Genomic DNA, 140,275 nt, shown 5'->3' with positions numbered 1-140,275 from the left:
ACTCCAATGAAAGACCTATAGCCTGAGTATGCAGGAGATAAATTTCCCATAACTCTTGGCTGGCCTTGGAGGCTGGGGACTTGCATACAAGTCAACAGTATATCTTAGGAATGTCCAGGCTGTGTTCTTTTAAGATAATTTACAGCCTCCAGCTGGTTTGGGGCCTAAAAAGCAGGCATTCAAACAGCCTTCTCCCCCTTCTGTGCTCTGTGACCTTATCTTTATGTGAGTAAAAGGCTGACAGCATGTTTTTTCAAAGAAAATTATTTTGGGTAGAGTAACAAGCATAGAAGAATTCATATCAGTTAATCAGTAGACTACCAGACACTAGAGAAGAGTTCATCTATTGTTACAATGTAGTTGTGTAATTAACAGTGTGTACGTGCAGCACCAGCTATATAAGCTGGAGAGAAATAAAGAATATTGCTGCTTGCCACCAGAGCTTGCAGTCCCCTTTATTAAAACACAATTTCAAAAGCAGGTTCTACACTCTGCGAAACCAACCACACACAAGAATTCACGCAATACTCTACTCCAAACAAAAAGGTTTTTTTAATAATAAAGGTAATTACTATAAGTAAATACAAAAGTCAGTTTTATTGTCTCTTTGGTTTTCAAATCCTCTTTTATTCTATATAATTTAAAAGACAAATGCATACAACAATAATTATTGTTGTACTCATTTGCCACCTGGAAGAAAAACTCAGACCCCACTTCAGGTATAAATCAGATAGTGATTTATTACACCTGCACAGGCAGGTTGCTGCCTCAAAGGGCAAATGGCTTTGAAGAGAAAAGCAGGCTGTCTTTTGTACCATTTTTGTTGCCATGCAAGCAAGCAAAAACAAAAGCAGAATGTGGTAGTTAGTTAGCTCAGGGGGTAGCTCAGGGTGGGGTTACAGTCAGGGGGGCTGGATGACTCAGGGGGTTACATCATGGCAGCTGGCATGAGGACAAACTTGGCTTGGGAAATTTTGCTTGAGTAAACTTTCCACCATTGTTTAGCCATTGCTAGGGGGTTGGGGTAAGTTCTACTATTGTTTTACCTGTGGCTAGGAATCTTTGGGAACTTCCTTATTCTATTCTGAAACCTGTTCCTGGATTTTGCTGGGGGTGGGGTGAGGCATGTGGGGGCTCAAGCTGAGATAGTTAGGAGCCTTTAGGTGTCTTTTGGCTGGGTACTACATTCCCCACTTGTCTTTTTGGGAATCAAATCCTTGACTCATTTGTGTTGCTAGGAAGGGGTTGATAGTGGGTATATTCAGGGTTGGGCAGGGAACTTTCATTTTTCAGGCTCAGGTGAGTTCAGACATTCTCTAGGCACAAACTCTCTGAACTTCAGCAAGGTTATGAACAAAGTAGTTTTAAACATTTTGGATGGCTCTACCTTGACTAAGGAGCATATACCTTAATCCCCTCCCTAGACAAAAACTGCAGGAAAGACCTAATAGCCAGGGGACAAAGTTGGAGCAGGGAAGAAAGGCACACTTACACATTCGTTTCACCCCATGAATGGGGGCGAGGGGTGCAAAGCCTCACTTATTGTTACCAATCTCAGTCAGTCTCTAAGCACTCACATGTATACAATTCTAACCCATTTTTTAACCAGGGCAACCTCGATTTTTACTCAAGCTGCCACTTAGCCATAGGAGGCAAACTAACACTCTCTTAGACCCTGTGAATGGAGGTCTAACTCTACCCTCAGAGTTTTTCAGTCACACCACACCTACACACTCTCATACACTTTTTAACAGACCTGCCAGCGATCTATTGTCTAAAGAGTTGATTTAGGGTCTCAATATCAGCTTGTTTCTGCAAGTGCTGATATTTTACCACTGAGGTTTTAGGGACTGTGACTCTTCTTGGGTTCTCTACTCAGGCCTGAACAATACTGTGGTGGTGGGATAATATATTTTTCTCTGTGATATTTCCCCCCTTTTTCCCAAAGTCCAAAAGTCCAATTAAGACAAGTCCCTCAAGGAGTTTCCTCAGGCTTCAGCCATGTGTTGACCAACCAGTCTCAGTATGTGGCCAGAGCAGGGCATGCTGACTGTCTCTAGATGTCATCTTTTAAGTCCAGGCAAGTGGGCCACTTGGCTTCTGCCAGCAGCAAACTCAGTAGAGTATACGGATTAGGCACAGTAGGATATAGTGTTACAATTACACCATTTACCAGGAAATTAACATTTGATACTGCACAAATTCTCCAGTGTAGCCAACAAGCAATCTTTGTTGAATCTTAAGGCTTCAGAGTACATAAAACTACTGTATATAATTCTATACTCTTTCACCAGCCTCTTAGCCCCATTTAACAGACCAGTTTAGTAAAACAGTTACATCTCATTTTATGAGTTGACATTACAGACAAGGCTGGGATTTAATACAGGTGGGCCACAGCTTTTTTTCTCTTTGAACCATTTTTCTCTCCAATTTTTCTCTTTACTAAAAATAAAATATAGCAAAACTGACTTAGTTGTCAGAATAAACTATACCTTCAGTTATCTGGGTCTGATAATTTGCGTAGAGTGCAGTGAGAATAATTATTAGCCATTTAGGCTTTTTTTTTTCCTTTAAAATTGGCTTTGTTGGAACCTGTTATAAGGAATCTCAGGCTGGACTTTCTTGAAAGCTTTTCATGAGCCCAGGTTTCATCTGTGCCATTAGATACCTGTAAACATTGGGTAGATTCCTCTTTTCTTGAGATCCCCAAGCGTATTTCAATTCTCAGACCCATCAGCAAGCAACCTTTGTTACTCACCATAGATCAAGAAATGTTAGTGGGTGATGCCTGTGGCTTTAAGAAGTAGGCGTCAGCCCCACATGCTGCAGGTGGCGGTTCAAGCCCAGCCCTGGCCAAAAACTGAAAAAAAAAAAAAAAAAAGAAATGTTACTGATGGGTATCTGGCCAGTCTTTCAAAGGGCCTTTTTTTATTGGCTTTATAAAGTCAACCTCAATTCCTTAGTGCAGTCTGGACACTTCTGGAAATGCTATTCCAGACAAAGCCTTGGTAACTAGAGCCTTCATTATTCTATAGAACAAAACAGATTCTTATTGAACTTATGCAAATAACTGTACTGTCAGGAATTAAGAATACTTACAAATGGCTTTTAAATTTTAGAGAAATCAAGGAGAGAGAAAAAAATACATGTTTCAGATTCTGCTTATAAGTACATACTTGAAAAGCTATAAATAGCTCAAAAGACAGACAATTATTTTCTTGACTTCTGGAAAACAGAACACAGAAAGAATCAACAATATTTTAAACAAAAAGTCATTACAAACTAGCCCAGTTTTACATAACTGATTTCTGTTCTGTTTGAAGTTAGGTTTGCAATATGAAAACTTCTTTATAAGTTTTATTTAACCTGCACAGACATTTTATAAATATTTTAGACCTTTTTAACCTTTGTCTTGCCTTTTACTTTTCTATATAACTATTTTGTTTCAGGAAAAATTTATGACATAAGATCTGTGATGTTAAAGGAGTTAGGTGTTTAACTTAACCTTAAAATTCTATACGAACAGTGGGGTAGATAAACTTCATTTTCCTAGAGGCGAGGAAATTGTGGAACATACAGGGGCTCTCAAATAAGACAAAATAGGCCTTAAGAAAAAAATGTTACAAGAGAAATAAACAACATTATATATTGATAAAAGGTTTAATCCACAAAGACTTAACAGTTGTAAATATATAAGCACCTAACAACAGAACACCAAAATATATGAGGCAAAGTTGACAGAATTGAAGGGAAAACAGTTCTACAGCAATACTTACTTCACTGTACTGCTCTCATTAATGATTAGAACCAGAGAAACAATTATTAACCAATTAAGACTGAAAAACATTATAAGTCAACTAGTCCTAACAGATTTACATGGAACACTCCAACAATAGCAGATTACATAGTCTTCTCAAGTATACATATGGTAAGATACAAAATAAGTCTCAAGGCTGGGGTGCCTGTAGCTCAGTGGACAGGGTGCTCACCACCTACCTGCTCCAGGGCTGGTGGGTTTGAACCCTGCCCAGTCTGCCAAACAAAAAAAAGAAAGGAAGAAAAGAAAAGAAAAGAAAAATAGCCAGGCATTGTGGTGGGCACCGTAGTCCCAGCTACTGAGGAGGCTGAGGCAAAAGAATTGCTTGAGACCCAGAGTTGGAGCTTGCTGTGAGCTATGACATCACAGCACTCTACCAAGAGTGACAAAGTGAAGTCTCAATAAAATTTTAAAATTATAAAAATATCTTTTCTAACCACAATGGAATGAAGTTAGAAACCAATACAGAATACTGGAAAATTCACAAATATGAAAAAAGTAAACAAGACATTCTTAAGCAGTGGGTCAAGGAAAAAAATCACATGGAAACAGAAAATACTATGAGATAAATGAAAAAAAAAATTAAACATACACAAACTTATGGCATGCAGTAAAGACCACGTTAAGAGGGAAATCTAACAGCAAATATCTATAGTAAAAAAGAAAAATTTCAAATCAACCACTTTAAGAACTAAAACTAGAAGAGCACATTATTGCCAAAGCTCATACATAGAAATAACAGGGATAAACAAAATAGACAATTGAAAAAACAACTGAAAGAGAGATACAACCACACCAAAACCTGTATTTTGAAAAGATCAAGAAAACTGGCAGGGGGCGGCTCCTGTGGCTCAAAGGAGTGGGGTGCCGACCCCATATACTGGAGGTGGCAGGTTCAAACCTGGCCCCAGCCAAAAACTGCAAAAAAAAAAAAAAAAAAAACTGGCAGGCTCGATTTCCGTAGTTCAGTGTTTAGGGCACGAGCCACATACACAGGGGCTGGTGAGTTTGAACCCAGCCTGAGCCTGCTAAACAACGACAACTGAAAATGTCACATTTTCCTGAAAATGTCACCTCACAACCACCTGTTATTGCTCTTGTCCAGCGTGGGACAAGTAAGGATTTATTTTTTGTTGTTGTTGAGACAGAGTCCCACCCTATGCCCTGAGCAGAGTGCAATGGTGTCATAGCTCACTGCAACCTCACACTCGGGCTGTGGGCAACCTGCTGCCTCAGCCTCTGGAAGCTGCTGGGATTACAGGTGCTCCCTGCTGTGCCCAGCTGGGTTTTTCATTTTTTTATGAGTCAGGGTCTCACTCTCACTCAGGCAAGTCTCAAACGCCTAAGCTGAAGCAATTCTCCCTCCTCAGCCTCCCACAGTGCTGGGATTACTGGTGTGAGCCACTGCACCCGGCCAGAAGAGGATTTCTAATAATACTTCCTAGCAGGCAGGCACAGAGTAATCTTCAGATGGAAAACTTAGAGCTAGAAATGGCCACAAGATGACACTGAAAAAACATGGTACTGATGTCCATGGATCAGCTTGTCCCCAAGAACGTCTGACTTGGGAAGAACGGTAGAATATGCTTTCATATTTCAAGCACAGCATTCCCAACAATGTGACCCAGGAACTTCATTCAAACTCAGAGACTGATTCTGGGGGCCCTCTCAGTTCTCTTGAGTTATGTGTATAAGGAAGGATGTATGACCCTAATAATGTTTTCTGGCTTAAAAAATGGGGTAGTAAGCAAGGCCAAGGAGTTGTTGGGGTCCAAGTTCTTCCCCAGTCCTTTAATTCTTCCATCCCAAGGTGATAGAGAGAAGTGCAGTACATGTAAAATCATGCTTAGCATTCTTCAAACACATGAAGTGTTATTGCTTTTCAATAATTTTTTTTTTTTTTTTGGTGTTTTTTTTGGCCAGGGCTGGGTTTGAACCCGCCACCTCTGGTATATGGGACCAGCGCCCTACTCCTTGAGCCACAGGCGCCACCCTCAATAATTATTTTTAACATACACGATACCATTTTAAAGTGCACTCATAAGTTTTTACAACTATATAGTTATACCACCATGTAGGATGGGAGGAATGGTTGGTGGGAGCAATCAAATGAGATCACAATAATTATGAAATCACACATATCTACAGTGGTAAGAAAACAAATTACCACTGAAAAAATTAACAAACATTGTAATTCCTTTTTATTCTTTAATACAATACAAATCTCTATTTCCCCACATCTTCCGTAACATGCTGAAATTCTAAGCATAAGGAAAATGATATTTGTGAACAGCAATGTGAGATCTGGGAATCCTTAAGACAGAAAGCTTCCAGCTACCCCTTTTATAAAAAGGCATTAAAAACTGATGTCAAGGGCAGCGCCTGTGGCTCAGTGAGTAGGGCGCCGGCCCCATATGCCGAGGGTGGCGGGTTCAAACCCAGCCCCGGCCAAACTGCAACAAAAAAATAGCCGGGCGTTGTGGCGGGCGCCTGTAGTCCCAGATGCTTGGGAGGCTGAGACAAGAGAATCGCGTAAGCCCAAGAGTTAGAGGTTGCTGTGAGCCATGTGACACCACGGCACTCTACCCGAGGGCGGTACAGTGAGACTCTGTCTCTACAAAAAAAAAAAAAAACTGATGTCAAAGGCAGGGTGCAGTATAATCCTAGCATTATGGGAGGCTGAGGTGGGTGGATTGCCTGAGCTCACAGATTGGAGACCAGCCAGAGCCAGAGCAAGACCTTGTCTCTAAAAATAGGCGGATGTTGTGGTGGGCGCCTGTAGTCCCAGCTACTTGGGAGGCTGAGGCAAGAGAATCTCTTGAGCCCAAGAGTCGGAGGTTACTGTGAGCTATAGCACTCTACCCAGGGAGACAAAGTGAGACTCTGTCTCAAAAAAAAACAAAAAACTGATGTCAAATGTACTTCCTTTTCAAATTAATATATGACAGGAGGTGATACCCTTTGCCGCTCACTTCAATTATTCCTTGGACAATTGCTAAACATATACCTATAGCCCTTTTTTTTGGTGTTTGCTCTGGAAAATCGTGGTGGATTTGCATAGATACCTCTCTATTCACAGGAAAAAGCCAACGTGGTCTAGCACTGGGGAAATAACACAATCCTTTCTCAAACTGGGAGCAACTCCACAATTTATTGGGGTACGTAATATATCACTCAGTCTGTAGAACAGCAAAGTGAAAATGCCAATGCAAAAAGTGATTTCAAATCCTTTCAAATGACATTAAATACAAACATAAAGACCAATAACCTGTGGTTCAACTCAGTGGGGAGTTTCATTTCATAGATATCCATGTCTAAACTCATGATCATATACACTAAAACTTTTATTATTTTTCTCACTCTGTTGTCTAGGCTGTGGTGCATAGCTCACTGTAACCTCATTCCTGGGCTTAAGTGATCCTCCTGCCTCACCCTCCCAAGTAGGTAGGACTGTTACAGGTATGTGCCACCATTTCTGGCTAATTTTTTATTTATATTTTGTAGAGACGGAGTCTTGCTGTGTTGCCCAGGCTGATCTTAAACTATTGACCTCAAGTAGTCCTCCCAGAGTACCAGGATTACGGTATGTGCTACCACTCAGTCCAGCTCACTGAAACTTTTAATCACAGCAAAAATGAAGATGTACCCTGGGAGTCATTATGGAGAGATGTACCGTGGGAAGTCTTAATGGGAGTCATTACAGTTAATCTCAGAAATGTTGGACTGTATGTATTACTCCACATTGCTTATGTGCACACCCTAGCAGTTCCTGAACAGTGTGTAAGATGTATTATATGGAAGAAACGCAGATGACTAGTGATGACATCCTCACTCAATGAGGCCCAGACCCTCTATAGAGAAGGTTACAATATACCCCCAGCTTCACTATTTCTCATTCTCCTCTGTACTCTTCCTGCCTTCTCTATGAGAACTATTCTGATTACCAATGATAGAATTAGGCTCATCTCTTCACAGCATCCAATACAGAAAAATGTGTGGCTTTCCTGTGTTGTTGTCCTCAGAACTAGATGCTCAGAGACACAAAGACAAGCACTGCACACAGAATGAATATTATGAGACGGAGACAGACCAAGGCTCGCTCAGGCTCTTGGTGACTACCCACATTTATTGGGTGTTTTTATACACAGCACTAGTCAAAAGGAAAAAAAGGTATAGAACTAGAAAAAGGAACATATAATGGTGAAATCATAAAGACTACTAAAAAATTCTTTGTTCAGCACATACACTGCTAGACACATACATAGTCAATTCTAAATCAAGAACCTTTTGCTCAACACTTTTCTGAAGGCTTAACCACAATGGCTTCTAGCTGTCTGTTCTGATTGATTAGTTCCTTAAAACTTAAGAAAGGATATTTTGCTAAAAGGAGAATAGAACAGAGTACTTCTTCCCATAACCTCCGCAGGTGCCCAGCCCCCAGCTTCAACCGTGCAAAGCCCTCCGGTAACTTTCCTTTCTGTGAACATTTAACTGATTGTTCTTACTAGCCCGGGCATGTCCACAAAGAAAGAAGTTTTTCCATCTTAGGGCAATGTTCCTCGGGGAACACATGAGGCCATGTCACTTGCTTTGGTTGGGGGGCCAGTACCTCTCCATTCCTGAGTAGCAATCAAATCACCATCATAAGCCCAAATCCTTTAAGAAGTTTTTGTTTTGGGCAGCACCTGTGGCTCAAAAGGAGTAGGGTGCCGGTCCCATATGCCGGAGGTGGCGGGTTCAAACCCAGCCCCGGCCCAAAAAAAAAAAAAAAGAAGTTTTTGTTTTTGTTTTTGAGACAGAGTCTTACCCTGTTGCCCCAGTAAAGTGTGGTGGCATCATCATAGCTCATTGCAACCTCAAACTCCTGGGTTCAAGCGATTCTCCTGCCTCAGGATTGCTCAAGTCCAGGCATTTGAGGCTGCAGTGAGTTATGACCAAACCACTGTACTCCAGCCTGGGTGACAAAGCATGACCCTGTCTCTTAAATAATAAATAAAATGGGGCGGCACCTGTGGCTCAGTCGGTAAGGCGCCGGCCCCATATACCGAGGGTGGTGGGTTCAAACCCAGCCCCGGCTGAACTGCAACCAAAAAATAGCTGGGCGTTGTGGTGAGTGCCTGTAGTCCCAGCTACTCGGGAGGCTGAGGCAAGAGAATCACTTAAGCCCAGGAGTTGGAGGTTGCTGTGAGCTGTGTGATGCCATGGCACTCTACCACGGGCCATAAAGTGAGACTCTGTCTCTACAAAAAAAAAAATATATATATATATATAAATAAATAAATAAATAAAATGAAAACATACTGAAGGATTATATTCAGATGTGAGTAATTAGAAACTCAGGCTGAATCAGAGCACTCACTGCACAATGCAGTGGAAAAACAAAGTCCTATGTAGTTCTTTTTGATTGCATCATTATAGTTGCCATAGTGAAATCAGGAAAACAGTCACTAGAAGCACTAGCAGAGCAAAAGTGTTTGCCAAAAACCTTTGTTAGACCTTACAGGAATACAATCTAGATAAAAGGATGCCCCGGCATGCGGGGAATTCAACAGGGACCTGGGAAACAAAGAGGTCAGTCGAATGAGGGGACAAGAGACACGAAAGAATGAGAGCAAGTCAAGAGTCTGATCAAGCTCCGAAGAGTTTATTGTTTCAGCTGGGCTTATAAGCATTCAAACGAGGAATAACTAAGGGCTATTCCTAACAGGGCAGGGAGGGGGCTAGTTTCTGGAAAATTACTAGGAGAAGAACCCTAAGGCGGGGGGTGCATTTTTGAGGAGATATGCAAGGGGAAAGTACCGTTGCTGTTTACGGTTGCATTCCTGAGAATAGTTTGTTCGTAAAACCAAGATAGCAAGGGGCATTTTTGTGATATGTTTTGGCTCCCGGCATCTCTTCCCTTTTAGTTTTTTAAATTGTTGGGGTCTGTCAGTTGTCGGCGTAGAAGAGAGGGCATTAACCTTTTGGGGGGAAGTATTGACCTGATTCCTCCGGCGGGCATAATGACCGCATGATAAGTTTGAGCGTCTTTTGGGGAGGAGAGGAGAAATTTTTATGACGCTAACCTCTATGTAAATCAGGTTTGCTTTTAAGGGACTCAGAGAGGCTGTTTATGCCTTCCCTTTGCAGTGTCTTTATTGCACCCCGTAAAAAGGTACCCAGGTTGTACTCACATAGGATGGTGAGTCAACGTGCATAGCTCTGAGTGTTTACGCGGTTCCTGGAGGAATATCTTCGTTTTTAGGTTCGGCAAGGCCCTGGTCTACAAGGTTGAGTCTATGATAATAGACTTGAATGGGTTTTGATGCCAGGGAGTCAATCTGTGATTTGATAAAATTCATGATTTTGTTAAGAATAATGGGTCCAAGGGTGATTATTAATAGCAAGCTAATAAGGGGACCTGCAAGGGGCATGAGTAAGGAGTACATGGAGGATTTTTATCACTCGTTTGCCTCAGATGAAAATTTTTGTTTTTGTAAATCTACAAGCGAAGGGCTTGGTGACCGCTGGAACAGGTTGGCCCAGTGCAGGGAGGCAAAAGATCAGGAGATAAGGCAGCATCATGGATGGAAATCCGTGGTTCTGGAAGGGAAAGGAGAAAGATAATCTTAGGGAGGTTTTTCTCCCTGGATTTTAGATTTGTTATCAATTTGTTTTACTAATCTTTCAGGCAACCATTTGGCTGCATTTTCTTTGGTATCAAATAGGCATACGGATCCTCGGCCCCAGATAAGAACTGGGTCTGGGCCGTTCCATTTCAAGGTGAGTGGATCCTTCCATAGGACTGTGGAATAATTGTTATTTGTTTCTGGGTGCCAAAGGCGGTCAGCGGCAGACTTGCCCTGGGCATCCATATTTTAAAAATTAAGGACAAATAGGGCATGATGAAGAATGTTTCTTGGGGATCCTTTCATGGGGTATAATTCTCCCTTTTTTAATTTGTGAAAGGTATTTTTAAGGGTTTGATGAGCACGTTCAACGATGCCCTGTCGAATGTTGGCCAAAGAGGTAGTTGCCGATCCCTTGGGAGGGAGTTTTTTCCATGTCTTGAGGGCAGCATTCTGTATTTGGGTCAGGAGCCCGGGGGAAAATTTAGCTTGTGTAATGTTAGTATCATAGGGACTACGCCCCATGAGTTTATTCCTAGTCCATTTTTTGGAGGTTTTATTTTTAAGATTACGGGCTACTGTTTTTTTGTAGTTATCAGTATATTCGGTTCTCCAGAGGACATAATCACCTCCAGGCAGGGTGGCGTGGGTTATAAAGAACCAGTCATTTGGGGTGAGCTACCGCTCGCTCAGAGATTTAACTATAGATATAGTGAAAGGGGCTGTGGGGCCATAGAGGGACACAGCAGTTTTTAATTCTTTAACATGCTTGAAATTTAAGTGGCGATACTGCTGATCGGCAGTTTTAGTTTTTTCAGCATCTGAGTCAGAGGCCTCATGGTCATTATGTGAGGCATCATCTGCCGAGGGGTGTTTGTCCCCATCAGAGGGAGGTTTTGGTTCTGATTTGGGAGGGGGATTCCCTTTTATCTTAGTTACAGGAAAGGCGTGCAGCGCCTTTAAAGGTTTTTGTTTTGAGCTATGTTTATGGAACATTGGGGTGGGGGGGGATTTTTAGCTCTAATTCTAAAGCACGTAACTCTTGAATGAGTTTTAAATGTTCCTTCCTTGTTTGGAGTAAGTCCTTAAGGGAGGAGACCTCTTGACATAATTTGCATTTGACATTTTTAATTGGAGTGTCTACACCTAGAGTCGGAGCACAAAATGGAGGGGCAGAAGCATAGGAAGGGGGATGATTTAGGACGGAAGGGAAGGGAGGCCAGTCAGAATTGTGATACTTAGCGGCCTCCTCTTCCCGGGTGGTCGTTTCTTTGGGGGAGAGGGAGTCGAGGGGGGGCTCCTCGAGGGAGGGGTATAGGGAATTAACAGGAGGTTTGGGAGGTTTAGAATTGGGGGGAGTGTCAGACTCAGGCATAGGAACAGAAACAGAAGGGCAGGTTGAGGGTGGTCTGGAGTGTTCTTTAAGCACCTTTTCTCTTTCTTTAACAACTTTTTGGATATCAGGCCATTGGTTGTAAGTTTTTAAAATATCATAGATCAAGTTCCAGTAGGAAAGTGCCTGAACGGGGATTTTTTCGGGGCCGAATGTTTTATAATAATCTTTTAGACAATCACCAACTCTAGTCCATCTCAGAACATCAATAGTGCCTTTTTGGGGGAACCAAGGACAGATATTATCAATAAAAACAAAAAATTTATAGAGATTTTTTTTTTACCTGAGCTCCTTGTGTCTTGAGGGACTCCTTGAGTACCTGAATAAACAAGTCATGTTTATTTAACGTTTGTCCTATAAACTCGTTTTTTCTTACCTTGACGGATCAGACTCGCAGGTGGGCAATTTTGCGGCGATCGCAGTGCGGATCTTTACTCACGGGGAGGGGGCTAGTTTCTGGAAAATTACTAGGAGAAGGACCCTAAGGCAGGGGGTACATTTTTGAAGAGACATGCAAGGAGAAATTACCGTTGCTGTTTATGGTTAAATTCCTAAAAATAGTTTGTTCGTAAAACCAAGATAGCAAGGGGCATTTTTGTGATATGTTTTGGCTCCCGGCAAAAGGAGAGTCAGACTATTAGAGAATAGCGCCAACCTTGACAGGCCAAATTGTTGCCACAGGGACATAAGAAGTCTGTAAGATAGCCGGGCGTTGTGGCGGGCACCTGTAGTCCCAGCTGCTGGGGAGGCTGAGGCAAGAGAATCGTGTAAGCCCAAGAGTTAGAGGTTGCTGTGAGCTGTGTGACACCACGGCACTCTACCCAAGGGCAGTACAGTGAGACTCTGTCTCTATAAAAAAAAAAAAAAAAAAAAGAAGTCTGTAAGAAAATACAAATTGTGATAGATATTTAATGAAGAACTGCTGGAGACATCTGTGGAAACCTATAGCTACAGAGAAGTGGAGGAATGGCTGGATGCAGTAGCTTATTCTTATAATCCTACCCTGTTTCCCCGAAAATAAGACAGTGTCTTATTTTAAGGTGTGCTCCCAAAGATGCGCTAGGTCTTATTTTCAGGGGATGTCTTATCTTTCCTGTAAGTAGGTCTTATTTTCGGAGGATGTCTTATTTTCGGAGGATGTCTTATTTTCGGGAAACAGGGTATCACTCTGGGAAGCTGAGGCTAAAGGCTCATTTAGAGCCAGTAGTTGGAGACAAGCCTGAGCAAGACTCCATCTCTACAAAAAAATTAAAAGTTCGCAGGATTGGTTGCATGTGCCTGTAGTACTACCTAGTCAGGAGGCTGGGGCAGGAGTATCACTTGAGCCCAAGAGTTTGATGTTGCAGTGAGCTGTGATGACACCACTGTACTCTAGCCTGGGTGACAGAGCAAGACTCTGTCTCAAAAAAACAAAACAAAAAAACAATTGGAATCAAGCACTTCTGGTGGTGATTTAATTGGTAGGAGAAAGAATTGGGGCTGGGCATGATGACTCACACCTGTAATCCTAGCATTCTACAAGGCAGAGGCAGGCAGACTGCTTGAGCTTAGGAGTTCAAGCCCAGCTTGAGCAAAAGCAAGATCCCATCTCGACTAAAAATAGAAAAACTAAGGCAAGAGAATCTCTTGAGTGAGGTTGCTGTGAGCTATGGTGATGCCATAGCACTCTACCCAGGGCAACAGAGTGAGATGCTGTCTCAAAAAAAAAAGGGCCAGAAGCTAATGTCCATGAACTACAACCTCCAGGAGGAGGTTCACTGCAACCTCAACCTCCTGGGCTCAAGCGATTCTCCCACCTTAACCTCCTGATCATGCACCACCATGTCCACCAAATGTTTCTATTTTTCATAGAGATGGGGTCTTCCTATTGCTCAGGCTAATCTCAAATTCCTGACCTCAACTGACCCTCCCACCTTAGCCTCCCAAAGTGCTGGGATTATAGGCAGGAACCACTATGCCTTACCTTTTTGCCTTAATTGAGATGATTATGGTATTTTCATCATTCTTCTATCATAGTATATTATACTGATTTTGGTATGTTGAATTCTCCTTTCATTCTAGGCAAAACCTGACTTGTTATGGTGTATAATCTTGTTAATATGCTGCCGAAGATGATTTGCTAGTGTTTATTTGAGGATTTTTGAATCAATATTCACAAGAGCTATTTGTCTCTAGTTTTCTTTCTTGTCATTGTCTGGCTTTGATGTTTGGGTTATTCTTGCCTCACAGAATGAGTTTGGAAGTGTTAAAAGAAAAACTTTAGACAACAAAGTTTATTTGATAGTTTATTTGAGCAAAAAGTGATTCATGAATCAAGCAGCAATCAGGACAGAGAGATTCAAAGAGCTCCACTCTGCAATAAGGGCAGTAAGCTCTGATAGCCTGAACACAGAAGTAAAATACAAAAGTAGCTTGACTAGTCATAGTTAGGTGTGTGTCTTATTTGGACATGGTCTAATTAGTTGACTACCTGTGACTGGAAAGTTCAACTGCTTATAATTGGCTGAGACTCAGCCATCTATTACAAAAATTATACTCCTACTCATAAAATTAACAAGGAAATAGAAGACTGGGAAAATACTATAAACTATTTAGGTACAACAAATCTATGTAATATTCCACAGAATAAAAACAGAACATGTAGCTAGGCACGGTGCCTCACACCTATAATCCTAGCACTCTGGGAAGCCAAAGTGGGAAGATCACTTGAGGTCACGAGATTAAAACCAGCCTGAGCAAGAGGAAGGCCCCATCTCTCTACTAAAAAATAGAAAAATAAGCTCAGCATGGTGGTGCGCACCTATAGTTCCAGCTTCTCAAGAGGCTGAGGAGAAGGATCACTTCAGCCCAGGAGTTTGAGGCTTCAGTGAACCATGATGACACCATTGCACTCTAGCCAAGATAACAGAGTGAAACCTTGTCTCAAAAAATAAAACTAAAAAACCAGAGCATGTATTCTTTTCTTCTTAAGCACAAATGGAAAGAACTCCAGAATGGACCTTAGTTGGGACCATAATAGAAACTTCAATAAAGATAAAAATAATGCAAAACATGGTCTCTGACCACAAAGAGTGAAATTAGAAATCAATAGCAAGAACAAATTTATGAGATCCAGGAACATGTGGAAATTAACAGATTGCTCAATAAACATGATGTCAAAAAGAAATCAAAATACTTTGAGCTAAACCAGACACAGTGGCTTATGCCTGTATTGCAAAGTACTTTGGGAGGCTGAGGCTACTCTGAGGCTTCAGTGAGCTATGATGATGCCCCTGCACACTAGCCCTGGGTAAGAGAATGAGAACCTATCTCAAAAAAAAAAAAAGAAGAAGAAGTAGAGGCCCTCTCTTGTCTGTCTAGGGCAGAGGGCAAAAATAGCAGTCCTGTCTGGCCTCTTCCCACTCCCCCCTCACCGTCTTTCTGTGCGTGCCACCATAACCGTGCGCATGAATGCTCTTTAAGAGCATCAATAGGCTCGGCGCCTGTAACTCAGCGGCTAGGGCGCCAGCCATGTGGATCGAATCTGGCGGGTTTGAATCCAGCCCGGCCCCGCCAGACAACAATGCTGACTACAACCAAAAATAGCCGGGTGTTGTGGCGGGCGCCCGTAGTAGGCCCAGTTACTCGAGAAGCTGAGGCAAGAGAATCGCTTAAGCCCATGACTTGGAGGTTGCTTTTTTGGCTGGGGCTGGGCTTGAATCCAACACCTCCGGCATATGGGACCGGCGCCCTCCTTTGAGCTACAGGCGCCACCCCATTATCCGCTGTGATGATGAAGCATGGTTACATTGGCGAATTTGAAATCCTCATGATCGCAGAGCTGGGAAAATTGTTGAGAACCTCACAGACAGGTTAAACGAGTGTGGAGCGAACAGCCCCAGGTTTGCTGTGCAATTCTAGAAAGATGGCAGAATTGTCTGCTCCCATCCCGCCGGTTTGGTTTCACTGTACTGACAAAATCAGCTGGCATATCGGACCACGGAGAAGCAAGAAGAAAACACACAGGAGGGAAAATCCTGTGATTCTTTTTCTAGGGATGTAATACATACTGAAAAAAATAAAATGCCTCAATGAAAACAAAACAAAAGAAAAAAAAAAGAAGAGGAATAGGAGGAGGTGGAGGAAAAAGAGGAAGAGGAAGGAGGAGAAACAAAGGATATAAACAAACAGGAAAATAAGGGTCATGAGTGGGAAAAAAATTACTTGAGATAAGCCATCTTGGAAAAACACCAGCTATTAGACAAGAATTTTAAATAACTGTCTTACTTAAATCTTTAATATGTATGTGACTAAAACAGAAGGTCAAAATGCATGAGATGAAAGCTTATAGAACTGCAAAGAAAAATAGGAAAATCCACAATTATAGTGGGAGACACCAACACACCCACTACTGACAGGTCAAGTAGGCAAAAAATCAGTAATGGTATAGTTTAAATGGCCTCATCAATCAACTGAATTTAATTGACAATTATAGTATACTTTAAAAACAAAAGCAAAGAACATATTCTTGTCAAGATCACCTCAAGTATTCAGCAAGATAGACCACATACTGAGCCATAAGACATATCTTAACTAATAAAAAAAGACTAGTAAAACATACAACATATTCTCTTAAAGCATACTGAAATTAAACTGGAAATCAATAACAGAATAGTTGAAAAACTATGTTCCAAATAATTGGAGATTAAATCACAATGTTCTAAATAACACAAAGAGAAATGTAAATATTTTGAAGGAAATGAAATGAAACCACATCTTATAAAAGTTTGTGGATTGCAGACAAGCAGTGCTGGGGGGAAAATTTAAAGCATAAATGCAGGCAGAGTGGTGTGACTCACACCTATAATCCTAACACTCTGGGAGGCAGAAGGCAGAAGGATCCCTTGAGCTCAGGAGTTCAAGACTAGCCTGAACAAAAGCAAGACCCTGTCTCTACTAAAAATAGAAAATTAGCTAGATGTTGTGGCAGGTGCCTATGGTCCCAACTACTCAGGAGGCTGAGGCAAAAGGATTTCTTGAACCTAGGAGTTTGAGGTTGTTGTGACCTAGGCCTGAGCAACAGAGTGAGATTCTGTCTCAAAAATAAAAGAAAAAGAAACAATGTTACTGGGCGGTGCCTGTGGCTCAAAGGAGTAGGGCTCAGGCCCCATATACTAGAAGTGGTGGGTTCAAACCCACCCCTCCTCCCCACCACCCCACCCCCGCCAAAAACTGCAAAAAAAAAAAAAAAAAAGAAAGAAAGAAACAATGTTGGGCGGCGCCTGTGGCTCAGTGAGTAGGGCGCCGGCCCCATATGCCGAGGGTGGCGGGTTCAAACCCAGCCCCAGCCAAACTGCAACCAAAAAATAGCCGGGCGTTGTGGCGGGCGCCTGTAGTCCCAGCTACTCCGGAGGTGAGGCAAGAGAATCGCTTAAGCCCAGGAGTTGGAGGTTGCTGTGAGCCGTGTGACGCCACTGCACTCTACCCCTCTACCCGAAGGCGGTACAGTGAGACTCTGTCTCTACAAAGAAAAAAAAAAAAGAAAGAAACAATGTTACATACAGAATGATACCATTTCATAAAAACATATAAAAATAAAGTATATTGGCTTAGGGATCCACACATAGGTTATAAAACTATGAAGAAAAACAAGGAAATTATCTTATAATTGACAATCCTGGCTCCATTTGCACAAAAATCTTTAGGAATCATTTCAAGTGGGCTGTATATAGTGTGAAGGCTTCTCCCAAGTCTTCATCTTGTTGTCATTATGGAGACATTCCCTTAACAGTGTTTCAGCTGACTCTGCAAATGTTTTCTGCATATGTAATATTTGTGGTAAGTTTCCAGAATGCAAAAATCAATACAAAACCTTAGTGTATTTTAAATTACTAGCAACAAGCTATTGAAAGTAAATTTTTAGAAATGAACAGAGCCTATTAAAAATAAAAATCTGGGGGTGGCGCCTGTGGCTCAGTCGGTGGGGTGCTGGCCCCATGTACTGAGGGTGGCGGGTTCAAACCCGGCCCCAGCCAAACTGCAACCAAAAATAGCCGGGCGTTGTGGCGGGCGCCTGTAGTCCCAGCTACTCGGGAGGCTGAGGCAAGAGAATCACTTAAGCCCAGGAGTTGGAGGTTGCTGTGAGCTGTGTGAGGCCACGGCACTCTACCGAGGGCCATAAAGTGAGACTCAGTCTCTACAAAAAAATAAATAAATAAAATAAAAATCTGGGCGGCGCCTGTGGCTCAAAGGAGTAGGGCACTGGCCCCATATACCGGGGTGGCAGGTTCAAGCCCAGCCCTGGCCAAAAACTGCAAAAAAATAAAAAATAAAAATCTAGGCTCAGCGGCTAGGATGCCGGCCACATACACTGGGGCTGGTGGGTTCAAACCCAGCCCCAGCCTGCCAAACAACAATGACAACTGCAACCAAAAATAAATAAATAAATAAATAGGGGCGGTGCCTGTGGCTCAGTCGGTAAGGCACTGGCCCCATATACCGAGGGTGGCGGGTTCAAACCCGGCCCCGCTGAACTGCAACCAAAAAATAGCTGGGCGTTGTGGCAGGCGCCTGTAGTCCCAGCTACTCGGGAGGCTGAGGCAAGAGAATCACTTAAGCCCAGGAGTTGGAGGTTGCTGTGAGCTGTGTGATGCCATGGCACTCTACCGAGGGCCATAAAGTGAGACTCTGTCTCTACAAAAATAAATAAATAAATAAATAATAGCCGGATGTTGTGGTGGGCACCTGTAGTCCAGCAAGGCTGAGGCAAGAGAATCGCGTAAGCCCAAGAGTTTGAGGTTGCTGTGAGCTGTGACACTGCAGGGGACATAGTGAGACTCTGTCTCAAAAATAAATAAATAAATAAAAAGCGCCTCTGGCTCAGTCGGTAGGGCGCTGGCCCCATATACCGAGGGTGGCGGGTTCAAGCCCGGCCCCAGCTGAACTGCAACCAAAAAATAGCTGGGCGTTATGGCAGGTGCCTGTAGTCCCAGCTGCTTGGGAGGCTGAGGCAAGAGAATCGCCTAAGCCCAGGAGTTGGAGGTTGCTGTGAGCTGTGTGATGCCATGGCACTCTACCAAGGGCCATAAAGTGAGACTCTGTCTCTACAACAAAAAACAATAATAATAATAATACTAATAATAATTTTTTTGGCTGGGTTCAGTGACTCATGCCTATAATCCCAATACTTTGGAGTTAGGAGGATTGCTTGAGAGGAGGAATTTGAGACCACCCTGGGCAAGACCCAATCTCTATAAAAAATTAAAAAAATTAGGCCCCTCGCCTCAGCCAGCTAGCATCCGCTGCGCCTCTAGGTCCAGACCTCACCAAAATGTCATCTCTGATGGAGCACGCCATGGAAACCATGATGTTCACGTTTCACAAATTTGCCGGCACTTATAGTCCCAGCTACATAAGAGTCTGAAATGGAATGATTGCTTGAGCCCAGGAGTTCAAGGCTGCAGTGAACTATGATCACTTCACTGCACTCCAGCCTGGATGACAGTGAGAACCTATCTCTTTTTGTGTGTGTATGTGAATTTCATTTTATTTTTTTGCCAACTTTTTTTTTATTATTAAATCATAGCTGTGTACATTAATGCAATCATGGGGCACCATACACTGGTTTTATAGACCGTTTGACACATTTTCATCACACTGGTTAACATAGCCTTTCTGGCATTTTCTTAGTTATTGCCTTAAGACATTTACATTCTACATTTACTAAGTTTCACATGTACTGAGAACCTATCTCTAAAACAAATTTTTTAAAAACTCAAAACCTAATTTTCTTGAAATACATCTAATGAATGTCATAAAATAATTATAGTGGAATAAATATACATTGAAGGACATCAAAATATGACATAATTGGAAAGATGACATATATCCTTACAAAGAAGACTGAACATCACAATAATATAAGAGCTTCCAAATAGGTCTAGTGTTTTATTAAAAATCATGAAATTCACAACCAAGTTTGCTTGTTGGTGAACTACTTCTAAAATGTCTAAAACTACTTCTTCTTCTTTTTTTTCTGTTTTCTTTTTTAGACACAGATCTTAGTATGTTGTTCAGGCTTGCCTCAAACTCCTAGACTCAAGGGATCCTCCTCCCTCAAACCCCACCTCCCCTCAGCAGGTCAGACTACAGGCACCACCACTCCCAAAAGGCAAGAATCATTTCTATCTTTTCCCCTTACTGCCTGCAGCCCTTTGGCTAACCACCAATGTGTTTCCAAGGAATGGAAACTCAGTTTCAGGGAGAAAAAAATCTTTTTTTTTTTTTTTTTGAGACAGAGTCTATGTCACCCTTTGGAGAATGTCAAGGTTGCTCACAGCAATCTCCAACTCTTGGGCTTAAGCAGTGATCTTGCTTCAGCCTTCCAAGCAGCTGAGACCACAGGCACCTGCCACAATGCCCAGCAATTTTTTGTTGTTGTTGTAGTTGTCATTGTTGATTTTAGCTAGCCCAGGCTGGGTTTGAACCCTCCAGCCTCGGTGTATGTGGCCAGCGCCCTACCCACTGAGCTACAGGCGCTGCCAGAAAAATCTTAATATCCTGTTGGGGCATAGAGAAAGATACCCCAAGAATGGTGCTTTAAAAGAAACTAGAATACTTTAGGAGCTGTCTCAGTGAGAGAGGATACCTGAGAAGGAGAACAGGTTTTCTCAAGGAGACCACAAAGATACACCTGCAGGGTCCTCTCCATGGTGACTCAGCTCTTGCAAATTTGTAAACTTGGAAATTTCCAAGTTCCATGAAATCCTGTAGTTCTGTATGGACTGGAATAGCATCTCCTGCTTGATTCAAACTGGCCAATGAGAAGGGTACCTATGGATTGGAACTTTTTTTTTTTTTTCTATTTTTTGGATTGGAACTTTTTTACTGTTGATAAAAAGGGAAAGACCAAGCCAATCAGGGAGCGCAGTCATTTGGAATTCTTCTATGCCTAAGCTCCCAGAGTGTAAATAAAGCCCTTCCTCTTATAAACATGGTGTTTGGGTGCTCTTTCTCTCCTTTGGGCCTTGTCTTCCTGCAACATCAGAACCAAATACTTTCTGACCTTCTCTTGTTTCTTGCCCTGCACAGCTCATCACCACTTCAGCCTCCAGCCAAGGCAGGGATTCTCTGGACGAATTTCCTGATCTGACCAAACTTCTTTCCTGAAGAAATGAGAGAACCCTCCATAGGGGTCTCATCAAACAATCAGAAAAGATTAACTATGCCCAGGCATTTTTTCATCTTTTCTACTAAGGGCAGTTCAAACCCAGAACCAGGAAAAGATAAGAGGATGGGCGGAGCACATGTCACCCTGCAAAGTCTGAGCCTAGGGATATAATGCCAGCCCTAGGAGCTAGGCTGAGGGGACGGAGTCAGGGATTTGAGACTCTGTTTCCTATACATTTGGAAGCTGGGGGTGGGGAGAGGGGTGAAAGGGATGGGTAACCCCTAAAGAGGAAGTAGCTGGGGATCGTAGGGACTGCAGCAAACCACCCCCTCGCCCCCGAACACCCAGTCAGGACTCTCCCCCAGTGACCCTTCTGTCTTCACCGCACAATCTGGGGCTGCGGCCACGGAGCTGCCCATAAGAACTCCAGGCTGTGGCCACGGTCGCCTCTCAGGAACAGTACAGGACGCCCGGGGTACAGGGTGCGTCCCTGCAGCCGCACCCTGCAGACCCTGAGTTTCAAACCTTCTCTGGTTTCTTGCCTCGCACCGCTCATGCCCACCCCAAGGGACAGAGGGCCGAGCTGTGCCAGCAGTGACTAGGATCCCCAGATTCCCCAACGAACCCCAGGGAGGTCCCGGTCCTCCCCTAGCCCACTGCAACCAACTCTATTCCCTGTCTAGGAACGCCAGGCCCGGCACTGGCACTGTTTCTGGGATTGTGGGGGGTCCCAGAGTCCTCCCTACGGCTCAGCCAGTCAGGACAGTCCCACAGTGACAGAAGCCTCAGCAGAGCCAGAGGCCAAAGCCTCTCAGGGGAACTGAGCCGGGGAAACCAAGCCAGGGTCCCTGGCACTATCCAAAGGGAAAAATAACCCTTGAAGTGCCCCTCCTCCCGGCGCTTCTCATTGGACGGTTCTCACCTGACGGTTCTCCCCCAGCACAGCTAATGGGCTAGCGCTCAAGGCGCACATGCCCACTGGGCCCTACTTAATAGGAGATAGGAAAAGTGGCTGTATACAGACTGATAAATGTAACCCACATCCTTTCGCAGGCCTGGCTTTCTCTGGACGCTTGGACCTGGCCCCACTGGAGGATATTGGCATTTAAGCAGAATTTGCTCCTGGCTTTCTAAAGCAGGCACTGTCATCTTCCTATACTCAGTGGTCCCCTGCAGCTGTCTTCCTCCTGGATTCTGGGTCACGAGCATGTTCAGGGAATTCCAGACTCAGTGTCCAAGAATCACTTCTTGGACAAGTGGAAAGGAACATCCTCCATGAGGTGAGAGCCAGAGATCAGAAATCTGGGATGAGGTTGTTGGTTACCAGGCCAAAGGTTTCTCACACCTTATCTCTCAAGTCTATTCATTTTCAGCCAAGAAGGGGGAAATTGCCAAAAAAGGAACAAAATTTTTTTTTTTTTTATATTTTTTGTAGAGACAGAGTCTCACTTTATGGCCCTCGGTAGAGTCCCGTGGCGTCACACAGCTCACAGCAACCTCCAACTCCTGGGCTTAGGCGATTCTCCTGCCTCAGCCTCCCGAGTAGCTGGGACTACAGGCGCCCGCCACAACGCCCGGCTATTTTTTGGTTGCAGTTTGGCCGGGGCTGGGTTTGAACCCGCCACCCTCAGCATATGGGGCCAGCGCCCTACTCACTGAGCCACAGGCGCCGCCCGGAACAAAATTATTAAATGTGTGGAATGTGGGTAAATTAGGGATTGGGGACCCTGAGCCCCCTCCCAAGAGAAAAATGTCCAAGAGCAAAAAAAGAGCTAAGGCGTTTAACTGAGCAAAGAAACAGCAGCTTAGCTTTAGTATTTCAATTGGTTTTTAATAAAAGTAGCTTTGCTGACTAATAACAAGTCTGTTGCAGGAAGACAAGGCCCAATGGAGAAAAAGAGCACCCAAACACCATGTTTATAAGGGGAAAGGCTTCATTCACTGGCCAGGAGCTTACAGCATAGAAGAATTCCAAATGGCTGCACTCCCCAACTAGCTTAGTCTTTCCCTCTTTTCTTTTTCTTTTTTCTTTGCAGTTTTTGACCAGGGCCAGGTTTGAACTCACTACCTCCAGTATATAGGGCTAGCACCCTACTCCTCTGAGCCACAGGCACTGCCCAGGTCTTCCCCTTTTTATCTCCAGTCAAAAAGCTCCAACCCATAGGTACCTTTTTCATTGGCCAGTTTGAATCAAGCAACAGATTATGTTCCAGCCCCTACAGAATTTCATAGAAGGATTTCACAGAAGTGGAAATTTCCAAGTTCCAGGAAGTTAAGTCTACAAATTCCAGAGAGCTGAGTCAGCATGGAGAGGACCTTGCAGGTGTATCCTTGTGGTGCTTTGAGAAGACCTGTTCTCCTAGACCTCACCCTTCTCGGGTATCCTCTCTCAGTGCAATTCTTTTTTTTTTTTTTATTTTTTTTGAGACATGAGTCTCATCTCACTATGTCGCCCTCGGTAGAGTGCTGTAGCATCACAGCTCACAGCAACCTCAAACTCTTGGGCTTAAGCAATTCTCTTGCCTCAGCCTCCCAAGTAGCTGGGACTACAGGCACTCACCACAATGTCTGGCTATTTTTTTTTTTTATTGCAGTTATCATTGTTGTTTAGCAGGCCTGGGCCAGGCTCGAACCCGCAACTTTTGGGGTATGTGGCTGGTGCCCTAGTCACCGAGCTACAGGCCCTGAGCCTCTCAGTGCAATTCTTGCAGAAAACAGGTTTGAGGAAGGAAACAGCAATTGCATCTTGCCTGCTTAAAGGTTAAGTGGCCCAGGTGCATTGGAATGCAAATGGCCGTGTGCACGTGCAACACAGCAAGGCCTGACAAGTAATCGGATCAAGCCTGGGGGCCCCAGGGCTCCCAGAAAGGAATAAGGTTCCAGCTGTGAAGGGGCCGGAGTGCAGAAACCCTGGGAGAGAAGTAGGTGTTGCAAAAGTAACTGGGAATGGTGTCTACAACCAAAATCCACACAGAGGAAGGACTTCTTGGGCAGAAATAAGAAGAACTTCTTTCTCTCCCAGCTTTCAATGTGGGCATTGCCATCAGACAGTTTGCTCCACATGGGAACAACGGGTCTACCAGTCCCTTTGGACCCCTAAAGAGGGAGGCCAAACAAGCAGATGTGGGTACATCCTATTTGCCTTAAGGTTATGTTCCTTGTTTCTCAAGAATGCAGGGCTTAGTTAACTATCAATTAAAGAAGAGGAGATAATGGGGGGCGGGGAAGCATATGTATTCGTACAATTGCTAATGCATGAGACAAATATCCCACAGACTGATCTTTGCTCAGTTTCCATTAGCTTCTAGACCGCCCACCTAAAATTGGCTTTGAGAGAACTCAATAAAAGCTGAGTGGTCAAAGCTCTACTGTGTCTCACCATGGTTAATGGGGGACCCCTAGACCCACCTGTAAACGTTCTCTTTCTGTCTGGCATATTCATTTTCCCCATTTGGTGGATTCCACTTTAGCAGCTACCCCATGATCCTGATAAGGGGCCTGACCCCAACAATGGAAAATTGAAATTTTATGGTAGCAATATTCTATAAAGGAATCAAAAGGAAAGGCACACATTTCAACTAACTTAGATAAGCAATCTGCTTGGCCCACAGTTCACAAGGAAAACCAGTTATTCAGAAATTGAAACATTCCCAAGCTGAAAGGAAAACCTAGAGTGAATCAGTTCCTTCCTAGGAAGATATCTAAGACAAGGATATCTAAGAATTTAACCCTGTGAGCTCAACATGCCTTCCTGTCTCCTCCTCACAGTCCGGAAATCCTCCCTCCTTCAAGACTTTAATTTTCCCCAGTGGCAAAGTTTCTGACTTAAACTGTCAAATTCATAAACTCTTTCTCTAGGAGTTCTCTCAATCTTCCCCAAAGTTTGACCTTCACAGATTTTCTTAATGTATCCAACTTACAGTCTGATTCCAGAGACTCTAAGTATGCCAAAACCAAAACACTGGTCAGAAAATGGCCTCAGGACCCAAAGTTACTGAGAGAGGACACCTGGGAAAAGTAAAGTCTGAAAGAACAAAAGGCTTCCCAGGGGAGCCCAAGGACACTCCTGCTAAGTCCTCCCAGTGGTGACTCAGCTCTTAAGGAACTTGTAGAAACTTAATTTCCTGGGACCTTGAAACTAACGCTTCCGCTTCTATAAAAGCCTGCCCCACCTTCTCCAGTGTGATTCAATCTCACCAATGAGAAGGGTACCTGTGGATAGGAAGGACAGAGCCAGTCCCCGTGCTCAGCCATTTTTGGACTGTAGTCCACCAGGGCTCCGCCAGCTGAAATAAAGCCCTTCCTGTTTTAAACACCAGTGTTTGGGGGTTTCTTTCTCTCCACTGAGCCTTGTTTTCTTGCAACAGTTCAACCTCAAAAAAGAAAGAACCACTGTTTCAACACCATACTCCTGGGGTGGCTGTTCTGAGCACCTGAAGGCCACTTGCAGGGAGGGAAGACAGCATCAAGAGGAGCTCTATTTCCTTCCCTTTGCAGCCTCCAGATTGGCCCCAGCGTGAAGCCACTGGCCTCAGGCTCTGCTGTCCACTATGGGGTGTTCACCTGCTTCTCACCAACACTGATCAATTAAATGAGACAAAGACCCACAATCCCACTGTTAGAATAAGAAACCAGCAGAGTCACAGTTTTCCTCCCGTGTTTAAAATACAAAGAAGGTGAAAGACTTGGGACAAGACCCCCACTCTGTCCTGGGCTACTGCGACCCCCAATCAACCGCAAGAGACGACACTTGATGCAATCAGCAAGAGGATTTTATTCCAGCATGCTGGGGCTTAGCTCATGACTCTCTCAGGAGCAGAGGAGTTAAGCCCTGAACAGCAGATTTTACAAGCTTATAAAGGCAAAAACCACAAAGTAGGCAGGGGTAGCAGACATAGCAGGGGCTTTAACCATAAAGTAGGAAGGGGGAGCAGACATAGCAGGGGCTTTCTAGATAAGAAGAACTCTGGTTCATTACTCAACTGTCTTAAGACAAGATTAACAGTTAAACATTTGCTTAACAGTTAAACATTTGCTTTTATCTGCTTCAGCTCGGGGCTATCTCCTGGAATAGTTACAAAAGGTCACATTCTCATGGTAGGGGGTGAGAGGTGGTGACATTCTTATGGTAGGGGGCGAGAGGTGGTCACATTCTCATGGTAGTACTTTCTTTCAAAGGAAAATGCTAAGAATTTAAATGTACCAAAAGACTAGCAAATAATAATTCTTTTAAGAAGACAAAAATGCCAACAAAGTATTATTTTTGCATTAACACATTGTGATGTAAAATAGCTAATCAAATTTGAACTTCTCCCTTTTCCTCTGCTTTAATCTCCCTAACCTTCATTAGTCCACATTGATGTTAAATAAAAATTATAGGAGGCCATTGTTTTGAACTAAACTCAGGCACAAGCCCCCATCATACCAAACTAAAAATCAAAATGGACGCACTTATGTGGAGATCCCACATCACCACCGAACTGAGTTGCTATCTTAACTTCCAAGAAATAAGGAGAGAAACAGCCTAATTTCCCAAACAGGCCAGTTTCAATTCAATTGGCATGATAATGAAATTCCCTGTGCTTTAATCCTTAAAAAAAAAAAAAAAAGAAGGAACCTAAAGTAACCTAAGGTCAATCCATCAGTTAGTTCTCTGTTTCAGAAGGTACACTAAAAAAGGGGCTTCAAGGCAGGTGGGAGGAAAACCTGGGATAGGGATAAGGATGGACACTGTGCCTTACGCCTGTAATCCTAGCACTGGGGAGGCAGAGGTGAGTGGACTGCCTGAGCTCATGAGTTCTAGACCAGCCTGAGTAAGAGTGACACCCCTTCTCTAAAAAACTAGCCGGTTGTCATGGTGGTAGCCTGTAGTCCCACCTACTCAGGAAGCTAAGGCACGAGGATTTCTTGAGCCCAAGAGTTTGAAGATGCTGTGAGTTATGACTCTAGGAACTCTACCGAGTTATGACAAAATGAGACTTCTCAAAAAAAATAAAATGTGGATAGGAAATGAAGTAACCTAGGTAACCAATGACCAATAGAAAGAGACAATCAATGACCAATAGAAAAGGGTAATGCTGCCTAGACATACAGAGAAGCCAAAGAAAGCCTTGCAACCAATGCAACCAATTTCAAGCAGAGAGTATAGTTATACCCCTGTAGGCCTTTGCATCTCTGTGTCTCTCATCTTCTCTCCTTCATGTAAGGCACCCACTTCCAACTTTCTTTTTTTTTTTGTAGAGACAGAGTCTCACTGTACCGCCCTTGGGTAGAGTGCCGGCGTCACACGGCTCACAGCAACCTCCATCTCCTGGGCTTAAGTGATTCTCTTGCCTCAGCCTCCCAATCAGCTGGGACTACAGGCGCCCGCCACAACGCCCGGCTATTTTTCTGTTGCAGTTTGGCCGGGGCTGGGTCCAAACCCACCACCCTCAGCATATGGGGCCGGCGCCCTACTCACTGAGCCACAGGCACCGCCCACCAAGTGCTCTAAACTTTCTCTTTGTTCTTCCTAAATAATATTTCTCTTTGTTACACTGAAACTTGTGCAATTTACTTTGCTCTCTATTCACACTGCTGTGCTGCTCCAGTTTTATTCTCATTTTCCATTCATTACTACTTTCAATTACCACTGTGCCTCAGTTGAACTTTGTAGCTCAGCCGAGTAATTGAACCAGATCAACTGGAATCGGGGAACTGGGATTCCCAGTCCCCAAAATTGTTGTTCTATTTACCTGTTCTCTCTTTACAAGGAAAATAACTTTGAAATGACTTTTGTTGTGTCTTCTTTTGGCCCTTTTCTGTCTATAAAACCAACCTCCTTTGCTCAACTCATTGGAACATTTAATCTATTATATAGAATTTAGTGTTGCCTGCTCCTAGAATCCCAAATAAAGCCAATTGAAAGGCCAGGCACAGTGGCTCGCACCTGTAATCTTTAGCACTCTGGGAGGCTGAGGTGGGTGGATGCCTGAGCTCACAGGTTCAAGACCAACCTGAGCAAGAGCGAGATGCCATCTCTAAAAATAGCCGGGCATTGTGGCAGGCACCTATAGTCCCATCTACTTGGGAAGCTGAAACAAAAGCATTGCTTGAGCTCAAGAGTTTGAGGTTGCTGTGAGCTGTGACGCCACAGCACTCTACCAAAAGCGACAAATGAGACTCTGTCTCCCCCGCCCCCCAAAAAAGCCATCAAGTTTTCATTGTGTTTTTGAAACATACCTTGCTCTGTCACCCAGGCTGGAGTGCAGAAGTGTGATCATTTCTCATAGTTCACTGCAGCTTCAATCCTCCTGCCTCAACCTCCCAACTACAGACATGCATCACCCCAAGCTAATTTTTTTTTTTTTTTTTGCAGTTTTTGGCCGGGTGTGGACTCGAACCCGCCACCTCCAGCATATGGGGCCAGTGCCCTACTCCTTTGAGCCACAGGCACCACCTGCTAATGTTTTTTATTGTTTATAGAGACAGGTGTCTCACTATATCATCTAGGCTACCTTGAACACTTGGTTTCAAGTGATCCTCCCACCACAGCCTCCCAAAGTGCTGGGATTACATGTGCTATCCACCACAGCTGTCTCCAAATGATATCTTTAAATTTGTTGTAATTTTGTCCTTTGACAGTTGTCACCAGGCATTTTTGCCTGGGGACGTACATGTCCAATTTTCCCATTTGAAATTCTCTCAACCCCACCCCACCACCATTTAGCTACAGAAATAATTGGACCCATCCTGTAGCTAAATCCTAAGCATTTTATAAATACCTTTCCCTTCAGGCAGTCTAACTGGCCCCACATTGAATCCATCTAGTTTTCTTATATCACTTGACTTAATTAACTCAAATGAAACTGTCTTCCAAGATAGACCATGATATCTTGGGTGAGAACCTCATCCATTTTGTTTCTGTTTTCCCTAATCTGTTATCCCACTTGCTCATTGAGGGCACACACAGAATGTTCTGAATGGACCATCACCTGCTGTAAATACTGCAGAACCCTGAAAAATCTATACCCCAGACAGGGTGTGTGGATGTTAATATCACTTTTACCACAAGAGGGAGCTTTGTGGTTGTGTTGTCTTGCCTTATTTTGTTTTTGGGTTTTTTTTTCCTTTCTGGAAAATGGCTCAAACAGTTTTTTATTTTATTTTTTTCTTATCAAATACAATGAACATGGCTCAGCGTCCATAGCACAGTGGTTCGAACCCAGCCCAGGCTAGCTAAACAACAATGACAATTATAGCCAGGCATTGTGGCAGGCATCTGTAGTCCCAGCTATTTGGGAGGCTGAAGCAAGAGAATCGCTTAGGCCCAAGAGTTGGAGGTTGCTGTGAGCTGTGACGTCACAGTACTCTACCAGGGCGACAAAGTGAGACTCAAAAAAAAAAAAAAATAGAATGAAAAAACAAGTTTCCTAATGGGCTATACCGTAAGTCCCCTTATCTGCAGATTTGCTTTCCATAGTTTCAGTTATCTGTAGTCTGAAAATATTAAATGAAAAATTCCAGAAATAAATAGTTCATGAATTTTAAATTGCATGCAGTTCTGAGTAACATGATGAAATCTCGCAGCCTTTTGCTCTGCTCATCCAGGATGTAAACCATCCCTCTCTCCAGCTTATCCATGCTGTATATGCTACCTTCCATTTGTCACTTAGTAGCTATCAGAGCAACTACATTCATACATCTTTTATCATAATTGTTATAATTGTTGTATTTTATCATTAGTTATTGTAGTTAACCTCTCAATGTGCCTAATTTGTAAATTAAACTTTATCATAGCTATATACAAACAAATGGTCCCCAACTTAAGGATGACTAACTAGACTTAAGGCTTTTTGACATTACAATGGCACAAAAGCTATATGCATTCAGTGGAAACCATACTTCAAATTTTGAATTTTGATCTTTTCCCAGGTTAGTGATATATGGTAAGATACTCTCTTATGATGCTCAGCACTAACATCAAGGCACAGCTCCCAAGCCAGGCATGGGGGCTCACACCTATAATCCCAGAACTCTGGGAGGCTAATGTGGGTGGATTGCTTGAGCTCAGGAGTTTGAGACCAGCCTGAGTATGAGTGAGACCCTGTCTCTAAAAACAGCTTGGTGTTGTAGTAGGCACCTTAGTCCCAGCTTCTAGAGAGGCTGAGGCAAGAGGATTGCTTGATCCCAGGAGTATGAGGTTGCTGTGAGCTATGACACCACAGCATTTTACCAAAGATGACAGAATAAGACTCTGTCTCAAAAAAAAAGAAAGAAAGACAAGACAAGACAATGCAGCTCCCAGTTGGGCACAGTGGCTCATCCCTGTAATCCTAGCACTCTGGGAGGCCAAGGTAAGAGGATCACTTGAGCTGAGGAATTCCAGTCCAGCCTGAGTAAGACCCTATCTCTACTAAAAATGGAAAAATTAGCCGAGCATTGTGACGCACACCTGTAGTCCCATGCCTGTAGTTCCAGCTACTTGTGGGGCTAAAGCAGGAGGATCACCTAAACCTAGGAGTTTGAGGTTACTGTGAACTAGGATGTCACCAGGGTACTCTAGTCTGGGTGACAGACCAAGACTCTCTCAAAAAAAAAATTTTTAATTGTATCTTTGTCTAATCGAAGTCCTGACTTTTAATTTTGATGTAACCGCTAATCCTGACCCTGACTCACTAACTTCAAATTCGCATCTTGACTCTAGCTCTCAAAATTTGACCTTTTAATCTTTAGGCTTTGTCCTTTAGGCTAAGCCTTGCCTAACTTTTACTTTGGTAATTTCAGACTGACATCCTGTCTCTGTCCTCCAATCTGTTCTGTTAGTAATTTATAACTTGACCTTAATTTCATGTGTCTTTTTTGAATGTAAACTTTACCCTGATTTTGAACTTAAATCACACTTTTACCTTGACTCAAGTGTCTAAATATAGCCATTCCTTTTTTCTTACTGAGAATTTCTTCTGAACTTGATATTTACTTTTGATGAAGGCCCCCACGCCCTACTCAGGGCTGGACAAGGACTCTACATTCTGGGCCTAAGCAGGCTTATAAATGAGTTTGATCAAGGTTTCATCTAAGCCACCACTCCCTGGGAATGCCCAAAACATGACCACATTCCTCCACAATGGCCATTTTAAAATAAACTTCTGCCCCCAAGCCTTTGATGCCAACAGCTATGACATATACTTTAGACATACATTCCATTTCCCACGCCCACCCCCTGGTAGGGTAGGAAAAACTGCATACAAAACCCTAGACAGAGAGCCAAAGTTGACAACCCACTTGGGATCCCCTTTGCTCTGCTGGCAGCTTTCCTTTTTCCATTCTCTTACCTGTAATAAAATCTGTCCTTTCATTTACTCATGGTTCATGAATTCATTCTGCAATTTCCTGAGACCAAGACCCAGCAGAGAAATTCCAGTAACATCTTTTGGGGGTTCATCTAGGATCTGCTGTTATAGTGAGCAAAACAAACGCTTGCTTGGCTCTTTCCTTTTTTGACCTTGTATCAAAGGAGACAACACTGGGCACCTGTTGGCCAGTTAAAAGCAAGTAGCACAACCACCAGTCTTCAATGTATGCGTGACAGGCTGCTGGGAAATGGACCTCTGAATCCCCCTCAATCCCCACAAGGGGTGCAGGAGGGAATGTTGGGAGGTTCCTGTACCTATTCCATTTCTGCATTATCTTTCTCAGATTGAAGGCAGGCAAAAGCAGTAGTGAGAGGTCCTGGGGTCTCCCACGATGGATTGACCTCATGGCACCATACAAACCTTCTGAAACCTCCCCCCCACCCCCCCAGCAAGCACTCCCAAGCTCTGTTACTATTAGCCCATGTCTCCTGGGTTCCAGCCCTCTTTACAGCCTATCTGTACAGATAAATGATAGGGTCTCTTCTCCACTTTTGAAAAGGGATCATGCTCACTTTTTTTTTTCTTACACATGAAAAGTCTTTATTAATCCTCTTGTGAAAAATCTATACAATAGCTGCAGATAACATCACTGTAGAGTCTTTAGTCCTTCGCCTGTTATCCAATCTTCAGCTCACTTTTTGCCGGCACCAACATTAGCCTTTGCAGTCCCCCTGACTTTCTTCATTCTGTTCTTGCGTTCCTTTCGCTGCTTTCTTGACATCTTTTTCTTCTCATACAGGCCATGCCTTGCAAGTCTATGTTTGGGTTCATTTTTCTTTGCATAATCCAAAGAATCGTAAATCATGCCAAAGCCCATTGTCTTCCCACCACCAAAGTGAGTTCTGAATCCAAATGCGACGATGACATCAGGTGTGGTCTTGTACATTTTGGCTAGTTTTTCTCTAATTTCTGTCTTTGGTACTATTGCCTTCCCAGGGTGAAGGACATCAATGACCATTTGTTTCCTCTGAAGTAGTGGGTTAGTCATGAACTTCCTGGTCCGGATAGTTACTGTGTCGTTCATGATGGCGGTCGATCCTACTGTGTCGTTCATGATGGCGGTCATCCTCGGACAGCCAGGGAGGAAGAGGCCATGCTCACTATTTGAGGTGTGTTTTCCTTGTGGTTTATGTGCTTTGTTCAGTAATGACTATATGTTGGTAAGGGGCTGCTTTTGTGTGTTTTGTTAAGTTTTTGCTGACTGTTTCTGGTGCTTCCCAGTTGCATTTTGAAGGGTCTTCTCCATTGCCTCTTCCTCCCCAAATTAACCTCAATTGGCTTTTCTGCACATTTGCAAAAGAGGAAAGTGAACTGTCTTGTTTGTAGATAAATGAAAGACTGAGTTCCTTAGCTCCAAAAAAATAGGGCATTTTACTCCTCCCAGCTGAAAGACACCCCTGAGTGACCAGAAGCCTGAGTGGGAGTTGTCTGGGTCAGTTTCCCCAAGGCAAGAGTGGCCCTATAGGGAACCCACACACAAAAAAAAATTAATTAAAAGAAAGCTGGTCCAGGGCGGCGCCTGTGGCTCAGTGAGTAGGGCGCCGGCCCCATATACCGAGGATGGTGGTTTCAAACCCAGCCCCGGCCGAACTGCAACAAAAAAATAGCCAGGCGTTGTGGCAGGCGCCTGTAGTCCCAGCTGCTCGGGAGGCTGAGGCAAGAGAATCACCTAAGCCCAAGAGCTGGAGGTTGCTGTGAGCCGTGTGACGTCAGGGCACTCTACCAAGGGCAGTAAAGTGAGACTCTTGTCTCTACAAAAAAGAAAAAAAAAAGAAAGAAAGCTCGTCCAGGGAACACATATAAGAGCTGATCACTCGCATTTTGAGCCCCCTGAAAGGTTCTGAACCTCCAATGAGAGAAACTGAGACACGTAAGAGGGTGAAACTGGCTCCGTGGTGAAACACTGAGAAGCCTCACAAGCAGCACACTCTGATCCCCTACCCTAAACCCTAGACTACAGTTCCTTCTTTCAAAATAGGGCGGCGCCTGTGGCTCAGTGGGTGGGGCACCAGCCCCATATATGGAGGATGGCGGGTTCAAACCTGGCCCAGCCAAACTGCAATAACAACAACAACAAATAGCCGGGCATTGTGAGGACGCCTGTATCCCAGCTAATCGGGAGGCTGAGGCAAGAGAATCGCCTAAGCCCAGGAATTGGAGGTTGCTGTGAGCTGCGACGCCATGGCACTCTCCTGAGGGCAATAAAATGAGACTCTGTTTCAAAAATAAATAAATAAAAATAAAAGAACAGGCAGTGCCCCTAGCACAGTGGGTAGGGCGCCAGCCACACACACCAAAGCTGGTGAGTTCAAACCTAGCCAGGGTCAGCCAAAACAACAATGACAACTACGACAAAAAAAATAGCCAGGCGCTGTGGCAGGAATCTATAGTCCCAGCTACTCGGGAGGCAAGAGAATCACTTAAGCCCAAGAGTAGGAGATTGCTGTGAACTGTGATGCTACAGCACTCTACTGAGGGCGACATACTGAGACTGTCTCAAAAAAAAAAAAAAAGAACACACACATGTAAAAAAGGGAAAATAATACTTTAAAATTGAGAAAAGGCAGGGAATGACCCTGGGCACCCTACTTGATTTACGCACAAGTACTGGTATAAATAGAAAGGTTCAGCTTTTCTAGGACTCCAGTGGGTTGTGGCTAATTCTTGTGCACAAGTATTTACTAAGGACAAATTACACCAAAAAAGAATAGTCAATCTGTACTGTAGTGTTAAAATGTCTCTCAAACCCACTTTTTTCAGTTACATTATCTCTAACTTTACTGAATTTGAACATTATTGCTTTGCTGGCTTTCTCAGGGAAAAAGAGCAGGTAACATCATTGTTCTTACTAGTTCTCTGCCAGGCTTAGGTTTGGTTTTCCTTACTCCTATGTCTGATAAAAAGTCTGTTCAGGGTGGGATTAATGAGTCATCCCAGGGTACTCCCTACTGAAATGCCTCCTCAGCAATTGAATATGAATATAGAGATGTGTTTTTGCAAAGGAAAGATTAAGCAGAGAGGAATGGGTTTGTGTGGAAAAGATGTGTGAAAGGTTTGCTAACCTTTCAGACTCTATCTCCTAGCTGCTTTGAATCACCAATTCAAGCTCAAAAGTTATGTATGTTCAGTGGCAAATACAGCCTCAGTTTAAATGGGCATAGTGCCTAACTATATCACTTACCTCCAGGGTTGGGTTTCGGAGCTTGTCCCCACTTTAATTGTCAGTTTTATAGTCAAAATCACCAGGTGAATCCCTCAAGAGACTGAATGTTAGGTGAAGAAAGAATGGGACAGGACTTTCATCAGGTTGGACCAACTCTGGGTCCAGAGCAATTGATCCCCAGTACTTGATTATTACTTGACTCAAGAATCAGTCCAGATGGTGCCTGTAGCTCAAGCGGCTAAGGCACCAGGACATACACCAGAGCTGGCGGGTTCGAATCCAGCCTGGGCCCACCAAACAACAATGACAACCACAACCCCAAAATAGCCAGGTGTTGTGGCGGGCGCCTGTAGTCCCAGCTACATGGGAGGCTGAGGCAAGAAAGTCACTTAAGCCTAGGAATTTGAGGTTGCTGTGAGCTGTGACACCACAGCACTCTACTAAGAGCTATAGCTTGAGGCTCTGCCTCCAAAAAAAAAAAAGAATCAGTCCATGATGTAATAGGCACAGAAGAGCCCGCAGGTACAGAGCGCCACACTGGTAATTGTGGTTAAATCCAGACAAACATGTAGGTTGGGAAGACCACATTCCTCAGGACACTTCCCCAACGAATGGGAGGATGCTCCCTCTTGCTTGGCAGGAAGGATTCCTCAGTCGACCAGGGGATACCTTAATTAACCCAGGAACAAAAGAAGACTGATTAATGCACTAGACGTCTGTTCCTTCCTACAGATGGGAAACACACCCTCTTGCAAAGAGTTCGTCCCACTAGGCTTCATCCTAAAGCATTGGGACCTGTTCGACCATCAGATCATCAGATGTTAAAGAAGAAACACATTCTTTTTTTTTTTTTTTTTTGCAGTTTTGGCCGGGACTGGTCTTGAACCAGCCACACCCGGTACATGGGTTCAGCGCCCTACTCCTTGAGCCACAGGCGCCACCCAACATCTTATTTTCTTTTGCACCAAAGCCTAGCCCCAGCACCATTTTGTGGGTGGTAAACAATGGCTGCCAGAGGGTACCCTAAACTATAACACCATTGTACAGCTTGACCTCTTTTGCAGAAATGAGGGGAAATGGTCTGAAGTTCCCTATGTGCAGACTTTCTTTTCTCTCAGAGATAATCCCCAACTGTCCAGTACCTGTCAAATAGACCCAGCCCTCTTCACCATAGTAACTTCCCAGAACAGCCAGGGATTCCCAGAAAAGGTGCTGCCACCTTTCCCTGGCATGCCATCAGCACTGCCTACACTTTCCTCAGAACCTCTAGAGGAACCCAATAAAGAGCTCACTCCCAAAGTTTCTCCTTGCCCCACTGGGACCTCTAGATAGCAACTGTATCCTTCCTTGTGTCCCCTGGTGGAAACTGTGGGTGGTGAATGGGAACAATTTGAATATTTGCCCCATTTTCCTTGGCTGATTTAAAACAGATCAAGACTGATTTAGGAAAGTTTTCTGATGATCCTGAGAAGCACATGGATGTTCTACAAGGACTTAAGCAGAGTTTTGACCTCTCTTGGAGGAATATAATGTTATTACGAGGCCAAACTCTTAACTTTAAATGAGAAAAATGAAATTATAAAAGAAGCTAGAAAGTGGCGGTAATTTGTGGTTCATAGCATTATATCCTCTGAAGAAAGGACCAGGCACCCAATGAGAAGACAGGCAGTCCTCTTTGAGGATCCCAAATAGGACCTTGAAATACAAGGCAACTAGTGGTGTAAACATTTTCTTTTTCTTTTCTTTATTATTATTTTTTTTTTTTTAGATAGTCTCACTCCATCAACTTGGGCAGAATACTATAGTGTCATCATAGCTTATATCAACCTCAAACTCTAGGGCTCAAGAGCTCCTCTTGCCTCTGCCTCCCAAGTAGTTGGGACTATAGGCACCTGCCACGACACCCGGCTAGTTTTTTCTATTTTTCAGTAGAGATGGGGTCTTGCTCTTGCTCAAGCTGGTCTCAAACTCCTGAGCTCAGGTGATCCATCTAACTCAGCCTCTAAGAGTGCTAGGATTATAGGTGTGAGCCACAATGCCTGGCCCAACATTTTCTAACATGTATCCTGGAAGTCTTAGGTTGATCCAAGAAAAGGCCTATGAATTATTCTAAGTTGTCTACTATTTACCAAGAACAGAATGAAAATCCCTCAGCCTTTCTTGAGCAGCTTAGGGAGGTAAAAGAAGATATACCCAATACCTGACTCTTCAGATGGCCATGTTATTTTAAAGTATATATTTTTATTTTTTTCTGGCAGAGTCCCACTATGTCGCCCTCAGTAGAGTGCTGTGGTGTCACAGCACACAGCAACCTCCAACTCTTGGGCTTAAGCAATTCTCTTGCCTCCTAAGTAGTTGGGACTACAGGCACCTGCCACAACACTGGCTATTTTTTGTTGCAGTTGTCTTTGTTGTTTAGCTGGGTTCAAACCCGCCAGCATTGGTGTATGTCACTGAACGCCGTAACCACTGTGCTACGGGCGCCGAGCCTTAAAGTATAAATTCATTACCAAGCAGCCTCAGACATTAAGAGGAACTTACAAAAGTGGCTTTAGGCCCTGACCATAATTCAGTAAACCTCTTAAAAATATCTGCATCAGGGCGGCGCCTGTGGCTCAGTCGGTAAGGCGCCGGCCCCATATACCGAGGGTGGCGGGTTCAAACCCGGCCTCGGCTGAACTGCAACCAAAAAATAGTTGGGTGCTGTGGCGGGCGCCTGTAGTCCCAGCTACTCGGGAGGCTGAGGCAAGAGAATCGCTTAAGCCCAGGAGTTGGAGGTTGCTGTGAGCTGTGTGAGGCCATGGCACTCTACCAAGGGCCATAAAGTGAGACTCTGTCTCTACAAAAAAAAAAAAAAAAAAAAAGATTCTCAAAAATATCTGCATCAATCTTTTAAAACCAGGAGAGAGTAGAGAAGGAAAAAGGACAGAGACTCTGGCCAAAGTGGTGCTACCTGGCATGCAAGCCACCCAGCCCTTGTCTGGAATGCAGGGGTAACCACTAGAGATCAGCCTGTCCCCAGAGGCAAAGGCCTCAGGAAACATGAATACCTTTGGCCTCTGAGCTGGACTGAAGATGTCTGAATAGCCTTCCCATGGCCCCTGCCCATATCATCACTACCTAAGAACCCCAGGTGTGCCTGACTGTGGAGGGCCAAGAGATAAGCTTTCTCCTAATACCACAGCCACCTTTTCTGGACTTTCTCAAATCCTGGACTCTTGTCCTTCAAGTCCTTAACTATCCAAGGATGTCTGGATGGCTACTTACCAAATTTTTCTTTCAAGTCTTATAGTTGGGAAAATTGGCTATTTTCTCATGCCTTTTTAATCATGTCTAAAAGTCCTACTCCAAGCTCAGCGCTTGTAGCTCAGCAGCTAGGGCACCAGCCACACACACCAGAGGTGGCAGGTTCAAACCCAGCCTAAGCCTGCCAAACAGGCCTGCCAAAATGACAACTACAACCAAAAAAATAGCTGAGCATTGTGGCAGGTGCCTGTAGTCCCAGCTACTTGGGAGGCTGAGGCAAGAGAATTGCTTAAGCCCAAGAGTTGGAGGTTGCTGTGAGCTGTGATGCCATAGCACTCTATACTGAGGGCGACATAGTGAGACTCAGTCTCAAAAAAAAAAAAAAAAAAGTTCTACTCCACACTCAGGAAGAGATATACTGACTAAAGGAGGAATAACAATTTATATGAATATACGACAGGATCTTATCTTATGGCTTCCCCTAATAAAAACAGATATTAGCCCTAAAGTGTAGGCTACTAAAGGATAAATTAAAAGAACAAACATATGCTCAACCTATTTATATTAGATTGAAGATCTTACATTTTACCTCTCCCACCAGTTAAAACTGGCTGAACCTGAGACCTGGACTCATTACACCCAAGTTAAGCCCTACCCACCGACAAAAATAACAGAACCTGATAAACCAATGCTCTATATCTGGACAAGAAAACAGGTTGGTGACACACAGATCTAGATAAAGAAATAGCCAAGAGATGCACCCTTCTCCTCTTGATAACTTTTTTGACTCTTGGAATTTGGAGAAAGAGACAAGATATAATACTCTTTCAATGAGATGAGACTGTTTGGACTTACCTAGCTAAAAATGTCATGAAAGTCTGATTTTTGTCTAGGTAGAGGAACTTATGTAGAACAGGTATTTACATTTTGTTTAAAAGGGGTTTGTACTTTATTCGAATTGATCAGAATCTTCACTGCGTTCCAACACATCCAAAAGAATCTCACCTATCAGTATTTGTATGGGTAGGGACCAGCAAGATGGTTCAGGAAAAGGGATATGTTTTCCATCTGCCTTAAAACAGTTATACCAGGAGAAGACTGGTGTAAAGTTCTCAAGATGCTCCACCTCCTGTATCAATTTAACTTGCTGCAATATCATAAGACAACTACCATATCTTATGCCAATGCACATACTAAATTTCCTAGGGGGTTGTTTTTGCTGTACGGACACAAGTCTTTTCCTTATCCTCTGGCAAATGCCAGTGGAGGGCCCTGCTTTCTAAGGAGACTAACTCCTTTTTTGCCCAGGGCACAGGACCTGAATGACACCGGAACTTAAGATACCCAAAATCTTCACCTCCCAAGAAATTGCCAGAGTGATGTTCACCTATTATTTATTTATTTATTGAGAGACAGAGTCTCACGCTGTCACCCTGGGTAAAGTGCTGTAGTGTCATCATAGCTCACAGCAAACTCAAGCTCTTGGGCTCAAGCCATCCTCATGCCTCAGTCTCCAGAATAGCTGGAACTATAGGTACCCATTATGACGCTCAGCTAGTTATTCTATTCTTAGTAGAGGTGGGGTCTTGCTCTTGCTCAGGCTAGTCTCGAACTTTTATTTTCTTTTCTTTTTTAGAGACAGAGTCTCACTTTGTTGCCGTTGGTAGATTCCCATGGTGTCACAGCTCACAACAACCTCAAACTCTTGGGCTTAAAGCCATTCTCTTGCTTCAGCTTCCCAAATAGCTGGGACAACAGGCACCCGCCACAATGTCCAGCTATTTTTTTGTTGCGGTTATCATTGTTGTTTAGCAGGCCCAGACCAGGTTCGAACCCACTAGCCTCGGTGCATGTGGCCAGAGCCATAACCACTGTGCTACAGGCAACGAGCCAGTCTCGAACTCTTAAGCTTAATGGATCCTCCCACCTCAGCCTACCTTTTTTTTTTTTTGAGACAGAGTCTCACTTTGTCGCCCCAAGTAGAGTGCTATGGAGTCACAGCTCACAGCAACCTCAAACTCTTGGACTTAGCGATTCTCTTGCCTCAGCCTCCAGAGTACTCAGCTTAGACTGCAGGCGCCTGCCTAGACACCCAGTTATTTTTAGAGACAGGGTCTCACTCTGCCTCAGGCTGGTCTGGAACCTGTGAGCTGAGGCAATCTGTCTGCCTCATCCTCCCAGAGTGTTGGGACTATAGGTATAAGCCACCACACCTGGCCTACAATATCTTATTATTATTTTATTTTTTAGAGACAAGAGTTTCACTTTTATGCCCTCCATAGAGTGCTATGGCGTCATGGCTCACAGCAACCTCCAGCTCTTGGGCTTAGGCAATTCTCTTGCCTCAGCCTCCCGAGTAGCTGGGACTACAGGCGCCCACCACAACGCCTGGCTATTTTTTTGTTGCAGTTTGGCCAGGGCCAGGTTTGAACCCACCACCCTCAGTATATGGGGCCAGTGCCCTACTCACTGAACCACAGGTGCCACCCAATATCTTATCCTTAATCTTGAATTTTGGCTCTGACCTTGAACTTGATCTTGCATTTTTGCATGACTGACCCTGATCTTGACCCCTTTTTTTTTTTTTTTTTTTGTAGAGACAGAGTCTCACTTTATGGCCCTCGGTAGAGTGTGCTGTGGCCTCACACAGCTCACAGCAACCTCCAACTCCTGGGCTTAAGCGATTCTCTTGCCTCAGCCTCCCGAGTAGCTGGGACGATCTTGACCCCTTTTAAAAGCATAGGAATGTCCTCCTGACCATGTCTATCAGTGAGAACATGACCTTTATCTTGGCACTGACATGATCTTGAACTTGATATAGACTCCTGTCTCCTGAGGCAGGGGCCACGGCAGCTCGTGCTGGGTGATGCTATGTGGCTCCCTTGGCTCCAGGCCTGTTGCAAGGTGTAGGTGGGAATCGAGGGCAGTTCTGGGCTTGAGGTGTCTGTGAAGGTGACACCGCCATGGCAGCAGGGGAGAGCATGGCTCAGCAGATGGTTTGAGTGGACCTGAACATGACAGGATTGGACATTGAGAAGGACCAGATTATTGAGATGGCCTGTCTAATAACTGACTCTAATCTCAACAGTTTGGCGGAAGGTCCTAACTTGATTATAAAATAGCCAGATGAGTTGCTAGACAGCATGTCAGATTGGTATAAGGAGCATCATGGGAAGTCTGGTCTTTTTTTTTTTTTTTTGTAGAGACAGAGTCTCACTTTACTGCCCTCGGTAGAGTGCCATGACATCACAGGACTCACAGCAACCTCCAGCTCTTGGGGTCCCGCAATTCTGCCTCAGCCTCCCGAGCAGCTGGGACTACAGGCGCCCGCCACAACGCCTGGCTATTTTTTGTTGCAGTTAGGCCAGGGCTGGGTTTGAACCTGCCACCCTTGGTATATGGGGCCAGCTCCCTACTCACTGAAGTCTGGTCTTACCAAGGCAGTGAAGGAGAGTACAATTACACTGCAGCAGGCAGAGAATGAATTTCTGTCCTTTGTATGACAGCAGACTCCTCCAGGGCTCTGTCCACTTGCCGGAAATTCAGTTCAAACAAATAAGAAGTTTCTTGACAAATACATGCCCCAGTTCATGAAACATCTTCATTATAGAATAATCGATGTGAGCACTGTTAAAGAACTGTGCAGACAGGGTGGTGCCTGTGGCTCAGTGAGTAGGGCGCTGGTCCCATATACCGAGGGTGGCAAGTTCAAACCTGGCCCCGGCCAAACTGCAACAAAAAAATAGCTGGGCATTGTGGTGGGTGCCTGTAGTCCCAGCTACTCAGGAGGCTGAGGCAAGACAATTGCCTAAGCCCAAGAGTTGGATGTTGCTGTGAGCTGTGACAGCACAGCACTCAACCAAGGGTGACAAAGTGAGACTCTGTCTCTAAAAAAAAAAAAAACTGCGCAGATGCTGGTACCCAGAAGAATATGAATTTGCACCAAAAAAGGCTGCTTCTGACAGGGCCCTGATGACATTAGTAAAAGCATCAAAGAACATCAGTTTTACCGAAATAACATCTTCAAGAAAAAAATAGATGAAGAGGAAAATTACAGAAAATGGGGAAAATGAGAAGGCTATGAGTTGATGCCAGTTCTCATGCGGCCACCACATAGTTCTCTGGAAGCAGCTCTGGTGGTTCCCCCTCACACTGATTGCTTGGCAGAGCACCTCCTTTCAGTTAACTTACATCTCCAGATTCTTCAAACACACAGCACCTGAAACACTGTTTCTCTCCTAATAGGCTGTTTCCATTATGACACAGCATCTCCTTTGTAAGTACCAGGTCATGTCCATTCCTTAGTACATATCTGCATTTGCTTTTAGACCATTTCTTTTGTTTAAAAAAATAATTAATTAATTAATTTAGTTCTATTGAAATGCAAAAAAAAAAAAAGGATGCTATTAGATAAGGATGTGTTCCACATGGTAGTTGAAGTACCATGCTGGTCTAACGCAAAAATGGAGATTGCTAGAAAGGACTCTTTAAATCCAATTAAACAAGAGTAAAAAAGGAAAACTTCGTTACATTGCAAATTTGTTCCCTTATAAAGGATATATCTGGAACTACAGGGCCATCCCTTATCCTTTTTTTTTTTTTTTTTGCCATGCATGTTTTATTTATTATATTTGAAAGGTTTCTCCAGCATGGAGCACACTAAAGGTTTGGCCAGACTTGTTACATTTCTAAGGTTTCTTTCTAGTAGAAACTCTCTGATGATGTGCTAAGCATGAGTTTGTACTGAAAACCTTTCCATAGTCATTACATTTATAAAGTTTCTCTCCAGTTAGAATTTTCCGATGATATATAAGATACAAATTTTGACTAAAGATCTTGCCATATTCGTCACTCCTATAAGGTTTCTCTCCAGTATGACTTCTCCAATGATTTTCAAAGTGTATTCTGACTGAACACCTTGCCATATTCAGTACATTTATAAGGTTTCTCAGCAGTATGAATTATTAGATGTCATGCAAGGTGTGAATTGCGACTGCACGGGTTCCCAGTGCTCCAAAGGAACCATATAAAAGCAGCAGCCAGTCAACTTCCAGTAGCCAATACAACTGGAAACAGGGTTTATATGGATCCCTGAGTTGGGGCCTCATCCCAGTTCTCCTCATATTTCTTGACTTGGGACTGCTGAAATCCTAGACCTAAGATGGTTCCCCTTCTGAAGGGAGACTTAGAAAGAAACTCTGTAGGGAGACTCAGAAAGAAACTCCGTAGTGGGCCTATGGCTAGATTAGGGGTAACCTCTTCAGGCCCCTGGCCATCCTAGCTTGTCCATCCCCACAAAGGGACACTTAAAAAATTTTCTGGAAGGCTCGGCACCTGTACCTCAAGCAGCTAAGGCGCCAGCCACATACACCAGAGCTGATGGGTTCGAATCCAGCCTGGGCCTGCCAAACAATGACAACTACAACCAAAAAAAAATATCTGGGCATTGTGGCAGGTGCCTATAGTCCCAGCTACTCAAGATGCTAAAGCAAAAGAATCGCTTAAGCCCAGGATTTTGCGGTTGCTATGAGCTGTGACGCCATGGCACTCTACTCAGGGCTATAGCTTGAAGCTCTGTCTCAAAAAAAAAAAAGAGAGAGAGAGAGAGAGAGACACATTTGGTGACTAAGCCCCAAGGGAGACCCCAGTGGATCCTCTTCCAGGTGTCCCCAGTACCTATGGCATTGCCCTTACCCCAGGGACAGGGATTCAGGAATATTTACAGGAGGTGTTTTGGACAACTGGGCCCATGTGGAGCAGGGCTCGTCTTGAGGTGCCCCCTCTAAGACTCCCTGTCTGGCCGCGACAATTAGTAGCATCAGAAGAGAACTTAAAAACATTTTCGGGAGGCATATCCAGTACCTAGACACTTCTCAAGCTGTGAGTGGACTCAGTATGCCACCCTAGGTGCCAGATATTCTTCTAAAATCTTTTATAAATCTCTGTTCCAAGGCCCACCCCCAAGGAGGCCCTGGGAGGTGGCCCAGGGCTCAGTTATCAGAAGTACCCCCTAAAAACTTTAAGTCTCTATAGCCACAGAGGTCAGAGACAATGCTCTGAGTTTGACTGAGGTTCCAAACTGGGTCCATTCATAGGAGGCACCCCTCTAATGTATCTAATTCCTCCAGTGATGGCAGAAACCAATTGGAGACCAAGAGAGAGGGCCCTGGGCCCAGCCATGGTCCTACTTTTGCCACCAAAGTGGAATAGAAATTTGCAAATTTGTGTCCTTTGTGCAAGGACACAAAAAATACACTGAAGACATTGCTGAAAGAAATTAAACACACAAAAAAATGGCAAGGCATCCCATGTTCACAGACTGAAAGTCTATATAATTTAAGATGTCGGATTGGCACAGTGGCTCATACCTTTAATCCCAGCACTTTGGGAGACCAAGGAAGGTGGATCGCCTGAGCACACAAGTTGGAGACCAGCCTGAGCTAGAGTGAGACCCCATCTCTAAAAATAGCAATAGCATTGTGGCAGGTGCCTATAGTCCCAGCTACTTGGGAGGCTAAGGCAAGAGACCACTTGAGTCCAGGAATCTGAGGTTGCTGTGAGCTATGATTCCACAGCACTCTACCAGGGGTGCTGACAAAGTGAGACCCTGTCTCAAAAACAACAACAACAACAACAAAACAGTAAATTAAGATGTAATTAACCCCAAATGATCTACAGATATAATCCAACATCTATCAAAATCCCAATGGTATTTTGACAGAAATACAAAAATCAATACTAAAATTAGTATGGAATTTCAAGGTACTCCACATAAACAAAACATTCCTGAAAAAGAATAAAAAGTTGTAGATCTCTCACTTCCTAATTTCAAAACTTATTATAAAACTATAGTAATAAAAACAGTGTAGTACTAGCATAAAGAATATATAGATATACAGACCAATAGAATTGAATAGAAAGCCTAGAAATAAACCTTCATACACACACACACACCCTCACACACATATCATCAAATGATTTTTTTTTTTTTTTTTGTAGAGACAGAGTCTCACTTTATGGCCCTTGGTAGAGTGCCGTGGCCTCACACAGCTCACAGCAACCTCCAACTCCTGGGCTTAAGCGATTCTCTTGCCTCAGCCTCCTGAGTAGCTGGGACTACAGGCACCCGCCACAACTTTTTTTTTTTTTTCTTTTTTGAGGCAAAGCCTTGCTCTGTCTCTCAAGCTAAAGCGCAGTGGTGTCATCATAGCTCACCACAACCTCAAACTCCTGGACTCAAATGATCTTCCTCTCTCACCTCCTAAATAATTGAAACTACAAGTGCCTGCCACCAGGCTCAGATAAGCTTTCTATTTTTTGTAGAAATGAGGTTTTGCTCTTGCTCAGATAGGTCTTGAACTCTTGGCCTCAAGCAATCCTCTTGCATGGGCCTCCCAGAGTGCTATAATTACAGGCATAAGCCACTGCACCCAGCCAATCAAATGATTTTTGACAAGGAAACCAATACTATTCAACGGGGAAAGGACAGTCTTTGCAACAATAGTGTTGAGAAAACTGGATACTCCCATGCAAAACAATGATGTTGGATCTTTACCTTATACCATGTACAACAATTAACTCAAAATGGATCAAAGATTATAACATTTCTAGGAGAAAATATAGAGGAAAACCTTCATGATATTGAATTTGGCAATGACAGACTGTATCAAATTAATAGCTTTTGAGTATTAAAGGACACAATCAACAGAGTGAGAGAAATGTTTGAAAATTATATATCTGAGAGTCCAGTGGGTTCAAACCTGTGGCCCGGCTCTCTGCGCGTCCCCATCCCCTCATGGCCCTGGCATCTTATCCTGCTCCAGCTCACACATGGCGGTGGAGAGATGGAATTATGGTGATCAGAAGCTGTTGAAAGCAGTGCAGCAGGGGGATGTGGGATGCGTGGTTGCCCCGGGGTCTAGGAAGTCAACCTGGCCCACCCCATTTCATCTGGCAGCCTCCAAAGGCCTGACAGAGTGTCTGACTATCTGCTTTGCAAATGGGGCTGACATCAACAGAAGGAATGAGGATGGAAACACTGCCTTGCAGTTGGCCACCATCTCCTATCAGCCACAGTGTGTCAAGGTCCTACTTCAGCATAGTGCTAATGAAGATGCTATGGATGCAGAAAACCATAGTCCATTGCACTGGGCAGCCTCCTCTGGCTGTGCCTCAAGTGTGCTCCTGTTGTGTGACCATGAAGCCTTCCTAGATGTGTTGGATAATGATGGACACACACCCCTGATGATTGCATCGCTGGGCAGTCACACAGCAATCTGCTCATAGTTCCTGCAGAGAGGTGCCCAAGTCAATGTTACAGACAAGGATGACAAGTTGGCTTTGATTCTGGCCTGTGAGAAAGACAGTGCTGAAGTGGCAGAGCTGTTCCTGGCAGAGCTGTTCCAGCCCATGGAACAGATGCAGGGGCAGTGGACAGAAAACAGCATGATGCTCTGTATTATGCTCTGCACACAAAAGACAAGGCATTGTGGAGGCTGCTACAGCAGGCCTTAAACCGGCAGTGGAGAGGTGGTCAAAGGCTAGTCCAATGCTGAGATTTTGCATCTAAGGCCAACTCACACAGGTGAGTTCTCTACCTAAGAGCCCATGGAGAGCAGAGCCTGAGGAGGAGCAGGAGGAAGAGGAGGATGAGTACCCATGCTCAAAGGAGTGGAAGTGAAAGTATGAAGAGCAGCAGAAGAAAGTTTCTCAGTTAGAGAAAAGCTGGTGCGAAAAACAGAGGAGTGTAAGACTCAAGATGCAGCCTACCTGGGCTTGGAGAACCAAATTCGAGAGCAGGTGAAGGAGCTAGGGCTCCTCCTATGCCAGGAGCCTGCACCTCCTGGAAGGCAGGACTCTAGTCTCCGGCCTGGAGGGGATGGCATGGAGCAGGGTTGTCCTCTGGACCTGCTGGCTAAGCATATACAAGAATTAAAGCAGCAGCAGCAGGCAGCAGCCATAGTCAACCCAACATCAGCTTCCAAGAAAGCTGAGGATTCAGCCCCAGGAGAGACCCAATATGAAGTCCATGGAAGGTTCCAACCAGAAGAACAGGGGCTGTTCCAGAGCCCAAGGTCTGAGACCATTGGAAAAGCCACAGGACAGCACCTGACCACCAATGGGGGACAGACCCTTGACCCTGATCATAATGAACAGTTGCCTACTGGCCAGAAGAATCCCCAGGCCCCAGGAGTGGAAGCAGCAGGCACAGTGGTTGAAACAGTGGGCACAGCAGTCATGAACCAGTTCCTGCTACAACTAAGGGAGGAGCTGGTTGCAGTTTGGCAAGAAAAAGATGCTGCCCGGGGTGCTCTGTCAAGACCAGTCCCGGAGGGAGCCCTGTGGACTCCCCCGGCTGAGGCTGCAGTAGCTGCCTGGGAGAAGATGGAGCCCCGGTTGGAGCGGGTGCTGGTGACGTTGGATAGGGCAAAGACAGGACTACAGGTGAAACCTGCCCAGGAGTCCAGAGAGGGAGCTCCAAAGGCAGCCCTAGGGAGCATCAAAGAAGATGAAGGGAAGGAAAAGAGGTCTCCTGGGGCTTGAGAAGAGTCTTGGAGGAGGAGGCTTGGCAAAGGGTCACCTGGAGAAGGAATTGTTGGCACTGAGACTGAGCAACAGCAACTTGATGGAGGAGTTGGGGGAGCTGGGGGCGCTAGCTAGCTAGTGGCTACAGCATAAGTTTGTGCCCAAGCCAGAGGCACAGGTCCAGCTGCAGCAGTTGCAGCAGAGTGTGGGGCTACTGACCAAAGAACTGGCCGTGGAGGAGGCCATAGAGAAGCTGCAGAAGCGCCTGGCCTCCCAGAGCAGCGGTCTTCAAGGACTGTGGGACTGCCTGCCCCCAGACCTGGTGGGCAAGGGGAGTGAGTGGAGCATAGCGACCCAGCCCCTGGAGGAGCTGCAGGCCTGCATCGGCACCCTGGTGGATGGGCACCGAGAGGCCCAGCATATGCTGGCTTGGCTGGAGGAGAACCAGAAGCTGCGGGGATCCCTGGCCTCGCGTGGGGAGCCAGGTGCCTCCTTAAAGCCTGCAGCACCACCATCCCCCTAAGTGGTTGCTCTGGAGGAAGACCTAGGGAAGCTGGAGGAAGAGCTGTGCGTAGTTCAGGCCACGAAGAGTGGAAAGAGCCCAGAGATCAGGAAGCTCAAGCAGCTGCTCTATCAGACCACAGAGGAGGTGGCAGAGCTGAGGGCCCAGGAGGTGGCCAGCCTGCAGCAGCACAAGAAAACTTGCGGTTTGCTGGTGGCCCAATCCCAAGCTTGGGGTCAGGAGCTGAAGGCTCTGCTGGGAAAATACAACACAGCCTGCCAGGAAATGGGTCAGCTGCAGGAGGCTGTGGCGGAGAAGCGACACTGACACCACAGGAACAGGGACCTGGAGGCTCAGGCCGCTGAGCAGGAGTGACAGGCTAGGGAGTTGCGCAGGTGATCTGAGCAGCTCAAGAAAACAGCTGAGCTGCTGAAAGAGAAGATGGAGCATCTGACTGGGGCTTGCCGAGACTAGGAGGCCAAGATTAAGGAGTTGTTGAAGTTGAAGCAGCTTTCAGAGGAGGTTCTAACAGTCCAGGGAGAAAACCCCCGCCTTGCTGTGGCAGGATTCCCAGAAGAACCAAGAAGAGATCATCTCTACCTACAGAAATCACCTGCTGAATGCTGCTCGGGGCTACATGGAATAGGATGTATACAATATCCTACTGCGATTCCTCAGCATGCAGGAGGAATGAGGCAGCCCAATTGTGTGCCCTCGGGGATACTGGATTTCTCTGTTGGAATAAGAGCATCCCTGGTTGTTGACAGAGGTTGCATAAGGCTATTGGGGGGGGGAGTTTTGCCATTGAGGGGTGCTATGGGTGGGGCTTCACTTGACATTACCGACTCAGACCTGAGAAGCTGAACCCTGGAATTGGCGTGGAAGAGAACAGAGGAGGTGTGGATGAAAACAAGATCTGTGGGAAATAAAACAGGAGGTAGGAAAAAAAAGAAAAGAAAATTATTTATCTGATAAATGGTTAATATCCAGAATATCACTAAGCTCACAGGTTCGAGACCAGCCTGAGCCACAGCAAGACCCCCGCCTCTTGAAATAGCCAGACGTTGTGGTGAGCACCTATAGTCCCAGCTACTCTGGAGGCTGAGGCAAGAGAATCGCTTCAGCCCAAGTGTTTGAGGTTGCTGTGAGCTATGACGCCATGGGACTCTACTGAGGGCGACAAAGTGAGACTCTATCTCAAAAATAAACAAAAAATATCCAGAATATTATAAAGTATTCATATAACTCAATAATGATCAAACAAATAACCTGATTAAAAATGGACAAAGGATTTGAATAAACATTTCTCCAAAGACCACATAGAAATGGCCAACAAGCATATGAAAAGTTGCTCAACATCCCTGAGTGTTAGGAAAATGCAAATCAAATCACAATGGGAGTCACATCACACCCAATAGAATGGCTACTATAAGGAAAAAAAAAAAACAGAAAATAAGCGGTATTGACAAAAATCCTTGTGGTGGGAATGTGCAATGTTTCAGCCTCTGAGGAAAACAGTATGGTGGTTTCTCAAAAATATGAAACTGAGGGCGGCGCCTGTGGCTCAGTCGGTAGGGCGCCAGCCCCATATACCGAGGGTGGCGGGTTCAAACCTGGCCCCGGCCCAACTGCAACCAAAAAATAGCCGGGCGTTGTGGCGGGCGCCTGTAGTCTCAGCTACTCGGGAAGCTGAGGCAAGAGAATCGCTTAAGCCCAGGAGTTGGAGGTTGCTGTGAGCTGTGTGAGGCCATGGCACTCTACCGAGGGCCATAAAGTGAGACTCTGTCTCTACAAAAAAAAAAAAAAAGTATGAAACTGAACTGCCATTTGGCCCAGCAATTTCAATTCTGGGTATATACCCACAAAAATTAAAAGCAGAATTATGAACACATATTCACAGTAACACTATTCACAATAGCCAAAAGGTAGACACAACATAAGAGTTCAGCTATGAATGAATGGGTAAACAAAATGGATTAACCATACAATGGAATGTGATTCAACCTTATAAAGGAATGAAATTCTTGGGTGGCGCCTATGGCTCAGTGGGTAGGGCGCTGGCTTCATAGACTGAGGGTGACAGGTTCAAACCTGGCCCCGGCCAAACTGCAAGAAAAAAATAACTGGGTGTTGTGGCAGGCGCTTGTAGTCCCAGCTACTTGGGAGGCTGAGGCAAGAGAATTGCCTAAGCCCAGAAGTTGGAGGTTGCTGTGAGCTGTGATGCTACAGCACTCTACCGAGGGCGATAAAGTGAGACTTTGTCTCTTAAAAAAAAAGAAGAAATTCTTTCCATGCTCCAAGGATGAGGACATTGTATTCAGCAGAAGCAGTAGACACAAAAAGCCAAATACTAGGGGTCAGGCATAGTGGATCATACCCATAATCCTAGCACTCTAGAAGGCCAAAGCCAGTGGATTGACTAAGCCAGGAGTTTGAGACCAGCCTGAGCAAGAGTGAAACCCTGTTTCTAAAAATAGCCAGGTGTGGGCGGCGCCTGTAGCTCCAGCACTGGCCCCATATACTGGAGGTGGTAAGTTCATACCTGGCCCCAGCCCTGGCCAAAAAAACAAAAAACTATAAAAATAGCCAGGTGTTATGGCAGGCGCCTGTAGGCTCAGCTACTTGGGAGGCTGAGGCAAGAGGATCACTTGGGCCAAAGAGTCTGAGAGTGCTGTTAGCTATAATGTCACAGCACTCTACTAAGGGTGACAAAGTGAGTGAAAAAAAAAAAAGCCAAATACTGAATGACTCCATTTCTATGAAATGTCCAAAATAGATAAATCCATAGAGATAGAATTAGATTAGTAATTTCTAGGGACTGGACCGGGAGGATGGAGTGTTGTTTGATGAGTAAGAGTTTCTATTTAAGATGATGAAAAAGTTTGGGGAATCTTTTGCACAACAATGTGCATATACTTAACCCTACTGAACTGTACACTCAAAAATGGTAAATTATGTTATGCATTTTTTTTTTTTTTGGCCGGGGCTGGGTTTGAACCCGCCACCTCCCGCATATGGGACCGGCGCCCTACCCGCTGAGCCACAGGCGCCGCCCATGTTATGCATATTTTAACACAATTAAAAATAAATAAGCCGGGCGGCACCTGTGGCTCAGTGAGTAGGGCACCAACCCCATATACCGAGGGTGGTGGGTTCAAACCCGGCCCCGGCCAAACTGCAACAAAAAATAGCCGGGCATTGTGGCAGGCGCCTGTGGTCCCAGCTACTCGGGAGGGTGAGGCAAGAGAATTGCCTAAGCCCAGGAGCTAGAGGTTGCTGTGAGCTGTGACAGCACAGCACTCTATCAAGGGCAATAAAGTAAGACTCCTGTCTCTACAAAAAATAAATAAATAAATAAATAAGGGCGGCGCCTGTGGCTCAGTGAGTAGGGCGCCGGCCCCATATACCGAGGGTGGCGGGTTCAAACTCGGCCCCGGCTAAACTGCAATCAAAAAATAGCTGGGCGTTGTGGCGGGCGCCTGTAGTCCCAGCTACTCGGGAGGCTGAGGCAGGAGAATCGCTTAAGCCCAGGAGTTGGAGGTTGCTGTGAGCTGTGTGAGGCCACGGCACTCTACCGAGGGCGATAAAGTGAAACTCTGTCTCTACAAAAAAAATAAATAAATAAATAAATAAGCCTTGGCAGCACCTATGGCTCAAAGGAGTAGGGCGCTGGCCCTGTATACCAGAGATATGTGGTATATATACCAGCTCCAGCCAAAAACGGCAAAAAAATAATAATAATAATAATAAATAAATAAATAAATAAGCCAGACTGGGTGAGGTAGCTCATGCCTATAATGCTAGCACTCTGGGAGGCTGAGATGGGTGGACTGCTTGAGCGCAGGAGTTCAAGACCGGGCTGAGCAAGAGCAAGACCCCATCTTTACTAAAAAAAAAAATAGAAAAAACTAGCTGGGCATTGTAGTGTACACTTATAGTCCCAGTTACAGGAGGCTGAGGCAGGAAGATCACTTGAGCCCAAGAGTTTGAGGTTGCTGAGAGCTATGATATTGCCATGGCACCATGCCTAGGGAGAAAGAGTGAAACTCTCAGTCAATCAATCAATAAGCTAGGTGCAGTGGCACATGCGTGTAGTCCCAGCTACTTGGATAGATGGAGGCAGGATGATCACTTGAACCCTTGAGTTAGAGGCTGCAATGCCATTTGTGAACAGTGCCACTGCACTCCAGCCTAGGCAACATAATAAGATCACACACACACACACACACACACACACACACACAAAAAGAAAAAGATGCTGGGAAAGGGCAGCCTCGAACTCCTAAGAACATGTAGGGCAGCATGGCTGACAATGGGACAACCCAAGGAAGGCCAAGCATGAGAGACATAAAGGGTCAGGGATAGTTTTGACCCTTCAAAGCCAAGTCAGACAGGGGAGGAGCAAGGACAGAGTAATGGGAAGAGATATGCGGAGCCCTAAGGCAAAGCAAGAAGAGCAGCTCCAGTGTATGACCTCCTTTGGGACATTGTAGACCCAGCTTAGGAGAGTACAAAGTCACCACATCCATCAAAGGCATTGATCAGAGAGTATCAATCACCAAGGCATTATTTGTGAACATATGCTGAATCATATGATGCTCTCCAAAATGTAAGCCTCATGTCAAGTTAGAGCAAATAACAATGCATCTAAGCAACATTAGAGATATATAGATACAAATATATATGGAGAGAGAGACTGAGATTGATGTTATGTTTCAATGTACTCAGGTTGCAAAGTATTATTAGAAAAGAAAACTGAAAGAGTAAACATGGTACAGAAAAAACATGTCACTGATATTTTTATTGACTGCTTACTTATTAAATATTAGTAACTGATTATTTTGAGAGAGGATAGCTGAGAAGGGTGAGGTCTAGAAGAACAGGTCTTCTCAAGGAGACCACAAGGATACACATGCAGGGTCCTCTCCACGGTGACTCAGCTCTTGGGAATTTGTAAACTTCCTGAAACTTGGAAATTTCCAAGTTCTGTGAAATCCTGTGGTTCTGTGGGGGCGGGAATAGCATCTCCTGCTTGATTCAAACTGGCCAATGAGAAGGGTACCTGTGGGGTGGAACTTTTTGACTGTCAATAAAAAGAAAAAGACCAAGGCAGTCGGGAGCAGGGCCGTTTGGAATTGTTTGGAATTCTTCAATGCCATAAGCTCATGGCTGGTGAATAAAGCCCTTCCTCTTTTTTTTTTTTTTGGAGAGACAGAGTCTTACTTTACGGCCCTCAGTAGAGTGCCATGACAGCACAGGACTCACAGCAACCTTTCTCTCCCTTGGGCCTTGTCTTCCTGCAACAATTTAGTCATATTGTACATTCTTCTTTTACAAAGACTTACATGTATGTATCTTAAGGAATACTCAACAATACAACCTACAAAATTTTTTTTTTTTTTTTTTTTGTAGAGACAGAGTCTCACTTTATCACCCTTGGTAGAGTGCCGTGGCGTCACACAGCTCACAGCAACCTCCAACTCCTAGGCTTAGGCGATTCTCTTGCCTCAGCCTCCCAAGTAGCTGGGATTACAGGCGCCCGCCACAACGCCCGGCTATTTTTTTGTTGCAGTTTGGCCGGGGCCGGGTTTGAACCCACCACCCTCGGCATGTGGGGCCGGCGCCCTACCCGCTGAGCCACAGGCGCCGCCCACAACCTACAAAATTTAAATGCCCAATATAGAATTTAAAAAGTTTAAAGTAATTGCTGTATCAGAGGACAGAAACATTATAAAATACTATTTTTTCTCACACATACTAATTGTTAAATTAATCCTGCTATAAATTACCATTAATTAGGCCAGGCATGGTGGTTTACACCTGTAATCCTAGCTCTCTGGGAGGCTGAGGCAGGTGGATTGCTTGAGCTCACAAGTTGGAGACTAGCCTGAGCAAAAAGCGAGACCCCCCAGTCTCTACTAAAAATAGAAAAACTGGGGCAAGAGGATGGCTTGAGCCCGAGTTGGAGGGTGCTGTGAGCTTTGACGCCACAACACTTTACCCAGGACGACAGCTTGAGAATCTGTCTCAAAAAAAAAAAAAAAAAATTACCACTAATTGAGCAGCTGGGCGCATGGCTCACACCTTTAATCCTAGCATTCTAGGAGGCCAAGCCCAGTGAATTGTTTGATCTCCAGGAGTTCCAGACCAGCCTGAGCTCTAGTGAGACCCCGTCTCTACTAAAAATAGAAAAACTAGCCGTGGTGGCCAGCTATAATTCCAGCTACTTCGGAGGCTGAGGCAGGATGATGGCTTGAAGCCAGGAGTTTGAGGTTGCTGTGAGCTAGTGTCATCAGTCATGACACAACCCAGAGCAACCGAGTGAGACTCTAAAGAAAATAAAAACAGGGCGGCACCTGTGGCTCAGTCGGTAGGGTGCCGGCCCCACATACCGAGGGTAGCGGGTTCAAACCCGGCCCCGGCTGAACTGCAACAAAAAAATAGCTGGGCGTTGTGGCGGGCGCCTGTAGTCCCAGCTGCTTGGGAGGCTGAGGCAAGAGAATCGCTTAAGCCCAGGAGTTGGAGGTTGCTGTGAGCTGTGTGATGCCATGGAACTCTACCTAGGGCCATAAAGTGAAACTCGGTCTCTACAAAAAAAAAAAAAGATAAAAACAAATTACCACTAATTGGCACTGTTAAGTAGTCCTACTGTGGTTTTGTTCAAACAGCATTTATGCAACAGTGTAGTTAAATAATAAAAAATAATACATAATTTTAAATAGGATATCGATTTTTCTTTTTTTATGTTAAAGTAGTAACTTTGTCTAATTATTAGCCATTAGATTATGGCTCTTGCTGTGGCTGCGTTCTGGGTCGGGTCCTCCACGCCCCCTTCACAAGCCCCTCCTTCCCGTCCCTAAACAGACTCCGCCCCCAGAGCGCGGGCGCTTGTTTGACCCACCCCACCTCCTCAGTGTCCAGGTTCCGCCCCTCGCGGCCCGCAGACGCCGGTGAAATCCCTGAGTAGGGCTTGCCCCTTCCGGTTCAGGTTGTTATGGTGGCGCACAACCCGCCCTGCCTGTCTTGTCTTTTCCGGTCTCAGGCAAGTGTGGCAGCGTGGTCAGACAGCCCCAGGTATTTCAGAACCTCTTTGTTATGGCGGCGCACTGCCACTTCTTCCGGCCACAAACTGTCATGGCGGCGCTTTCAGTAGCCTTTTCCGGGTCCAACTTGCTTTGTTGCCCCGGCTCCTAGTCCTGGCTCTTATGGCGGCACGCAGGATTTACCGGAAGTAAAACATCGGAAGTGAGGCGTGCCTCTGCCCGGAAGCGAGTGCAGCGCTGGGAAAGATGGCGGCGGCGGCGGCGGCTGTGGGCAATTCGGTGCCCTGTGGGGCCCGGCCTTGCGGGGTCCGGCCCGGTGGGCAGCCCAAGCCCGGACCGCAGCCGCGCACGCCCCTTACCGCCGGGGCGGCACTCATAGCGAGCGGCGACGAGCTGGTCGCCGCCGTGTGGCCGTACCGGCGGCTGGCGCTGGTGCGGCGCCTCACGGTGCTGCCATTCGCGGGGTTGCTGTACCCGGCCTGGATAGGCGCCGCAGCTGCCGGCTGCTGGGGTTGGGGTAGCACCTGGGCGCAGATCCCTGAAGCCGCGCTGCTCGTGCTCGCCACCATCTGTCTTGCGCACGCGCTCACTGTCCTTTCGGGACATTGGTCTGTCCACGCTTACTGCGCGCTCACCTGCAGCCGGGTAAGTGTGTGCACTCAAGCCCGACCCCCGGCGCAGTCCTGTAGGTCCCAACTGCAGCCTTTTTGTCAGTCGCCGCCTCTGCCCTTGCCTCCCATCTGCTGGGCCTGGGTCTTCAGCGGCGCCCTCTATCCTTTGACGCAGATTTAATCCTGGCCTCGTTGCTGATTTGCTGTTGATTCTGGTGCGGGTTATAACCTTTCTGTGGAATTCCTCCTTGGTGTGGTCATTTAAATTAAGTAAGATAATACCCGTAAAAGACTTAGGCAGGGCTCGGCATATGTCCGCTATTTGGTGCGACTTGTTAATGATAGCTCCCATACTAGCAAGTACTCTGTGTCCCTGGAAACAACCCTACCTTCCTTCTCATCTGTCTTCTACCTTGGTTTTCAAAGTTTAAGGCTAGAACCTATAGGATGGGTTTCCTCCGTCTGTAAAGCTTTGTCTAAAGAACCAAGTCCTACTAGCCAGTACTCAGTGATCTTCCAAACTATGAACAAAATAAACATGGAATGTGGTCAGCCGTAGTGTTTAAGAAGAGCAGAGGTCACTTAATGAGTAAGTGACATAAGTGCTTCCATTCTCATTATGTCTGTCTGGAGTATGAGAATGGTGATAGCGAGTACTGCTCAGGATGCAGAAACAAAGTAGTGCTTTATGACCTGTAGTCCAGAGTTCTGAATGAGTGAGTGTTACCATAGAAGTCAATGACCGTGAGCTGCCCTGGGTCAGCAGTTGACATCCAGTGACTGTACCACCTCCCTCTGGGCCTGACTCAGATGACACTGCCAGTGAGCCTCCTCTTCGGCTCCTAAAGTGAATCGAATCTTTCATTCTTCTCAGAGTGAACTTGTTCTCTTCTCCAATAAGACTTATTTCAGGTGAGGGGCTCAGCTTGGTGGTTTTGTGTCCATACAATGAAAGACCTCAGTGAGGGGCAAAATAAAGGAAAAGGAGTGATGGGGTAGTATGACCTCCTCCCAAACTTCTAGCTACCTTTTGACCTGCTGCTAAACAGCATAGCTGTTAACATACTCTCCACGGATGAAGAAGTGGGAGGAGCTAAGTAGTTGTGGGGTTAAGAGAGACAGATCTGGGTTTGCATCAGAGATCTCAGACCGGGCTGCTTCTACTCTTTGGGTTTCAATTTCTTCCCCACCCCCTTTTTTTTTTTTTTTTTGTAGAGACAGAGTCTCACTGTACCGCCCTCCGGTAGAGTGCCGTGGCGTCACACGGCTCACAGCAACCTCCAACTCTCGGGCTTACGCGATTCTCTTGCCTCAGCCTCCCGAGTAGCTGGGACCACAGGCGCCCGCCACAACGCCCGGCTATTTTTCCGTTGCAGTTTGGCCGGGGCCGGGTTTGAACCCGCCACCCTCGGCATATGGGGCCGGCGCCCTACTCACTGAGACACAGGCGCCGCTCTCTTCCCCCCTTTTTAAAGTGAGAAACATAACACCTACCTTGAGAGAAGAAGCAGAGATGATTATCTGCAAACCACTAGGACTAACATGGTGTATAGTGCCTTGTACTTTTCTTCCGTAGCATTATCAGAGATTGTAGTTGTATATTTGTCATTATTTTCTACCTGCTTTGGTGGCCCATGAACTCACTAAAGGATGATGTTTTGTTTCTCGGGGTCACCACTGTGCTCCCTGTTCCCCATGCAGTAGAATAAATGCAGCTCAGGATTGAGGGAGTACTGAATGAGCTCCATTCAGTGCTTCCTATGTCTTAGATGCTGGGGAAACTGCAGAGACAAAACAGGCAAATCCCACTGCCTTTATGGCATTACTGGGAGAGAGGACTCATAGTCAGCAGTTGATAAAGAGAGATAACGTTGGGATGAGAATGGGAACTTTGCCAGGGAACTTTAGATGGGGCAGTGAGGGAATGGTGAGAGGTGATGTTTCAGCAAAGGCCTGAAGAAGCAAGGGACACGGCTGTGGATGCATGTTCAGGACAGAGAAAATAGCACATGACAAGGCCCTTAGCCAAGATATAGATGTCCCGGTGAGGTGGAGCCAAGCAAGAGGCCAGATGGGCTATGACAGGGGCTTGGCTCATGTGAATTTAAGAGTAGACTGGGTGGCTAGTACAGTGATTTTCTTTCTTTCTTTCTTTGCTTTTTTGGGGGGGGGACAGTAGTCTCAAGCTGCTGCTGTGGTGTCACATCTCACAGCAACCGCCAACTCAGGCTCAGGCGATCCTCTTGCCTCAGTTTTTTCTATTTTTAGTAGAGACAGGGTCTTGCTTTTGCTGAGGCTGGTTTTGAACTCCTGAGCTCAAGCAATCCACCCGCCTCAGCCTCCCAGACTGCTACAATTACAGATGTGAGCCCCTGCACCCAGCTAGTACAGTGATTTTCAACTAAATTTTCATGAAAATTTTTAAAGAGCATTAAGTAAATTATTTTCAAATTAATTCAAAGCACAGTAAGTATATTCTTTTTTTTTTTATCAATGTAATTTGATCAAATGTGCTATGGAAGTTTAACTATAGGTTCAAGTGTACCATAAGATAAAAAAGATTGAAAAACAATGGACTAGTGGCATTCTTCCTGTTTTGTGTTCATGTCACTGGCAGCAGAGCAGAGTCTTGGGTATTGGGTCTGCCTGTGACCCTAGCTTTAAGATGCCAGAGACCATGGCTTGGCGCCTATAGCTCAGTGGTTAGGCCATTGGCCACATACACTGGGGCTGGCAGGTTTGAACCCAACCAGGCTTGCTAAACAACAATGACAAAAAAATAGCCAGGCGTTGTGGTGGGCACTTGTAGTCCCAGCTACTTGGGAGGCTGAGGCAAGAGAATCACTTAAGCCCTAGAATTTGAAGTTGCTGTGAGCTGTGACGCCATAGAACTATACCAAGGGCAACACAGTGACACTCTTGTCTCAAAAAAAAAAAAAAAAAAAAACCAGAGGCCTAGCAAGGTGGTATCCTTGTCCCCTATAAAGGACTGAGGAGAGACTGAGCCAGCATTGGAGCCCAATGGCATGTTCTGAAACACTCAGAATCTCACTGTGGGGGCCACCAAACTATGGGTTGAGGAGAGCTCAGCAGCAATGTTTTGCCTCTGGCAGGAGTATGACCCCAGCAAAGCGACCTTTGTGAAGGTGGTACCAACCCCCAATAATGGCTCCACTGAACTTGTGGCCCTGCACCGTGATGAGGTAGGGACTGAATGCCAGGTTGCCTGGAGCAGGGGCTCGGGTGGGATTTCCAGGTACTGACTATTCCTCCAGGTCAGGAGCCTCTGCCACAACATGGCTTCTACCACAGGACGAAGACGGGCTTGAAGTGCTGTCCTTTGAATTCCAGAAGATCAAGTATTCCTATGATGCCCTCGAGAAGAAGCAATTCCTCCCTGTGGCCTTTCCCACAGGAAATGCCTTCTCATACTATCAAGGCAACAGAGGGTTCCAGGAAGACTCAGAGATCCGAGCAGCTGAGAAGAAATTTGGGAACAACAAGTGAGTTCCTGGCTTCCCTTTGGTCTTCCTGCCCCGTTGACCTTCAGGAAGGAGAGACAGAGGAATCTTCCTTTTTAGCCAGACATGCCAGATGAATGTGGCACTGTTCGAGAAACATGCTCTAGTTTGGTCTCCCTCATACTTGCCTGCTGGCAGGAACCCCCAGAGAGCCTGGGGAGCCCTTGCCCTGCGTTGTAAGACCCTGAGTGTGCTAACCCCTCATAGTGCTGGTATATATGGTCTTTTCCTCAGTAATAGTTGACTGGTCATCCTACTTGTCCTTGTTTTGCTGTAATTGCAGTTCCTTTCTTCATTTTAAATTCTGTAAGTTTCAGCCCTCACTGTTCTGCTCAGCCATACTCAGCACTTTAGGAATAGTGATAAAGACATTGGTGATCCTGATAGTTTTTCTTGTACTGGACAGAATGGCTGATGCTGGCTTTAGTTTTGAGTCTCTGGCTGAAACTGCAAAAGTTAAAAACAAAATCAGCATCACCAAGGTGTTACCCGCTTTCAAGATGTCAAGCCAGCACCGGCAGACGGGCAGAAAAACTAGTTCCCAGGACTCCTACCAGCGTGTTTTCTCCTTTAATCTTTACCAGGATCACTAGAGCTGGCACACAGCTGGAAGGGGGCTTCAGATGATGTGGTTTAACTTCAGAGCCCCATTCATGGCCACTACAGCAGTATTCTTCTGGAAACCCATAGAACTCCTGGGGGGGGAGGGTCTTCCTGACTTAATTGCTTTTCAGAAGATTACAAATGTGTTTACCACAGCTATTGATCTAACACAAAGATTTATAAGAAATATTTACTTATCTCCCCTCCCTGAGGCTAACCACATTAGTGACCTAGGATAGGGATGTTCCCTTTTAAATCATTCTTACTCATGCAAAGGCACCTAACAAGGTACAGGATTTTATTATTATTATTTGTTTTTATAACAGTAGGGTCACTTTTATTTTCTCATATCCCAGGCCTGGGATGTGATCCAATTAAAGGGCACAATGAGGACCATCTTAGTTGACTTGCCTGGGCCACCACATGTGGTGCTGTAGAATACCCCCTTAGGCCCAGCTCCCTGCATTCTGGGGCTTTTATTGGAGAAGTTTTTAGAAAATCCCAGTTTTCGTGGGGGGTGATACTTAGGCTTTGTCTTTTAGGGGAATTTACAGCCAGTGTCCAGCTGCCAGGGCTCCTGTGTGACTTTAGGGCTGCCATCCTTCAGTCAGACATTCCTTTTCTATTTGTCATGTTACCCAGCCAAATGATAGGGGATTCTATCCTCACACCAGCCCCACAACTGTCAGAATAGCCTATCATTAGACTCAGAAGCTTCATCTGGCTTCTGCAAAGTAGAGGGCTATGGGCAGACAGCATGTCTGCTCTAGGTGAGACCTGGACAAGAAGAAGCCAGAAAGTTTGCCAGGATGCCTGATACCCACCCATGGCTCCTCCCTTCTTGCAGGAGGCCTGTTCTGCCCCAGTGAAGGTATCTAGGGTGGGGTCTCCACACTGCAGAGGCTTTGCATCGGGAACAGGATGTGGGGTCTGGTCTGTTGCAGGGCCGAGATGGTGGTACCTGACTTCTCAGAGCTTTTCAAGGAGAGAGCCACAGCCCCGTTCTTTGTTTTTCAGGTAAAGCAGCAGGTCCTGCCTTTCTTCTCATTTCCTTCCTTGGGGCCTTTCCAGCCAGACCAAACCTGTCTGCCACTTTTAAACCCAAAATCTCTCCCTGTCCTAGTCGGTCAAAGCTTGTGAGCAGAAGAGGCTCCAAGGGACAGGATGGGTGGGGTGGGGTGGGGTGGGGACAGACAGGCTAATGTCCCACAGGTGTTCTGTGTTGGACTCTGGTGCCTGGACGAGTACTGGTACTACAGCGTCTTCACACTGTCCATGCTTGTGGCATTTGAGGCCTCTCTGGTGCAGCAGCAAATGCGGAACATGTCAGAGATCCGAAAGATGGGCAATAAGCCCCACATGATCCAGGTGTGGCTGGTGCTCCCTGCCCAATATGGGGGTGGACATAGTACAGACGTGTTTTCTATGCTGACATTTCTCCCCACGCCCCACCCAGGTCTACCGAAGCCGCAAGTGGAGGCCTGTTGCCAGTGATGAGATTGTTCCTGGGGACATTGTCTCCATTGGTAAGGCTCAGTCCCACCCTATGCATGTGGGATCCCTGCCTCATGGCCTTCGGCTAACCCTCCTACCCCTGCTGCACAGGCCGCTCCCCACAGGAGAACCTGGTGCCATGTGATGTGCTGCTGCTGCGGGGCCGCTGCATCGTGGATGAGGCCATGCTCACAGGGGAATCAGTACCACAGATGAAGGTGCTTGGCAGGAGGTGGGGGGGTCCTTGGGGGAAAGAGGCCAGGAGGGGGAGGGCCAGTGACTGGGCAGGAGGAGTTGGGTGATGGTGAGAAGAAAGGAGAGAAAGAAAGCCAAAGATAGCCACAGTACATCTGGCTGGTGCCCTGGGATATCAGACCAAGCTGGGCTGAGAGAAGAGGGTGAATCCTGGGAGAGGCCAGGTGCGGGGTCACAGGGAATAGACGCTGCAAGTCAGGGGGTGGGGGAGAAGATTGGATGGGGCCTGCTGCCACACCCCCCAATAAGGGAACCTGTGAGGGCTGTGCTAGATTGGGCAATGAGCCCCGTGAGGGTCAGCCTGGCTTAATTCCAGTCCCAGGGTCAGCTCTCTAGGGATGGAGAAGGAGGCAAGGTGGGCCTGGCCATCCTTGTTCACCAACTTCCTCCCTAGGAGCCCATCGAAGACCTCAGCCCAGATCGGGTGCTGGACCTCCAAGCTGACTCCCGGCTCCATGTCATCTTTGGGGGCACTAAGGTGGTGCAGCACATACCCCCTCAGAAGGCTACCACGGGCCTGAAGCGTAGGTGCCTTGTGGGTGCCTGGGGGTGTCCTGGTTCCCATTCCTTCCTCCTATAGCTGTTTGATCATGAGGGAGTCAGGACCAGGAGGCAGGAATGACACTGGCTCTACTTGTCTTCTTAGCGGTTGACAACGGGTGTGTGGCCTACGTCCTGAGGACCGGATTCAACACGTCCCAGGTATGGGGCCTTGCCATACCTGGGTGAGTGGGGGACAGTCGAGGCATCACCCTTTCAGACCCCAGAACATCTACCCTAGTGGCTCACTCTGGCAGCCAGGCCCTGGACCAGGGTGCTCTTACAGGCCTGAGTAGAAAGGCTATCCCTCTGTCCCTCCAGGGCAAACTGCTGCGCACAATCCTCTTTGGTGTCAAGAGGGTGACTGCAAACAACCTGGAGACCTTTATTTTCATTCTCTTCCTCCTGGTGTTTGCCATTGCTGCAGCTGCCTATGTGTGGATTGAAGGTAAGTGCTATAGCCGCTCCCACCCCCAACCAGCCTCTCCAGCCCTACCTCTGAGGCCTCAGGCTGGCAGGCCCTGTCTCTGCAGGCACCAAGGACCCCAGCCGGAACCGCTACAAGCTCTTTCTAGAGTGCACCCTGATCCTCACCTCAGTTGTGCCCCCTGAGCTGCCCATTGAGCTATCCCTGGCTGTCAATACTTCCCTCATTGCTCTGGCCAAACTCTGTGAGTGTGTCAGGTGTGGTGGGGTTCTAAGCAGGCTTGGGCCTGGCAGGACCCCTGAACCCAGCTCCTGCCCCTAGACATGTACTGTACCGAGCCCTTCCGCATCCCCTTTGCTGGGAAGGTTGAGGTGTGCTGCTTTGACAAGACAGGAACCTTGACCAGTGACAGCTTGGTGGTACGCGGTGTGGCTGGACTGAGGTGAGTATCGGGGGCCTCAGGCTTAGGAGCTGCCTATTAGAGTGCTTCTGGGAGGTCTAGAGACAAATAGCCCATCCAGCCCAAGCTCCTGCAGTAAGGGCCTATCAGCCCTACTGTGGAAGGTCTGTCTTCTGGGGCTTCCCATACAATCCCCAGTGTGAGAACTGGCTGCACGTGGGGGCTCAGCTTGGGCCCAGAGCAGTCAGCCAGCCTACCTCCATCCTGCACTGGCCATGTGACCTACACAAATAGTGCCTAACTTCTGGTGGCATCCGTGAGGCAGATGAGACCAAGCTGATACCCAAGGCCCCCGAGTGACCAACTCAAGGCTCCACAGTGGCCCATCCCTCATCACCCTGGCTGAGGACTCCAGGGGTCTTTCCCCAGTAGAGGTGTAGCTTCACCCTGCCTGCCTCTGCCCTATAACCAGCTATTCCCTGTCCTTGCAGAGATGGGAAGGAGATGACACCTGTGTCTAGCATCCCAGTAGAAACACACCGAGCCCTGGCCTCCTGCCACTCTCTCATGCAGCTTGATGACGGCACCCTCGTGGGTGACCCCCTTGAGAAGGCCATGCTGACAGCTGTGGACTGGACTCTGACCAAAGGTGAGGGGCTGGAGTCTCAGGCCAGCAAGGGTGAGCCGCCAGTTCTCATGACCCCAGGCAAACTGTACCTCTCAGAGACACCCTCGGGATAGGCAGGCCCATGACTCTGACATTCCCCTAGATGGATGGGCACAGGGTCATCTTAATCCAGGACACACCATGTCCTCGGGTTTCCCCCTGGGTTGGAATCTGCCCTGCTCTGGCGAAGCCACAATGCCAGGATCCTCCAAGCCCATGTCTCCTAGCTATGACCCCCTCTGTAGACCAGAGTCCCCCTGCAGGCTGGCCTTGGTAGAGGCAAGAGGGAGGTGGGGAAGGCTATGAGGAGGGGTGGGGGCTTGGCTGCCTCTTTGGAGCAAAGCCCCTCAGGACTCGTACTTATTTGTTTCCAGATGAGAAAGTATTCCCCCGAAGTATTAAAACTCAGGGGCTGAAAATTCACCAGCGCTTTCATTTTGCCAGTGCCCTGAAGCGAATGTCCGTGCTCGCCTCATATGAGAAGCTGGGCTCCACTGACCTCTGCTACATCGCTGCTGTGAAGGGGGCCCCAGAAACCCTGCATTCCATGGTGAGCCAGTCCCAGCCTGGGGCAGTGGGGAAGAGGCATGGGGCGGTTGGTGACATCCCCTGCGTTCCCTGCAGTTTGCTCAGTGCCCTCCTGACTACCACCACATCCACACTGAGATCTCCCGGGAAGGAGCCCGTGTCCTGGCGCTGGGATACAAAGAGCTGGGGCACCTCACCCACCAACAGGTACGGGCGTGGGCTGCCCCCAGCCACTCTTCCCATGTACCTGGCCATCAGTTCCTCCTTTCAGTCACCTTGTCCCCTACCTCTCCATATTGACTGAGTGCCATGGGTGCATTTACATCCTCCACCACATCCCCAGCTTCTACCTTTGGAGGCCCCAAGTGGCATTCAGTCCTTGATCGGCTGCCATGGGGCCCCATCCTGTCCTGACTCACAGGGCCACCTAATGCAGAGCACTACCAGATCTCGCCTGCCCCCACTCTAGTGTGTTCTGCACACCCTGCTCCTGCCCTCTTCATCTGCCTGGTGACTGCAGGGACATCCTCAGTTCTCTCACCTCTATGTCCATCATCCACAAATCCTGCCCTCCTGCCCACTGCCAGAATGTCTGCTCCTTCACCAGCTTTCGCCTTAGTCCTCTTTCAGTCTGCTTGCACCTTGCAGCGATAAGATCCTTCCAGAACCTAACATCAGGTCCCAGTGCTGTGTGCAGAGGATAGGCCAAAGCTCGTGGCCCCACCTCATTCCTGCACCTGGAGCCCCTTCCTTGCGAGTAGCACAGACCTTCACCCCCTTCACATCTCTGAAGCCTTCTTGCCCACTCTGAGTTCAGTCCCCTGACCCCATCTGCCCTATCCCCCACTTATATTTTCCCGTGGCAGTCAGCCGTCTGACTTCTGTGACTTTCTTTTTCACATGTCTTGGGTAAAATATGAGCTCCCTAAGGGGAGGAGTTTTCTTGCCTAGTCTTTGGAGGGTGGTGGTGGGTAAGTCAGAATTATGGCTAAACCTCATTATTTGGAGAGTCCCAACTTTACTGACACAGAAGCTGAGCCACAGCGGGTTCTGTGATGTGCCCACACCCATACCAGGAGATAGAGGTACAATGGGGAGCCCAGACCACCCGGCTGTTGCCAAACCCCATCTGTAGCACCTTTCCCCTCCTGACTTTAACATGTCCCTCGTAAGAACAGGATCTTCACTCGCTTTCCCCCATAGCCATCACATGAGGCTATGCTTGCTGAGGAATAGTCCATTGTTGGTTCCCAGCATGTTGGTCAGAGCTCAGGAAATGCAGAGGGGACAGTGGGAGGGATAGATGATGAGGGCACCCGTGTCTCTCCACAGGCCCGGGAAGTCAAGCGGGAGTCACTGGAATGTGGCCTCAAGTTCGTAGGCTTCATCGTGGTCTCCTGTCCACTCAAGGCTGACTCCAAAGCCGTGATCAGAGAGATCCAGAATGCCTCTCACCGGGTATAGAATGGGACTTGGGAACAATTCCAGGTTGACAGTGAGGGGTGGGGACTTAGCTCTTGAGAGTAAGGGAGGAGACAAGCAAGATTATAGCTCGGGTATTTACACTGGCCCTGCCCTGAGGACTCTTTGGGACCCTGCTATACCATCCCCTCTCACCTCCACAGATGCCCTGGCATCTTTGGATGGCTGAGCTGTACTCTCCACTCCCCCAGTCTGGAGAGAAGGAAGCTTGAGCTGGGGGGCCGAGGGATGTGAAGGCAGCACTTGCCTGGCCTGGTGGTTCTATCTGTTTATCTCTGATGGTTTGTTTCCTATTTGAGGACTCAGGGTATGTTTTTAGGGTGTGGGAGGTAAGTAAGCCACCTCAGAGGGTGGTGATGCTGGGACAAAGAGGTGATGTAATTAGTCCCCACAAACCTCTCAGAAGTTGTCATCCTATCTTCCTCCTCATCGCTGAATTGTTCCCCCAGTAGTAGCTACCAAACCACAAGGGTCTACACCAGGGGCTGATTCTTAATTCATAATGCAAGTAAAGGCTATGGGTGTTCTCAGAATGATACCCTTCTGAGGTGTCCCTTGTGTAAAACACCCTGGGTGAGGGTGGATATGGTCCCTAGAAGTCTGTTCAGGGTCTCCATTAGAGGGTCAGAACCTCCTGCCAAGTCCTGCCTTAGAAGGAGATTTGGTGTCCAGGTCTCCAGGCTGGATCTCTGCCCACTGGCTTGCCCTATTGAACCTCTGCCCCTCTATTTCCAAGGTGGTTATGATCACAGGAGACAATCCGCTCACTGCCTGCCACGTGGCCCAGGAGCTCCATTTCATTGATAAGGCCCACACGCTGATCTTACAGCCTCCCTCCGAGAAAGGTGAGTCCTCAGCACAGTTAGGGTGGGCAGTGGGGAAGGGGGAACCCTGAGTGCAAGAATAGCTCTAGTTGTGGAGCCCGTAGCTCAGTAGGTAGGGCACTGGCCACATACACCAAGGCTGGGGGGTTCAAGCCCAGCCTGGGCCTGCTAAACAACAACTGCAACAAAAAATAGCTGGGCGTTGTGGTGGGCGCATTGTAGTCCCAGCTACTTGGGTGGCTGAGGCAAGAGAATTGATTAAGCCCAAGAGTTTGAGATTGCTGTGAGCTATGATACTAGGGCACTCTATGGAGGGCGACACAGTGAGACTCTTTGAAAAAAAAAAAAAAAAAAATTTTTTTTTTTTTTTTTTTTTTTAAGACAGAGCCTCAAGCTGTCACCCTGGGTAGAGTGTTGTAGCGTCACAGCTCACAGCAACCTCCAACTCCTGGGCTCAAGTGAAATAAAACTTCTTGATTTTGGCTTAGCGCCTGTAGCTTAGCGGCTAGGGTGCCAGCCACATACACTGGGGCTGGCAGGTTCAAACCCAGCCCAGGCCTGCCAAACAACAATAAAAACTACAACAACACAAAAAAAAAAAAAATGGCTGGACGTTGTGACGGGTGCCCATAGTCCCAGCTACTTGGGAAGCTGAGGAAAGAGAATCACTTAAGCTCAGGAGTTGGAGGTTGCTGTAAGCTGTGACGCCACAGCACTCTACCAAGGGTGACTTAGAATAATATATATATATAATAATAACATCTCCTGTCCCAGCAGCCTGCCTTATGCCAGGCCTGAAAGAGCAGCACAGTGTCAAGTACCTGTTACTACAGTGGTACCACCGATCACAGTCCTGGCCCACTGGACACCTCAAGCAGTGTGCAGGTGGTCACTGGTTCTGGCATCTGGAGCGTTTAAGTGTTTATTTATGGCAACAAGGTATTGCTGGTCATAGCATCTCAGGTTTCCTGAGTGCTCACAGATAGACGATGCTCCAGCCACAATCTGGCCTCACCCTTACACCTGCCTTTGGCCCAGCAGGTAGTATATAGATAGGCCAAGTGCTCAACATGGCCAGATCCTAGGCAGAGGGCTCAGTGCATATTACTACTGGTCCTCCCTTCTGTCCTGCATCCCAGGGAGGAGGAAGTCTGCTGGTCAGCTGGTAGGGCCCCTGCTTTGTAGACGAGGGAACAAAATCTCAGAAGTAAACCCACTGGCCTGGGTCACTGGATGCCACTATGGCTAAGGATTAGAACCCAGAAAGTCTGACTCCAGAACTCATAGCTCTTGTGAATGACTCTCGAAGCAGTGCTATGGAGTCAAACCAGTGGAAGAGCAAATCTGGGCCTAGCATCTCCTGGATGGGGGAATGGAGTCTATTGGACACCCACCCTGGGGCTAGGGGTAAGGCACCTGTGGGACACACTCAGTACAGGACCTGGGTGAGAGCAACAGAGAGTCCTAAGAGGAGTCACATGGAGCAGGCTTGTCACAGGGCCAGGCAGGAAGGTGCTGTGTAAGGCCAGGCCAGGCAGCTTCTCAGAGGGCTTGGTCCCCACTCTCATCCCAGATCTCTTTCTGTCCCAGCCCCAGGTGCTAGGCTCTTTTAGGGCCTGGGGATTATGGGAGGGAACAGTGAGGGTATTTACTGACAAACAGAGCTCCTCTAACAAAACAGCTACAACAAAAGCCAGGTGGAGATTCGTTTCCCTCCCACTCAAGACAGTCCAGGGTGAGTGGTCCAGTGCAGGATGGGCATCTGAGCTAGGGCCAGCCAGCAAGGAAGAAGTAGAGAAAAGAGGAAGTGCAAGACTCGGCAAGCCCTGTCAGAGTGTATAGGGATCCTAGCCTTAGGAAGATGGGATCTCAGGCCAGAGGGCAGAAATTAGGTGATATGCTGGTATTGTGGGTCTTACTTGAGATGGAGGAGTGGCTTAGCTGAGGTAAGGCTGCCTGGATTTTCAGTTTCCCTGTCTGTACCTAAGGGTTCTCTGGATGTTCTCCGTGAAATGCCCGGAGAGGGGCTGGGTACCTAGTCGGGCCCAGGTCAGTATACTTGGATTGTCATCTAGGTAACGAGGGGTAGGGATGTAGGGCCTCCAGAGAGGAGAAACCATCCAGTGTTCAGGGTCCAAGTGTGGGAGATTCCAAGCCTGGACAGCCAAACGCCTGTCCCTGACATAGTGCTTGACCCACCCACAGGCCGACCATGTGAGTGGTGCTCCATCGATGGCAGTATTGTCCTACCCCTGGCCCAGGGCTCCCCCAAGGCCCTGGCCCTGGAGCATGCACTATGTCTCACGGGTGATGGCCTGGCCTACCTGCAGGCAGCTGACCCCCAACAGCTGCTCCACCTCATCCCTCATGTGCAGGTATTCGCCCGTGTGGCCCCTAAGCAGAAGGTACGTGCAGGGACCTGAGGGGCAGGGAGCACAGGGTCCAGGCACACAGCCCCTGCTCAGTCCATCTCTACCTGAACAGGAGTTCGTCATCACTAGCCTGAAGGAGCTGGGTTATGTGACCCTCATGTGTGGGGACGGCACCAATGATGTGGGCGCCCTGAAGCACGCTGACGTGGGTGAGCATCGTGGGCTGGGGGTGCTCCTTCTCAGACCTGGTGTTAAAAGGAACATGTTACTTAGCAAGAAAGACAGACCCAGCTCTTCTGTCCAGGGATAGTCAAAGGGCATTCATTCCCGTAAGGAAGTAGCACAGGAGGTTGAAGGGGCTGGCAAGGTCAGGGGATCCGAGGAGCTTCATGGGCAGGAAGGAACATGAGTAATGGAGGAACAGGGTAGAGGCCAGAGGCCAAAGACCCGTGGGAGAGGGCACAAGTGGGGAAAGTGACTCCAAAAACCAGAAACTGAAATGATTGCCGAAGATTCGTAGCTTCTTGGCAGGAAGATGCAGATGTTAGATTGAACTTCAAAGGTAAACCTAACATGGTTTTTCTGCTTTTCAGGTACTTATTTATCTGCTTTGTCTACTACAGTGGTTCTCAACCTTCCTAATGCCACAATGTATTTTCATTGTTACAAAGGGGTCATAACCCACAGGTTGAGAACCGCTGGTCTACTAAAAACATTGATGAAATACTGTTTACCTTCTAGAATTATGTTCTTTGGCAGTTCGTTTCTTTGGAAACCAGTTTAGTTTTAATCCATCTACGGGTCAGCGTGTTCATTTGATTTGCTGTGGAGTTATTTTGTTGGGTTTTTTTTCTTCTTAAGTAGTTTGTAGAAAGCAAAGTGGATGCTAAAATCTCCTTAGTGAGGTCTGGGAATGTTCTGAATAAGAACAAACTACAAAGCTTGATGTATCCCTACATGGAGCCTGCTCCTCTCCCTCAATTCTGATGCTCTCCTGCCCCCCAGGTGTGGCACTCCTGGCCAATGCCCCTGAGCGTGTAATTGAGCGGCGACGGCGGCCCCGGGATAGCCCAACTCTGAACAACAGTGGCATCAGGGCTACCTCCAGGATAGCCAGGAAGTCGGGGCTCCCACCTCCTGAGGAGCAGCCAGCCTCCCAAAGGGTAAGTCTAGAGAGGAGGCATCAGCAAATCCCTCTTGGCGAGGGCTGACCCCCACCATCTACCCTGACAGGATCGCCTGAGCCAGGTGCTTCGGGATCTCGAGGATGAGAGCACACCTATCGTAAAGCTGGGGGATGCCAGCATTGCCGCACCCTTTACCTCCAAGCTCTCATCCATCCAGTGCAGTGAGTCCCACACCTGCCCCTAATCTCCCCCCACCCACCCTGCCTGGCACCCACCCACCCACACCCACCTCCCCACCTCCTGCAGTCTGCCACGTAATCAAGCAAGGCCGCTGCACACTCGTGACCACACTGCAGATGTTCAAGATTCTGGCACTCAACGCCCTCATCCTGGCTTACAGCCAGAGCGTCCTCTACTTGGAGGGAGTCAAGTTCAGTGACTTCCAGGCCACTCTACAGGGGCTGCTGCTGGCTGGCTGCTTTCTCTTCATCTCTCGTTCCAAGGTGGGCCACAAAGGTGCTGAGAGGCCAGGGATGTGTGGCCAGCCAGGGCCAGGCTAGTACAGGCTCAAAAACTGTTATCCCCAAGTTACAGATGGGATCAAGGGCTTGGAGGTGTTGGTCTTGCCTGGGATGGCACAGGAAGTACAAAGTGATACAGATAACCTCCAAGTCGCACTGCTTGGGGTCCTGCACTACCCATGGTCAAGGGTCTCAAGTGGGCCACGTAGAGGCCCATAGGCAAGAAGGAAACAGACAAACAATTATATAAGAAGGTCAAAAACATAAGTGGGGCCAGGTGTGGTGGCTCATGCTTGTAACCCTAGCACTGTGGAGGCCAAAGTAGGAGAATTCCTTGAGTTCAGGAGTTAGAGACCAGCCTGAGCAAGAGTGAGACCCCATCTGTACTAAAAATAGAAAAATTAGGCCTGGCATGGTGACTCACACCTGTATTCCTAGTACTCTGGGAGGGTGAGGCAGGTAGATCGCCTGAGCTCAGGATTTTGAGACCAGCCTGAGCAAGAGTGAGACCCTGTCCCTGCTTAAAATAGACAAATCAGCGGGGCATTCTGGCGGTTGCTGTAGTCACAGCTACTTGGGAGTCTGAGGCAGGAGGATCATTTGAATCCAGGAGTTTGAAATTGCTGTGAGTTAGGCTAATACCAGGGTACTCTAGCCTGGGGCAACAGAGTGAGACTGTCTCAAACAAACAAAAAACCTAAGTAGGTTACAGGCTACAGAGGGTGGCCTGGTAGATAGACAGCTAGAGAGACTCATGCAGTACTGACAGGTCAGCGCATAAAGAGCAGGAGCTGGGCGGCACCTGTGACTCAGTGAGTAGGGTGCCGGCCCCATATACCGAGGGTGGTGTGTTCAAACCCAGCCCCGGCCGAACTACAACAAAAAAATAGCTGGGCGTTGTGGTGGGCGCCTGTAGTCCCAGCTGCTGGGGAGGCTGAGGCAAGAGAATCACATAAGCCCAAGAGCTGGAGGTTTACTGTGAGCCGTGTGACGACACGGCACTCTACCGAGGGCAGTAAAGTGAAACTCTGTCTCTGCAAAAAAAATAAATAAATAAAGAGCAGGAGCTGGTGGTCAGGAACTGGGCACAAAGGCCCCAGACAGACACTGACTGAGAGAAGGAGGGCCTGGTGGGGGCCGTGCCATGGGTGCTGCTTGGGCCCAGGGAGATCTTTGGGTTTACTCTGGTACAACAGGAATGGAGGGAGTTTAGAACAGGGAGGGTGGGATCTGCTTCATAATTTTAAGACCCCCCTGTGACTGCCAAAGGGAATGTAGACTACAGGGCTAAGGCTAGGAAAGGTGGCCCTGGGATGGGAATGGTGAAAGGTAAGCAGGGGTCCTCGGACCTGTGTCAACCTGTGACCACCAGGATTTGGTGGCTACTCTCTGCATGAGGCTTCTGAGGAGACAGGGATTATTGCTGCCTGCAGAGTGGATAGGGTGGCTCTCTGGGTGAGGCAGGCTCTGATCTCCCATCCCTGCTGCTGCAGCCCCTCAAGACTCTCTCCCAGGAGCGTCCCCTACCCAACATCTTCAATCTGTACACGATCCTCACTGTAATGTTCCAGTTCTTCGTGCACTTCCTGGGCCTCGTCTACCTGTACAGAGAAGCCCAGGCCCGGAGTCCTGAGAAGTGAGTGCCACCTCAAGTGGAGGTGATCCTGATGCCCCTGCAGTCAGGAATGGCAGGAGGATAAATGCACAGACATTGATGGAGAGCCTGGGGGTCATCTGAGATGAGGGAGGGACACAAGGCCAGGCTGGTATAGCCAGCTAAGCAGGGCCTTGCATGGAGCCATAAAGGGGGTGTGAGCAAGAGAGAGGGAACCCTGACCCCCGTGCATCCCTGCAGGCAAGAGCAATTTGTGGATTTGTACAAGGAGTTTGAGCCAAGCCTTGTCAACAGCACCGTGTACATAATGGCCATGGCCATGCAGATGGCCACCTTTGCCATCAACTACAAGGTGAGGCCTGGCTCCCCGCCCCCAGCACACCCCATCTGCCCAGCAAGCACCCACCACATGCAGCTGGCTATCCATCCCTGCAGGGCCCGCCCTTCATGGAGAGCCTTCCCGAGAACAAGCCCCTGGTATGGAGTCTGGCAGTGTCACTCCTGGCCATCATTGGCCTGCTCCTTGGCTCCTCACCTGACTTCAACAGTCAGTTTGGCCTCGTGGACATCCCTGTGGAGGTGAGTGGCCATGAGGCCACTGGGGCTAAGCTTGGGCCTAACTGTGTGTCCCTGGCTCACTGGCCCTCCTGTAGGGGTGACCTGGGCCCAGCTTTAGGTCTCTGGCTCACTTATCCTCCCTGCCCTGACAGTTCAAGCTGGTCATCGCCCAGGTCCTGCTCCTGGACTTCTGCCTGGCGCTCCTGGCTGACCGTGTCCTTCAGTTCTTCCTGGGGACCCCGAAGCTGAAAGTGCCTTCTTGAGACGGTGGTGCTGGCACCCATGCTTGCTCTGGCTGCCACCAGGCGGGAACCTGCCAGGCCCCCAGGAGGGAACACTGCCCCTCACCCCCCATGGCAAGGCCATGTAGCCTTGTCTTTGGAAGACTGAGCTGTGACCTCCACAGCACTCCGCTAGCCTGGCAAATGGAACAGCTCTGGGCTAGCACCTTTGGTAAATAAAGAAGCATCTGAGATTTTAAGAAGCTGTGCTTTCACCTCTGTCTGTGCCACACAGAGTTTACTGGGGAGGTTTGGGGCGGGGGGGCTGTTGGGGTTTGGTGGTCACTGAGGAAGAGTCCAGCGCTTTCCCCCTAGGTCGTGCAAGGTTGTTAATGATGATACCCTCTGTAGCACATTGAGCAGTTGGATGGGCCCAGCTCCAAGCCCAGAGAACTCTGTATATTTTCTAGTGTTAACAATCACCCAAGTACTTTTGTGGTCCCAGTTTCACATTTGAATAACTCAAGACACTTGAGAGAAGCCATAGAAATGGTATTTTTCCCTTTTCTATAATACATAATAGTGTGCCTTCCTCTCAGTGATGTCTTAGATCTAATAACTATGATATACATCATTACAAATATGAACTTGGGTCACCCTCTTTGGGATCCAAGGTTGCAGTACCATCTCACATCACAGACAGGCTGCAGGTACAGGAGACAGATAGGACCCAAAGCTTGGCTCAGCCCTTATACTGATAGTTTCAAGTTCCAGAATTAAAGGGCCCCACCTGTCCCTCTCCATTTGGAGAGCCAGGAGAGGAATTCCTGTTGTGGGGACCCTCATACCTGTAGGAGCGTGGGTTGGGCAGCATGAGAGCCTTGCCTCTAAAATCTTTAGGAAGCAAAATTATACTTCAATATAAAGTTCTGGGCTGACGGTGCCTGTTGCTCTGTGGGTAGGGCGCCAGCCACATACACCAAAGGTGGCAGGTTCCAACCCAGCTCAGGCCAGCTAAAAAACAATGACAAAGGGTGGCGCCTGTGGCTCAAGGAGTAGGGCGCCGGTTACATATGCCGGAGGTGGCGGATTTAAACCTAGCCCCGGCCAAAATCAAAAAAAACAAAAAACAATGACAAATGCAACAACAAAAATAGCCAAGCTTTCTGGCAGACGCCTGTAGTCCCAGCTACTTGGGAGGCTAAGGCAAGAGAATTGCTAATCCCAAGAATTGGAGGTTGCTGTGAGCTGTGATGTCACAGCACTCTACTGATGGCGACATGAGACTCTCAAAAAATATATAGAGCTGGTTGTGAGCACATTTTTGTTACTGACAAGCTGCTTGTGGCAACCTCCAGGGCAGGGCTTCTGGACCCGTCTCCAGCACCCCACCTTTTACCCTCAGCTGTTTCGCAGTCATCTTGTCCCCACTCCTATTCAGTTTCTCCATCTGGCAGAGTGTGGCTGATGGCCTGAGGAAGCCCCTGGAAGCAGGAGCAAAGTGGGGGCTGAGATCCAGTGTGGGTCTCAGGAGAGGAAAGGGCATTAGATCCCCTGCAGTCTTATGGAATGTAGGAGAGGCTGACCCTTTGAGCTAGAGATGACTCTTGGGGGACCCAGGACAGTGGATCTCTGTGTCCACCTCATGTCTAAAAGGGGTGCTGTCTAGCTGTGCTATAATCTTTACCCTAAGAAGTTGATTCAGGTTTATAAGTCACTGGGGGTCGGTCCTCTTGGTGAGGGTTGGCGGACTTAAGAGGTATCGCGCATCCACCAGGGGGCGCTATGACCACGGTCAGACCTGGATGGGTTGGGGCTTCAAGAGACCCCTGGCAGGGGGACCACTAGGTATTAAGGGTGTGGAAGGCTCGTGGACAGGCTCCTGGGGTTGGGCAGACTGGGATCACTGAGGAGGGGGAATACTGTGGCTCCGTGGGATTTGGGGCGGCAAGAAGATCTGGGGAAAGGTTGGCCTGAAGAATCCTAGGATGCCCCAGTATAGGGCTTGACCGACTAAGGTTGATTGTTCAGGGTCTTTTGAGCCGCCAGCGGCTTAGGCTAGGTACCCCAGCAAGGCTTCCGGAGGCAAGGGGCTTGGCTGTCTGTTGGGGGTGTGGTTTAGGCTGGGAGGAGCCACGCAGAAACCCGGGCTGCTCCGCAGCAGCAGCGGCAGGAAATCGGGGCTGGGCCCCGCCAGCGCGCGACCTTTTCCCCGTCCCGTTCCCTGCCGAGCGATACCCTGTCCTAGCCATGGATGCAGCAGAGCCGGGTAGGGGTTCTGGGATTCGGGAGGGACCTCACTGTCCCTTACTTCCTAAATTGAGGGGCCACTCCTGTCCCTCTCCATCTGGAGATCTGGGAAAGGAATTACTGAATGGGAAAGATGCAAGGATCTCCCATTGTGGGGACCCTCATGCCTGGAGGGGCCTGGGACACCATCCCCTAGCCCCCAACCCCTTTCCTATCCCTTACCCCGTCGCCTGGGGGAGGGGGCCCAGGAAGGGGAAGTGGCCGCTTCTGCTTCTGATTTTTGTGATGGGGGCAGGGTGTCACGACCGCTGAAAGAGAGGGCAAAGCAGTAGGATCCCTACAGGGCTCCTCCATAGCCCCAGGAAACAGGCAATGCTGATCTGGGGCCCCTGGAAGAGGGGCGGGGGCAGCGGCAGAAATGTGGCAAGATTCGGCTTGTGTTTCCGGCTGTCTTTGTGTCTCCCTAGTATATGTTGACTGTCATTCTGTGTTTATGCCCCTGGTGGTTTCAGTCTCTCCAGTGTGTTTCTGCCTCAGGCTCTGTTCCTTTCAGTCCCATATCTGTTTGGCCTGGGGTCCATATGATTCCATTGTCAAGCTCACTCTTTTTCCTGGGACAGTAAAGCTGCATCTGGGGCATCTGTTTTGTTGCTTTGCTCTGAGTCCATGTAGACCTCTGAGCAGCTGTCTCTGGTGGTGTCTAAGTCCATCTGCCTGCCCAGAGTTGGCCCCACCCAAGCCCACTCTCCCTCTATCCCACACATTCCTCAGGGGGTCAAGACATTCACTCTCTCTTTTTATCTCCCCTCTGCCCCCAATGAGACTGGTTGTGGTACCATGGGTAGAGGGAGGCAGTGGTTGGCCCATGTATTATGCTCCCTTTCCACATGTTTTCCCTCAGCTCCTGAGGGCAGGAAGAGGTATAGTGACATCTTCCAGAGCCTGGACAACCTTGAAATCTCACTGGGGAACGTGTGAGTCTGAGCCTGGGTCACCCGCCAAATCCTTTCAGGATCCCCAGAACCATTTAGGTGTCCTGATACCTCACTTGGAATCTGCAACATCTGGACCAATTTACCTAATAATCTGAAAAGTCTAAGATGGGACTCTCCAAAACACTTGTATTTCACAAAAGTCATCCCCCCAAATCAACTGGAAATCCCCAAAGTGGTCCTAGAACCTCACATATCCTTCTTGTGACCCCTTTAAACATTTGAAATCCCTCTATAATATTACTCTATGAGCCCCAAAGTTACCTGGGACCCTTCAAAAACTATCTCAAGTCCTATTAAAAATTCACCTAGCCCCCTGAAAACCCCATTCTTTAGACCTCCCATCTCTCTTGTAAGAGATGCCACAGAGATGATTTCCAGGACCATCCCCTAACCTGCCCTAGAACCCCTAATGCCCTTGGCAAGACAGATTGGGTGGTGGGTGGCATCCTGACATCCTTAATCCCCCAGGACCCTTGAGATGCTGGCTGGAGACCCTGTGCTCTCAGGAGACCCAGAACCTAACAAAGCTCCCCCAGCCATTGTGGTGAGTGGGGAGTGTGAGAAGCATGGGGACAGGGAGGAGGGGCCTTGGGAAGAAAGAACTCAAGGAGATAAGGCCCTTGCCTTGCTTGCTGCTGAATGCTTTCTCCCTTCCCACCAGACCAATGAAGCCAGCTGTTGGAGTGGCCCCTCTTCAGAGGGTCCTGCACCCCTAACAGGTAGGGGACTTTGAGACCAGGACTATGGAAGCAGAAAGGAGTCCTTCCTTCAGCAAGTTATCATTAACCCCATGTTCCATGCCAGGCATCATTCAGGTGCCAGGAACATGGCAGTGCACACAAGAGATTCAAGCTCATGCCCTCAAGGAGCCCCCAGTCTGGGTAAAGAATATGTAAAATTGGGCTTGGCGCCTGTGGCTCAAGCGGCTAAGGTGCCAGCCACATACACCTGAGCTGGCAGGTTCGAATCCAGCCCGGGCCCACCAAACAACAATGACGGCTGCAACCAAAAAATAGCCGGGCATTGTGGCATGCACCTGTAGTCCCAGCTACTTGGGAGGTGGAAGCAGGAGAATCGCTTGAGCCCAGGAGTTGGAGGTTGCCGTGAGCTGTGATGCCACGGCACTCTACCTAGGGCAACAGCTTGAGGCTCTGTCTCAAAAAAAAAAAAAAAAAAATGTAAAATTACAACCAGGACACATGATAACACAGGGATGTTTGAGGAGCAGTGAGGATGTAGGACAGGCACCATGAGATTAGTCTGGGGCCACAGAGAAGGCTTCCACAAGAACATAGGACTTGGAAATCAGTAGTCCACCCATCTGCCCCAGGGGAGGAACTGGACTTGCGACTCATTCGGACCAAGGGGGGTGTGGATGCAGCCCTGGACTATGCCAAGACCTGGACCCGCTATGCCAAGGAGCTGCTGGCCTGGACAGAGAAGAGAGCCAGCTATGGTGAGGACTCCTTCTGCCCCAATCCTAGGCCAAAGGCAGTGCCCAAACCCTAGCTGGATCCAGATCCTTGCTGTCTCTCCTCCCAGAGCTGGAGTTTGCTAAAAGCATCATGAAGATCGCTGAAGCTGGCAAAGTGTCCATACAGCAGCAGGTAGCCATGACCAGGTCCCCTGAAAGCCCAAGGTCCCCAGGTCTCCAGCCTTGCCCCCAAGATCCTTAGCAGCTTTCTACTTTCTCCCTCTGCCCCTATACTCAGAGCCACATGCCACTGCAATACATCTATACCCTGTTTCTGGAGCATGACCTCAGCCTGGGCGCCCTGGCCATGGAGACAGTGGCCCAGCAGAAAAGAGACTACTGCCAGGTGAGGGGATGAGACATGATGGGGAAAAGGCCGTTGTGCTGTCCTTTGTGTTCTGAATCACTGGGGAGGAAGGCACCACTGCCATCATCGCCATTTTACCGATGAGGAAGCTGAGGTCCAGGGATGCTCAGAAACTTGCTCAAGGTTACCCAGCAGAGATTCAAATCCGGCTTCCTGCACCATTGCAAAATCATATTTCAGTTTGTTTGTGCAGAGAGGCAAGAGAGGTTGTGTTCTCAGAACAAAGTCTCAGAGTCTGAGTCCAGGCAGAAAGGTTGGGGGATATGAGGATGGGGGATAGCAAATCTGAGTGAGAAGACTTGCCTAGGGATTGGGAGCTGAGAATACAGACTCAGAAGAGGATCCAGAGGAGGAAATGCACATGGGTGAAAGAATGGAAAGACTGCCTCTGGGGTATCCCTGAGGCAGTATCCCCATCCCCTACCCTTGCCAGCCCCTGGCTGCCAAACGGACTGAGATTGAGAAGTGGCGGAAGGAGTTCAAGGAGCAATGGGTGAAAGAACAGAAGCGGATGGTGAGACCTGTAGCGGATGGGGGGCGGGCTGACCAGGGAGAGGCCAGGGTGTTGACCTTCGTGGATCCCCACCCTCCACCCCAGAATGAGGCAGTGCAGGCGCTGCGGCGGGCCCAGCTCCAGTATGTGCAGCGCAGCGAGGACCTGCGGGCTCGCTCGCATGGGTCGCCTGAAGATACAGCCCCCCAGGCGTCGCCTGGACCTAGCAAGCAGCAGGAGCGGCGGCGGCGCTCACGAGAGGAGGCTCAGGCCAAGGTGGGGACTGGGCCACGAGTCTCTTCAGTGCCCCCTACCTCCCTCTGCTCTCCCCTACATGTGCCCTCTGGCCCTGGTTTCCCCAGGCGCATGAGGCAGAGGCTCTATACCAGGCCTGCGTCCGTGAGGCCAACGCGCGGCAGCAAGACCTGGAGACCACCAAACAGCGGATTGTATCCCATGTACGCAAGCTGGTGTTGCAGGGGGACGAAGTGCTGAGACGGGTGAGGCCCTTCACCACGGCCACCCTGACCTCATCTGGTTTGGGCCTTGACTGAGTCCCACCCCCTCACTGCCCCCCCATCTCCACCCCTAAGCCCTGCTCTGGGCATTAGGGCTAGTCCATTTCTTTCCACCGTCAATTTCTGCTCCAGACCCTAACCGCGCCTTGTCCTCAGCCCCATCCCCATGGGGTTCTGTCCCCAGGATGACCTGGCCTCTTCTCTCACCATACGCGTGCCTGTCCCTGGGCCCACTGCCCTAGTCCCTAAACCACGGGAAGGCTACAGGCACCGCCCAAACCCTCACCTTGATCCTGTTTTCAAGGGTAGGCCCCGCCCGAGCTCAGGCTCCACCCCCATATTCCCAGGCCCCTTCCCTTCCTTGACTGCTGTCTCAACCCTGCAGGTGACCCTGGGCCTGTTCGGACTGCTCGGGGCGCAGGCCGAGCGTGGCCCCCGTGCCTTCGCTGCCCTGGCCGAGTGCTGCGCGCCCTTCGAGCCTGGCCAGCGCTACCAGGAGTTCGTGCGGGCAAAGCAACCTGAAGCCCCGCCGCCCCCACCGCCCGCCTTCTCCTTCCAGGAATTCGTTTCCTCCATGCACAGGTGGGCGGCAGGAGCAGGGGATCAGGAATGAATCCCCAAGTCGCAGTGCCAGGCCGTTGGTACCACGGGGATGGGTACTTGAGGTCAGAGAACTCAAAGCCTCTAGTATGTAGCCCTCAAGGCTCTGAAGATTTTCTGGGAGTTAGCGGGGTTGTCCCTTTCCTGGGAAGGACAGGACTTTGGGACTATTGCATTCCAAGATGGATGATGCCTGGTGTGGGCTCACACCTGTAATCCCAACACTTTGGGAGGCCAAGCCAGAGGATTGCTTGAGACCAGCCTGGGCACCATGAAAGAGACTTCTTCTCTGCAAAAAATTTTTTAAAGGAGCTGGACATGGTGGCAGGCACTTGTAGTCCTTGTTTTCCTGAGGCTGAGACAGGAGGATTTCTTTTTTTTCTTTTTTTTTTTTTTGAGGATTTCTTAAGTTTAGAACTGAGGCTGCAGTAAGTTATGATTAGGCCATTGCACACTAGCCTGGGCAACAGGGTGAGACTTTGTCTCTAAAAAACAAAGACAGAAAAGGGGCCACAATGTTCATGGGCATCAGGGTTAGCAGACCCAAGTACTTGAAGTTGGGACCTAGACCCAAAGCCTGAGTGCCATCATTCCAGGCCAGCTTTCTGGTTTGATCCCTCCCTTGGGATCAAGCCCTCAAACCTCTGTCCTTTCAGCTCCCCTCTGGACATTAGGAAAAAGCTCTCAGGACCCCTACCTCCAAGGCTGGATGAGAGTTTGACTGAGCCAGGCACTTGGGAGGACTCAGGCACAAGCTGGCAGGGTAAGTGCAGTGAGGGCCTGGTGGGAATGGTACTCAGGTAGGGGGTTGTCCTTATTGATCTGTCCCCACCTAGGGACTCCAGGCCCCACTCCAGGCAGTGATGTGGACAGTGTGGGCGGTGGCAGTGAGTCTCGGTCCATGGACTCTCCTACTTCTAGCCCAGGTGAGGATATGACCTGACCTGACCTCACAGTGCACTTCTGATCATCCTCCAACTGCTAGCCAAGTTCTCATCCTCAATCTCTAACCTGTTCTTTGACCTCTGCCCTACCCCACATCCCTGACCTATTTTTTTGACCTATGACCCATTCTCTTGTTCTACCTTCTGAATCTCCCCACATGGTTGATCCATTCTCCAGCCCTTAACCATTGACCTGCCTGATTCCCTCTCCTTTTTTTTTGAGACAGAGTCTCAAGCTGTTGTCCTGTGTAGAGTACTGTGAAATCACAGCTCACAGCAACCTCCAACGTGGGCTCATGCAATCCTCTTGCCTCGGTTTTTTGTTTGTTTGTTTGTTTTTTTGTGGAGACAGAGTCTCACTTTATCACCCTCGGTAGAGTGCCGTGGCGTCACACAGCTCACAGCAACCTCCAACTTCTGGGCTTAGTCTATTCTCTTGCCTCAGCCTCCTGAGTACTGGGACTACAGGTGCCGGCCACAATGCCCAGCTATTTTTTTGTTGTGGTTTGGCCAGGGCTGGGTTTGAACCTGCCATCCTCCGTATATGTGGCCGGTGCCCTACACACTAAGCCATAGGTGCCGCCTTTTTTTTTTGAGACAGTCTCAAGCAATCACCCTGGATAGAGTGCTATGGCATCACAGCTCACAGCAAACTCAAATTCTTGGGCTTAAATGATTCTCTTGCCTCAGCCTCCCAAGTAGCTGGGACTACAGGTGCTCGCCACAATGCCCAGCTTTTTGTTGTTGTTGTTGTTGTCATTGTTGTTTGGCAGGCCCGGGTTGGATTTGAACCTGCTAGCTCCAGTGTATGTGGCTGGCGCCCTAGCCACTTGAGCTACAGGTGCCGAGCCCCGCTCCTGACTTCTAACCCCTTCCCTATGGCTTCCAAAACTACTCACAGATGTGAGGGGGGAAGAATCTCCTCATGACCCCTGTGACCCTGAACCTCTGTGACTTTCTGACCCCAGGCCCTGACACACGGCGGCTGGTAAAAGTTTCATCGATAGGCACCGAGTCCTCAGATGACTTTGAGGAGCGAGACCCTGGTGAGGCTGGAAGCAGGAGGGATGGGACAGCATGGAAGGTGGTCCAGGAACCCCTGACCCTATCTCCCTACAGACCTAGGAGACGGGCTAGAGAATGGGCTGGGCAGCCCCTTCAGGAAGTGGACACTGTCCAGTGCAGCTCAGACACACCGGCTGCGGCGGCTGCGAGGCCCAGCCAAGTGCCGTGAGTGTGAAGCCTTCATGGTCAGCGGAACCGAGTGTGAGGAGGTGTGGCTTGGGCTGATGACTACATGACCTCTGCTGACCCCCAATCACCTCCCTGACCTGAGATCCCTACAACTTTCCTGCCCCTGGACCTGCCCTGATCTGATGATCTCCTATAATCACTTATTCCCTAAGGATCTCTATGAATAGTCTCTTCCCCCATTAACCCCTAGTGACCTTCCCCTAGTGCTTTCTGACCTGCCACAAGCGCTGCCTTGAGACTCTGCTGATCCTCTGCGGACACAAACGACTTCCCACACGGACACCCCTCTTTGGGGTTGACTTCCTGCAACTGCCCAGGGACTTCCCGGAAGAAGTTCCCTTTGTGGTCACCAGGTGCACAGCTGAGATAGAACACCGCGCCCTGGGTGTGCAGGTGCCACCTTGACCCTTGATTGTCCCTAAAAGTGATCCAACCCTGTTGATGGCTGGATCATGAGCCAGGTGTCCCTTTCCTGCTCTTGCCCTGCAGGGCATTTACCGGGTCAGTGGTTCCCGGGTTCGAGTGGAGCGGCTGTGCCAGGCTTTTGAGAATGGCCGTGCATTGGTGGAGTTGTCAGGAAACTCACCTCATGATGTCTCGAGTGTCCTCAAGCGATTTCTCCAGGAGGTAGGTGTTCAGGGAATTGTGGTGGGGGGACTCAGGCTGAGGACCCTCCACATCCCACCCACACTGCTGTCATCCCCACCCATTGCACCCTCAGCTCACCGACCCCGTGATACCCTTCCACCTCTACGACGCCTTCATCTCACTGGCTAAGACCTTGCATGCAGACCCTGGGGACAACCCTGGGAACCCCAGCCCCAGCCCTGAGGTTATCTGCTCACTGAAGACCCTCTTGGTACAGCTGCCTGACTCTAACTACAACACTCTGCGCCATCTGGTGGCCCATCTGTTCAGGTGTGCATGGGTCCCTGAACCTTGAAACATGGACATGTATTACTAATGACCTACCACTAACCTGACACTGATCTCTGACTTTTAACATATATTTTCTGAACTCTGAAACTTAATATGTGACTGGTAACTTTGGGAAGTTACCCCTGACTCCCACACTGGGCATGTGGCTGCTAGTCTCAAGCAATGATCAAGTCATTGCTAGGTTGGCCTGTGGATTCTACTCTTACCCTCACTCTGATGACCTAATGTCCCATTCCCTGACTCTTTCTCCTCATACCATCCCTAGGGTGGCTGCACGGTTTGAGGAAAACAAGATGTCTGCCAACAATTTGGGCATTGTATTTGGACCAACACTGTTGCGGCCACCAGATGGTCCATGGGCAGCTGGCTCCATTCCTGTCACCTGCCTGCTGGACTCAGGACACCAGGCCCAGCTTGTCGAGTTCCTCATTGTGCACTATGAGCAGATCTTTGGGATGGATGAGCTCCCCCTGGCCACTGAGCCTCTGTACCAAGATTCCAGCTCAGCTCCTGGACCCCTCACAACCAGCCCTGAGCTGCTACTGCCACACCTTGGCCCAGACCTCAAGTCCCCAGCCCTAGCCTTGGACCCTGACCCAGACCCCAATCTCCAGAGTGCCCTGGAGAAGCATCCCATCGCCATGCCCCCAGAGGTAGGAACCCTCTGGGCCCATGGTCATGGAGAGGACCTTATCTCTGTTTAATTCTCTTTATCTCTCTCTTGTCTTTCTTCCTTTCCCTTTAAAATTTCTTTTATTTTCTTCCTCTCTTCCTCATTTAACCCATGTTTATTCTGGAAGGAATAGTGAGAAATGGAGTGGTGGGCAATAATGGAGTAAGAGCAGGAGACAGCCTGCAGAGGTACTAATATGGGTGACCATTTATTCCACCAACAGAATATATATCGAACACTTACTACATGCCAAATATTGTTCTAAGCAGGAAGATGCATCAGTAAGCTAAATATTCAAAGACCCCATACTTTCAGCACCTACATTCTGTGGGTGAAAGTCTGACAATAAGTAATAAATATGAGGGCGGCGCCTGTGGCTCAGTTGGTGGGGCGCCGGCCCCATATACCGAGGGTGGCGGGTTCAAACCCAGCCCCGGCCAAACTGCAACCAAAAAATAGCCGGGCGTTGTGGCGGGCGCCTGTGGTCCCAGCTACTCAGGAGGCTGAGGCAAGAGAATCGCTTAAGCCCAGGAGTTGGAGGTTGCTGTGAGCTGTGTGAGGCCACGGCACTCTACCGAGGGCCATAAAGTGAGACTCTGTCTCTACAAAAAAAAAAAAAAAAAAAAGTAATAAATATGATACAAAGTGAATTATATAGGATATTATGAGGTGATGTGTATAATAGAAGAAAGAGTATAGTAAGGGACCAGATGTCTGGAGCACCAAGGTAAGAGAGGCATGTTGTAGCAGTAAGTAGGATGGTGTGGGCAGGTCTCATGGAGAAAGTGGATTTGAGCAAAGGCTGGAAGGATGCAAGGAAAGAGTGAGTCATATGGAGATCTGGGGAAGGGTATTCCAGGCAAAGAGAACAGCTAGTGCAAAGACCCTACTGTGGAAGCATGCCTGGTATTCAGAGCACCGCCCTATCCTGTAATGAATTAGGGGAAGGTGGTAGGAAGTAAGGCCAAAGAGGAATGGGTCCAGATGGCTCCGTCAGCTCCCAGTCACCTCTAACCTACTATGCATGGGGCACAGACCACCAATGGATGCACACCTACATGCACCAGGATGACCTTCCTGTCTTCCTCTCCACAGTCCTGATAGGCCCTGAGTGGTTAAGTAGCCCTAAAAGGAAAGCCATAGCAAGTGACTTTAACAGAGTCACCTATCAGGATCCAGAGGTCAGCTGTGAGCCAGGAAGATGGCAGCAATGGCCACTCTGGGCAGCCCAAAGCTATACTCAAGGCCTGTATTCCTGGAATCTTGCCATACACACTATTCCTTTGGTCAAAGACATCTCCCAAGAGCAGCCCTGAGTTGGGAAGGGATGGTCAGTGAGCTTTGGGTCTCTGAGAACTGGAATGGCTCATAAAATAAGAAGAAGAACTCAACATAGAAAGAACTCAAGCTGCCATTACCATTTAGCTAAAGGCAGGGCCCTAAGAATATACAGATATAGTAGAAAGCAGAGTTGACGCAGGTTGATACAGTTGTAGAGAGCAGCACAAGATGGTAGTTCAAAGGCACTGCTTAGTCCTAATGTGAAGATGTCTTTTTTTTTTTTGAGACAGTCTCACTATGTCCCCCTCGGTAGAGTGCCATAGGGTCACAGCTCACAACAACCTCCCCAACTCTTGGGCTTAAGCAATTCTCCTGTCTCAGCCTCCCAAGCAGCTGGGACTACAGGCCCCCCGCCACATCACCCAGCTATTTATTTTATTTATTTATTTTTTTTTTTTGGCAGTTTTTGGCCAGTCCGGGTTTGAATCTGCCATTTCCCTTATATGGGGCCAGCACCCTACTCCTTAAGCCACAGGCGCCACTTTGGCTATTTTTTTGTTGTAGTTATCATTGTTTAGCAGGCCTGGGCCGGGTCCAAACCCACCATCCCAGGTGTATATGGCCGGCACCCTTAACCACTGAGCTACAGGCGCTGAGCCACGCTTTTTTTTTTTTTTTAATGTCTCCCTTTGTTGCCTGGGTATGTATGAGGGCAGTGGCATGATTACTGCTCATTAGAGCCTCAAACTCTTGAGCTCAAGTGATCTTCCTGGCTCAGTCTCCTTAGTAGCCTTAGTAGCTGGGACTACAGACATGCACCACCAAGGCTGGCTGATTTTTTTTTTTTTTTTTGCAGTTTTCAGCCAGGACTGGGTTTGAACCCTCCACCTCCGGGACATGGGGCCAGCGCCCTACTCCTTTGAGGCACAGGCGCCACCTAATTTTTTCATTTTTTATAGAGATAGGGTCTCACTGTGTTGCTCAGGCTAATCTTGATTGAACTCCTGGCCTCAAACAAGCCTTCCTCCTCAGTCTCCCAAAGTGCACTGTGTCATAAGCAATACACTTTTAAGTGTATTGTATCCATGTACTAAAGTACCAAAGGATGTAGATAAAGTTGTAGATACAAGCATCTTTTTTTTTGCGGTTTTTTGGCCAGGGCTGGGTTTGAACCCACCACCTCTGGCATATGGGGCCGGTGCCCCACTCCTTGAGCCACAGGCACCACCCAATACAAGCATCTTGTATCCCCACAACTGCAAAGGAACTTTTGAAAATCCAGGAACAATGGCAGTGCCCGTAGCTCAGTGAGTAGGAAGCCAGCCACATACACCCAGGCTGGCGGGTTTGAATCCAGGCCAGCTAAACAACAATGACAACTAAAACAGAAAAATAGCCAGGCGTTTTGGCAGGCACCTGTAGTCCTAGCTACCTGGGAGGCTGACGCAAGAGAATCGCTTAAGCCCAAGAGTTTGAGATTGCTGTGAACTGCGACGCCATGCACTCTACCAAGGGCAACATAGTGAGAGTCTGTCTCAAAAAAAAAAGAAAATCCAGGAACAAGTCCTTGGCTCTCCATGAGTGTCAAAGAACTCATTGAGTTTTGGGGGTCTTCATTTTGGGGTTTCTCCCTGCAGATTCCAACTGTACAGAGTAACCAGAGAGAGGAAGAGCCCGAAGACACCAAAGATGATGGGGAAGGTGAGTTTGTTGTGGAGTGGCTCAGAAGTTCTGGGGGTGCCCCTACCCAGCGTGCCTTACTGAAAGATGACTTCTGGGGGGATATCCAGAGGACTTGGGGGTGCTCAGCATTGATGACCTCGCCCCACAGCATCCAGTCAAGGCCCTGAGGACTTACTCCTGGGAACACAGTCTCGTGGCCACTTCAGTCGCCAGCCAGTGAAGTATCCCCGAGGGGGTGTGCGGCCTGTCACCCACCAGCTGTCCAGCTTGGCCCTGGTGGCTTCCAAGCTGTGTGAAGAGACCCCAGTCACATCAGTGCCCAGAGGAAGTTTGCGAGGGCGGGGACCTGGTGCTGCTGCCACCTCCCATGAGGGCAGCCCCCTGCGCCGTGCCCCACTGCCTAAGCATTTTGAGATCACCCAGGAGACAGCCCGGCTACTCTCTAAACTGGACAGTGAGGCTGTGCCCAGGGCCACCTGCTTCCCAGACCCCCAGCCTGAGGAAGCTGAGGAGCATCTCTGACCACCTTTACTAATGGAGGAGCCCAGGACTAAGAAAATGGACCCATGTCTCCCGACCTCCCCTCACTTGGTAGCCAAACATTGGGCCAGGAGTTCAATGTTGGGGGTAGGGGCGACCACAGAATTTCTGTAAGGAAAGACTACATGGCTTGGGAGGAGGCCTAAAACCCTTGTGGAGGCAAGGTCCCAGGATTCCACCACCAGACACAGGTCACTGCCAAGCATCAGCCATTCAGGCTCAGAGGTCATTCAGGGTCAATACTCAGGGTGAATACAGACAGGATATGAGATCCTTATAGTCTTTACTGGACAGGGGTGCCTTTGGTACTTTAGTTGTGGTCACTTCCTCATCCCTGCCTGCCTCCATCATTGCCTCCAAGTGACCTGTTCCCAGAGGAGGTGGGCAGTTCAGACTCCAAGTCCCGGCGGTCCTTGAGGTCTGAGGTTTGACGGCTTCTAAATAAACCGTGTCCTATGTACCTTGCATGTCTGTCTTTATCAGGGGAGGGTGGCAGGGGAGAAAGGTTAGCAAGGGCAGTACCCTTTGTTCCCATTTTACTGACCAGGCTAACTGTAGACCCCCGCCTTCTTCATCCCTAAACACCTGGCAGCACTTACAGACAACCGGGGCTGAGTCATGCCGACCTGGCCCTGCGGGAGCCCCACGTCCTTGATCTGGTCCTGCACAGTCAAACAAATACAATATAACAACCTGTAGATAACCGAGACAATGGGGCTGTGTGCTCTGGATCGTAGGAGCCTGGAGAACGAGGCGAAAAAGAGAGGAATTTGCAGGGCAGGGCCGTACAAGGGACAGCACTCTCCCGGGATGGGGAGTGCGGGGGCGGAACTGCAAAAAACTTGACTGCACCCGATGGTCAGCTGGAGCCGGAGAGGTCTGCTGAGTATCGGAGGCAGCGACGCCTTAAAGCTGGGAGCTGGGAAAGCTGAGGCTGGGCTGGGGTCCCAGCGGTGGGATCCAAGTCAGATCAGGGCGTGGCTTGTAATTCGGCGGCCGATTGGACGCGAGAGAGAGGACGGGTGGGGTTGAGAGGGTGGGGGGTCTGGAGCTGGGGCGCGGACCCAGAGACCACCCGGAGCTGCGCCTGGGCTGCTCGAGGTCTCGGCGGGACTTCTGGAGTAGTCAAGTGATTCAGCCCTGAAGGCGAAACTGCAGGCGTGTAAGGTGTGCAGGGGTCGGGGTAGGGGTCCGGTGCTGGAAACGGAGAAGCGGGACCGAGGGGCCGCGAGACTAGGAGGAAAGGGGGGGAGCAGCGGTTCCGGGCGACCCCGCCCCCGACGCGGCCTCGGAGGCGGGGCTTCCCCAGGTGGCGGGAGTGGGGCGGGGCTCCCCAGGTGGTGGGGGCGGTTCGCGATGGCCGATTAGGGGCGGGGCGTCGAAGGGGAAGACCCCGCCTCCCGCACCCTCTCGGCAGCCCGCGCTGGGCGCACCCGTTCGCTCCTCATCCCTCGCTACTAGGCCATGGGCCTCGGGCCCGCCCCGACCCCCCGCAAGCCCGAGCCGTCTGCTGCGTGACGGGCGGCCCAGGTGAGGCTAGCATGGACGGGAGGTGGGTGGGCACGGGTCCAGGGGAGGGCGCGGCACGTGCCAGCCGAGTTGGTGCGCCGCCCCCTGTTCCCTTATTCCTGCCCCCTCCCCAGCTTGGGGACGCCTGGAGGCCCGGCCAGTTGCAACCTCCCATACCACTGTCTTTGTCCGGAATTTCGCCAGGGTGCTCCGTCTCACTCAGAACGGCCCGGTGCCCCGCCCATTTAGAAAGCACTGGCGCCCAAAGTCCTGCCGCCCAACTTCTGGGGCCGCCTCTCTGCTCACTCTCATGGGCGGCTCCTTCGCCTTCACGCCTCCGCTCCGCCGGCCCCGCCCCAGGGTTCCTAGCAAGTAACCTGGCCGTTGTACACACATGCTGCCTAGTCTCTGCCCCCTGCCCTGACCCCGGCACCAAATTGACCCTAGCTCATCTTGTCACATGGCTCACGCCCCTTTGTCCTGCCCTAACTCTCATTCCCCAACCCCACCAGGTTACAAATTGGTGACAGGAGTGCTGAGACTGGTCTGTAGATGGGTTTTGTTTCGCTTCTCCATTAACAAACAAAACAAGGCATTGTCTTGGGTGACAGCTTTCATAAAGATCTTTTATAGTAGGTAAGGAACAGTTGTTCCCCTAGTCCCACCCCACAGAGATTCATTTTTCCAGATTAGCCTGGTCCACTTTGCTCCAAGGCATATAATTTGAGACCCCCTTGCCCTTTCTGTTGTGACTCCTCTCTGGCTGCTGCCCCCTCCTGTGTCTTTCCAAGTGCCAGTGCCACATTCACTGACCTTTCCCCTCTGTGCCCCCAGGTGGTCACTATGGGCCAGTGCTACTACAACGAGACCATTGGCTTCTTCTACAACAACAGTGGCAAGGAGCTAAGTTCTCACTGGCGGCCCAAAGATGTGGTTGTGGTGGCCCTGGGGCTGACTGTCAGTGTGCTGGTGCTGCTGACCAACCTGCTGGTCATAGCAGCCATTGCCTCCAACCGCCGCTTCCACCAGCCCATTTACTACCTGCTTGGCAACCTGGCTGCAGCTGACCTCTTTGCTGGCGTGGCCTACCTCTTCCTCATGTTCCATACAGGTCCGCGCACAGCACGGCTCTCACTTGAGGGCTGGTTTGTGCGGCAGGGCCTGCTAGACACAAGCCTGACGGCTTCAGTGGCCACACTGCTCGCCATTGCCGTGGAGCGGCACCGCAGCGTGATGGCTGTGCAGCTGCACAGCCGCCTGCCCCGTGGCCGTGTGGTCATGCTCATCGTGGGCGTGTGGATGGCAGCTCTGGGCCTTGGGCTACTGCCTGCCCATTCCTGGCATTGCCTCTGTGCCTTGGACCGCTGTTCACGCATGGCCCCCTTGCTCAGCCGCTCCTACCTAGCTGTCTGGGCACTGTCCAGCTTGCTTGTCTTCCTACTCATGGTAGCCGTGTATACCCGCATTTTCTTCTATGTGCGGCGGCGTGTGCAGCGCATGGCAGACCACGTCAGCTGCCACCCCCGCTACCGCGAGACCACGCTCAGCCTGGTCAAGACTGTTGTCATCATCCTGGGTGAGTGGGGACCTGCCCCAGCCCTCCAGAGACCCTGGGAAACAATGAACAAAACAAGTGATCTGATAGAGTATGATGGGAGGGGATGATTTGAGTAAGGAGGGTTCTCCTGGAATGTAATGTCTGAGCAGAGACCTGAATGCTAGGGGAAAGGAAAAGCATTCCATTCAGAGGAAGTAGAAGGTGACAATCTCTAAGGCAGGACCAGGCCAGCCTCCAAAGAGGAGAGGCTGGCTGGTGAGGAGCAGAGGTCAACAAGGCCTCAGGGGTCCTGGACAGGAGTCAGATTTTGTTCTGAGTTCTGTGAGAAGTTCTTAAGTGGTTTTGGCAGGATTGGATGTACAATGAACTGGGAAGAAGGGAGAGGTGGCAAGACCCCCCCTCCATGAGGATACACCCACCCTTCCAGAATGAGGATCAGCTGTTCCCAGTGATCCTTTTCCCCTTACCAGGTAACCAGTCTGTGGTGACCTCCTTTCCCTCATTGAACAAATCTCCATGTAGAAATGTCCAGGGTCCTGGCCATTGTGTGCCATTTAGGAAAGGTGTCTCCTCTTAGCAGACTACACACAGTTGTTGCCCAAGCTCTGGAGACCACTCCAGCTCTGAGCTCAGAGCCACAGCACTGAGCCTCCTGACACTCCACCCTGCTTATCTCGGCCTCCATCCCACAGGAGCCTTTGTGATCTGCTGGACACCAGGCCAGGTGGTGCTGCTCCTGGATGGTCTGGGCTGCAAATCCTGCAATGTCCTGGCTGTAGAGAAGTACTTCCTACTGTTGGCTGAGGCCAACTCGCTGGTCAATGCTGCAGTGTACTCATGCCGAGATGCTGAGATGCGCCGCACTTTCCGCCGCCTCCTCTGCTGTGTGTGTCTCCGCCGGTCCACCCACAAGTCTGCCCGCTATCCGTCCTCTACCCAGACAGGTGCCAGCACTCGCATCATGCTTCCTGAAAATGGCCACTCTCTGATGGACTCTACCCTTTAGCTACCTTGGACTTCAACAGGAGGCAGCAAGCACCAGATCTGTAGCCCCTGATTCAACCCAACCAGTGGAACAGACTTAAAAGCAAACCCCTGGTCTGGAATGGCACAACACCACTGCCAGCCTTCCCCAGGCACACAGATATATCTATACAGGGCATAGGGTTTTGAGGTTACCTTCAAGTACCTGGGAGAGTCTGCAGAGTACAAGAATCTGGCTCTCTAGTTATCTCAGGTTTGGGGTTTTATTAACAGACATTTTTCTATTTTTATGGCATGTCTCTGGTAAACCCTGTGGACTGAATGGTTCCTCTGATATGATGCTGTGAGGGTTAAGAGTGGGAGAGATGAGAGCTATCGTAGGCTGTGCTGCCCAGTGTGACAGGATAACAAGGACAGACTGTGGACACATCATCTTTCTAAAGGTGATTCTTGGGCTGGGTGTCGTGGCTCATGCCTGTAATCCTAGCACTCTGGGAGGCAGAGGCGGGTGGATTGCAGAGCTTGGGCTGTTTGATAACATCACCTGGAGCCTAAATATCCAGACCCCCGTCTCTGCTAAAATAGAAAAACTGAAGCAAGAGGATAGCTTGAGCCAAGAGTTGGAGGTTGCTGTGAGCTATGACGCCGTGGTACTCTACCAGGGCAACGCCTTGAGACTCTATCTCAAAAATAATAATAATAAAATAAAATAAAGGTGATTCTTTAGCAGCACAAACTAAGGGGCGCTGAACTGGGAAAGGTTTGTGGCCCCTTGCATCATGCAGGGGTTTGCCTGTACCTATCAGAATTGAGGGAGGTCCAGAGGGAGGACACGATACAAGAAGTAAACTTTTCTTTTTACCAAGGTCTTCAAAGCATTTTTTGTTACAAATTCAGATAGTCTGTCTGTCCCTGTGTCTTGAACTTGTCCTCCTTGGCTCAGGCCTATCAGAGATCCTTCAACATGGCATTTCTTTGGCCCTGTTTTCATTCTTCTTCAGTCTTTGGCTGGCTGCTGCTCTTTCTTTGTGGAGTCTTGCATCTATTCCTTTCTTCCTCTGTTCATCTCCTTCTGGTCCCCTGTCTCCATCTTGCCACCTGCCTGTCTGTCTTCTTTCACTAGAGCCTAAGGTGGTCTCTGGCCCATATGTGCCCTCACCCCTGCCTGCCCTCTTCTTTGAGTCCAGATTGTTAAAAGGTCACGTTCTCAGACATGTCTACCCCATTCATTACCTACCCTATCACCTATATTCACACTTGGAGCCATAGGTAGTGGGGTCCAGGTAGCAGGATGCAGAACTTGAGAGTTGGCACACTAATAAGCACTTTAGTGCATTATTTATTCATCACCTGCATCTTATCACACAGATATTATACCTATTTTCTTTTTTTTTTTTTTGTGGTTTTTGGCCGGGGCTGGGTTTGAAGCTGCCACCTCTGACATATGGGACCAGCGCCCTACTCCTTGAGCCACAGGCGCCGCCCTATTATACCTATTTTTATGTGAGAAGAGTGACTCAGACAGGTTTCAATCTGGACCCATAGTTACACAGCTTGAAAAGGACACAGAAACACATTGAGGGATTAGAGAATCCTTCGGAGGAAAGTGCTTCAGGGTGGCGCCTCTGGCTCAAAGGAGTGGGGCACCAGCCCCATATGCCGGAGGTGGCGGGTTCAAACCCAGCCCTGGCCAAAAACTGCAAAAAAAAAAAAAAAGAAAAAGAAAAACAAAGTGCTTCAGATTCCAACAAAGCCCAGTGTTGGTTAACAACTCAGCTGGGCTTTCTCCACCTCATCCCACAGTCCCCAAAGCCTCAGATGTGTCAGACCCACGATGAGGCCACTCTCATATGCCCCTGCCCACATTGTGGGCCAGGACCTGGATTCTCTGCTCCCAAATCGCACAGGGCTTTGTTTCTACTTCAGTTTCACATGCTGAATAGCAGCTGGTATTTGAACCCAGATGTCTCATCAGAGGCCAGTTCTTAAACCACTAAAGCATGCATTGCTGAAGAACCAAAAACATCTAGGTCCTCCTACATTAAAAGGGTCTAGGTTTCCTTTTAGGAAAACTCTCCCTTGCCTCCTGGATGTGCTAGGTCCAAGGTCCAAGTGGGTAGCATGGCTCCAAGGGCCTGGAGCCTAAATATCCAGAGGTGATTACCTAGGCACACACCCATGACAGACTCAGTTCCTGCCTTCATGGAGCTCAGAGCCTGAGAGACAAGTCACTTTGGGTGCCGATTCCTATGTAGAGGCCCCTGATGGCCTCCGAAAGCCATCTCTAAGCTGGCTGCTCTTACATCAGCATCCTCCAGGTTCTAACCGGCACCCTCATGTCTCTTGAGATTTTGTCCCATTTCCTCTTGTCTCTCTTCTCCCCACTGAGTGGCTTCAAGATTTTGTGTCTGCTGGTCGCTGAAGCTTTCAATGGCCTCCCTGCCCAGTTTTCTCTGTTTTTTTTTTTTTTTTTTGAGACAGTCTCACTTTGTCGCCCTTGGTAGAGTGCCGTGGTGTCATACCTCACAGCAACCTCAAACTGTTGGGCTCAAGCAATTCTCTTGCCTCAGCCTCCCAAGTAGCTAGGACTACAGTTGCCTGCCACAACACCTGGCTATTTTTAGAGACAAAGTCTCGCTTTTGCTCAGGCTGGTCTTGAACTCCTGAGCTCAGGTGATCCACCCACCTCCGCCTCCCAGAGTGCTAGGATTATTCGTGCCTGGCCTCCTGCCAAGTTCTCTTAAGTGCACTACTTTTCAGGCTGGTGCCCCTCTAGGCTGACCCTTGTACAGGACACAGCTCTTTGCAGTCCCCATACATTGTATCACTTCCTGTTATTGAGGTCAAGCAATGGGTTTCTTTCATCAAGGAGTGCCCCCTGTGGTTCATACATGCTGTCAAAGCCATTCATTTCCAGTCCCTGCTGTTCTCTTGACACCTAAAATCCACCCACATCAGATGATGTTTGAATTTCCTCTCCAGCAGTAATGGAAAGAAAATGGACTCTGTTCTGAAGGGTTCCAAGCGAGTCTGAGAACCCTTTACTGAGCCTGCATCTGCAAGCTGTCCTCAGAGTAAACTGGCTCTGGGAGGTACCATGACTTTGGAGAAGGGATTCACGTCCAATCTGTTCCTTTTCTCTAGCATGATGCTCCTTCTCTAAATGCCCTGAGTCCTAACACCTAAAAACATAGACTGGTGAGAATTCTGACTGAGGCGCTCTCAGCAAACATCTTTCCTTCATTTGGTAGCCACGGGCTAGCTTCTTCTAGGCAGGGAACACTGTAGAGTGTGAAGATGGATAAACAAGTGAGGGCACTCTTAAGCTGGACCTGGAATGGTGACTAGAACTGATTTTTTTTTTTTGTAGAGACAGAGTCTCACTTTATGGCCCTGGGTAGAATGCTGTGGCCTCACACAGCTCACAGCAACCTCCCAACTCCTGGGCTTAAGTGATTCTCTTGCCTCAGCCTCCCAAGTAGCTGGGACTACAGGCACCCGCCACAATGCCTGGCTATTTTTTGGTTGTAGTTTGGCCGGGGCCGGGTTTGAACCCGCCCCCCTCGGTATATGGGGCCGGTGCCTTACCGACTGAGCCACAGGCGCCGCCCTGACTAGAACTGATTTTAGCAGTGGAGAAAAACACTCAGTTCTGACCACCTTCCTGCCATCACTGTGCACACCTGCACCTCACAGCCAGGTTAAAGGGGCATGGAAGCTCCAGCGGAAGAGCCCGCAGCCCCACCTGACCCGGTGAGACTGGGGGGAACATTAGGGGACTGAACAGGGGTCTGGGGCTGCGGGCTTCTGAAAAAGAACGGGGGATGTTGAGGGGGGTCTTCGAGCGGTGTGTGTGTGTGTGTGTGTAAGAAGAATGGGAGCTCTGATAAGAAGTGGGTGGGAGGAAACCTGAAGAGGAGCGGGGACTCGGAGATGTGAGAAATGCCGAAGGACGCGCGTGCGAAGGGAGAGATGGGTGGGAGGCGAGGGCCCCTGTAGTCCCCAGAAGTGCTGGTATTGCTTTCCCATACGCTACAGGACTGGGGACTTGAGAAACGCAGTTGCCGTGGCAACCCCCAACTGAGTTCTGGGCCATTGAGGGGACTGTTCGGGGTGTGTCCTGAGGACAGTGCGCGGCTCCGGTTGGCTAACAGCGCCTGAGAGGCGTGTCTATGGGCGGTGCACGACGGCGGTTGGCTGGGGGCAGGGCCCCGGCGCGTGAGCTGGCGCGAGTGCGAATGTGAGACGGCGGCCGTTGGCTCAGGCGCCCCCCACCGAGCGCTCCAGGTCCAGGGGCTACTCCTCAGCGCCCGCCTGGCACCGCCGCCGATGGATGTCCCGCCGCTCCCCGCGCCGCCACCTTCCGCCCCGCGCTGCCCGCCGGGTAGCGACACGAGCGACGTCCTGCAGCAAATCATGGCCATCACTAACCAGAGCCTGGACGAAGCGCAGGCCAGGTATTGCCCGCGGGCTAGTCTGGGGCCCAGCCGACTCGAGCAGAGATGCGGAGGCTGGGTGGGGCCGCCGGCTGACTGGGGGCGCTTGCGGAGGCCTGGAGGGGATCTCCGAGGACGAAGGATGGATGGGGTTAAAATGGCACGGGTTGGACAGGCCTTATGGGCCTCAACAGGGGGGTGAAGGGCTTTAGGAAGTCGCTGGACAAGAGGGTTTGGGAGTTTATGACAGAGATGAGAGATGGGTACATACGGGACTTTTGAGGGGTGAACTACTAAATTGGTTAATGGGTTCATGGGACTTAAGCAAGTGGGAAGTTTTTTTGTTTTTTGTTTTTTTAAGGCAGAATGTCTCACTGTGTTGCCCAGGTTAGAGTGCTGTGCCATCAGCTTAGCTCACAGCAACCTTAAACTCCTGGACTCAAGTAATCCTCCTGCCTCAGCCTCCCAAGTAGGGCACTATAGGTGCCCGCCTCACCGCCCAACTACTTTTTCTATTTTTAGTAGAGACAAGCTGATCTCAAACTCCTGACCTAAAGGTGATGCCATCCACTGTTATCCTAAATAACCATTACATACTACTGGACAGGCCCTGGCAGGGCCAGATGAACCCATGTGCTACTTACTATCTGGAGTTACTTATCCTCCTAAAAGACCTTCTATTATAGATAAATTTAAAAAAACTGAACACTCTGAAGGCCATAGTGCCAGTCAAAGACCGTATATACAAGGAGCAGGGGGCAGCGGCTCATGCCTATAATCCTAGCGCTCTGAGGAGCCTGAGGTGGGTGGATTGCTTGAGCTCAGGAGTTTGAGACCAGCCTGAGCAAGAGCGAGACCCCCGTCTTTAAAAATAGCAGGGCATTGGGCGGCGCCTGTGACTTAGTGAGTGGGGCGCCGGCCCCATGTGCTGAGGGTGGCGGGTTCAGACCCAGCCCCGGCCAAACTGCAACAACAACAACAACAACAACAACAACAAAAATAGCCGGGCATTGTGGCGGGCGCCTGTAGTCCCAGGTGCTCGGGAGGCTGAGGCAAGAGAATCGTGTAAGCCCAGAGTTAGAGGTTGCTGTGAGCCGTGTGACGCCACGGCACTCTACCCGAGGGCGGTACAGTGAGACTCTGTCTCTACAAAAAAAAAAAAAAAATAGCGGGGCATTGTGGCAGGCTCTGAGGCAAGAGGATCTCCCGATCCCAAGAGTTTGAGGTTGCTGTGAGCTATGTTGCCATGGCACTCTACTCAGGGTGACAAAGGGAGGCTTTGTCTCAGAAACAAACAAAATATATACAAAGTACACTTAATAATCCACTTAGTAAAATAATGACCAACTATAAAGTAAGAATATGTTAAAGAAATAAATACTTGGGGTGGCGCCTGTGGCTCAGTGAGTAGGGCGCCGGCCCCATATGCCGAGGGTGGCGGGTTCAAACCCAGCCCCGGCCAAACTGCAACCAAAAAATAGCCGGGCGTTGTGGCGGGCGCCTGTAGTCCCAGCTGCTCGGGAGGCTGAGGCAAGAGAATCGCGTAAGCCCAAGAATAGAGGTTGCTGTGAGCCATGTGACGCCACGGCACTCTACCCGAGGGCGGTACAGTGAGACTCTGTCTCTACAAAAAAAAAAAGAAATAAATACTTTACAATAAGGAGATATAGTCTTGGTGCCCATAGCATAGTGCTTATGGTGCCCGCCACATACACTGAGACTGGTGAGTTCCAGCCCCGCCCAGGCCAGCTAAACAAGGACAACCACAACTGAGAAAATAGCCAGGCGTTGTGGTAGGCACCCATAGTCCCTGCTACTTGGGAGGCTGAGGCAAGGGAATTGCTTAAGCCAGGACTTTGAGGTTGCTGTGAGCTGTGATGCCATAGCACTCTACCCAGGACAACATAGTGAGACTCTGTCTCAAAAAAAAAGAAAAATATAAGGAGATATTATATAACCTTATAACCTATAGAAAATCTGTTTAACATATATTATAATAAATAATAACATTACTAATGTTTACTTTTGCTGTGAAAATAAAAATAACAAAAAAATCCCCAAAAGACAGAATAGCTCTTTAAAAAGATATCATCACTGTTCTCCAGAATTGCTAGCCTTTCTATAAGTAAAAGCAAAACCGCTGGGCAGCGCCTGTAGTTCAGTGGGTAAGGGCGCCGGCCACATACACCAAGGCTGGTGGGTCCAGACCCAGCCCGGGCCAGCTAAAACAACAAAGACAACTGCAACAACAACAACAAAAATAACAGGTGGCACCTGTGGCTCAAGGAGTAGGGTGCCGGTCCCATATGCTGGAGGTGGCATATCCCTCTGGATCGCACTCCCAGCCCAGTTCAAACCCAGCCCCGGCCAAAAACCACAAAAAAAAATAAAAATAACTGGGCATTGTGGCGGGCACCTGTAGTCCCAGCTACTTGAGAGGCTGAGGCAAGAGAATCACTTAAGCCCAGGAGTTTGAGGTTGCTGTGAGCTGTGACACTGCAGCACTCTACCTAGGGCGACTAAGTGAGAATCTGTCTCAAAAAAAAAAAGTAAAACTGTTGATCTTTCATCCGGTTCTCCGTTAATTGATTTCCATGACAAGCAGACTCCTTGGTCCAACAACATATTTTGGTGACTGGAAGGGACCATCAGCTAGTGGCATGTTGCCTAGGGCCCTGATGATCTGCCTGGACAGGTGAGACCAGACATGCCTTCCCTTTGTATTCCTAAGGTTGTGCACAATATGAGGCATCTAGCATTCAAGAAAGTTCTGTGTTGGGCGGCGCCTGTGGCTCAGTGAGTAGGGCGCCGGCCCCATATGCCGAGGGTGGCGGGTTCAAACCCAGGCCCAGCCAAACTAACAACAAAAAAAAAATAGCCAGGCGTTGTGGCGGACGCCTGTAGTCCCAGCTGCTCGGGAGGCTGAGGCAAGAGAATCGCATAAACCCAAGAGTTAGAGGTTGCTGTGAGCCGTGTGACGCCAGGGCACTCTACCCGAGGGCGGTACAGTGAGACTCTGTCTCTACAAAAAAAAAAAAAAAAAAAAAAGAAAGTTCTGCAGCACCAGAGGTTCTGGAAGGATTAATAGCTAGATGAGGGGGGAGATGGACTCTTTACACCCAGGAATGTCCCCACAGAGGCAGTACCTTGGGTGTGTCCTAAGAGCTGCCCATGTTCCTTCTAGTCAGGGCAGGAACAGCTTAAAGGGTGAGCTCCACTCAGATGTGGCCTTCCTCAGGCATTGTGACCTAGCACAGCCCCTAGGCTACTGCTTTTTCCCTACAGCAAACTCCTGAGATTCTAGTTGACCCTAGAGAGGCTTTAGAATGGAATATAGTTGACCACCTCTTCCTTATTATTTTTGGAGACAGCTCTTTTTTTTTTTTTTTTTTTAGACAAATTCTTAATCTGTTGCCCCATATAGAGTGCAGTGGCATCATCGTAGCTCACTGCAATCTCAAACTCCTGGGCTCAAGCAATCCTCCTGCCTCAGCCTCCCAAATAAGCTGAGATTACAGATGTGTGCCACCATATCTGCTAATTTTTCTGTGTTTAGTAGAGACAAGGTCTTGTTCTTGCTCAGGCTATCTCAAACTCCTGACCTCAAGGAATCCCCCCTCTTTGGCCTCCCAGAGTGTTAGGATTACAGGCATGGGCCACCACAACAGGCTAATACAGCTCTTTCTGATTTAAGTCTAAGAAATTAAATACCAGGTGTGTGGGGGGGTTATTCATGCTTGATAATAGAGCTATTAAGTAGCTGGTTCCTGGCTTCTTAATGACGTGTTGAGAAAACAAAGCTTAAAGTGAGTCTTTTCCTCACAGTAAACTCTGTAGCCTGGTAGATTATCAATCTGGGAGGGGAAGCAGATTGTGTCTCTCTTAACTGACCAAGTGAAGCTTTTGCAAGCCTTTCTGACCCTGCCCTTTTTCAACATGCCTACCAATCCCTTTCATAACCCCTGGAGTCAATTCACCTCAATTGTTTAGCAAGAAAGAATTTTTCATCTCAGATGTGAGGCCCTCTCAACCTGTTTCATCACCAGAAGTATGTTTAAAGAAGGAAAATATATCTTTCTTCTTAAACATGCATTCTTTCCTTTTCTTTCTTTTTTTTTTTAGAGACAGAGTCTTACTCTGTCACCCTTGGTAGAGTGCCATGGCGTCACAGCTCACAGCAACCTCCAGCTCTTGGGCCCAGGCCATCCTCTTGCCTCAGCTTCCCGAGTAGGGGGACTACAGGCGCCTGCCACAACGCCCGGCTATTTTTTGGTTGTAGTTGTCATTGTTGTTTGGAGGCCCAGGCTGGATTCGAACCCACCAGCTCCAGTGTATGTGGCTGGTGCCCTAGCCCCTGAGCTACAGGAGCTGAACTTTTTTTTTTGAGACAGATGTCTATCACCCTAGATAGAGCGCCCTGGCTTCATCACTCATAGCAACCTCAAACTCCTGGGTTCAAGTGATCCACTTGCCTCAGCCTCCCAAGTAGCTGGGACTGTAAGTGCCTACCAGAATACCCAGCTAGTTTTTCTATTTTTAGCAGAGATGGGATGTTGCTCTTGCTTAGGCTGGTGTTGAACTCCTGAGCTCAAGCAATCCACCCACCTCAGCCTCCTAGAGTGCTAGGATTATAGGTTTTAGCCACTGTGCATTATTTCATATGCTTCTGTCAACCACCTTTATGAGTGATTTATGAAGATTATCAGTCTAGGGTTGATGGCTCCTCTGTCAGGGCTATCAGGCTCCAGAGTACTCTCCTCTCAAAGTCTTTGACTAAAGCTGGAAATTTCCGAGGGTTGATTTTTAGAAACCTGATAGAAATAGGAAGCAGGCTTGGTGCTGGAGCACAGTGGTTCTGGCGCCACCCACATGCACTGAGGCTGGCAGGTTCAAGCCTGGCCTGGGCCTGCTAAACAACAATAACAACTGCAATAAGAAAATAGCTGGGCATTGTGGTGGGTGCCTGTAGCCCCAGCTACTTGGGAGGCTGAGGCAAGAGAATCACTTAAGCCCAAGAGTCTGAGGTTGCTATGAGCTGTGATGCCATGGCACTCTACCAAGGGTGACATACTGAGACTCTGTCTCAAAAGAAAAAAGAAAAATAGGAATCAGAACATTCAGCAGTGTCATCTTGGAGACCCAGGCTTCATCCATGTCTGACATTCTGAGAGAAGCAGATTGTCGGTCAGGCTATATTAACAATACTGTAGACTGGGTGGCTTATAAACAACAGGTATATTATTTCTCACATTTTTGGGAGACTGAAAAGTCCAAGGTCAAGGCCCAGATTCTGTGTCTGGTGAGGACCTTTTTCCTGGTTCAGGTTCCAGACAGCTGTCTTCACATGGCAGAGGAGCAAGGCAGCTCTCTGGGGTATCTTTATGAACTAATTATCTCTCAGAGGTACTACCTCGAAATATCATCATATTGGGGAATAGATTTCAACATTAGAAGTTTGGAAGAATATAAACATTCAGTATATAGCACAGCTGAAGAGGACTGGCCTTTCTTCAAGTCATTCTGCATATTAGAAAAGCAGGCAGGTTGTGTTGCTCAATTAATAGGTCTGGGCTGTAGCAATTATTTCTTTTTTTTAATTTTTTCTTTTTGAGACAGGATCTCATTATCTTGAATTCTTGGGCTCAAATGATCCCCTTACCTTAGCCTCCTGAGTAGTTGGTACTACAGGTATTCACCTGGCTTATAGTGGTCACATCTCGATCTCTTACTTGCAAGTGCAGACTGATACACTAGACAGCTGTACATCAGATGTGGTAGCCACTCACCATGTATCTTTTTATTTTTTTATTTTAATTTTTTCTTCTTTTGAGACAGAGTCTCACTTTGTCACCCTCGGTAGAGTGCTGTGGTGTCATAGCTCACAGCAACCTCAAACTCTTGGGCTCAAGTGATTCTCTTATCTCAGCCTCCCAAGTAGCCGGCGCCCGTCACAACGCCCAGTTATTTTTTTTATTTTAAGAGATGGGGTCTTACACTTGCTCAGCTAGTCTCAAACCTGTGAGCTTAGGCAATCCACTTGCTTCAGCCTCCCAGAGTGCTAGGATTCTAAGAGTGAGCCACCATGCCTGGCCTATGTATCTTTTTAAATTAAAATAAATTATAGTTAAATTAAACATTCATTTTCTCAGTCTGCATTTCAGATGCCTGATAGACATGGCTAGTAGCTACTATATTAGCATACATACAGGACATTTCCATCATCACAAAAATTTCTTCTGAACAGTATTGCTGTAGAGCAGTGCTTCTCAGGCTTGATATGCAGCAAATCTCTGAGAAAATCATATATCATATAATAGTGCAAGTTCTGATATAACAGGTCTTTGTGGAGCCCAAGAGTCCACATTTCTTTTCCTTTTTTTTTTTTTTTAAACAAAGTCTAAGAGCTCTATTGCCTGGGCTAGAGTGCCATAGCCTCAGCCTAGCTCACAGCAACCTCAGAATCCTGAGTTCAAGCAATCCTTCTGCCTCAGCTGGGACTATAGGTGCCTGCCACCATGCCTGGCTAATTTTTCTATTTTTAGTAGAGTTAGCATCTCACTTTGTTCAGACTGGTCTCAAACTTTTTTTTTTTTTTTTTGTGGTTTTTGGCCGGGGCTGGGTTTGAACCCGCCACCTCCGGCATATGGGACCGGCGCCCTACTCCTTGAGCCACAGGCGCCGCCCATGGTCTCAAACTCTTGATCTCAAGGGATCATCCCACTGTGTGGTCTTCCAGAGTGGTAGGATCACAGATGTAAGCCATCACACTCAGCCAAGAGTCCACATTTCTTTTTTTTTTGAGACAGTCTCACTATGTCACCCTCGGTAAGAGTGCTGTGGCGTCACAGCTCACAGCAACCTCCAACTCTTGGGCTTAAGTGGTTCTCTTGCCTCAGCCTTCCAAAATAGCTGGGACTACAGACACCCACCACAACACCTTGCTATGTTTTTGTTGTCGTTCTTGTTGTTTAGCAGGCCCAGGCCGGGTTCGAACCCGCCTGCCTTGGTATATATAGCTGGTGCCCTAACCACAGAGCTTTAGGTACCAAGCTGTCTGTTTACATTTTTGTTGTTGTTGTTTACATTTTTAATCTAAGGGAATAAGGTTTTAGAGGTGCCAGGGTGGTTTCTATATTTTCTTCATGTAGTCTATATAATCATAGCACAAAACATAATAATTGTTTGTTGAACTTGAGTGTGATAGATAATAACTGCTAGGTTTTTCTTCTTTTTTTTTTCAGACAGAGTCTCACTCTGTTACCTTGATTAGAGTGCTCTGGCATCATAGCTCACAGCAACCTCAAACTCTTGGGCTTAAGCAATCCTCTTGCCTCAGCCTCCCAAGTAGCTGGGAGTACAGGCACCCACTATGATGCCCACCTAGATTTATTTATTTAGAATAAAGCCCTGGGTAGAGTGCAGGTAGCTGAGACTACAGGTGCCCTCCACAAGGCCTATTTTTTTTTTGGTAAAGACAGGGTCTCACTTTATGGCCCTCGGTAGAGTGCCGTGGCATCACACAGCTCACAGCAACCTCCAACTCCTGGGCTTAAGCGATTCTCTTGCCTCAGCCTCCCGAGTAGCTGGGACTACAGGCGCCTGCCACATTGCCCGGCTATTTTTTGGTTGCAGTTTGGCCGGGGCTGGGTTTGAACCCGCCACCCTTGGTATATGGGGCCCGTGCCTTACCGACTGAGCCACAGGCGCCGCCCATGGGCCCGACTATTTTTAGAGACCGGGATCTCACTGTAGCTCAGGCGGGTCTTAAACTCTTGAGCTCAGGTGATTGGCTGGCCTCAACCTCCCAGAGTGCTGGGATTACAGGTGTGAGCCCGGCCTAAGATAGGAGACTTAAATAACATAACATAACCATAGGAAATGACTGTACCGTCACCTTTGCTACACTGCAAGTAACAGGTTCTTCCAGAACTCAAGGAAAGAGAATAATACAAGGACATGAGTCATTAGGAGTTACCTTTAGGGTGTGTCCGTCAAGGAGGTTAATTCATCCCCTTTGGTGATGCTACTTGGTTATTGATGATTTGCAGTCAGCTGCTTGACCTTTAGACTAAGAACATGCTCTCAAAGCTTAGGCAATTGTTTTATTTTCATAATAAACCACAGAAATATTCTGTGAAATTACTTTGTCTACATTAAAGGTTGCTTTAGAGTATTTCTTTTTTTTTTTTTGGCCGGGGCTGGGTTTGAACCCGCCACCTCCGGCATATGGGACCGGCGCCCTACTCCTTGAGCCACAGGCACCGCCCATGCTTTAGAGTATTTCTAAAATAAGATGTTTTTATAAGCAGAACATTGATGAAAAACATTCCCAGAGTCTGTTCTAGGGACACAGAACAGCTAGCTTTATTCTCTTCTCTCTTATTGTTTTGTTTTGTTTTTTGAGACTATGTCACCCTCAGTAGAATATCATGGCATCATAGCTCACAGCAACCTCAAACTCTTGGACTTAAGTGATTTTCTTGCCTCAGCCTCCTAAGTAGCTGGGACTACAGGCACCTGCCACAATGCCCTGCTATTTTTTGGTTGTAGTTGTCACTGTTGTTTGGCAGGCCTGGGCTGGATTCAAATCCTCCAGCTCCAGTGTATGTTGCTGGTACCCTAGGCACTGAGCTATAGGCACCGAGCTGTCTTCTCTCTTATTGTTAACGTTAAATTTTCAGGAGATAAACTATAACCAGAGTCCATTCTAATTAATGTTAATACTGCTTCTATGGAAGGAAATCATTTAATATTTTAGGCTGAGTATTCCTTGTGATCAACTACTGTACACCTTATAAGAAAAACTAATGTTTGGGTTTAGATTTTTTTTTTTTTTGAGACAGCATCTCACTTTGTCACCCTCAATAGAAGGCTGTGGGGTCATAGCTCACAGCAACCTCTAACTCTTGGGCTCAAGCAATCCTCTCGCCTCAGCCACCTGAGTAGCTGGGACTATAGGTGCTCACCACCACAACTCTCTGCTATTTTTAGAGATGGAGTCTCGTTCTAGCTCAGGCTGGTCTCAAACTCCTGAGCTCAGGCAATCCACCTGCCTCGGCCCCCCAAATGCTGGGATTACAGGTGTGAGCCATAGCACCCAGCTGGGTTTAGATTTATAGATGGTCAAATCTCATCCTCCACAAATATTTTCCTTTTTTTTTTCTTTCTCTCTTTTTTTTTTTTTTTTTTTTTTTTTGAGACAGAGTCTCATTTTGTAGCCCTTGGTGTAGGGCCATGGGGTCATAGCTCACAGCAACCTCAAACTCTTGGGCTCAAGCGATTCTCTTGCCTCAGTCTCCGAGTAGCTAGGACTACAGGTAGCCACCCCAGTGCCCGGCTATTTTTAGAGACGAGGTCTCACTCTGGCTCAGGCTGTTCTCCAACCTGTAAACTCGGGCAATTCACCCACCTCGGCCTCCCAAGTGCTAGGATTACAGGCATGAGCCACCTTGCCTGGCCCTCCATAAACATTTTCATATCTGGGGTTTAGAAACATAAATCTTAGATCTGTACCCCAGCTCTAGCGTTTTGTTTATTTTTTATTTATTTATTTTTTTTTTTTTGTAGAGACAGAGTCTCACTGTACCGCCCTCAGGTAGAGTGCCGTGACGTCACATGGCTCACAGCAACCTCTAACTCTTGGGCTTACGCGATTCTCTTGCCTCAGCCTCCCAAGCAGCTGGGACTACAGGCGCCCGCCACAACGCCCAGCTATTTTTTTGTTGCAGTTTGGCCGGGGCTGGGTTTGAACCCGCCACCCTCGGCATATGGGGCTGGCGCCCTACTCACTGAGCCACAGGCGCCGCCCAGCTCTAGCGTTTTGAAAGACATGCCACCGAAGTGAATGGTGAACTTGGAAGGCATTTGGAAAATGAAGATACTCTCTGGAAGGCTGAGGTGGGAGGATCACTTGAGCTCAGGAGTTTGAGACTAGACTGCTCAAAGAGCAAGACCTGACTCTACAAGAAAATAGAAAAAGTTATCTGGGTCTGGTGGTACACACGTGTAGTCCCAGCTACTTAGGAGGCTGAGGCAGGAAAATCACTTAAGCCCAGGAATTCAAGGTTGCAGTCAGCTATAATGATGGCACTGTGCTCTAGATGGGGTGACACAGTGAGACTTTATCTCCAATTAAAAAAAAAAAAAAAAAAGGGGGGGAAATAAAAAAAAAAAAAAGGAAGAAGATACTCTCTTGTAGGTTAACAAAATGTCAGGCATTTTGGCAGGTATTTGGCCTTCCTCACAGTGTTAATCTCATCTGACTTCTGTCATGAAGTTATTGATTTTCAGGTACCTTATCCAACCTTGGTAGGATCTTTTAACACTGGATGCTTTGGATGACAGAGTTATAGGATTTAAAATCATAGTACTAGTAAATGTTAAAATAATGGTATAGTGCACATGAAAGTTTTTCACAGAATTTCTGCTACATGTACACACCACTGCAATTTCAGTTATTATCACTATATCATTTGCATTATCAAATTCTCCCTCTAGACTGGTTTTTGGCATATAAACATGTGCTAGTGCTAGTATCTCCTTTTTTTTTCTTTCTTTTCTTTTCTTTTCTTTTTTGAGACAGAGTTTCACTTTGTCACCCTTGATAAAGTACCGAAGTGTCATAGCTTACAGCAACCTCAAACTCCTGGGCTTTAAGGGATTTTCTTGCCTCAGCCTCCCAAGTAGCTAGGACTAGAGGCGCCTGTCATGACACCCAGCTACTTTTAGAGATGTGGTCTCACTCTGGCTCAGGCTGGTCTGGAACCCATGAGCTCAGGCAATCCACCTACCTCAGCCACCATGCCCAGCCAGTATCTCTTATTTTTAAAAACACAAGAAACAACAATAAAAAACCTCTTTAATTTGCCCCCTTGGTCTTGATTTGTACTTGAGATTTGTTTTAATCAGGTATGATTAAGATAACTAGGAGACAAGTACATGTGAAAGAACAGCTCCTAAGAGGAGGGGGTACACTGTACCACGCAGGGCCACATGGGGAAGTACCTGGGTTAGTCAGGAGACAGAAGGAGCCAGGGGAAAGCTTGGCCCAGAATTTTTATAGTGATTTCCTTAGAAAAGAATATGCAAGACAAACTAGGCAAATGTGAGCAAGCTCAAGTAAGTTTTAGGGGTATCCAACCTCTGCAGGCCGTATGTGGATTATTTGAGGCCTGTTTTGCTTATTTGAGATGTTGGATTTTGCAAAAATAATGCATGTACCTTCTTTTTGCTCCTCAGCTTTTGTTTGTGTTTGTCTATTTAATGTGTGGCCCAAGACAACTCTTGTTCTTCCAATGTATGCCAGGAAAAAAAAAAAAAGGGTTGGGCTGGCCATGGTGGCTCACACCTGTAATTCTAGCACTTTTGGAGGCCCAGGCAGTGGATTGCATGAGTTTGAGAACACCCTGAGCAAGAGCGAGACCCTGTCTCTGTGAAAAATAGAAAAACTAGCTAGGCATTGTGGTGGGTACCTGTAGTCCCTGCTACTTGGGAGAGACCTGAGCCCAAGAGACTCAGTTTGCTGTGAGCTATAATGATGCCATGGCACTCTACCTAGGGTAACAGAGTGAGACTCTGTCTCACAAAACAAAAACCAAACCAAAACAAAATAAAAAAAAGAAAAGAAAAATAAAAGAGAAAAATAAAAATTAAAAGAAAAGGCTGAAAGGTTGGACATCCCTGACAGGGACTGGGCTATAGTAGTGGTCTTTAGTTGTCCAGTACCTGACCCTGGGATGATTTAGGGCAGGGGAAATACTGGCATGGTGTATGAGTGTTAGATAAAGGAAGTGGTTGGAAATATGGGCCTTTGGTTAGTTTGCACATAAATGGAATGTTCATAGGCAGATTGTCTACTATCTCTAGGAATTAGCTAGCCCTGGGTAGAATAGTCTTTCTCCAAGGCTCAGAACATAAAAGCGAAGTAAAAAACATGGGCAGCGCCTGTGGCTCCGTGAATAGGGCGCCAGCCGCATACACAGAGGGTAGTGGGTTCGAATCCAGCCCCAGCCAAACTGCAACAAAAAAATAGCCAAGCGTTGTGGTGGGCGCCTATAATCCCAGCTACTTGAGAGGCTGAAGCAAGAGAATTGCCTAAGCCTAGGAGTTGGAGGTTGCTGTGAGCTGTGTGACTCCACAGCACTGGGGGCGAGAAACTGAAACTCTGTCTCTACCAAAAAAAAAAACAATATTAATACACTTTCTTTTAGCACCCGTTGCATTTATTTGCTTTCCTTTATGATAAAACATCAAAGTTATGGTTACTGCTTTTACTTCCTCTCCATTTCTACCCCTCTCTCAGAGTCCTTCTGCAGAGTCACCTCTGACCTCCATGTTGCTAAATCCAAATTCATTCCAGGGTTATTATCCTGTTTGATCTGTTAGAAGCTTTTCTCACAGATTACTGTTCTCTCCTTGAAACTATTTTCTTGCTGGGCACGGTGACTCATGCCTATAATCACAGTGCTCTGGAAGGCAGAGATGGGTGAATCACTTGAGCTCAGGAGTTGGAGACCAGCTGAGCAAGAGTGAGAACCCATCTCTACTAAAAGTGGAAAAACTAGCTGGGTGTTGTGGCAGGTGCCTATAGTCCTAGCTACCTGGTAGACTGGAGGCAAGAGGATCACTGAGTCCAGGAGTTTGAGGTTTCTATGAGTTATGACACCACAGCACTCTACCCAGGGTGGTGTCTGAGTGAGAATTTGTCTCAAAACAAGAACAGGCTCGGTGCCCGTAGCACAGTGGTTATGGCACCAGCCACATTCACTGAGGCTGGCAGGTTTGAGTCCAGCCGGGGCCACCTAAACAACAATGACAACTGCAACGAGAAAATAGCTGAGCCTTGTTTCGGGCACCTTCAGTCCCAGCTACTTGGGAGGCTGAGGCAAGAGAATTGCTTAAGCCCAAGAGTTTGAGGTTGCTGTGAGCTGTGATGCAACGGTACTCTACTGAGGGGGACATAGTTAGACTCTGTCTCAAAAAAAAAAAAAAAAGGAAACTTTTCTTGGTTCCTTCTCACTGGCAATTTGGTCTCAGACCCCTTTGCAGGATCTTCCTCCTTTGCTTGACTTCTTACAAGTTCATGTTCCCGAGTCCCCCTCTACATCCTCCTATGGTGATATCCTCTAGACTCAGTCAGGGCTGTAAGTGTCATTTCTATACCAGTGACTCACCATCAGTATATTATATATCATCTCCAGCCTTGATTCCCAATCTGTGTACCCAGCTGCCCATCTGATACCTCCTCTTGGGTAGCTCAAGGTAATGCATCTTAAGTGTAACCTGATATCTCAAGTGTAGTACATCCCTTCTTTCTAAACCCTCCTCCCCAAACCTGCTCCCCTACAGTTTTCCCTATCATCATGAATGACGTCACCATTCATCCAGTTGCTCAGACCTAAAACTAGTAGTTATTCTTGAATCTCCTCTTTTCCTATAACCCCACACTAGTTTATCAGGGTTCCAGTTGATTCTTTCCTTCCCTTCCCTTCCCTTCCCTTTCCTTCCTTCCTTCCTTCCTTTTCTTTCTTTTCTTTCTTTCTTTCATTTCTTGACAGCCTCAGACTGTCGCCCTGGGTAGAGTGCGGTAGCATCACAGCTCACAGCAACCTCCAACTCCTGGGCTCAAGTGATTCTCTTGCCTCTGTCTCCCAAGTAGCTGAGACTACAGGTGCCTGCCACAATGCCCAGCTATTTTTTGGTTGCAGCTGTCATTGTTATTTGGCAGGCCCTGGCTGGATTCAAACCTGCCAGCTCAGGTGTATGTGGCTGGCGCCTTAGCTGCTTGAACCACAGGCGCTGAGCCTACAAAGTCATTCTTAAAAAGCACAATCTGTTAGGCACAGTGGCTTGTGCCTGTAATCCTAGCAACTGGGAAAGATGAGGCAGGTGGATCCCTTGAGACTAGGAGTTGAAGACTAGCCTGGGCAATATGGTAAGACCCCCCCCCCCGCCCCATCTCTTAAAAAAAAAAAGAAAAGAAAAGAAAGGGGTGGCGCCTGTGGCTCAAGGAGTAGGGTGCCGGTCCTATGTGCCGGAGGTGGCGGGTTCGAACCCAGCCCTGGCCAAAAACCACAAAAAAAAAAAAAGAAAAAGAAAAGAAAAGAAAGTAAAAAGACAGTTTGAACAAGAGTGAGACCCCATCTCTGTAAAAAAATAGAAAATTAGCCAGGCATGGTAGCACATGGCCTGAAGTCCCAGCTACTCAGGAGGCGGAGGCAGAAGAATCAGTTGAGCCCATTAGTTCAAAGCTGCAATGAGCTATAATGATGCCACTGCACTCCAGCCTGAGCAACAGAGTGTGACTCTGTCTCCAAAAACAAAAAGTAAACAGACAACCCACAGAAGGCATTTTCCTTGTAAGAATTGTTTCAATAGCCGGGTGTTGTAGAGGGCGCCAAGGACGTCCTCTACCAAGGACGATAAAAAAAACTATTTGGGAGGCTGAGGCAAGATAATCACTTAAAGCCCAAAAGTTTGAGGTTTCTGTGAGCTGTGACACCACAGAGCACTGTACCGAGGATGACATACTGAGACTCTGTCTCAAAAAAAAAAAATGTTTTAAAGCCTTGAAGTAGGTGCAGAGTCTGGTGAATATGATGGATGACAGAGTGTTTCCAAGTCTAGTTTCTGTTGTTTGAGCAGCATTGTTTGTGTGACATGTAGGTGAGCATTATCTTACAAGAGGGTTGTCCTGTCTCTGTTGACCAATCTCGGCTGCTTAATCACAAGCTTCTTTACCATGTCATCCATTTTGTTACAGTAGCCAGTAATTGGCTGGCCAGGTTTTGTGAAGCTGTACTGTATAATACCAGTGCTGAACCACCAAACAGACACCATTAGCTTACTTTTTTTTTGTCTTTTGAGGAAGAGTCTCATTATGTCGCCCTCAGTAGTGTGCAGCGGCATCACAGCTCACAGCAACGTCAAACTCTTGGGCTTAAGTGATTCTCTTGCCTCAGCCTCTCAAGTAGCTGGGACTACAGGCGGCCGCCACGCCTGGCTATTTTTGGGGTATAATTGTCGTTGATTAGCTGGCTGGGGCTGGGTTTGAATCCACCAGCTCCAGTGTATGTGGCTGGTGTAGTAACTACTGTGCTTATAGGTGATGAGCCACCGTTAGCTTTCTTCTTTTTTTTTAGAGACAGAGTCTCACTTTGTTGCCCTTCCGTAGAAGGCCATAGCATCACAGCTCACAGCAACCTCCAGCTCTTGGGCTTAGGTGAGTCTCTTGCCTCAGCCTCCTGAGGAGTTGGGACTAGAGGTGCCTGCCACAACGCCTGCCTGTATTTTTGTTGCAGTTTGGCTGGGGCCAGGTTTGAACCTGCCACCCTTGGTATATGAAGCCAGCACTCTGCTCACTGAGCCACAGGCGCCGCCCCCATTGTCTATACATCTAATGGGAAATGTTTTGTATATTTATTGTTTTATTTTAATTTTACACAAATCAAATTCACATAAAATGTAGTACTGCATCTTCATAAGAGGCATTATCAATAGTCAAGACTGGCAGACTTGGTTTGATTTCTCAATATGGAGGATCTTTACTCTGGGGACAAGATGATTCTTCCCCTTTTCTCACATACTCCTGTCACCTTTCTTTCAGAAAGCATGCTCTGAATTGCCATCGGATGAAGCCTGCTCTCTTCAGTGTGCTCTGTGAGATTAAGGAAAAGACAGGTAAGCTATTTAGAAGACACTTCCTCTGTGGGTCTAGAGCTGTGACAGCCTCGTGAACCTCTGGTCTTGGCTGGACCCCAGCGTTCACTGTGGCTCTTCTTTTTCTTTTTTTTTTTTTTGAGACAGAGTCTCGCTATGTTGCCCTCAGTAGAGGGCTGTGACGTCACAGCTCACAGCAACCTCAAACTCTTGGGCTTAAGCAATTCTCTTGCCTAAGACTCCCAAGTAGCTGGGATGGGACTATAGGCACCTGCCACAATGCCCGGCTATTCACTATGGCTCTTTTGCCTATCACATCTCTCTCTTGCACTGGATGGTTGGGATGTTTTGTTTCTGCTGTACCACTGAACTGGTTTCTGGTGTATTACACTGATTTATTTTGTAGGTTATAACTGGAAAAATACTGTTGCAAGTTAGTAATAAGCAGCTGCATTCTAGATATAAGACCTAAGATGTACTATATGACATTGAGTTGTGTAGAAAAGGGAAAGATGACAAAATTTAAAAATTTGAATAACAATTCTGTATGTTTAAGCATCCAAAGTTAAAATAGTACATGTATTTTTAATCTTGGCTTTAAAAAAAAAAGAAGTTGGGCCGCGCCTGTGGCTCAGTCGGTAAGGCACCGGCCCCATATACCAAGGGTGACGGGTTCAAACCCGGCCCCGGCCAAACTGCAACCAAAAAATAGCCGGGCGTTGTGGCGGGCGCCTGTAGTCCCAGCTACTTGGGAGGCTGAGGCAAGAGAATCGCTTAAGCCCAGGAGTTGGAGGTTGCTGTGAGCTGTGTGAGGCCACGGCACTCTACCGAGGGCCATAAAGTGAGACTCTGTCTCTACAAAAAAAATAAAAAAAAAAAAAGAAGTTAAAATAGTACTGAGAGTTCTTGTAATTCCTGCCCTTTTCCTGGCTTCCTCTCTTGTCAGTACCTTCACAGCCATAGTACAATATCAAAACCAGGAAATTACCATTAGTATGGTACCCTTTTAACGAAACTATGAGTACATATTTCATTGGGAATTCCCCAGTTTTTGCCCTAATGACTTTTTTTTTTTAAGAGACAAAGTCTCACTTTGTTGCCCTTGGTAGAGTGCCGTGGCGTCACAGCTCACAGCAAACTCAACTCCTAGGCTTAAGTGATTCTCTTGCCACAGCCTCCTGAGTTGCTGGGACTACAGGCGCTCGCCACAACGCCTGGCTAACCCTAATTCCCTTTTTTGGTCCAGGATCCTATCCCAATTCCATGTTTTATTTAGTCATCATGTCTCTTTAGTCTCCTCTTATCTGGGACAATTCTTCAGTTTTTCCCAGTCTTCTGTGACTTTGGCCATTTTAATGAGAACTCAGTTATTTTGTAGAGCATTTCTCAATGTAATTTGTCTGATGTTTCCTCACGAGTAAACTGAAGTTGTACATTTTAGTCAGGAGTCCCACAGAGGAAATGTGTGTCCTTCTCAGCACATTGTATAGAGGGTACACACTGTCAATATATCCTATCACTGGGTTGCTGACCTTGATCACTTGTTCAAAGTTAATAACAATTTGAAAATAGTTTATAAGAGAGATCACCAAATAAAATGAAGATCAGTCATTAAAACCAAAAGTCATCAGCAGGAAAGTTGTCACTTGGTTTCTTAGAGTGAGTTGGTCTCTTATTTTGTAATTTTTAATATATTTATTTTTTTAGAGACAGGATCTCACTCTGTCACCCAGGCTGGAATATAGTGATACAATCACTGCTCACTATAGGCTCCAACTCCTAGGCTCAAATGATCCTCCCAATTTAGGCTCCTGAGTAGCTGGGGTTACAGGTGTGAGCCACCCTACCCAGCTCCTAAGTTAGTCTTTTTTTTTTTTTTTTTGTCACCCTCGGTAGAGTGCTGTGGTGTCACAGCTCACAGCAACCTCCAACTCCTGGGCTTAGGCGATTCCCTTGCCTCAGCCTCCTGAGTAGCTGGGACTACAGGCGCCTGCCACAATGCCCGGCTATTTTTTTCTTGCAGTTCGTCAGGGCCGGGTTTGAACCCGCCACCCTCGGTATATGGGGCTGGCGCTCTACTCACTGAGCCACAGGCGCCACCCTTTATTTTATTTTATTTTATTATTATTATTTTTTTTTGTGTGTGTGGTTTTTGGCCGAGGCTGGGTTTGAACCCACCACCTCCAGCATGTGGGACTGGCGCCCTATCCCTTTGAGCCACAGGCGCCTCCCTATTTTATTTTATTTTTTGAGGCAGAATCTCACTATGTTGCCCTCCATAGAATGCCGTGACGTCACAGTTCACAGAAACCTTTAATTCTCTTGGGCTTAAGCGATTCTCTTGCCCAGCCTCCCAAGTAGCTGCGACTACAGCCGCCCGCCAAAACACCTGGCTATTTTTTGGTCGCGGTTTGGCCTTGTCCAGGTTCAAACCCGCTACCCTTAGTATATGGGGCCGGCGCCCTACTCACTGGGCCACAGGCGCCGCCCCTAGGTTAGTCTCTTGTGGTCAATCATTTGTATTTTGTATGTGACTTCCGAGAATTACACATCAGATATGCTGGAGCTTGTAGGAAGTGTATGTTATACCAAAGTGTGTTTCTTTCTAAGCACCATTTTGATGTGAGATTTATATATACTTGACATATGCGGTGGTTCAGAACATCAGTAGGGTCTGAATTGTTTCCACTCTGACACACATATACCTATTCACATCTGCCTTTCCTATATTTGCAGATATTGAAAACCATACATTCATTTCAATATCTTTAATTCTAGTTCACCACCACAGGGTTCATGCTGTTTTTCCCTTTCCATATTTGTAACTCCTTTCTCCAATAGTGAGAACATTGCTTTTGTTATCCTCAGGACTTTTATTTAATCATTCTCCCAGGCCTCATTCCCATGTATACCAATTCTCCTCAACATAGACCCCTCTGTACCTCTGCCCCTCATCAGGATGCTGTCTGACAACCCTCCCCCCAACCCTGCATTAATACTCCCATTGGTCTCCAATACCAGTGACAGGTGGCCCTCTTTCCCAGACTCTGAGTGCTAGGTCCTGATGCCCCTGGCTTCTGTCCCCACTCAAGTTACCATTCTTGACCTCTGATGCCTCTCCTAGGTGTATAAATATCTGATAACTGGTCTTATCTTCTCCTTATTAAATTATGGGGAATAGATGTCATGGAAATGGAAGCACAAAGGTTAGACTTTCTTGGGGAACCAGATACACAAGCTTCTTGCTAGCAGTGAGTTGTTTTTAAGCAAATTTGTCTTCTTATCCCTGACAGCACTCCCTGTTGGTGCTTTAGCATTCTGCATAGTGATCTGGACAGGCAGTGGTCCTGCACCCAATGACCCCTTAGTCCTACGTGCTGAGAGAAGCTATCTGCAGGGGACATGGCTAGAATGTGTCCATCCCTTGGGGACACTGGCTATAGTTATGTACTTTTTGTTATCATGGAATTCTGTAATGTTGATCCATTTCAATTTTTACCTAATAAAAGTAAGCCACTGTCAGCTCGGTGCTTATAGCTCAAGCAGCTAGGGCGCCAGCCACATACACCAGAGCTGGCGGGTTTGAATCTAGGCCGGGCCTGCCAAACAACATTGACAACTACAACCCCAAAATGGCTGTGGGCGGCGCCTGTGGCTCAGTGGGTAGGGTGCCTGCCGCATATACTGAGGGTGGCGAGTTCAAGCCTAGCCCCGGCCAAACTGCAACAAGAAAATAGCCAGGTGTTGTGGCAGATGCCTATAGTCCCAGCTACTCGGGAGGCTGAGGCAAGAGAATCGCCTAAGCCCAGGAGTTGGAGGTTGCTGTGAGCTATGATGCTACAGCACTCAACCAAGGGCAATAAAGTGAGACTCTGTCTCTTAAAAAAAAAAAAAAGTAAGCCAGTGTCAGTGCCGCCTACTGAGGCATGTGTGCCAATAGGCACAGAACCTGAACTGTCCCCTGTCCCTCCCAACCTATTTTAGGATGCAGCCCTTTGGGGGCTCCCCACTACCCACAGCAATGTTTAGCAGTACAAAATACAGAATTTAGTAGTGGTAAAAAACAGTTTTAAGAAGTACTTTAGGGTGGCACCTGTGGCTCAGTCGGTAAGGCGCCGGCCCCATATACCGGGGGTGGTGGGTTCAAACCCAGCCCCGGCCAAACTACAACCAAAAAATGGCTGGGCGTTGTGGTGGGCGCCTGTAGTCCCAGCTACTCGGGAGGCTGAGGCAAGAGAATCGCTTAAGCCCAGGAGTTGGAGGTTGCTGTGAGCTGTGTGAGGCCATGGCACTCTACCGAGGGCCATAAAGTAAGACTCTGTCTCTACAAAAAAAAAAAAAAAAGAAGTACTTTAATCAGTTGTTATCTCAGGAAGTTGTCATTCTTGATCTTTTTCCTGTCAGCTTTTGGGACTGAATGAGAAACCAGTTCTTAAGAATGTGGGTGTTCAGTCTCGGCACACCTCTTTTTATCTCCCTCTGTCTCTATATAGATAGTTTCAGGAAAAACAATAAGGGATTGATATCCAGTGCTACAAGGTTAGGTACAGGTGTCTGTTTATTTCAGCTCCTGACATAGCCCTGCCCCAGACTCCCAGGCTTCAAGAACTTCTCTTGGGATTTTTTTTCTCTTTCTTTTTTTTTTTTTATTTTATTTTATTTTTTATTTTTTTTGGCCGGGGCTGGGTTTGAACCCGCCACCTCTGGCATATGGGACCGCCGCCCTACTCCTTGAGCCACAGGCGCCGCCCTTCTTGGGATTTTTTTTTTTTTTGAGACAGTCTCAAGCTGTTGCCCTGGGTAGAATGCCATGATGTCATAGCTCACAGCAACCTCCAACGCAGCTCAAGCGATCCTCTTTTCTCAGTTTTTCTATTTTTAGTAGAGATGGGTTCTCACTCTTACTCAGGCTGGTCTTGAACTCGTGAGCTCAAGCAATCCACCTGCCTTGGCCTCCCAGAGTGCTACAGGTGTGAGCCACCATGCGTGGCCAAAGGATATTTTCTTTTTTTAAGAGAAGGGGTCTTATCCGGGCACGGTGACTCATGCCTGTAATCCTAGCACTCCGGCAGGCCAAGGCAGGAGGATTCCTTGAGTTCAGGAGTTCAAGACCACCCTGAGCAAGAGTGAGACCCCATCTCTACTAAAAATAGAAAAATTAGCCAGGCATGGTGGCAGGTACCTGTAGTCCCAGCTGAGGCAGGAGGATTACTTGAATTTAGGAGTTTGAGGTTGCTGTAAGCTAAGCTGAGAGTGAGACTGTGTCTCAAAAAGAAAAAAAGAAAGGCAGGTGCAATGAGTGGCTCATGCCTATAATCCCATCAATTGGGAGGCCAAGGCGGTTGGATTGCATGAGGTCACAGGTTCGAGACCAGCCTGAGCCAGAGTGAGACCTCATCTCTAAAAATAGCCGGGTGTTGTAGTGGATCCCTTTAGTCCCAGCTACTTGGGAGGCTAAGGCAAGAGAATTGCTTAAGTCCAGGAGTTTGAGGTTGCTGTGAGCTATGACACACCCTTTCTACCAAGGGTGACAAAGTGAGACTTTGTCTCAAAAAGAGAGAGAGAGAGAGAGATGGGGTCTCACTATGTTGCTCAGGCACTGCTGGCCTCAAAGAATCCGATCCTGTCCTCTCATCTGGGCCTTCCAAGTTGCTGGGATTATAGGCATGTGCCACAGTGCCTGGCTTTCACTTAGGATTTTTGATTTGTCCTGAGTCAGTCCTAAGGCAGCTGCAGGGCTGAAAGCACAAGCCACATGTGTCCAATCTGGGCCTTTATTCAAAATGAATGATTGAATGATTTTTTGGGGTGGGGGACAGCAGAGTTTCACTCTGTCACCCTAGGTAGGATGCCGTGGCATCATCATAGCTCACAGCAACTTCAAACTCTTGGGCTTTAACAATCCTCTTTTCTCAGCCTCCTGAGTAGTGTGCACCACTACTTGAATGAGTTTTTTTTCACTGGCTGGCTCAAACTTCTAGGCACAGGCTGTATTTTGGAGCACAGTGGGCCAGGGAAGGGGCAGCAACCGCTTAACCTTGACAGCTCAAGCTGTCCACAGTTGCCATGAGCTGAAGTCCCCCTCCATGGCCTGAGATAGTCAGTGGCTGCCGTTTCTTAAATGTCAACTTCAGTGTGTCTTTTCCTGTCAAAAGTGCAGGAAGGAGCGTTGTGGTCCAACCTGTGGAACACAGGCCTAGATGTGAAGAACAGCTCGGCCTTCTAGTCTCAGGAACAAGCTGGCCAGTGGCAGGAAAGTAAATGAGATCTCCATTCTGCCCATCTTCCCCCAGTCCTCTGAGCAGGAATGGCAGAGTCTCAGCCCAAAAAATCTTGCTGCTGAATAAGTAAGTGATCCCACAAGCTGGGGTCCTGTGTACTCCACACTAAGAGAGGACAAGACATGGCTGCTTCCCCAGTTAATCTCCATTTCTCACATTGCCCTCTGGCAAAGTCTACAACAGGCCTTTAGAGTAAAGACCAAACTTCAGCAGAGCATTTAAAGGCCAGTGGGCATTAATGGAGCCTGGACTGTGGGTCAGGCAGCTTGGTGCTTCCTGGTATCATCACCCTGAGCCCTCCAGCAGACTCAGGCAGGCACTTTTGCTCCTTCTCAGAGATGACCATCGTAAAGCTCTAAGAGAGGACAGAGGCCTGCTCAGGGCATGCCTAGGAACCCACGGCCAAGCTGTGTGCTATCCCTCACCCTTCTCACTCATGAAGGCAACCCTTCCTGTCTCTCTTAGCCTGCATTCATGGGCCCTGCATGCCCACCCATGTCACAGGCATCGATGACTGCTTCTGGCTAGTACAGGGTCTAGGATGCATTGTGTTCTCAGGGCCTATCCTGGTACCTGTATGCTGTCCATGTACCTTATGTGTTTGTTGAATGCCCAATGTTTGGGCATTCTTGCCATGGTGACCTCTGAAGGCCAAGGGCATTCTTGATTTGCACACTTCCTCCCAAACTCTCTTTCCTAGAAATAGCTATCCTTGGTATGTATAGCATCTGTTCTGAGGAGAATAAAATAAACCCTTGTTGGTTGGAGATCTCTGAATTTAGCTAGGAGGACCAAATACTAGCCACAGTCCCTTGTCTGAAACTCTAGGGCTAGGTGCACTGCAGAATTCAGAAGTGTTTGGATTTGACATGTCACATTGATTTTCCCAGTGAGGAATAAATTATGGCCTGAATTCAAACAGTGGCATTTGGCACCAGACCAGGAACAGTCTTGCATGTTGAAGTGGGTCAGGCTTTGCCTCCACAGGAATGTGAGTGCCAGCTTGTGTAAAAACCTTTCAGTAGCACAGTGGTTACAGCGCCAGCCACATACACCAAGGCTGGAGGGTTCGAACCCAGCCCAGGCCACTAAACACCAATGATAACTGCAATAGAAAAATAGCCAGGCGTTCTGGTGGGTGCCTGTAGTCCCACCTACTTGGGAGTCTGAGGCAGGAGAATCACTTAAGGCTCCGTTGCCTGTAGCTCAAGCTACATACCCCGAAGCTGACAGGTTCGAATCCAGCCCAGACCCGCCAAACAACAATGACAACTACAACCAAAAAATAGCTGGACGTTGTGGCGGGTGACTGTAATCCCAGCTACTTGGGAGGCTAAGGCAAGAGAATCGCTTAAGCCCAAGAGTTTGAGGTTGCCGTGAGCTGTGACACCATGGCACGCTACCCAGGGCGACAGCTTGAGACTCTGTCTCAAAAAAAAAAAAAAAATTGCTTAAGCCCAAGAGTTTGAGGTTGCTGTGAGCTGTGATGCCACCGCACTCTACTGAGGGCGACACAGTGAAACTCTATCTTTAAAAAAAAAACCCTTCCAGTCTAGGCTGGGCACCTGTAGCTCAGTGGTTAGGGTGCCAGCCACATGCTTTGGGGCTTGTGGGTTTGAATCCGGCCCAAGCCTGCTAAACAAACAACAACAACACAAAAAATAGCCAGACATTGTGGCAGGTGCCTGTAGTCCCAGCAACTAGGGAGGCTGAGGCAAGAGAATCACTTGAGCCCAAGAGTTGGAGGTTGTTGTGAGCTATGACACGAGGCACTCTACTGAGGGTGACAAAATAAGACTCTGTCTCAATTTAAGACAAACACACACACAAAAAAAAACCTTTCTGTCTGAGATAGAAGGTTGGCAGGCAGCTTGGCCCAGGTGTACTGAGCACTGTGGCCCCTAACAGACCTATCCAGTCTACCTGTTTTGGCAGTTCACAGGGAGGGGTCAGCTTTGTTTTCTGTGTGCTGTGACCCACCCCTGTGCTGGTCTGAGTCTCTGAGGATTGAGAGGTGTTGCAAATGCTTGTAACCTAGCCTTGCTGTGCTATCTAAGCACAGATGGCTCTTTTCAAAGGAGTAAATGTAAATTATTCATTATATCAGGGAGTGCTGGTTCGTCCTCCTGACTGCCTCCTTCTTGGCCTTGCTGGTAGTTGGCTGGAGTAAGTAATACACATTGTTTCCCTTATCAGCTGATCAGGTCTGTTTCAATTGCAAAACAGTCATCTGTAAATCCAGCTTCTGGTTGGGGTTACTGTGCTCCCAGGGCTTTCTTTCTGTCCCAACCATTACCTTGAGGGCCAGACTATAACTTCTCTGAACCTTCCCTTCCCTTTCCTCCCCTCCCTTCTCCTCCTCTCCTTTCCTTCCTTTCTTTCCAACAGGTTCTCACTCTGTCACTCAGGCTGGAGTTCAGTGGCAATCATAGGTTATTGCAGCCTCGAACTTTTGGGCTCAAGCAATCTTCCTACCTCAGCCTCCTGAGTAGCCAGGACTACAGGCGTAGACCACCACATCCAGCTAATTATTTTATTTTTTTGTACACATGGTGCCTTGCTATGTTGCTTGGGCTGGGCTCAAACTCTTTGCCTCAAGCGATCCTCCGAACTTGACCTCCCAAAGTGCTAGGATTACAAGTGTGAGCCACTGCACCCCTGTTCTCAAACACTTTTCTTTTTCTTTTTTGAGACAGTGTCTCAAGCTGTCATCCTGGGTAGAGTGCTATGGCATCACAGCTCACAGCAACCTCAAGCTCTTGGGCTTAAGCCATTCTCTTGCCTCAGCCTCCCAAGCAGCTGGGAGTACAGGCACCTGCCACAACGCCCGGCTATTTTTTTTGTTGTTGAAAGTGTCATTGTTGGGCGGCGCCTGTGGCTCAAAGGGGTAGGGCACCAGTCCCATATGCCGGAGGTGGCGGGTTCAAGCCCAGCCCTGGCCAAAAACCACAAAAAAAAAAAAAAAGAAAGAAAGAAAGTGTCATTGTTATTTTAGCTGGCCTGGGCTGGGTTCGAACCTGCCAGCTACCCATTGAGCTATGGGCACCGCCCCTCAGATCCCTGTTCTAATCAGCTATACACTGGGCTCAGTCCTATGTACAACAGTTCTTTAGAGCTGAAGCTGGAGAGTTATTTTCCAAGTTGCTTTGAGTGTCCTTCCTAGCCCCCAGTCTTAGGGTGACTTGTAAATCAAGCCTCTGAGTCTCATCAGCCATTGTTACTCCTGTACCTGTGCAGCAGACACTCACCACAGGGCTGTTTATATCCAAATTAGTTAAAACCAGATACAGTTATCCAGGGCACTCCTCAGCCTCTGTAGCCACATTTCAAGTGCTCAATACCCACATGTGGCTGGTGCCACCTGAAGTGCAAGTCTAGAACATTACTTCATTGTGAAAGTTTTATAGGACGGACAAGTGGGTCAATATATACAAATATTCAAATCAAAGATCATGAAAATAACCCAGTGTCCATGATGACCAGAAAAACAAAATGTGGACCATCCGTACAATGGAATACTATTCAGCCATAAACAGGATTAAAGCCCTGATTTATGCTATTACATGGATGACCTTGAAAACTTGATGCTGAGTGAAACAGACACAAAAAGCCACATAATATATGATTTCACTGGTGGCGCCATGGTTCGGTCAGCAAAGATGCTGGCCACATACACCTAAGGTAGTGGGTTCGAGCCCGGCCCAGGTCTGCTAAGCAATAATGACAACTGCAACCAAAAAATAGTCGATCATTGTGGCAGGCACCTATGGTCCCAGCTACTTGGGAGGCTGAGGTAAGAGAATTGCTTAAGCCCAAGAGTTTGAGGTTGCTGTGAGCTATGATACCACGGCACTCTACCGAGGGCGACAGCTCAAGAAAAAAAAAAAATATATATATATATATATAATCATGATTATATATATATGATTTCACTGATATGAAATGTCTAAACAGGTAAATCCATGGAGACAGAAAGATTAGTGGTTGTTGGGGGCTGGGAGTGGGGGTGGGGAGTAACTGCTAATGAGGAGGGAGTTTCATTTGAGGAGGATGGAAGTGGTAGCAGTGGTGTTTGCACAACCTTGGGAATAAACTAAAAACCACTGAACTATTCATTTTAAATGGGCAAATTTTATGACGTGTGTATTATATCTCAGTAAATGTATTATAAAGTTACCTCAAGGTCTGGAGGATTTTGCTAGGAGTTATATCTCAAAGAGTAAAACTATAGCTTAAGACCTTAGTTCACTACACCATGGAATATTATGCAGCCTTAAAGAAAGATGGAGACTTTACCTCTTTCATGTTTACATGGATGGAGCTGGAACATATTCTTCTTAGTAAAGTATCTCAAGAATGGAAGAAAAAGTATCCAATGTACTCAGCCCTACTATGAAACTAATTTATGGCTTTCACATGAAAGCTATAACCCAGTTATAACCTAAGAATAGGGGGAAGGGGCAGAGGGAGGGGAGGGGGGGGAGGATGGGTGGAGGGAGGGTTATTGGTGGGATCACACCTACGGTGCATCTTACAAGGGTACATGTGAAACTTAGTAAATGTAGACTATAAATGTCTTAACACAGTAACTAAGAAAATGCCAGGAAGGCTATGTTAACCAGTGTGATGAAAATGTCTCAAACGGTGTATAAAACCAGTGTATGGTGCCCCATGATCACATTAATGTACACTGCTATGATTTAATAAAAAAAATAAAAGACCTCAGTTCACCCACATATTCCTGTGAATTGTCACTTTTTTTTATAGCATCTGATACCCTATTTAGGTTTCATCTTAGGGCTTAGCCAGTGACTGAAGTTATCTTTCTGCTTTTGTTTCTAGTTTGTTTTCTGACTCCCTCCCTGGAACACCAGCATGGGGAAAGCATAGGGCAAGTCAGTGGCATAGGACAAGCTTGATACACAATACCTACCAGTAAACTTCTTTTTTTTTTTTTTTCCATACTTACAGACAGGGTCTCTCTGTCATCTAGGCTGGAGTGCAATGACCTGATCATAGCTCACTTTAGCCTCAAACTCCTGGGCCCAGTCCTCCTACCTCAGCTTCCCAAGTAGCTGAAACTATAGAAGTGCACCACCATGTTCAGCTAATTTAAAAAAAAAATAAAATTGGGTGGCGCCTGTGGCTCAAGGAGTAGTGCGTCAGTCCCATATGCCGGAGGTGGCAGGTTCAAACCTAGCCCCAGCCAAAAACCACAAAAAAAAATCACTCTGGGTGGCTGGGACAGGCAGATCCTAACATCTCTAGAGCTCAGGAGTTTCAGACCAGCTGAGTAAGAGTGAGACCCTGTTTCTACTAAAAATATTTTTTTGAATCCCACACCCTTTTGTCCCCTGATTCCATCAGTCAGTGCTCAGGGCTGCTGTATTCACAGCAAAAGGTGATGGCCAGTGAAGAGACATGTTTGATGGCCACACAATAGGAAAGGCCACATAATCAGAAAGCAGCTGACCTAAGGGCCCAGTTAGGGCCCGTGTGTTAGACTTCCTCAGCCTAGCCTCCTATCCCCAATGTGAGAAGAAGCTGGAATACAGCCCTGTTGCCAATGGAGAGCACTCTTGATGGGTGAGGGGAGTAGTTTGGGAAAGTCAGGGCAAAAGAGGCTCTACCTCTGAACCTTCTGCTTTCAACCAAGTCTTTGTTTCATAAGGAGAGAAAACTAAAAACAGCTCAAGGTTATGTTCCTGTCTTAGCATGGACTGCCTTAACAAAACACCACAGACTGTGTGGCTTAAACAACAGCAGTTTATTTCTCACAGTTCTGGAGACTAGAAAGTCTCTGATCAAGGGGCCAGCAAGGTAGATGGATTTCATTATGAGGCTTTTTCTCTTGGCTTGTAGGTGGCCACCATCTTGCTGTGAGCTCACATGGTCTCTTTGTGAGGAGAAAGTGAGCTTCTTGTGTCTCTTCCTATAAATACAGTGATCTTACCAAATCAGTGCCACACCCTTATGACCTCCTTTAACCTTAATTACTTTAGAAAGTCCTATCTCCAAATACAGTCACATTGCGGGGTAGGGGTTCATGTAAATTTGGGGGAACACAAACATTTAGTCCATAGCAGTTTCATGTTTCACATCATCATTTAGTTTACTGGGATTTTTATTACTCTCAATACAATGGGAAATCCAGCAGTATGAGAGGGGAGGGGAGGGATACCTTTGTTTTAGATCCCTCTTGCTGTGAGTACCTCCAGCTGACAGCACCTGAGAGCTTAACCTTCTAGTCCCCAAGGCTTCCTGGCCTGCCAGATAAGAGCCCTGGGAGAAGTAGGGGGCATGTGTGAGATGCTCTGGAACAGTCCACTGGAACTGAGCTTGCTGTAATTTATGGTAACAAAGATCTAATGACTATAATTATGCCAGTGATGGTGCCTTGGGAGGACAAAGGCTTGGTGCTGAGGGAGCTGCAGGCTCCACATGAGGAGCAGCTGGCAGACAGTGAATACAAACTCACATGCTTGGGATGGCAGCATCCCCTGCAGTGACTGATGGTGGTGACTGAGGTACAGGGTTTTCTTAGATAACTTACTTTTTTTTCCTTTTGGGTGACTTACTTTTTAAAGCTTTGCTTTTTCTCAGACACTTATGTTGCAAATACATACCTTAAGGAAATAAGGCTTGTGCGGCTCAATTGCCTCTCATGATGGCACCTTCAGGAAACACACAGTTAACAACACCACAGGGCCCAAGTGTGATGAATGTGTTGTCTGTGCCCAAATTTATGCACATCTGGAGGCTTCTGGTCTTTCATAATTATAAATGCTGTGGTAGTGTGCCTCTTGTGCATACATCTTTGTTATCCCTGTGGGATAAATTCTCAGAATAGGAATTTGAAGATCAAAGATAACGTACTTCTTTCAGGCACTCCACTTGCCATGGCCTCTGCCTCAGGGCCCACAATCTCACGCCAACTGCTGGGCACTGCTGAGAGCTAGAGCACCAGGGACTCACATCCATGAGTGTCTCTCCCACCAGACAAGGTGTGGAAGGGAAATGCCCCAGCCTCAGGGTCTGCCCTTGTTTTCTCTGCAGTGTCAGGAATGCTGCCACAGCAACTCGCACAATGACTGCCAAGGACCAGGAGATGGAGCTAGAAGCATTATATTCTAATTATGAAGGAGATAAAAGTTTCTAGAAAATAATTCCAGTTTCATTTCAATAAAGGGTGAAAATGATGATCCCAAAGCCTTCTTTAATAGAGATTTCCTAGACAGAAACATGTCCCCAAATACCTCCAATTATATCTGTGAAAACTTTTTTTTTCTTATAATGTTCTAGAGCAGGGGTCCTCAAACTACGGCCCACAGGCCACATGAGGCGGTGTGATTGTATTTGTTCCCGTTTTGTTTTTTTACTTCAAAATAAGATATGTGCAGTGTGCATAGGAATTTATTCGTAGTTTTTTTTTTTTTTAAACTATAGTCCAGCCCTCCAACAGTGTGAGGGACAGTGAACTGGCCCCCTGTTTAAAATGTTTGAGGACCCCTGTTCTAGAACATGTGAACACTTTTAAATAACACTGTAAAGGCCATAAGGCAGCCTTTAGGCAGCTATAAGGCAAAGTGTATTAGCCAAGTTACAGCACTGGAAGTCAATCTTGGAACAGCGATGACCTATACATTACTTGAATATGCCAAGGATGATAAAGAGCAGTTCATGGAGAATCACTATCCCATTAATTCTTCAACATTGACAAGCAATACAATTGAAACTCCGAGCACAGCCTCATCAAGTAAGAAAAAAGACAAAAAGGAACAACTTTCAAAAGCCTAGAAACGCAAGCTGACTGATCACAAAGGGGAACTTCCTTGGGGTCAGAACTGGGTTGATGTTGTCAAGCATTTAAGCAAAACTGGCTCTAAAGATGATGAATAATGCTTGGAATTTGAGACAAGGAAAGAAGATTCTTTAAAAAGGAAACTGGGTTCACAATCTTTCTTTACTATTTTATGGTACTGAAGTTGCTTTTTCTAAAACTATATTTTTTTTTGAGACAGAGTCTCATTTTGTCGTCCTTTGGTAGAGTGCTGTGGCATCATAGCTCACAGCAACCTCAAACTCTTGGGGTCAAGAGTCCTCTTGCCTCAGCCTACCAAGTAGCTGGAACTACAGTAGCCTACCACAGTGTCTGGCTATTTTTAGAGACAGCCTTATTCAGGCTGGTATTGAACTACTGAACTCAAGCAATCCACCTACCTCAGCCTCCCAGAGTGCTAGGATTACAGGCATGAGCCACCGTGCCCAGCCATTAAACAATTTGTTATATATTTCTTACATTTAAAATGTTGTAAGCTGAAAATTAATGAAGAGGTCTGGTTGTATTAAATGATTTTCACAAACTTGTCTTAATAAAAGGTGAAAATGTTACTGTTTAATATACTTTAAGAAGCCTGTCAAGGCCAGGCACCATGACTCACACCTGTAATCCCAGCACTCTGGGAGGCCGAGGCGGGTAGACTGCCTGAGCTCACGTGTTCAAGACCACCCTGAGCCAGAGCAAGACTTTGTCTCTAAAAATAGTTGGGCTTTGTCCGCAGGCGCCTGTGGTCCCAGCTACTCAGGAGGCTGAGGCAAGATAATTGCTTGAGCCCAGGAGTTTGAGGTTGTTGTGAGCTATGACACCTTGGCACTCTACCGAGGGTGACAAAGTGACACTGTCTCAAAAAAAAACAAAAGAAGCCTGTTGAGGATAGGACATGAAAGGACAATTATGGGGGGAAATAACCAGTGTTAAGTTATATGATCTTATTCTAGTGGATGTGGTAATTTTTAAAGGAGTATGAGGCCAGGTGCTGTGGCTCATGCCTATAATCCTAGCACTCTGGGAGGCTGAGGCAGGTGGATTGCTTGAGCTCAAGAGTTCAAGACCAGCCTGAGCAAGAGCAAGACACCATTTCTAAAAAATTGCCAGGTGTTGTGGCAGGTGCCCATAGTCCCAGCTACTTGGGAGGCTGAGGCAAAAGGATCACTTGAGCCCAAGAATTTGAGGTTGCTGTGAGCTATGATGCTACAGCACTCTACTGAGAGTGACAAAGTAAGACTCCATCTCAAAAAAAAAAAAAAAACCCACAAGACTTTCTGTGGGAGTTCTCATTTTGGTGAAGAAATCATCGGATGGTTTTGTAACGCTACCTGGTGTGGGCTGTGCAGTTAGGTCAGCTTTTTGTGATTTGTACACAATTTTAGTCATTTTTTCTCCGATGGAGGAGGTTGCTACACAGTGACGAGATGGAACTTCATTGTCAAGAGAGTCACTTTCAGGTGAGTGTGAGGGACCATCTGAGTCAGACTCAGCATCGTAAGATATGCAGGTGCGCACAACAGAGAACCTGGCAGATTATTTATTGTTCCACCTTCTTCATCTCCTGGGTCCTCATCAGAAACAACTGCTATAGCATTTTCAGGTGGTCGTATCACTATAGCACTTGCTTCTATGCTGCCATCTGTCTCTAGCAGGTCAGTTACTTCATGTAGACTTAAGAGTTTGAGGCATCCTGAGACTTGTGAAATGATTTCAATTAAAAAAAGGGAAAGATTAGCCGGGCGTTGTGGCGGGCGCCTGTGGTCCCAGCTACTCGGGAGGCTGAGGCAAGAGAATCGCTGAAGCCCAGGAGTTGGAGGTTGCTGTGAGCTGTGTGATGCCACGGCACTCTACTGAGGGCCATAAAGTGAGACTCTGTCTCTACAAAAAAAAAAAAAAGGGAAAGATATGATTAGTCCTGGTGGTAATGTCTTTCCTAGTGCTCCCAAAATGGAATATGCAAAAAAAAGTCAAACTCATAACTAATATAACAATAACTTCAGTATTTTCTCTTTACAGCACAATAGCATAACTAGTAGAGAAGTAACAGGAAAAAATTACTAGTATAAGATGTAGTATAGTAAAATTGTATTTACCTGCCATTGGATGGTTCTTCAAATTTTTCCAAAACTTCAGCCGGGCGTTGTGGCGGGCGCCTGTAGTCCCAGCTACTCGGGAGGCTGAGGCAACAGAATCGCTTAAGCCCAGGAGTTGGAGGTTGCTGTGAGCTGTGTGAGGCCACGGCACTCTGCCGAGGGCCATAAAGTGAGACTCTGTCTCTACAAAAAAAAAAAAAAAATTTTCCAAAACTTCAGATCACATTTTGACAAGCACACCAGTATCTACAGAAGCGACTAATTCAGTGCATCATGCAATAACATGTACCCTCAGTAGGCAGACCTGTGTGAAAAATGAGACCTCGGTGATGACCTTGAGCAGCAGGATATAAATAACTCCCACATAACTTCTTGAGCATTCCAATATTGGAACATGAGACATAGTGAGTTAATGCTTTCTTTCTGCCTTCTCCTCTGCCTATCCCTTAAATGTTGGTGTTCCAACATTTACCCCTAACTGGCCTTCTCCTAGATAGAGGTCAAGATTTCTCACATACACACCCCTACGTGCGGATGACCCGAAGTACAGATCTGCAGCCCAGACAATTTGCTCAGCCCTCGACTCCCAGGAAGCAGCTGCCTCCCAGACACCTGGACACCCATGCTTAGCTGGGTCATGGGACCAGGCTGAGGCCACATTTTCACCCAGTCCCATCTCCATAAGCTGCTGCTCTGTGCCGTACTTGGGAGAATGGGGTGCCATTTGTTGTATTGCTCATGGTGGAATCTGTGAGTCATTCTGGGCCCTTTTCTTCTCTTACACCCACATCCAGAGGCACAAGTCCCATGGATTCTCTTTCTGACCACCCTGCAGCTGATCTGAGGTCCCCATTCAAATAGATGGTGGCTGTTCCTCAACTGTTTCCCCTGCCCCTCTCAGAGGAGCTGGGACAGCTTTTTAAATTGCAGGGCCAATTGTCTTGTTTTTCTACTTATAGTCTGTCAGTGGGGTTTTTCATCTTTCTTTTTTAGCTTTTTTTTTTTTCTTTTGAAACAAGGTCTCATTCTGTTGCCATAGTCACAGATTATGGTGTTGTCATCATAGATGCCTACAACCTCAAACTTCTGGGCTAAAGCAATCTAATTTTTCCATTTTCTGTAGATACATCTCCCTCTTACTCAGGCCACTCTCAAACTCCTGATCTCAAGTGATCCTCCTATCTCAGCCCCCAAGAATGGTAGGATTACAGGCATGAGCCACTGCCTGGCCACTGGCACTTTTTTTTGAGACAGAGTCTCACTTTGTTGCCCTTGGTAGAGTGCTGGAAACCTCGGGCTCAAGCAATTCTGCCTCGGCCTCCCAAGTAGCTGGGACTACAGGTGCCAGCCACAACACCCAACTATTTTTAGAAACGAGTTCTCGCTCTGGCTCAGGCTGGCCTCAAACTGGTGAGCTCAAGCAATCCACCCACCTCGGCCTCCCAGAGGGCTAGGATTACAGATGTGAGCCACCTCTCCTGGCCCACTGGCACTCTGATCAGGATTTTCCCCAACAACTTTATAGCAACAACCCCACACATACACAGCAGACACACAGACCCACACCAGCACGGTCCTGTGCCTGGGTAGCATTTGAGATGTGCCCTCTTCCTTGGCACTTCTGGAGACTTGGTTCAGGGGTTTAGGCTTCCCCGGCGCCAGGTTTCTTTCCTGTTCCTGCCCAGGCCCTGTTGTCCATGGCCAAATTCTGCTCGCATGGGCTGTGCCAAGCTGTAGCCTGTCCTCCCTTTCTCTCTAGACCAGCGGTTCTCAACCTGGGGGTCTCCTTCATATCAAATATTTATATTATGATTTATAACAGTAGCAAAATTACAGTTTGAAGTAAACAAAAATAATTTTTATGGTTGGGGGTCACCACAACATGAGGAACTGTATTAAAGGGTCATGGCATTAGGAAGGTTGAGAACCCCTGTGATTGTACTCCTCAGAGTGGCACTTGGACCAGTGTCATAATGGGTTACTTGGGTTTATTATCCATTTTAGTAATAAAATAAAGTATTCCTTTCCCCAGAGGGTTTATGCAAAATGGTCAAACAGGACACCAGTGCTAATGTTTTGTTGTAGTTTGTTTTCTCTTCAGAAAATGAGTCCTGATTTGTTCCTGTCTCTCTTATCTAGTGGTAAGCATCTGTGGCATTCAGGAAGAAGATCCCCCGGACGCTCAGCTCACAAGGCTGGATAATATGCTGCTGGCTGAGGGTGTGTCCAGGCCAGAGAAGAGAGGAAGAGGACCGGTGGTGATGGCCAGCACAGCAACACCAGGTGGCTGTCCAAATGACAATAGCATTGAGCACTCTGACTACAGGGCCAAGCTGTCTCAGATCCGACAGATTTACCACTCTGAGCTAGAGAAATATGAACAGGTGATCTTTCTGCATGGAAGAGTTTCTATCATGTGAATGCGCATTTGTCAAAGCAAAACTTGGAACGCTAACCACCTTTCTTTTGTGGCACAGAACAGGGAGTATACACAAAGGTGGTCAGTTTTACTGAAAGCCCTTCTCAATTGACTTCTTAGTCACCAGCCTGCGTGTGAGCCACAGTGGGTGGCAGGTGGCTGGTTAGTCACAGGCTGGCCTGTCTGTGTCCCTACCCCAGGCCTGCCATGAGTTCACCATGCATGTCACCAATCTTCTCCGGGAGCAGAGCAGGATGAGACCCGTCTCCCCCAAGGAGATTGAGCACATGGTTGGCGTCATTCACAGCAAGTTCAGTGCCATCCAGATGCAGCTGAAGCAGAGCACCTGTGAGGCCGTGATGACGCTACGCTCACGGTTCCTTGATGCCAGGTCAGGGACCACACACTACCAAGGCCCTGAGGGTGGGCTCTGAGAAAAATGGAGGGAATCAGTGCTGGCTTGGGTTGGAGTCAGTCCTGGGGATTCTGACCTGATTTTAGGCCTCACACAACCTCTTGGGAAGAAGATCCTGAAGTATTGATTGCTGTTTTCAGAATTGCTAGAAAACCATAGTTGGAGAGTCCCAACATATTAACATGAACTGAGGCTGTCTTTGCAGGCGTAAGCGACGGAATTTCAGCAAGCAGGCAACAGAAGTGCTGAATGAGTATTTTTATTCCCATTTGAGCAATCCTTACCCCAGCGAAGAAGCCAAAGAAGAGTTGGCCAGGAAGGGTGGCATCACGGTCTCTCAGGTGATGTCCTCTTCTGCCATGCACCCTAGGACCTATAAGGGGTGGTAGATTAAGTTTCATGAGGACAACCAGTGAAGTTAGTTAAATATGTGGACAGTGGGGAACAGGAGCCGAGTGTCCAGGCTCTAGGTCAGTTGCTTAGGCTCAGGTCCTGGCTCTGCACTACAAACGTGGGATTCAGGCAGGGGCTATCCTCTCTTAACTGTGAGAAAGATCGAAGTGCACCCACCAAGACACTTGGAGACTCCTGAGGGATGATTATGGAGTGTGAGCTCCCTGAGGTGATATGAGTGTGTGGTCCTTGACCCTGTATAGCCTGCTTGTCTGCTACTAATATCCTCTGTGTAATTCAGGGCAAAGGGGAGGCTATAAGGCAAAGAAATATCCCGGAGGGTTTGAAAGTGGGGACAGTGGGTGGCACCTGTGGCTCAGTGGGTAGGGTGCTGGCCCCATATACCCAGGGTGGCGGGTTCAAACCCGGCCCTGGCCAAACTGCAACCAAAAAATAGCCGGGCGTTGTGGCGGGCGCCTGTTGTCCCTGCTACTTGGGAGGCTGAGGCAAGAGAATCGCTTAAGCCCAGGAGTTGGAGGTTGCTGTGAGCTGTGTGATGCCATGGCACTCTACCGAGGGCCATAAAGTGAGACTCTGTCTCTACAAAAAAAAAAAAAAGAAAGTGGGGACAGTAAGTCTAGGCCATACCCATGGGACAGCATGAGTGTGTAGAGTAGGGCCTGGCTGCAACACTCCTACTTGGGCAGGCACAGCCCCACAGTATCTGGCAGCAGTGGGCTCGCTGAAAATCACCACCGCCCTCTACTCTCTACTTTGCAGTTGAAGGAGCTAGGTTTCTAGCTGTTAGCCACCATGCTTTACCCAGGCTAGGTCCAGCTATATCTCTGTGACAGAGAGCCCTTGGAACTCCTCAGGGTCACACAGGCAGCAAAACATCATGGAGATGCCAGTCACCTCTCACTTTGCTCATTGGGTGAGCATACTTCTATGGTATTGCCAGAAACAAGTGAAGAGCTAGAGCGAGGGACTGTGCCTCTGGGTCTCCAGGGCCCTGGGAGAAGTGTCAGGCATGACCACCCCTTGAGCATCACAAACAGTTGTCTAAAAAACAACCAGACTCACTTCAGGGCTGAGGCCTCCGGACAGCAGATGGGTTTGCATCTGAGATTTCATCTGGAGAGAGAGTTGGTTGCAGACAAGAGTTTGAAAAGCACCAGCCATGTTCCAGGAATTGTCCCACTGCGTGGCCTAGGCCCAAGACCTCCCCTGTCCTGCCCCTCAGGAGAATTCTGAGCCAGGAACACTCTACTTTGGTGAGACCACCAGGTCTTGGGACATGAGTGTCTTTTTAATTCAGGATGCAGACATTAATGCAGGCTTTGAGGTTCACCCAAGGAGAGGTGAGGGGGCAGGGAAGAAACAATCAGGGAAAGGAGTCATGGCTCAGGCCCATGGACATCTCCAGGACACAAACAGCTCCTGAGTCTCAGGCTAAAGAGGCTCAAGGGAGAAAGGAAGTAGGTAGCCCAGCCAAGGTGGGGCTAGGGGAGCCCTGGACAACTGCAACTGCCTGAGTAAGAGTCCTGGGTGGAAGTGGCTGGCAGCTCCTGAGTTACCACAGGTGGAGAAGATGCCTAGGCCCAGGCTGGTGCTGCCTCCACACCTAGATGGGGTGCCATTTCCCATGGATATAGCAGGCCCTACCCAGGGGCCAACCTCCACCAGCCACTGGGACTTCTTTTGCTCCTAGTGGCAGGTCCAGCGTCCTTGATCCTGCCATGCAGAAAGTTTCCTGTTTGTCCCTCCGACATGCCAAGGAAAGGTTATTTGCTGCCATTCTTTCTACTTCTTTGTGGAAGTAGGTCTACTTCCCTGCCCTACCCCTACCCTGACCCTACACAGTTGAAGTTGAAGGCATTGAAGTTGAAGTTCTGGGGCATTCTTTGCATATAAATGGAAGCCAGGGCTTACCTCACATAGGTCAAGAGAAAGCTACCTCATGCCCTGCGACAGGCAGGGAAGAGACACTATTAGGAGCAGGGAGCACAAAGGCATCTTTCTGGTAACGTAGAGACATTAAAAAAAACTGTTTTGTTTTTTCTTTCAAGACAGAGTCTTGCTTTGTCTCTTCTAGCTAGAGGGTAGTGGCATCTTCATACTTAACCTCAAACTCCTGGGCTCAAGTGATCTTTCTGCCTCAGCTTCCGAGTACCTAGGACTATAGGTGTGCACCACCATGTCCAGCTAATTTTTTCTATTTTTAGTAGAGATGGGGTCTCACTCTTGCTTAGGCCAGTCTCAAACTCCTGATGGCAAGCCATCCTCCCATTTGGGCCTCCCAAAATGTAGGAGTACAGACATGAACCACCATGCCTGGCCAAAAACATTTTTAAGTAGCAAAGATCATCCACAATCCTACTTATCACCCAGCAATTTCATTTTTGCTAATTATACTATTGCATATTACACTTGGCTTTGGGATATGGACCTGTGGCCCTGCATGGCCATCAGATGTCACTGTGCCTGTAGGAAGGTTGCCCAGGGGTGCTCACCCAGGGATGATTCTGTCCCAGGAGACATTTTTGTTGTCATAACTGTTTTTGACATCTGGTGGGTACAGGTCAGAGATGTTACTCAACCACCTACAATGCGCAGAACACCTCCACAGAGGTTGATCCAGCCCCAAGCATCAGCAATGCTGTTGAGGGTGACAGCCCCCACCCCAGGGGACTCCTGTGCAGTTTGGAGTCAGACCTGGGCTCAGATTCCATCTTAGTTCTGAACCAGTTATTTTATTCCACTGAGCCTCTGCTTTCTTATAGTATGGGTGTGTTAACAGCTCCTTCCCAGGTCATCATAAAGAGTAGGTGAAACAATATATGAAAGTGCTTATAGCTCGGCATCTGTAGCTCAAGTGGCTAAGGCACTAGCTAGCCACATACACCAGACTTGGCAGGTTCAAATCCGGCCCAGGCCTGTCAAACAACAATGACAACTACAACCAAAAAATAGCCAGGCATTGTGGCAGGCGCCTGTAGTCCCAGCTACTTGGGAGGCTGAGGCAAGAGAATCGCTTAAGCCCACTAGTTGGAGGTTGCTGTGATGCCACAACACTCTACCCAGGGCCACAGCTTGAGGCTCTGTCTCAAAAAAAAAAAAAAAAGAAAAGTGCTTAGCTCAGTGCCTGGGTCTACCACAGTTTGTCTTTGTCATTTGCTAAGTTCTAGACTTTTTCTTTTCTTTTTTTTTTTTTTTTACAGTTTTTGGCCAGGGCTGGGTTTGAACCCACCACCTCTGGCATATGGGGCCCATGCCCTACTCCATTGAGCCATAGGTGCCACCCTGCTAAGTTCTAGATTTGATCCCATTCCATTCTTTCCTTAGACTGAACTCCCAGAAGTAGAGTTACCAGGTCCCAGAGTTCTTCCTAGCTCTCCCTTTCCCTGTAGAGCAGCAGTTCTCAATCTGTGGGTCTCAACCCCTTTGGGGGTCGAACGACCCTTTCACCAGGGTTGCCTAAATACATCCTGTATGTGAGAATTTACATTAAGATTCATAACAGTAACAAAATTACAGTTATGAAGTAGCAACGAAAATAATTTTATGGTTGGGGGTCACCACAACATGAGGATCTGTATTAAAGGGTCGTGGCATTAGAAAGGTTGAGAACCACTGCTATAGAGGAATGTAACCTGCACCCTGCTGCTACAGTGAGCAGCAAGTGGCACTTTTTTCTTGAATCTCTGGGCATATCACAGACATCCTTGTTTTCCTTCCTTGTTCCAGCAGCGCCTGGTTCTTAGGCAGTAGAGTTTGTTTTTCTCTCTTAAGACACTCTGGATCCAGGGTGTCCTCAACCCATGTGGATATTTCCCTGTGCCCATGGTTATCTGGTGCCACCTCTCAGGCCCTGCCTCTTAACCAGCCCCCAGACTGAGTATGTCCAAAGCCAATCATGTCTCATGCTGGGTCATTTCCTCCAGCAACTTTCTGTGTGGGTATCCACAGGTCTCTAACTGGTTTGGCAATAAAAGAATCCGGTATAAAAAGAACCTAGGGAAGTTCCAAGAAGAAGCTGCCATTTACGCGGGTAAATCAGCCACAGACGTCACTGAAGTCAGGGTCCCTGGGAGCCACACCAGCTGCCCATCAACACCCAGCTCTGGTGAGTGAGGCTGGCCCAGCTCAGGGACCATTGTCTGTTCGGGACCACCAAACACCATGTGGGCAGTTGTCATGAGACCACCCTACCCCTCCCCAACTGGTCACAGTGTGTACCTCTTTCCTCTGTCTAAAATGTGAGATGTTGGTTTGTGTTGGCCATGATCCCAACCAATACCTGCAGGCAATGCTGCTAAGGGAACAGGAACACTGATACCAATAAGAAAGAACATGAGCAGTGTGGGGGTGCCCTGCTCTCCTCTCTGAGCAAGTTCTCTCTCCCCTACATGGGGCTTGGGCAAGGCAGAGGACAGATGTCTGGTGGGCAGGAGCCACATTCCCACCTGAGGGACTGCCATAACTCAAATGACACTGGCTCCTGCTGTACCACTCCCACCTCTTCCAGGTTGCTCTGGGCCCTTCACACTGACCAGTGTCCGGGGTGTCTTTCTCACCTTGCAGATGCTGGCATATGTCCTGCCCTCTCCTGGGGGAACCAGCCCGCAGTCCCAGGTGAGTTGGGAACAGTCCCACAGAGCCCAGATGGGTGGCTGATCCTGAAAATGGGCCATCTTGAGGAAGTCCTCCACTTCCCAACCTGGCCTCAGGCAGGATCCCTGGAGGTCCCAGCAACCATGTGTGGTTCATGTTGTGACAACTGCAATTTGGCTAAGCCACCTCCAGGAGCACATCTCTGCAGGACTCGTGCTGCAAAGACTGTCCCCGTCATTCCTACCTCTGCCTGTGGCAGAATGGTAACTCGTGGCACCCACCAGGAGCAGTCAGTGGATACAGGACCTCAAATGAGGGCTTTGGTTGTGGAAGGAAAGGATTCCCCATCCTGAGGGAGCGTGGGGAGGAGGTAGAATCTGCCCCTGGAGAGAAAGGGGCAGGCACTCGCAGAGGAGGCCTGGAGGAAAGATAGGGCCATTCTATTGCAAATGTGGGGCTCTGCTGGGCTTAGACTCACCACCACCTTTCCAGGGCTGCAGTCCTAGCTAGAAAGAGTGCTTTGCATCAGCCTCTCCTTTCCTACTGTCTGATGAGGAGCTATGGGTGCCCAACTGGCCAGAGAGAGGATTCATTTGGGGTGTGGCAAGAAAATGATCCAGGGGTCTCAGGCAGCTGACATGCCCACTATAACAGGCCTTGGGACCTCCCCAGTCTCCCTGGATGGTCATGGGGACAACCTAGTTGCAGGTGAAGCTTGTAGGACCCTATATATGGATTGTCCTGAAGATACTGCACAGGCATGACCACCTTGGAGCAAGGTTGTATGGCATTGGCCAAGGCCCTGCAGAGTCCACGTTCCCTTCATGGAGGTGACCCCTGCAGAGCCAGGCAGCCCCCTCCTGACTTACCACCTCAGCCACTTGGAGGCTCAGAATGGACACACACCCTACAACTGTCCTGGTAGTGGCTGCCACCCTCCTGTCACCATGACAACTCCCAGCCAGGTGCAGGTGACAGTCCTTTTGCCCTTTGCACCACTATGGCTTAGTCCCATGGTTCATGCATAGCAGGTACAGGTGTGTATAAGATGAGTTGGGGGTGAGGGTCCCAGCCACCACCAGCCCTGGACCCACCAGGCTTTCCTACCCACCCCACCTAGCCAGCTGGGAAGACGGGGTCCTGGTATAAATGCCGCAACCTTCAGGCACCTACACCCATATTGTGCTCAGCATGGCTGCCTTATCCTGCCTTCATCTGTCAGAGCACCTTCCACTCCCAGTGTCAGGCCCTATGAAGACCCCTCACTCACAGCTACCTTCCATGGTGTCCTGCACAGCCTGGGCAAGCACAGATGCTCCATGGTAGAACAGGTAGCCCTCCTCGGCCCTGGGCATCAGCCCTGCCCTTCCCCATTAAGCTCTTCCTTTTGGGACACAGACCTACTATCCATTTTCCTAACTAAGTGACAGCATCCCAGGGCAGAGTATGCCCTTGACATCATCTGTCTGAGCTCCTCTCAGACTAACAGACCTAGTGTACCCTGGAAGGCCTGCCTTGGGGATACATCAGCTGTGGTCATTGCTCTCATAGTCACTGCATCTGATATTCAGTCTCTGTCTTTTCAGGCCAGTGGTAGCTGGGAGGGGGCCAACCCCTCCCCCCACTGTTGACCACTTCACCTGCTGGAGACCTTGGCAGTGTCAACTCTGACGTATAATTAAGTTTTGGGGATAAGCAGAAAGCAAATGAGCAGGAAGGAGAGCCACATAGGTTCCTGTGCATTGCACTTGAGTTGTTACTGCACATGTAGCTGATGACCTCAGAACACCCAGGACGACTGGAGGTGGTGATCCTGAGCCCCCGGTTCCTGGGACCAGCCTGCTGGACTTCAAGATGGCCAGAAATGGCACTTATTCTCCCACCTCAGTTGTTTTCTTACTAGTAATTTTATGGTAAGACTAGGAATTGTCTCTTCTAGGACTTGTCACAAATTTTCCCATTAAATTTTTTGGCTTATTTTAATTTTGATGTTTGTTCACTAAACAGATGTGTTTCGGGTGGTCGTTGACACTGTAGGCATCGATCATAGCTGTGTCACACGCGATGTGCTTCTGCTGCTCACCTATGTTACCATGTACCTACTTCCCACACTCCGTGGGGTTATCTCATTCTGTTCTGATTTAAATCTGTTCTGAGCTCAAAATTTCAGTTGGAATTAGTGTGCCACTTTGTTTTGTTTTTGCTGTTTTTGTGTTTTTTGGGGGGGGGTTTGAGCCAGTTTTACTTTGTCACCCTCAGTACAGTGCTGTGGTGTCATAGCTCACAGCAACCTCAAATTCTTGGGCTCAAGAGATCCTCTTGCCTCAGCTTCCCAAATACTGGGACTACAAGTGCCCACCACAATGCCCCAGCTATTTTTAGAGACAAGGTCTCACTCTTGCTTAGGCTGGTCTTGAACTCCTGAGCTCAAGCAATCCACCAGCCTCAGCCTCCCAGAGTGCTTAGGATTCAGGCGTGAGCACCCATACTCAGCCTGTTTTTATGGAGGATTTTTTGTTTGTTTTTAGTTGAAATGTCATTACATTTCTTTTTTTGTGTGTGTGTGTGGTTTTTGGCCGGGGGCTGGGTTTGAACCCGCCACCTCCGGCATATGGGACCGGCACCCTACTCCTTGAGCCACAGGCGCCACCCGTCATTACATTTCTTATGTCATTACATAAGCTTTCTGAATACTTTCCTGCGCTCTGTGCTGTGAGGTCTCACTGGCCCATTTCTGGCCAAGGCTTAATGCTCAGCATCCTTCTATCCGGGGTCTCTCTTTTCTGTCATCTGCCTGAACCTTCAGATGTCCTCTGCTTGAACTCTCTGTCCTCTGCTTGAACCTTCCTCATCTCCTTCCCAGCCATTGCCAGGTCGTGGCTTCCTCACCTGCAAATGAAAGTGAATTTGCTGCCAAGCCTGGAGCAAATGTTCCCTGCCCACCCCCATCAGTCAGTGTCATGGTCACCCCAACCCCTTCCCATCAGCTGCCACCATGACCAGTATCTGAGCTTCTGTCCTCAGTTGCCCATCCCTTGACATGGCTCAGGAAGGCTTTCGTGTGCCTTCACACCAGTTCACTCTAGGTGCTGGCCAGCTGGTTCCCTAGTGTCTTCTGGTTCTGAAACTGAAGGGCCCTACCCTTTTGAGGTCCCCCTATCCTGCCTCTCCCCTTGAATAACAGAACCTGTCAGGCACCACCATGGAACTGACACATACTGAGCTGATGGGGGTGTCCTTGCCTGGCTCTGTGAGGGCTACAGACCAGGATCTGCCCAGACACGAAGACTCCATGAGTCCTAAGAGTGATAACTGCCGCAAATAAGGGAGGGTTGCCCCTCTGATCCCCATTGGGCTCCAGTGAGGTCCCAGCTCTAGCTGCCCCCAGACCTAGCCCCTGCCCCGGCCCTGGACTCCAGAGTCTCTCTCAACCAGGGGATCTACCAGACCCCAGACTTCTGTGTGCTATGGTCAGGTAGCTCCTGCCTGCTGTGTCACCACACTGTCTCCACATGCCTCCAAGAGCCAAGAACAGGATCCCAGCTGCACATAGTACAAAAGGGCACGGGAAAGCACCTTGGGCCCTCCCCTGCCCTGTCCTGACCCCTTCCCCAGGTGTGTTCTGCTGCAATGATCTAACAGAGCACCCCAACTTATGTGGCTCCACTTTTCACCAACACGTGCCACCTCACTCTTCCCCATCTGATATATCCTGGATATTGCTCCTCATCTCTTCCAGAGAAGCCTCTGTGTCTCTCATGTGGTCCCAAGTATGGGATTTTTAGGGAATTCCCATCTTTGCTGCTCTCAAAGTTTAGCTTTATCGTAGGGTTGATGGCATTACCAGCCTCCTTTCTTCCCTCATTGCCTTGCATGATGTCAGGGCAGACCAGGGAGAGCCATCAGAGAACCACCCCAGAGCCACTGTGATGTTTCCACTGAACTTTCCTATGGGAGGCACCCTGATCGTCACCCCCATCCTGGCCAGCATGAGCAGTTTGGGTGCTCAGCAGCCATAGAATAAAGGCCCTGGACTCTCCACAAACTGGAATGTTGTGGGGCTGGGGCATAAATGGAGGGGAAGAATATTTAGGGATAAGAGAAGGGGAGATGTGTTCCTTCTGCCCACTCTGGGCCATAGTTGGGTCAGCTCGTGATTCTCCCCACAGTGGCTTATTTGAGTTTTCTTCCTTTTCTTTTTCTTTTTTTTTCTTTTTTGAGACAGAGTCTCACTTGATCACTCTTGGTAGAGTGCTGTGGCGTCTTAGCTCACAGCAGCCTCATACTCTTGGGTTCAAGTGATCCTCTTGCCTTAGCCTCCCAACAGCTGGGACTACAGGCACCTGCCACAACACCCGCCTATTTTTGAGAAACGGAGTTTCTGACAGAGACCACTCAAGCTGGTCTCGAAATCATGAGCTCAGGCAATCCACCTGCCTCGGCCACCCAAGTGCTAGGATTACAGGCCTGAGCCATCAGGCCCGGCCCCCTTATCTGGGTTTTCTATCATTTGTGGCCAGAAGATCAAAGTGACTCCCTCTCCCTGCCCTAAGTTTCTGTTGTCAGCCTTTGGAAGGCTTGAGGCAAGAGGACTGCCTTGAAGCCAGAAATTCAAGGTGGCTCACAGCCACACTTTGAAAGGCTCTCTTGAGGCTAGGAGTTCAAGACCAGCCTGGGCAACATAGTAAGACACCATCTCTATAAAGAATAAAAATACTTGAGGTGGGCAGCGCCTGTGACTCAGTGAGTGGGGCACTGGCCCTATATACCGAGGGTGGCGGGTTCAAACCCAGCCCCAGCCAAATTGCAACAAGAAAATAGTTGGGTGTTGTGGCAGACGCCTGTAGTCCCAGCTGCTCGGGAGGCTGAGGCAAGAGAATCACGTAAGCCCAAGAGTTGGAGGTTGCTGTGAGTCCTGTGACGTTATGACACTCTACCGAGGGCTGTAAATGAGACTTTGTCTCTACAAAAAAAAAAAAAATACTTGAGGGGCACCCATAGCTCAGTGGTTAGGATGCCAGCCATGTGCACCAGGAGTGAAGGGTTCGAACCCACCCTGGGCCTGCTAAACAACAACAAAAATAGCCGGGCATTCTGGTGAGCACCTGTAGTCCCAGCTACTTGGGAGGGTGAGGCAAGAGAATCACTTGAGCCCAAGAGTTAGAAGTTGCTGTGAGCTATGATGTTATGGCATTCTACAGAAGGCAACAAAATGTGACTCTTGTCTCAAGAAAAAAAAAAAAAAGAATAAAAATACTTAACCAGGCAGTCAGACAAAGGACTTGTTCAGGGCAGCACCTGTGGCTCAAGGAGTAGGGCTCCGGTCCCATATGCCAGAGGTGGTGGGTTCAAACCTAGCCCCAGCCAAAATCCAAAAAAAAAGGACTTGTTCAGAGTCTCGAGTCAAGGAAGCCATCCAAGAGGTCTAGACAGGCATCTACATTTTCACCTGCTTCTAGAGTAGGCAGGTAG

General features: G+C 47.9%; 5 protein-coding genes and 3 pseudogenes across 16 annotated transcripts; 7 read left to right on the top strand and 1 right to left on the bottom strand.

The window, feature by feature from the left end:
* Positions 1–31,899: 31,899 nt before the first annotated feature.
* On the bottom strand, positions 31,900–32,393 carry LOC128582437 (40S ribosomal protein S24-like). The gene has a single exon (XM_053586362.1). It carries the CDS (start codon positions 32,382–32,384, stop codon positions 31,992–31,994), a length of 393 nt encoding a protein of 130 aa, XP_053442337.1. The 5' UTR covers positions 32,385–32,393; the 3' UTR covers positions 31,900–31,991.
* An 8,242-nt stretch (positions 32,394–40,635) lies between these two features.
* On the top strand, positions 40,636–41,858 carry LOC128582435 (oligoribonuclease, mitochondrial-like; annotated as a pseudogene).
* Positions 41,859–43,005: 1,147 nt separating this feature from the next.
* LOC128581021 (ankyrin repeat domain-containing protein 35-like) lies at positions 43,006–48,490 on the top strand (annotated as a pseudogene).
* A 6,563-nt stretch (positions 48,491–55,053) lies between these two features.
* ATP13A1 (ATPase 13A1) lies at positions 55,054–72,865 on the top strand. Of its 5 annotated transcripts, none has more exons than XM_053586341.1 (26): positions 55,054–55,484; positions 58,564–58,653; positions 58,763–58,953; positions 60,519–60,591; positions 60,787–60,942; positions 61,031–61,100; positions 61,180–61,286; positions 61,718–61,847; positions 61,970–62,025; positions 62,185–62,311; positions 62,397–62,534; positions 62,612–62,732; positions 63,182–63,339; positions 63,732–63,907; positions 63,982–64,092; positions 65,218–65,343; positions 66,104–66,212; positions 68,397–68,596; positions 68,676–68,772; positions 69,569–69,726; positions 69,797–69,911; positions 69,997–70,193; positions 71,705–71,847; positions 72,067–72,178; positions 72,262–72,405; positions 72,537–72,865. In XM_053586341.1, the coding sequence occupies exons 1-26, from the start codon at positions 55,086–55,088 to the stop codon at positions 72,645–72,647; spliced, it is 3,615 nt and encodes a 1,204-aa protein (XP_053442316.1). In that variant the 5' UTR covers positions 55,054–55,085; the 3' UTR covers positions 72,648–72,865. The 5 variants fall into 5 exon arrangements, with proteins under 5 accessions (XP_053442316.1, XP_053442315.1, XP_053442314.1 ...); XM_053586340.1 differs by having other exon boundaries at positions 62,382–62,534; XM_053586339.1 differs by having other exon boundaries at positions 72,067–72,405.
* Positions 72,866–74,749: 1,884 nt separating this feature from the next.
* On the top strand, positions 74,750–87,070 carry GMIP (GEM interacting protein). 3 transcript variants are annotated; one of them, XM_053586346.1, is made up of 21 exons: positions 74,750–74,874; positions 75,757–75,829; positions 76,319–76,394; positions 76,512–76,569; positions 77,181–77,306; positions 77,393–77,457; positions 77,563–77,670; positions 78,125–78,205; positions 78,290–78,460; positions 78,547–78,684; positions 79,088–79,284; positions 79,959–80,065; positions 80,139–80,228; positions 81,215–81,292; positions 81,366–81,520; positions 81,705–81,893; positions 81,990–82,127; positions 82,222–82,418; positions 82,705–83,092; positions 86,031–86,094; positions 86,225–87,070. In XM_053586346.1, the coding sequence occupies exons 1-21, from the start codon at positions 74,856–74,858 to the stop codon at positions 86,596–86,598; spliced, it is 2,892 nt and encodes a 963-aa protein (XP_053442321.1). In that variant the 5' UTR covers positions 74,750–74,855; the 3' UTR covers positions 86,599–87,070. The 3 variants fall into 3 exon arrangements, with proteins under 3 accessions (XP_053442321.1, XP_053442319.1, XP_053442320.1); XM_053586345.1 differs by having other exon boundaries at positions 74,784–74,874; positions 75,151–75,829; XM_053586344.1 differs by having other exon boundaries at positions 74,767–75,829.
* Positions 87,071–88,008: 938 nt separating this feature from the next.
* On the top strand, positions 88,009–91,514 carry LPAR2 (lysophosphatidic acid receptor 2). Of its 3 annotated transcripts, XM_053586359.1 has the most exons (4): positions 88,009–88,146; positions 88,638–88,761; positions 88,960–89,701; positions 90,376–91,514. In XM_053586359.1, the coding sequence occupies exons 3-4, from the start codon at positions 88,969–88,971 to the stop codon at positions 90,687–90,689; spliced, it is 1,047 nt and encodes a 348-aa protein (XP_053442334.1). In that variant the 5' UTR covers positions 88,009–88,146; positions 88,638–88,761; positions 88,960–88,968; the 3' UTR covers positions 90,690–91,514. The 3 variants fall into 3 exon arrangements, with proteins under 3 accessions (XP_053442334.1, XP_053442333.1, XP_053442335.1); XM_053586358.1 differs by lacking the exon at positions 88,638–88,761; XM_053586360.1 differs by lacking the exon at positions 88,638–88,761 and having other exon boundaries at positions 88,021–88,168.
* Positions 91,515–94,891: 3,377 nt separating this feature from the next.
* PBX4 (PBX homeobox 4) lies at positions 94,892–137,014 on the top strand. Of its 4 annotated transcripts, XM_053586355.1 has the most exons (8): positions 94,892–95,124; positions 110,708–110,781; positions 129,102–129,346; positions 129,582–129,772; positions 130,002–130,137; positions 134,159–134,315; positions 134,774–134,824; positions 136,390–137,008. In XM_053586355.1, the coding sequence occupies exons 1-8, from the start codon at positions 94,997–94,999 to the stop codon at positions 136,398–136,400; spliced, it is 993 nt and encodes a 330-aa protein (XP_053442330.1). In that variant the 5' UTR covers positions 94,892–94,996; the 3' UTR covers positions 136,401–137,008. The 4 variants fall into 4 exon arrangements, with proteins under 4 accessions (XP_053442330.1, XP_053442329.1, XP_053442331.1 ...); XM_053586354.1 differs by having other exon boundaries at positions 134,774–137,013; XM_053586356.1 differs by lacking the exons at positions 129,582–129,772; positions 130,002–130,137 and having other exon boundaries at positions 134,774–137,014.
* LOC128582436 (RWD domain-containing protein 4-like) lies at positions 124,129–124,962 on the top strand (annotated as a pseudogene).
* Positions 137,015–140,275: the final 3,261 nt, after the last annotated feature.

The sequence above is a fragment of the Nycticebus coucang genome, chromosome 3 (genome assembly GCF_027406575.1).
Source record: "Nycticebus coucang isolate mNycCou1 chromosome 3, mNycCou1.pri, whole genome shotgun sequence".
Lineage (NCBI taxonomy): Eukaryota > Metazoa > Chordata > Mammalia > Primates > Lorisidae > Nycticebus > Nycticebus coucang.
This window is presented reverse-complemented; position numbering and strand designations above follow the sequence as displayed.

Coding starts and splice junctions, on each gene's coding strand:
- LOC128582437 (XM_053586362.1), bottom strand. CDS start 32,384: ATGAACGACACAGTAACTATCCGGACCAGGAAGTTCATGACTAACCCA.
- ATP13A1 (XM_053586338.1), top strand. CDS start 55,086: ATGGCGGCGGCGGCGGCGGCTGTGGGCAATTCGGTGCCCTGTGGGGCC. Junction 62,312..62,381: donor TGCCTATGTGTGGATTGAAG/GTAAGTGCTATA, acceptor TCAGGCTGGCAG/GCCCTGTCTCTGCAGGCACC. Junction 63,908..63,981: donor CAGAAACCCTGCATTCCATG/GTGAGCCAGTCC, acceptor CGTTCCCTGCAG/TTTGCTCAGTGCCCTCCTGA.
- GMIP (XM_053586344.1), top strand. CDS start 75,693: ATGGGTAGAGGGAGGCAGTGGTTGGCCCATGTATTATGCTCCCTTTCC. Junction 77,671..78,124: donor AGAAAAGAGACTACTGCCAG/GTGAGGGGATGA, acceptor TACCCTTGCCAG/CCCCTGGCTGCCAAACGGAC. Junction 78,685..79,087: donor GGGACGAAGTGCTGAGACGG/GTGAGGCCCTTC, acceptor TCAACCCTGCAG/GTGACCCTGGGCCTGTTCGG.
- LPAR2 (XM_053586358.1), top strand. CDS start 88,969: ATGGGCCAGTGCTACTACAACGAGACCATTGGCTTCTTCTACAACAAC. Junction 89,702..90,375: donor GACTGTTGTCATCATCCTGG/GTGAGTGGGGAC, acceptor TCCATCCCACAG/GAGCCTTTGTGATCTGCTGG.
- PBX4 (XM_053586354.1), top strand. CDS start 94,997: ATGGATGTCCCGCCGCTCCCCGCGCCGCCACCTTCCGCCCCGCGCTGC. Junction 129,347..129,581: donor AGCTAGAGAAATATGAACAG/GTGATCTTTCTG, acceptor TCCCTACCCCAG/GCCTGCCATGAGTTCACCAT. Junction 130,138..134,158: donor GTGGCATCACGGTCTCTCAG/GTGATGTCCTCT, acceptor GGGTATCCACAG/GTCTCTAACTGGTTTGGCAA.